This window comes from Schistocerca americana, chromosome 7 (assembly GCF_021461395.2).
Source record: "Schistocerca americana isolate TAMUIC-IGC-003095 chromosome 7, iqSchAmer2.1, whole genome shotgun sequence".
Taxonomy (NCBI): domain Eukaryota; kingdom Metazoa; phylum Arthropoda; class Insecta; order Orthoptera; family Acrididae; genus Schistocerca; species Schistocerca americana.
The window spans coordinates 507,315,774-507,459,952 of NC_060125.1; the positions used below are offsets into that span (position 1 = coordinate 507,315,774).

The window sequence follows — 144,179 nt, forward strand, 5'->3', positions numbered from 1 at the left end:
GTAATAAGAATAAATGATTTCGTGCACAGGCTGAATTACAACTGGAAGAACCTATTTTTTCTGTCAGTTTTTGAATATATCCAGTTCCAATCACGAGCTGTTTACATGATTTGTGTGCATTAAAATTTACTTTCTGGCTGCCTGTTTTATGAGTATAAATGTCATTTTCAACCTGTCTATCACCATTCTTTGTTCCTGCCCTACCTACCGTATAAAAATTGCTATTCTGACACTTGTAACCACTGGTACTTCACCATTTGTGATAATGCCCCCCCCCCCTCTTCAATTATTTGCTACTGGCCCAGACAGTTTTCCTTCCCTTTCCTATTGAGGTGAAGACCATGCCTAGAATAGTCCCACTTCTTGATAGAGTCAAGAGGAACTACACCGATTTGAGACCCCATACCTTATCCAAGCAGCCGTTCCACCTCAAAACTAACTCTCCTATCAGACGAGTTTAAATGAGGCTGGTCATGATGTCTCAGAACAGATACAAGCCAAACACCAGTATGTCCCACTGCTGATGCTATCATTTCCAGATCACCTTCAATTGAATAATTAACATCCTTGTCTATACTGTTGCACACTCCACCCACGATTACCATGGTGTCTTTCTTTGTGAAGTCTTCACAAAGTGAACCTACATCTTGGATTACCTGACCCAGACTTGCTCTAAGTTTAAAAATCTTGTGACCTGGTAACCTGACCCTAGTTCATCCTGCAACAGTTGGCCCATACCTCTAGCACGGAACTATCTAACAACAAAACTTCTTCACAACTTTTTCTGTTTCATACTTCTCAAACAGTTATTGAAAGTTTGTTGTGTCCTGTCTACTCCTACATTTACTTGTGGCCCATCAGTTTCCAACTGCGACAATAGATCAAACCTGTTTTCTACATTAACAACAAAACTGCCTGAGAAAGTCCTATTCCTACTTCTCCTGTAACCTGTTGTCACTTCCCACCTCCCTTTTTCCTTCTCCCCCCTCAATGTTTCCTGATCTTGCTTTGCCTAATGTAGTTCCTTTTGTTCCTATCTCTGTAGCAAATACTACACAACCAATGAGCCTTGTTTATTTCCCCTTATTCCCACACTGCTACAGCCACCTACATGAAAGCAATTGCAACTCCCTGGCACAACATCCCGGAACTAACAATCCTGTGGCAAGTCATATATTTTTCACTCATAGCAAACAAATTTTAACTTTAGTCTAAATCAAACAAGAATAACTTCGTAGACTACTCAATTAATATTCAAAACTTCCAGAGAAATAGAAATGATTAAATCTGTCTTGTTTATGTGACAAAACAAAAGTAAACAAAGAACTGAGTCTACACTATATGAACTTTTCACTTATTTCTGAACTTTTCACTTTGGCTACTTACTACAGAATCAAATGGATAGCATATAAGAATACATTAAACAACACAAACTGTAATTTATTTCAATATCATGTGACTTAATATGATAAGGTAAACAAAACCCAGTCCAAAATTCGCACCTAAGAAACGTTTTATTTTTCTGAAAAATACATGAATAAATGTGAAACCTTCAATTGCCAACTTACAGTAAGTACTGATTTACTTATTTATGATATAATATTGCCTTAATTAACTGTTATTGCTCAATTACCCACTTATCTTTATGAGAGCTCTGAATGTACATGAATCATCAACCAATGATCCTAGTCCTTTTTTAAAAACATGGTGTGATCTGTTACAGATGGCTAATCTTCTGATGTGGCATGCAGTAAGCATTTTGCGTTAGTTCTTGGTCTCCAGTCTACACAATTTAAACCCTGTTAGGCTGAAATTCTGTGTTGTTCTCCAATTTGTTTATATGGAATGTATGTGGAATTGTGAACCACAACACATTTATCATTACATCTGTACTAAATTTCAAGAAATGTCATGAATCAAAGATATAACAGCCATATTCTGATTTACGACTAGTCCACACCCCAAGCCCCAATACATCCTAAATTCTTGATAGTACAGAAGCTTATCATAACATTCTGACAAAGTCATTAAAGGTAGGCTGCTCTCATTATTCTTATGCCTCAGATGGCATTATTTGAACATATTTGTTAGCAACATCTGGCGAAAGTTTTCAATGCAACTTTTTATATTGTCAACTTTGACCAAGTTTGACAAAATGTATTTTAAAAAACCAGTTTGTTAAGCCACCAGTGAGTAAATTATAAGTTGCAACTTCACTATTTACTGAAGAATATGGCTGTGGCACTAGAGGTCTAGATGAGTGCAGGGTGATGTTTTAAGGTAGCTAGCAATGTAACTCTTTCATGAAGTAAATACTACTATAACTATGGCCTATAGATTAATTGTAAAGACTATTTTAGTGAATAAGTATCTTGTTACGGACAAACATGTTGAGGAATGACAGTCTCTTTTACTGGTTCCTATCCATAGATTGAATTACAACTTAGTGTAGAAATCTGTTTCTCTCACAAGATAAAAGAAATCTACAGGTTGAATCAAACAATGGAAACTCCAATTGGAATATCAACATGGTAAGAAAAGGTAGGTTGTTACTTACTGTAAATGTAACACACTCACTTGCATACAGGTAAAATTAACAGGCACTTACACATAAGCTTTCGGCTTTAGCCTTCATCAAAAAAGAGAAACACACACCATTCATTCGTACAAAAAGCACATCTCAAAAGCACAATGTCGGCCAAATAGGGCAGCTCAGGCCAAAATACATTCTGGCCAGAGCTGCTGGAATTGGTAGTCATGTGTGTGAGGTGTGCTTCCTTGTGTAAATAAATGGTGTGTGTGTGTATCACTTTTCTGATGAAGGCTGAGGCCGAAAGCTTATGTGTGTCTTATAATTGTGCCTGTCTGCAACTTAGCATTCTTTATGGTAAATACAAATCTGTCTTTTTCGTAGATTGTTAATCTACAGACTCGCTAGTCATCAACCAAATGAAGGCTCTCCTTTTACTTTGACACTGAAAGAATCCCTGCTACAGAATCAGTTTTCTCCCTTTTTACTTTTGAATTGTGTCTGAAAGTTACTATCATTACTGCCCTTTATATTTAAAGAATGACTGCCACTTTCACTTTCTGAATACCCCTCCAATTCACCACTTCCAACATATGCCAACCTACCAGATTTGTTGCTGCATGCTTTTAGTGTGCTTAATTAATTTTAGAGTATGATAACTATTCCTGTCACACTTTTTTCTTTTCTTTTTCTTTTCTACCGGGGGGAGGATCAGAATTGTTGTATGTTCCCTCCCGTCTTTTGGAGCACCAATATTTATTAACTAATTGTACGCAGCTAGAAGTACACATAGCTATAGTTAACATTAAGACTCTTGGGGCATTTGTCCCCAGTGGTTCAACTGCCAAACTCACACATTACAAACCTATTTGAAATTATGACACTTGGAGTGCTTTAAAGTCCCTGTTAACAAAGCCAACCTGACAAGGTGTTAATTTATGATACATTTTTTTCAAATAATCTGACACTATTGCATTCCATATTTACATAACTCTGTTACAAGATACACACAAATGTTCTTATAAAGACAGGACACAGTTTGGTCCCTTAGGAATTCACACACATTTTTTGAAAGACAGTACCATCAATTAGGACTTCCTTACATTGAACACAGTGTTACCTTTAACAAAAATATAGTGCACGTATTACTAATGCATCTATAACCAACAGAGAAATATGTGTGTCCGGAAATTCCAGTAAAAATGTCTAGAACTTACTAAGGGGTCTGACAATGAGTACACAATATTCTGAATACTAACATATATTTGGAACATACCATGTCCATTCTACAGCCATTTCAAATCATAAGTTTAACTCAGCCACTTCCATTTAAGGCATTTAGTTAGGCATGATTCAGCATATTAAGTTTCTAATAGTCAAACTCAATTAATTACCAATTCCAAGGGGAAAAATAAAGAAGTTTGTCCATTTATCACTTTATGCAGTGCTGCAGAAACCAAATGTAGAATACAGTGTGTGGTGCATAATTGGCATGACCCACAGCCTATACCCTTTTTAGGTGGTAGAGATATGGTTGCTGCTCACGCAGAACTTCTCAGACAGTGCTGACACTTAACACCTGTAGCAAGCACAATTGTTCTTTTTCTTGTTGATGAGTTCTCTTCACTTTCAGGAGTGCTGCATTTCCTTGGAACACAAGGAAGGTATGTTTCTCAGACCCATTGTATATGTTTGGCAAAAAGTTTTTGCAATGGATTTGCATGGTGCAGACTACTCTTACACAGTTGAAAAGCAGATCTTTTGTTATCTTGAACTCTGCTATACATGAAGGTCATTTCTGTGTATTTGGCAAACATGTACTTATGAATGATTATTGAAGGTGCAAATCTGAGTGACATCAGATGAAGAGTAGACATTGTTGAACCTCATAAACATTATACAGAATAAACAAACCAGTTGCTATGCAACAAACACCCACCATACATACAAACACCATGCATCAACAGGTGACCGTCTGACCCAGTACCCTTCATCTTGTCTGGCCTGCTCCATATCATAACATGCAAATCCAAGACATTGCTCTTTTCTCAGCAGAAGTAGCTGAATTAAATACCCAATTTGAAATAGTTGTAGAACAGAAATTATATGTTTCAATAGATGGGTTCACATTCATAATGTTATGTGTACCAGTCCCCTGTATGAATCCTAGAAGTTTGTAACTGGAATTTCTGTACACCTTGTATACTTGACAGGAGAAAACATAAATATCTATATAAGATTTGGGAGTTTCATATGTTAACTCAGAAATGAAGAATAAATTCTACAAGGTTCTTCAGGTAAAACGTTACAGTGGCAATACAAGCTGAAAACAGGCAGAAGTACAGAAAACTACTGGGCACTAACACAGTCTGGCAAAGTGAATGGAAAATGATCCTGTCTACAGTACGGGTCATGTAGATCACTAACATAGCACTTAACAGTAAAACCAACATTGACCCCATAACTTCATTTCACCTATGGCATTCTGCTAGCCTACCAAAAGGATGGTGGTTCCATCCTGCTGGAATCACAATCAACATGAACTGTTAGAATAGCCATAGTCAAAGGGAAGAAAATTCTTTGCAAATCCATTGACAACCATGCCACAGCAACAGATCATAAAAATGATCACTGGAATATGCAAATGATTTTCTACAAGGATATGATCAATGGTGCAGAATGTTGGATACCAAGAGACTGACAACTGTATTTTGTAAAAGTCACTCTTGTCTCTGCACACTATAAGCCAAATGAGGCAAGAACTGGTCTTGGCTGGGGTGGAGAGACGAACAGCAGTAAGGGAGGGTATTTGGACATATCATACCTGTTTTGGAACATGTATGTGTGCGTGTGCAGGATATGTGTTTGCCAGCTATGAAGGGAAGCAGGACCAATGTATTGAAGGGGATGGGGACATTAGCAGGACAAGAAAACAGTACATGCATAAAATGATGCCTTTGGACTAAGAGAAAGATGTATGGAAATGAGGATGTAAATGTAGTTTTGGGGTTGGGAGTAGAAAGGAAATGGAGGAATGAGAGAAGTAAGGAGGTAGAAAGGGGGGGGGGGGGGTATGACCTGGTGGATGATCCTGACTGGCAGAGCCAGTGTGTTTTCATGTATAAAATATATCTTGCAGGGAGAGTTACTGCTAGCACAATTCAGAAAAGTTTAGGCAGTTGGGTAGGGGGAGTGGGGTAGGTTATGATGATACAGGCCATGATGCAGTCATTGATGTGAATCACAATATGCCTAGCTACATGCTACATCCATAGATGGTGTAGTTATCTGCCTGTCACATTTTGTCAGTGACCACTCATCTGGGTAATTAATTTATTTGTGGTAATAACTACACATAAGCTGTAAATTGGTTGCAGCAAATGTAGAAGACACAGCTACTTTACAGGTACTCTTGCCTCTCATAGAATAGGAAATACAGGTGACACAGCTGGAATACATGGTGGTTCATAGATTTAAATAGTTCTAGCACATTATTCATGGTACAAGTGGTTTGGAGCAGAAGGGCCATAGGAATGGACAAAAGTATTAAATAAGTTGTGTGCCAGACAAAGTACCACTTTGAGAGGGGTGGAAGGATAGTAGCAAGGATATCCATCACTTCACGGCATGACGAGAGGTGACTGAAGCGCTGAAAGAGTATATTGGTATGGTTCAAGGTTGTTCTACAATTGCACGATATGTGCAACACAGGGGATGCTGCTTTATGACTAGTCAGCCAAAGTACAAGGTTTGGAAGGGTGTAGCAGGTTATCTGTTTTTGGGGATTAGTGTCTCCAGACCTTCAACCCTACTGACAGCTGCAATGGGAATGTTTGTTTGCAGGGAAGTTGCCACTCATTTTACAAAAAATGTCACTCCCATACAAGAGGTCACCACTAGACAGCACATCAGCAACAATAAGCAGTCCTGCACACTGTTGCTGAAGTTCTTATCAGTTCTAACTTTACCTGATACTTTCCACTCAACCCCGTATTACGCACACGTATCATCTTTGCCTTACCTCTCTTTACTCTGGACCCTCCACCTTTTCTCTATACTATTTTTGGACATTTCTCCTAGTTGTTCACTAACCTTAGTGTAAGTGCCTGCCACCACTCCGCATTCCTACATGTTACACACCCACTTTTTGCTGTCTCCCCACCATCCACTTCAGTCAGCACTGCAAGGCACATCTCATAGTTAAAGAATCTGAGGTAGAGCTGCCCCTCAATATATATTAAAAATACAGGTCTCAATAAAAAGATTAAAGAATTTATATTATAAGGACATAAAGACAGTCAACATTCTTGAATTGTTGATAGAGGCTTATTTTTTGAACAGGTAGTAGCTGGTTAAGCTCTATATAGCAGAGTGCTGGGGACATGGCTTCTACAGAGTAAAGGTCTTATGGGCCTCCCAAAGGCTTAGTTCCTTCAGCGTGGTCATCCTGTGTCACAAGCGGAACTTGAGAGATACCCTATTGGATTTTGACCTGATCAACTGTAGCCTGTATTTGGTGGGCTTTATATTGTAACTTATGTCCATTTAACCTATGCTGTTTCAAAGCTCAGAACATTGATGATCTGTCAAAGATGTGCGTCATTATTGGTATGATCTGTTGTATGAAAGGACAGGAAAAGTCTTATAGGTGATTAAAGAATTTTTATATGAAAGACTGCTGTTTCAAGGCAACTGCACATTCAAGATCTATCAAAAATGCACCATACTTGGTACAATCTGTTATAATTAAATGTCAAACAAATACTAACTAATTAAATGTCAATCACATATTGGCAATTAGGGGAGCATACAACATAAGAGAGTGATGTCTTATTAATTAATTTATTTTTTACATGCCTGTCTGTCTACTATACAGCAGGTCTTCTACTCAAAGAGTACCAGTCTATTTATTTTCTAATGATACAATAGTGCCACAAGCTGTGGAGCATGCACAGTAGCACAGCGGTTGGCAACACTAGCTGACTTGTTGCGAGTCCACAGTTCAAACCTGACCACCGGCAGTTATTTACTATTTATCATTTCTGGACGTTTCTTGAAATATCTTATGTTTGTATATTCCAAAATATTTTATGTTTGTATAAATAGCTACATTTTCCATTCAGGTCAGTTCTTTTCTGATTGTATGTTGGTGTTTGTAATAAATATGCTTCACTGCTACCTGTTGTATAGATGATTCAGCTTTCAGATTTAGGCCCGATTGTGGTTTTTAGGTGACAGCGGTAACAACAGAAGCATTATTTTTGCTTATCAACAGCAAAAATGTATTATTCCACTGAATCATCACTACAAAAATGAACACACCTAATAACTGATTTCGTTGAACCCTATTGCAAAAACAAGCATTTTTCTTGCACCACCTTGCACACACGTTCCATTCCATATGATGTACACATCATCAGTTTTCTTACATTGTCTTTAAGAGAGGGCCAATGAGAAACGCCGGCCGCGGTGGTCTAGCGGTTCTATGCGCGCAGTCCGGAACCGCGCGACTGCTACGGTCGCAGGTTCGAATCCTGCCTCGGGCATGGATGTGTGTGATGTCCTTAGGTTAGTTAGGTTTAAGTAGTTCTAAGTTCTAGGGGACTGATGACCACAGATGTTAAGTCCCATAGTGCTCAGAGCCATTTGAACCATTTTTTGCCAATGAGAAACACTTGCTAGAATGTGTTTACAAGTTTATACAAAAACTAGCATGAGGCATGTAGAATTTACAGAAATGTGATGGCTCTATTAATCAAACTTTTGAAATGTATACATAATAAATTAGCTACAATGACACCACAATTACTGAGAGATGTTACAAAAGTAGAGCACGTATTTTGCATGGATTAGTAATAAATGAGAAAATTTCATAGGAACAAATGAGTCTGAAGAAAGAATGTTCCTTTCCATAGTAAAAATAGTCTTAATTTTCTTTTTACTGGTACATCAGAGAGTGCTGATTTTACACTAATCATACTCCTTTTCACTACATTCCTTGATTATTGCTTAATTTCAGTGCCTGAATTCTGCTATTATGATGAAGAACCCACCCCAATATAGACAGAGTGTGTGGTCTGCCAGAATCATGTAATAGTCTTACCTTGATGTTAAGTCACATAACACTAGCAATGGAAAAATTACTGCATCTGCCAGTGAAATTTAAGTGGACTGAGTCAAGGAAGGGGCATCTATACAATAATGAAATTAATATTGTCTTAAAAATGCATTCTGAAGATTGATATGAAGTATATCTACTTACTACTATTATTATTATTTAATATGTAACTGAACATATATAAATGCTCCTTTGCACTTGTTTAAATGAACCCAACTTACAATATTTGTTCAGGAAATATAACTGGTAATAGATATACATATATGTTGAACAATTACTGAATACTCATTGTGGACATACTGTAACTATCAAGTTTGCCACAGTTTTTATTATTTAGTTATTCCATGTGAGCCGGTTTCCCCAATTACTTATATTTCCCTAATAAAACATGTGTACTAATTTTTAAAAAAAGATTTAGAGAGAAAGAGACTGTTTATAGCTTGTAACAGAATACAGATAAAAAAATGGCACAACATTATTGTCTATACTTTCCATTCTTACAGGGATACACATAAAGTATAATCAACAAAAATGTTTACACTAATTTGAATGTCACAAGGTGCCACTGTATTCCTGGCATAGGTTTATGTTATTTGGAATTTCTACATAACATTTTAAACTTTTTTTTTTTACTATGTGTAAGGATTATTAATATGACACTACACTATGACAGCTCTTTACGAAGTAAGTATGAATAGCAGACTGTGAAAATAAAGTACAGTTCTTCATTCACATATATTTAGTACCACGACAAATATGAATGCCAGCTATTTCAGTGATGTGAAAGGAATTGTGCACAAAAGTGATTACACATGAAAGGCATTGTAAGCTATAATATTAAAATTGAAATACAAACCTCTCCTACTGGATCAAAATTACTAAATACAAGTAACGTAATTCGAAAATGATTTATATAAAAATGAGTGAAGTAATCATAAAAATATTAACTGGTTCCCTTTTAATTAATTTCTCTGATGAATTGTGAAAAAGTCTTCTGTGACTGAACAATAAATTCCCACAATTTAAACAACAGTAGAATTAAATCACTCTTCAAACATACATTACAAAACTCCATGGAGTTAGACTTCATGAATGTGAAGTGATCTTACAAAAAATAAATTAATCTAACATACAATCGTTTCCACAAACAAAGTTTAGTAAACATTATTTTAAAAAACAAAACTGTAGTACTCTTCCGTTCTCTTTTGTACTTTGTATATATACATTTAGTAGTGGATAATACCTGTTTCGTTTGCACTGCTCTTACCAGTTCAATATTTGACCTAATAGGGCCAAGGTTTATAAGTTTTGCATTTGCAATTTCAGAGACCTATTTCTTACAGTGATTGTATAGACAGCAAGCTAAAAGAACCTTCCAGATGCTTTAATTTTTGGCATCCCATCTTCTTGATTCACAACAGAAAATCTTCAAAGAAATTATAAATGGATCTGAAATACTTTGCAATAACAAATTCTTAAAAAACAACTTCAATCTGTTACATGACACGTATTATGCCTGTCAATTTTAGCATTTACCGAAAATCTTAATGTGTAAGTGTAAAAAGAGGAAAGAAGGGAGATAGGGATTAATGCCTCACTGATGACTAGGTCATTATCTGGAGCTCAAGCTCAGACAATAAGAAAATCTGCCATGTCCTAACACGAACACACTCAGCATTTGACTTAACAGATTTAGAAAAATCATGAAAAACCTACATCTGGGTGAGAATTTTAACTCTGCTCCTCTCAAATTTGATTTTGGTACTTTATCCACTACACCCCCTAACTCAGACCAACTTGACACATTCTAGTCAATGTTCACTGATTGAAATTGTAATGTGTCTGATGGTTCTTCTGGTTAAAAGAGTAAACTTCTCTTTAGTCTTTTACAGACATACTGTTGTGTTTTCCAAAGAAAGATAGTAAAAAGAGATTGCATTAAATGTTGCAGATGTACCTTCCCATAATAATGCTGTATGTAAACTTAAAAGATGGCACTAATAAATATGTGAAAAGGTATCATCTACATCTTTGCTATTCACAAAAGTTCGTTTCTTTTGAAGTGATACTGATAATAGATAGTTATATTTGTAGGTACTTGCCACTGTCAGAATCTACAACAGAATGTACTAATAGCTGTTGTTCCTCTGCTGCTGAAATATGGCACTAACCCAGCATATGGTGGTTTATGAAACACTGAGCATAATATAAATATGTAAATTATTTAAAAGTACTTTTTTCTTGTCATGCCATCACTTTTTTCCACATATCGAAGCTTAAATCATACAAAGAAAACTGGGTTTTCTCTTGTACAAAATGATTCTGTCTTATCATTCAACAAGTCTTATTCCGAATACACCAGAATGTTTGTAACTTGGGGATTAATTTTACTTCCACATTAGTAATAAAAATACAGTACAATACTGTTTCTTATATTAAACAACTTAAACTGATCTACTCTATTATTGAAAACCACTCCGTAACTTGCTACAGTACAGTATGAGAGAATAGCGAAAAAAAATTTTTTAAACATGCAATTCAGTATATGATCACTTTTTAAATAAATAACTGTTAAACAGTCAAACTGATTTAAAAATTCTGTTAGACAAGCAGCAATATGAGTTTTTTTTAGAATTGTTGAAGATCTTTATGTAGGATGCAGCACAACAATGTCATCTATTTTAGAAGAAATAATCACAATTAAATAACCACAATTTGTGGATATCGTCAGAATAATAAATTTAACTTCAAGTATGTCTACTTAAAGTACAATATAATTGTGCCAACCTCAGCTTATCAGTGAGCTAACAGCATATCTTTTTCTGTTGACAAATGAGTTTTCGTTTTTCCCCTCAGGGCTTATGGAATACTTACTGGAAAGTTAACTATCTGCTCTCATATGGAGTGTTATTATTTCACAAAATAACATGGCATACGATAATTATATACCAACTGCAAACAATAAAGTGAACAGATTGGTAGGAAAATGGAAACAATCAAGGGAAAACATTTCATCGCTGAGAATAAAAACATGGCAGAATAGCAGATGAAAGATAGACCTATGATAAAGTTCTCTTTTCAATACACTATCATTTTTCAATTTGGTTGCCCCTATCCTGAAACCACTACTGACTAAAAATCATTACTACTTCTTGTGTCATTATGATCAGCTATACAACCCACAACAATGTTACTCTCTTTTCCTTCCATTATTAATCAGTCTATGAAGCTGTAAACATTTCAATTTTAAGATAACAAAATTGTAAATGATACACCATAAATAAAACAACACTCTTTCAATACAAAAGTATTGCGACAACAGAATTCCAAAATTAAAAGGAAATACTTTTACAACACAAATAAATATTAAAAAATTCTGAGCTGAAGTAAAAGAACAAAAGATGCACATGCAGATATCTATAGCTCCACAGATTGTATCTCCACAAAAATAAATGAAACTCATCTTTGGTAAATTTCAGTTTATCAGTGCCAATTTCTTGCATATTTATTTCAGGAACTGCGGAGAACAGTCAATGCAAGTGCACTTTACACACTTCACATGTTGCAGTACACTTGTGTCAATTAATTTCCTTCAAAGTCTCATTTATGAACAATAACCTACAATAGCCAAACATCACTGCCACAATCCAGCATAGTTTCCATCTAGATTTGCTGGTAATGGACCACCTGCTGTGAAAAGTCGTGTCCCTGATGGATCATAGCAATGGGTATATATTGCTGGAGTGTACTTGATATTTTGAAAACCATCTACGTACTCGTCATCTGGAAACTGAGAGTAGAAAATAATTATTAACAGTTGGTTACAACATCATAATTTGCAGTTTAACATGAAACAATGTTTTCATGAAAATTTACAGTTACTAGAAACTGCAATTCCAAGAACAGCTATTACTACTGAAATATTTTTTCTGTACAGATCATTTCACATCCCCACATACTAGCAGAGCAGAAGTCCTCCAATGCGCTTCCCTCCTGTTCTTACCATGTTTACATATAATCACAAAGCTGATAATAGGTATTATGTCCCACATATTCTACAACAGTTTATGCAACTTCCTCTACAATTTTTGTGTATCTTCACATGATTATACAGTGCTGTGTTCTAGTTTTTGGATACTACATTGAGCTGTTGGGTGTAGAAAGATTCATCTGTGTCATAATGGAAAAAAGAGCTAAAATCTGCTTCAAGAACAATTATAATTGCTAAATTTATCAGTTTACCAGAAGTTGTATTATGTACAACACCAGCTACTCCAAAACTGTTCTGACACACATTAATATACCACTGAAAAAGGAGTAAGCAGTGAAAAGCATTAAAATAACACATAAGATAGCTGTGACTGGGTGATCACTGGAAAACGAAAAATAAGCCGGTCCCTCAGCAATAAACTAAAATCTCCAGCCTAAAACCCCGGGCTGAAGTCCAGACATAACACGAAAACATCGTTACATTATCAGCTAAAATAAAGGCCTATATTTGCTTCTGTGATCACATCGCAATATAAAATGCCCCCAATTAAAACTGTGTAAAGCGATTTTTGCACCACAGGTACCACAGACTAGGGAGATGCTTTGTAAGAATATGAAGCCATGTATTAGGGGACAGTGCCTATTCGGAGGTGGGTCAGGGTTATTTCATCCCATCAGAGTGGCCAGTTTGAGGTATGCCACAGCCAGACAGTTGACTTCATCAACCGCAGTTTATTGTCCTCAGTTCGAGCCACCCATCTATCCACAGTTGCTTGGGAGTCTGACTCAACAGCAAAATGACAGCTTGCTGTGGAATAGTATATAGTGTCACATCATGTTCCCCTCACACCTCCTTGGCTGCTTGGTATGCTTGCTAGTTTCCTCAGATTCTCAGCTACCCTGGTGTCCAGCAGAATGATACCTGCTTCCCTTGCTGCTAAAGGAGAAGGTTATCTTGAACTGTTTGTATAATTTTCTCTGCTGAGTACCTTTTTGCAAGTAATAAAAGGAAATTTATTGTGAACTAAAATACAACTTTACAAGTGTTAGTAATCGTAGTGCAGTAGTGTGACAATGTGAGTCGCAGCCTCAAGTCCAATACAGTATGTAGTTACAAATGTATCATGACAAATTTTCAAACATTTAAAAGTTATTATTTAAAAACTGTACTAGAACTTCATAGTGACATTTACCAATCTTTGTGGAATGTTCACAGTAATTGTTCACAGACCAAGATTCAGTTTTGTAAGCCAGAATGGTAGGCTGATGAAAACATTTGGGAATTACTATCCCTTGCTGCAAATATACACAAAGTGAACAAAAAAGTATCATGGACATCATTAGCACTTCAAATGTTTTTACATATACTAGTCAAAGTTAAAGTGCTACGAAGATCTTAAATTGCATCACAGGAATTGACTTGAGAAAACCGTAAAATTACGAGGAAGTAGAAAGTCTGGTCCATACTTACCTTCAGGACATGAAATTCCAGAATCCATAACATGTGGGTCCCACTCACTGTGAGGCCAAACTGCCCCTATTTCCTCCCTAAGAAAGGGAATAATTGTTCCAAAAGCTAGTAACAGTTTTTTCCCTAATATTTGTATGTTAGCGTGTGTATGGGGAGAAGGGGGGGGGGGGGGGGGGAGGTATTGGAAGTTCATCTCCTGAAGAAAAGTGATGGCTCGCCAATCTGTCTCCTTGTAATTTTACAAAGATCTTACATGATCAGTTCAGAGAGATGGCTGTTGTGAATTGCACAATGTATTCACATAATATAAACATATGAGAGTCCTGAATAGGGACATCTCTGCTTTCACTCTTCAGTAAGATTAACTTGATAAAAATATAACGCGTTCATTTCACTGTTTGGCAACTATGTGTGTCCACCGATAAACCTGAAAGACCTAAATTTAATCACCTTTGACAATATTTTCAGAAAAGTGACCATGGTGGCAATAGCTAAGGCATCGTGGAATAGTAAAATAGGTAACACAAAGAAGTGTGGTAGGAAGACAAGATAAAAATTATAAAGGGAGACCAAGATTTTACTAAAGTAAAAAAAAAAAAAAAAAAAAAATCAAGTTGCTATAGGCTGCAGTGCTTATGAAGGGATAGAGCAACTTGCACAAGATAAGACTGGCATGAAGAGTTCTGTCAAGTCAATCTGCGGACTGAAGACCATAACAACAACAGCAACACAACTGAAGTAAACACACCTCATATTTCAGTGTTTGCGACATTGGAGAGTAGTGTTATATGGAACACAGCAGCACTCAGCTTCTGCTGACTTCCAAAGCTTGTCATTTATCGCTTGATTCCATTTTAATAACAAAATGCAATATTTATAACAGTTCTAAAAAACTAAAAACAGTGTGTCTAGTTGCACATATGCAATGATGTATAGAAGGTGGAATCCAAAATTTTCGGGACTGGTGCTGCCATCTGGAAAGTAGGAGTTCTTTGCACCATTGGGTGGTGAAAGCTGCATATCTGATGAGTAAGTGTGCAGAGAGGAATTCAGCTGGGAGGATGTGTTGCGTGTCCACAGTGATTTCCATAATACTCTGCGTTTGGTGTGTGGATATTTTAAGATGCATCTGCGAACAGCACATGTGTATCAAAGTCTGTGTGAATCTTGGGAAAAGTGCTATGGAGACCCTTGCAATGATTCAATAAGTGTTTGAGGGACAGAGCATGAGCCTTACGCGTGTGTTTGGGTGGCATGCTCGATTCAGGGCTGGCCGTACAGATGTCGAAGATGATGCTCACACTGGAAGACCCATTAGCCACACAACACCAGACATTGTTGCCAAACTTCAATAATTGGTTCATGCAGATCGACATCGAACCATTCAAGACCTTGCAGATGAAGTGGGTATTGGTTATGGGACACGTCAATGAATATTGACTGATAAATTGGGCATGCATCATGTCGCTGCAAAATTTGTGCCAAGGATCTTGACTGCAGATCAGAAGGCACAGCGTGTTGAAGTGTGCACGGACCTTCGTCAGACCGCATCTGATGATTCAACCGTCTTGTCACAAGTTATCACCAGTGACGAGAGCTGGATTTATGGTTATGACCCAGAGACAAAGCAACAATCATCTCAGTGGAAGAGCCAGGGCTCTCCAAGACCCAAAAAAGCAAATAGCTGAAGAGCCATGTGAAGAGCATGATCATCATTTTCTTTGATACCAAGGGAACTGTGCAGAAAAAAAAATTTTTCCCACCCAACCAAACAGTGAATTCCACGTACTACTGTGACGTTTTGCAACGGCTCCGTGAAAACGTGCGGCGATCACAGCTCGAACTTTGGCATCAAGGGAACTTACTGCTGCATCACAGCAACGCGCCCTGTCACAGTCCTTGCCACGGGTTATCACCAGTGACGACAGCTGGACGGTGGTTGTACCCCACCCACCGTACTCGCCAGATTTGGCACCTTGCGACTTCCCACTATTCCCAAAACTGTAAATCAAGTTGAAAGGCACTCTAGAGAGGGTTCAAGGAGCATCACTGGCTGTGATAAACACCCTCAAAGAATAGGACTTCCAGAAAACGTTTGACCAGTGGCAGAAGCGCTAGGACGGGTGTGTATGTGCGAATGGGAACTACTTCGAGGGTGATGGTGACCATTAGTCCAAAGGTAAGGTTCTCAACAGATGGCAGCACCAGTCCAGAAAATTTTGGATAGCATCTCATATTTTGATCTTTTTTTGGTTTCACCAATAAAGCTGTTATATTTGTGATGATTTATCTAAGTTCCAGTGACAATGGGGTTTTTAATCTGATATGGATACAGCGAAAATAATAAGTAATACAGCAGTAAAGGTACTTAAAATTTGTACCTGCAGCCTCTTAAAAACAGTCTTCACATAAGCATCACTCAGATTTTTGGGTCTGTAAGATTAACTTTTATCTGTCAGTCTCTTTACATTTAGTTTTGAACTTGGTGCATTACCATTTTTTCGGCCTTTCAAAAACATTGCCATTAACTGGACAGGTATCTTTGTCCTCTACCAATTTACATAAGACATGTTCAAGGGCTGGACAAAATGACACAAACACCACAAAAAACACATGCCTGAATATAAACACATATGCTAGGGAAGACTGCAGGTTGCACTGTTGTATCTGACCATGAATTGCCTGTCAGAGCTAAGTGAATTCAAATTAGGGGAAAGAGTGGAAAAACATCATCCACCAAGTCCAAACATCGATGAAAGTGTGCATTGAGCAATCATGAAAGACAGTCATTGAAGAGGACTGTTACAAAAAATTAGAGGATGACAAATGTAAAAGTCATTGCAGAACTGAACATAATGCCCGCAAAACCTGTCAGCACCAAAACAACATAAATGAAGCTCCATAAACAGGGAATTGCATGGTGAGGTGGAATTCTGAAACTTCTCAATGATGCCAATGTCAATAAAAGGAAAATGTGGTGCAGAAGCTACAAAAACTCAACAATGGAGCAATGGAAGAAAGTAATTTGATCAGATGAGTCTTGTTGCACACTGTGTCCAACTTCTAACTGAGTTTACGGCCCATGAGTGAACAAGGCAGGGATTTGGTGATGATTTGGGGAGCCACATCGTCATATTCCAAGGGCCGCATGTGTACACTGAAATGTAACATTATTGCCAAGGGTTGTGTGAACATTATGGCTAATCAGGTCCATCCCATGGAACAATGTTTGTTCCCCAATGGCGATACTGTGTTCCAAGATGACAAGACCCATGTTCACATAGCTCAAATCATCCAGGACTGGTTTTGTGAGCTTGAGGATGAATTGTCACACCTGCTTGGCCACCACAGTCATCGGACCTTGATATTATTGAGGCTTTGTTGTCTACTTTGGAGAGAGAAGTGTGTGATAGCTATCCATTTCCATCATCGTTATCTGAACTTGCAACTATTTTTTGGGAGGAGTGGTAGAAGATTCCATAGAAAACCATACAGGACTTGTATTTATCTTATTCTATTACATTGTCAAAGGCGAGATCCACGATCTGTTGATTTAAAACTGTGTGGATAAAATATATACGAAGACAGTAACTTGTTCTCGAAAGAACAGTTACTGTTGATGACCGTGCAGCTTTTCCTGGAATAAATGATGACTGACTGACAACCTCAGCTGCCGACAGGTGTTGTTGATATACGTCGATGTGGACAGCTAAAAATGTGTGCCCCGACCGGGACTCGAACCCGGGATCTCCTGCTTACATGGCAGACGCTCTATCCATCTGAGCCACCGTAGACACAGATGAATAGCGCGACTGCAGGGACTTATCCAGCCATTGACCTTCGTCTGTGCGAACGCGCACAGGTTGCCCAAACTCTTACGGGAATCGCCAAAGCATGCGCGAGTAATGAGTGGGTGGGCAAATGTCTATAAGGTACAATACATATGTAGAATTGTGGACAGTTGGGAATGTGAGTCTCACGGGAAGCGTGCAAGGGATAAGTCCCTGCAGTCGCGCTATTCATCTGTGTCCTCGGTGGCTCAGATGGATAGAGCATCTGCCATGTAAGCAGGAGATCCCGGGTTCGAGTCCTGGTCGGGGCACACATTTTCAGCTGTCCACATCGAGGTATATCAACAACACCTGTCGGCAGCTGAGGTTGTCAGTCAGTCAACATTTATATGTGTGGATAAAAGTTCTACGCCAAGATAACAAATTTTCTTTATTGATTAGCAGTTTCAGCTCATTACTGAGCAGTCTTCAGATCAATCTGAAATGCTGTTCAGTGTGTGACACTCATTACACATCATCATATTTTTTAGAGCTAATTGACCTAGTTAAATTACAATTTTTTATTTAACTAGGGCAACTTAGCTATATAAAATATAACAATGTGTAATGAGTGTCACACACTGAGCAACATTTTACATTGCTCTGAAGATGACTCAGCAATGAGCTGAAACCAGTAATCAATAAAGAAAATTTGCAATATTGATTTGACTGGAGGATTTTCCCAGGTAATTAAATGTGATTTGCAAAGAACCCATGTAGATCTAGATGAATGCCAGCAGTTTTCTTACTTCATATTAGACATAGGCATGGCAATGTCTTTTCAGTGTTTCCATTTCTTCTTCCTCCCATTTTGTTGTGTATGAAAACTATAAACACAAATAACGAAAGCAAAGGAGGCGTATGTAATTGACATTCTTCAAGCAATGATAAATAAGATCCAAACACTAAAATCAATACAGGAAATCAGTAAACAAACAAACTTACAAAACATACCGACCGTGAGAAAAGGAAGGGAAACAATCAATAAATTACAGTAAATGAAGGTCCGAAAAGGTGAAAAGGCAGGCTGGACAAATTATGACCAACTCTTGCTTCTATGCCTTTCATCAAAGCACTGTGCATGGACACATTGCATAGCTCTTGGCATCTCATAACCCAATTACCAATACCCATTACCGTTGACAAATGTATGTGCACAAACATCAAATTGTTGAGTCACAACTAAGTGCAGAGGTTTATTCGTTTTTGTGGCACATGAAAGGACTACTCTCTCCTCTATTGCTCAACAAATACTGTGGGGGTCAGGGGTATAAGTGCAAATACTGTGATCATTGGTACCTTAATATTCACACAGTTCAGTGTGTCAGTTGTTTTTTTTCCCCCCCTTCTTTGTATCTAACAGTTATCCCATAAACACGTCACATAATTTACTACCTGATGTTTTCTGCATGGTCGTAGCTGCACCACAAAGTGGACTGCTCCTATCAGTGTAGACTAAATGTTTTGCTAACACTCTACAACACCTGATCTGCTGCCCAAGGGAAAACAATCACTGACGGTTTGCTCTTGCCACATGTACTTGGAGGCACTACTCCAACCTAAAAACATGCTGCTCCTAAGAGCTATAATTATTAGTCTGCAAATGAAATAAATGCTGATGTAATGTTGTTTAGTGCACTGCCTTTAGTGGCCAATAAAAAAGATTTGTAGTTATACCCCTAACACCATGCATAGTGAATCAAATATGTCACTTCATTTATTTTAACAAAAATAATCAATTTTTGAAAATATAATGTAACTGTATAGGTAAAAAATCCACTCGCCAAGCAGCAGCAAGAAAACACACATTTGCATGCTTTCGGAGTCAGTGGCTCCTTCTCCAGGCAGAAGGTTGAAAGTGAAGGAAGAGGGGTGAAATCGAGAGTTAGGAAAAGCCACTCAGAACCCTGGGTCAGGACTTACCACAGAGGATGAGGTATTTTGCAAACCTACATTTTCTGTATAAAATAAATTTAGCAACTTACCACCCAACCTTTCGACGCTTTCAGCACGACTGTTCTGCTTGAATTAATGTTGGATTCCAGATATTTTCCTGCTCTTAAATCATAAAACATCAGAATACCAACACCAGTTCCTATTGTGAGAATGTTGTCTTGAAAACTTGCAGATCGAATACCTGTAAAACATTATTCTTTCTTCAATAATTACAAGGGAAGAAGAAGAAGAATGATTATTTTGACAGACAAAGACTGAAATAATGACACTAAAAAATCAAGGGCTTAAAACATGTACACATTCTTAAGTTGCTCAATCTTCTACAATTTTCATGGTCTGTATTTGTTAATACTCATTCTTACAATGAAGGTTTATCAAAAACTATAATTTTTTCTTCCTAGAAAGACAAACATACATAAATGTGACAAAATGGAAAGATTCTGAAAGACTTTTTACTAGTGCAATCTTTGCCTTGTTTTCCTGAGCAATTTAAATCTGTATAACACACAATTTTATAATGCTTCTTCATACGGATACTTCAATAACAAAAAAGTAAATAAAAACACAAAGTACATTACATATTTGTACATTAAAATTATGTGTGGTAGAATACAAGATAGGAGGATAATTTCAGCGTATTGCTTCATATTGAAATGATCTGTATTTAGAAGTTTTTGCTGAGAAAAAGAACTGCAGCCCATTTAGGAATGGGTTGACAGACAATACTTTATCTGACTTTTTAATCTCAATTTCCATATTTTTTAAAAAAAAGAAACTTGTCAAATATGTGATGAATTTAAAACTGATAGCCATATTACATATGGGGGATGAAGGGAAGTACTGAAAAATGCTCATGAGCTACATATGCTGAGGGCAGAGACAAAAAGAGAAAATGTCAGCAAAGCTAAAGAATCCCCTGAGTATCCTTCTACTTGAATCTAATAACAGAGGATGGAGTTAATAAAGATGATAAGAGAGACATTGCTGAATATGAATATGAGTAAACCACAAGCTCTTGTAATGCTAACGAAGGAAAGCTGTAGTTTGTAAATTTTTGACTATGCTGCCCATATATTTTTCTTCAAAAACCGCTGTCAATACAAGGTATTTTATCTCAAAATTTATAATGTGCACATGGTCCACTTCATAAAAACCCCAACTGCTCTACAACAATGGGGGTCACATTCATCCCCACCCTCCAAGCAATAGCTGGAACGCAAATTCCACTGTAATTGTAACATCCTAATTTTAATGTTATTCTAACAAATATAACAAAATCAAACAACGGAAAGTCCAAGGTGGAATATTAACAATATTATGAAAAACATAGTTCCTACTCATTGTAAGGATGACATGTTGAGTTGCGGACAGGCACAACAAAAAAGTGTTACACAGTTAGCTTTTGGTCAAAGCATTCTTCAGAAAAGAAAAGAAAAGAAAACACATACACATCCACACAAGCAGATATACCTGATGCACACACAACTGCTATCTCAATCCGCTCTGGCCATACTGCAAGACTCACAAAGTGGCTGGAGATAGTGGTCATTTGAGCATGAGTTGTGCCTGTTGCATGAATGGGTGCATTTTCCTCTCCTTTCTGAAGAAGGATTCGGCTGGAAGAAAAATGTGCAACCATCTTTTCATTGTGCCTGTCTGCAACTCAATGTGTAATCTTTACGGTTGATAGCAATCTGCCCTTTACATGGTATTTAAAATATAATAAAATGATGTTTTCACCTATGCTATTTGTATTATTTGAAAAATTTAAAGGAAAGTAAATAAGTGTGGTTTTCTCTAAAGTCAGAATATGGACATAGCCCTTTTTTTCTTCATTTACTCAGGAATCCTTGGTGAAACATGACAAAGTGGAATAACTCCATTTGCTATACTTCTACTCCATAGATAACTATTTTTTTCATCTCCTTCAGTATACTGGCAGTAAATATGTCACATTTACTTCAAATATCAAAATTCTCACCTACTTGATATTCCATCACAATTTATTATTCATTTGGTTCTTTGAGCTCACTCATTTGAAAGCCCTAATTTTCCTTTTTCAAGTAAAAGTTTTACTTTCTCTGAAAAGTTGTTAACTTTAAGTTATTTGTACTTAAAGTTTCTAATATCTACAAATTACTTTTGTTATTTTGACCTGTAAGCATGTTCAGTTTCAAGAACTAATATTACAATTTTGTTGCCCCACTTTTTCTGACCTAGGAAGTGCCTTTGGTTACAGGAAAATTTGCTAATTAAGAAATTAAGCTAAATAGGAAAATTCATAATACATAAAACTTACATAAAGTTTGGTAAATCCCCATGGAGTTACACATGGTATAACAACATAAAGTATCTTACTTTGCTAATTTTACAGTTATCTTGTGCAGTCCACACCTAGTAATTATTCCAGTAACATGCCATGCCAGAGTTCGTATCTACCAACCAGTTAACATTGTTAACATCTTACGGTCACAAAAAGTCAAAATGTACAATTCTTCAGTTGTTGTATTTCTTCAACCCACAACACAACTCTTTTTGACCCAAAAGCGAACACTTGTAATCCAGAAGTTAAACTAAATGTCAAAAACCAGTATATTTTATGATCAAAAGTGACTAGACCAGCTTTTACCACAAAAAGTAATGTTGTATATAGTTCTTCCTAGCGTTTACTTACTTCTGAGACAGCAAATGCAAAAAATTGTGGAATACTCCTTTTAACTCTTTCGTTGATGCATTTTTTGCAGTCCCTGAGCAACATTAATTTTTTGATATCTTATTAGAATTGTGATCAATTGACAATATTTATTTTTTGGTGATTTTATTTTACTTGCTTTGGGCCACAAACTATGGTAGTATGTACAGGGTGTGCCAGAAATACCTGGCCATTTTGAAAACAAAACAACAATTCAGGGAATTTTTTTATTTTGTATAAAGACGCATTCTCTATTTTTTTATGGAGAATTAGTGTGTATTGCTATTTCTTGAAAATAATATTTGGTAAGTGTGCACATGCTGAATAACATTCACGTGGTCAGTCTGGAAGAGGTAATATAACTCACTGCAACATGTTGTTTGGAGTCTCCCGAATGCATTCACAAATATGATCTTTCAGCTCGTTGATGTGGGCTGGGCATTACTTAGAAACTTTTTGTTTAAAGCAGCAGCACAAAAAATAATCAGTTGCTGTCAGGTTGGGCAAACTAGCAGACCAGTTGATGTCCTGAAAGGGAGAAATGACTCTGCCCAGAAACATTTCATTCAGGACTCCCAAGGAAAAAAATGCAGTATGGGCTGTTGCTCCATCTTGTTTGAAATGTAAGTGTTGATGTGGATTGACTTAATGACACAGAAATGTTTGCAACATGGCTGTGTAGCACTCAGAATTTACTGTTACAATATAGCTCTCATTTTCAAAAAAATATTGATCAATAATACACTCATAGGAAATGGTGAACCATACTGCTGCTTTTGCACTATGCACAGGATGCTATAGCTATTCACATAGGGCGTGCGCAGATCAAAACTGACAGTTGTGTTTGTTTACATGCCCAGAGAGTGGAAACAAGTGTCGTCTGACATCAGTAATCTGTTCACAATGTCCTCTTCAAATTGCACAAGCTCTAAGAACTCATTGCAAAATTGAAGTCTCATCACCTTGCCCCTTTCAGTAAGCTTATAGACAGTTTGGGTCTTGTACGCACAATAGTGAAGATCTCCGTGCAGCACACAGTGAACGCTGGCATCCGTCCACCCAAGAGTGACACTTTGCTACTGAACTGACCATTGAGAAGTACACAAGACTGCATCCCATATATGATGCGTGTTTTATGGTGCATGAACCAAATAAAGGTGTCCTGTAGGTTTACTGTTCTTTACAGTTAAATCTCGACACCATTTCAATGCTCATAGCAACAAAGTATCATGACTAAGGGCATCACATCGACCAAACCTGTGTCAAAAGTTGCATCGTGCAACTGTGATAGACTCTGTCTTTATAAACTTCTCACTGCTGGAATGCAATGTTCCACTGACTAGCACTCCAGCTCAACTAAACTCCAGAGAACAGTGCCCATCATGGCACACAGTATTCCAATACCACATGATTAGTGTCCTGGGGATGAAAGTACATCTCCCACAACCGTTTTGAGAGTTGTTCAAATGTGGTGATAACCGTTATTTCCCACTTCTCTTTTGTGAGCTGTTATGTGTTGCTATTACACATGAGGGGAAAAAAGTATTCTGTGTTTTCTTTTTACTGTTCACATAACAATAACAATCCTAGAAACTTCTTTTACAAAATAATAAACAAATGGGGTGATACAAGTCACAATAACATACCCTGTAAATATGAAGCAATGTGTTCCGACTTCACAAGTGACAACAGTAGCGATCTCATGAGACACAGTTCACTCCCAGTGAGTTAATTTGTTTCTCAAACTTATGGAGTACTTAAGTTGGATTTTTCAGGGCATAATGAGGTTACACAAATTGTGACAGACGAGTTGAAAAAACACAATTTTGTGTACACTAGCTCTGAAACCATTTTTCACACAATTTATTAAAAATAAAATTGTTATTCTTTCTTCCTCTAAACCTCCTCCCCTCACCTGCACACACACACACACACACACACACACACACACACACACACACACACACACACGTCATACTTCCACACATATTTTTCAGCTCTTAATAATGAAAGTCACAACAGAGCATTAAAATGTGCAATATGAAACAAACTATGTACTTACAAACAAAACAAAGAACATTCAAGGCCATGCTAACATATGAAGTGTGATCAAAAAGTAACAGACATTTTTGCTTTCCTTACAGTATCTTTATTTATTCACCAAAATCAACTTTGTCCCCTTCAAAGTAATACAGCACTCCATCTTCAGGCCACAAGTGGCCCATCGGGACCATTCGACCGCCGTATCATCCTCTGATGAGGATGCGGATAGGAGGTGCGTATGGTCAGCACACCGTTCTCCCGGTCGTTACGATGGTTTTCTTTGACCGGAGCCGCTACTATTCGGTCGAGTAGCTCCTCAATTGGCATCACGAGGCTGAGTGCACCCCGAAAAATGGCAACAGCTCCTGGCAGCCCGGATGGTCACCCATCCAAGTGCCGGCCACGCCCGACAGCGCTTAACTTCGGTGATCTGACGGGAACCGGTGTACCCACTGCGGCAAGGCCGTTGCCTTTCAAAGTAATACCCCACAGATACAATACACTTGTGCCAGCACTTTTTCCAATCTTGGAAGCACTTCTGCAACTCACTTGTTATGGTGTTCAGCTCCTTCAGTGATTCCATTCTGATCACATCAATGGTGGCTAATTGACATCCTTTTATGGTTCTCTTCAGCCTCGAGAATAGAAAGAAGTTGCAATGGTTTTATTTTTAGCCCAAAAATCAGGAACAAGCATTGAGGTGCGAGCATTATCATGATGAAATTTCCACAAGTGGTTCTGCCACAGTTCTTGTCATTTTCTTCGGGTTGCTTCACGCAAACGGCACAAAACTTCCAGGTAGTATTCCTTATTGACTGTACGACCATATAGCTGGAACTCATGATGCACTATCCCAATGTAATCAAAGAAAGCAGTGAGAAGCACTTTCACGTGATCAAAATTGTCAATATTTTTTTGGTCTTTGCTCTTCAGGCAGTTTCCATTGGGTGATTGGGTCTTGGTTTTGACATCATACCCGTATACCCATGTATGTCACTGGATACAGCCTTAAAGTTCTGGCTCACTGTCTACTTCATTCAGCAATTCCCGAGTAATGTCAATTCTGGTTGTAATTCAACAAGTTTCGAACAAACTTTGCTGCTACAAGTTTCATGCACACAACAACAGGAAGAATTGCTTGGCATGAGGCAAAGGATATGCCGACATCATCAGCAACATTCGGCGATTTTTCAGCAGTATTTTCTTTACATCTTTCACACTGTCGTCAGTAACTGATGTGCTAGGGTGTCCAGGGCTGTCATTGTCTTCAACATATTATTGACCCTCTTTACAATGTTTATACCACTCATAAACTCTTTGTCTTATTTACAGTACATTTGTCAAAAGCCACAGTCAACATTTTGAATGCGGTGCTGCATTCTATTTTATTTTTCAAGCAAAATTTAATGCAAATTCTTTGACTCACCTTTTCTGAAAGTAAAAATTTACCAAGCACTTGAAAACAAACATAACCTTTTCAACTGTCAACAATAAATTAAATATTCAAAATGGCTGAAAATGCAAACATGTATCAGAAACATTGAAATATTTGACAATCAGGCATATAAAATCCGCAAAATAAAAAAATTCCTGTTGCTTTTTGATCACAACTCATACATAAAAATGCCAATTCTTTTATTTAATTCAGATTGGTTCATTAAATGTTGGAAATGGCTAAATAGGAAGCAAGAACATAATATCCTGGCATTATGCTTTCAGATAACACAATGCAGCTACCTTTTTTCTGTGCCTTCCAACATTTCAACATGTCTACTATTTGATGAGTGGTCTCCTTTACTCCCAAATTATTTACATTCTACCTGAACTTTCCTAACAAAAGATCACATTAGGCCAGCATCAGTCAACTGTATGTTTGCTTAAGATGTCTCAGAGTCGTCACAATGATGACCAGATTGCTTAGATGGATGATGCAATTTGGAAAACAACGGTAGTTCACCTTGTAAAGATGCACATAATATTACAATCTGTCAGAATCTGTACCAGAACATAAATTACTTGTAGAATTTCACAACTGTAGGGGAGTTTCCAGAACAGACTGTGTAGCGTAATTCTTCAACGACAAATGACAATATAGAAGAGCTTAATGAGAGTCAATTTATCTCCATCAATGTATGCAGGCAGTGGAAGTTCTACCACAGTTGTCTGCTATATTATTCCAATAATCAACAGGTGCCATGCAACACGAATACGGAAGAGGGAATGGAATGCAGAATTGATTAATAATTGCTTGAATAATTTACCTTTGGTGGTGTCTATAACTCATTCAGTTTACATATAACTTGTATATAAGAAAAGAGAAGACAAAAAAATATGATTCAATACAAACATGACTCTAAAAAGTCCCTCTTCTTTGTTCCAAATTCTCAATTTCAATACTTTATCCACAAGTGAGACATTGCATGTGCCACAACCACATTTTGTTAGAATACTCCCTGCAGACTATTTATTGGAGTTTGGAAGAGTAAGTTCTTTGTTAAGTTTAGTTTATTACTATTTTCCCATCCTTAATTTTCTTTCATGAGCCTAAATCAGTGTGGTGTCTCCATATAAAATCCTAAAGATATGACAATACAGTGTAGCACTACACTTGTAAAAGAACTTACGGTAAATAATTTTCTTACAGTATTGTACTAAAATGGTTTCTTTTCCAAAATATACCAATTTATTTAATGCAATAATATGTTTTTTTGAAAGATAATCTTCCGCAGTAGCTGATAAATATCTATTATTCTTTTCTTCTGTCTTAAGCAAACTGAAATTTAAGAGAGTGGGGCAACACACTCTTAAACTACTGTCCCCTTTTGATAGGAAATAATGATAGTAATTGTTGTTTAATGCACATTCACTAGTGAGACCCGTTTTCACTCAAGAATGGATGTTCTATACTCTGTAGGGCAGCTGACACTTTCACAAAAGACAAAACCTGTGACCTTACAGCAAAACATCCTATTGAGGACAGACCAGAATTTTCACTGCACAAAATGTCATTCTAATGAACCTACCAAGACATCGTAATAAAAAAAACTAAAGGATGGCCTGTCACTCAAAGTAGGATAACTATATGCAAATAGTTAATAGGAGACAACGAAGCCTAACAAACAACTGCTGAAAGAGTCTGAAGAATAGTCTTTAACTTCAACTATTAGTGGAAACTGTAAAAATCTTCCTACATCAGTCAGAGAAGAATTAAGTCATCTGCTTCACTGGGCAGGGGAAAGTGATTTTGTAAGATACGGGAAAATTTGGATGAGGAGCGATTTGAATTATGTTTCCACCCTGATACTATAATGGCAGCTATGTAAGTTGTACATCTCACAGCAGCCTATTGCCAGAGTTCTGTCTTCCATAGTACATCATATTTCACAGAATTGGTGAGATGATTTACATAAACAGTAATTGGCACTTTTTGGAGAACCATTCTCTGACCATCACCAGCCCTAAGCAACAAACAAAATGGGGTTATCAACCATTGTCGATAGAACACCCGTACATCTGCCCGCCATCTAACTGTGTGGAATTGCCACCACAGTAGGATGGCAACCATGTTACATCACCCTTTAAGCCTTTTTAACAAGCATATTTCAGCTTTGTTTACATTGCATTCCACACTTCAGTATCTACAAAAAGTGCATAGGAAATGACGACTCATGTGGTGAGCTATAAGACAAGGTGGGGATTTAATTGATTGTAGTCAACTAAATTCTGCGAGTTCTAATTTTTAGTTATGAATTTATGCACCTCATTAACAGGTAATATTGCATCCCAGAAAAGAATTCTTTCCCAGTATTTCATGAAACATTAATCACTCTAAACAGAAATATTTCCAGTTCAGCCTGCTGAATTATGAATTAAATGTTTCTAATCCAACATAAAGTAAATATTGGTATTTACATGACGAAGAGAAGCCTTTAAGAACCATTTCACTTTATCACTCCCTCTCTGACCACAAAAAGAAATAGCAAATATTATCTGGCCACATCAGTCTTGGTATGTAGTTATTACTTTGTTATTACATGCCAAGGAGGACTCTTCCTGCACATTTCATTACAGTCCCCACTGTTACTTGTACGTCCCCAATTTCTCTCAGTAATTTTAAACTTGCACATGTACTACAAACAACACCCACTCAAGTAGAAATTAGTGCAGATTCTTTTTAACTGGATTTACACATCACTCTGTTTCCACAGAATTTTTATGATGACTTTCTGTACGAATTTATGAGAGCAAGCTGAAAATTCTTCATCTGGCACAAAAATATCAATGAAGCTTTTGTTGGATATCAATGAAGTTCCTTTGGTACACATTGCACAACAGCATAAATCAAATGAAAGTTTATAAGAAACTTGTGCCTTCATTTTCTACAGTTAAGAAATTGGTAATTGAATGTAAATCACTATACTTCTCAGAAATGCTATAGTAGAATTGTAAGTACAGATGTAAACATAGAGCAGAAGAAAGACTCCAGCAGACTTTACATGAAGCAACAACTAACAGAAAGCTTTGTACCAAATGGGTGCAGCATGTTTTGAATAATTATCAAATGTTAATGTAGAAACGGATTTTTCAGCAATGTTTGGACTGCTTCAGAAAGAACTCACAGACTGTATACCACAATGTTTTGCAATACTTGTACATGAGGTATGGGTGCACTGCTTCCACATCAGAAATGAAACAACAACCATAGTGTTGAAAGATAGTGGTTCTACAACAAATAGGCAAATTCTACTGCATCTAACAGAAAGATTACAGCTAGTGTTATTTGAGTTGCAAAAGTAATTCTTCTAACTGATTACCTGGAAAATGTTAAATCAATAACTGGGCAAATACTACATAATCTTCTGGACTGACTGTATGAGAAACGAGAGATGAGAAACCAAGAATTCTGAAGAATAAAATTAATCTTTATTCAGGACAACAAGGTCAACAATAGATTTGAAATACCAACTGTTGAAAAATCCACCATGTTCACCAGATCTCATGAAGCCAAAACGACAATTTTGTAAAACAAGTGCATTTTTTATCCAAGAAACATATTATTCACACCTGAACGAGGAATTTTCATTTTATCTTTACACATATCAAGTCACCATATCCTTTTCAAACAATAGAAAATCCAGGATGGAATGTAACAATACCAGAGAAGGAAAGTTGCTACTCACCACATAACAGAGATGCTGAGTCGCGACAGGCACAACAAAAAGATTCACACAATTATAGCTTTTGGCCATTAGGGCCTTTGTCAGCAGTACACACACTCACACACACACACACACACACACACACACACACACACACACACACACACAACTTGCACACACGTCTACAGTCTCAGAGAATTGAAACCACACTGCGAGCAGCAGCACCAGTGCATGATGGGAGTGGCAACTGGGTGGGGGTAAGGAGGAGACTGGGGTGGCGAGGAGGAGGGATAGTATGGTGGGAGTGGTGGGCAGTGAAGTGTTGCAGTTTAGACGGAGGGCAGGAGAGAAGGTGTGGAGGGGGAAGGGGTAAGTAGCGGAAAGGAGAGAAATAAAAGGAAATTAAAAGACTGGGTGTGGCGGTCAAATGACAGCTGTGTAGTACTGGAATGGGAACAGGAAGGGGGCTGGATGGGTGAGGACAGTGACTAACGAAGGTTGAGGCCAGGAGGGTTACGGGAATGTAGGATGTATTGCACGGAAGGTTCCCACCTGCGCAACTCAGAAAAGCTGGTTGTTGGTGGGAAGGATCCATATGGCACAGATTCATTGATGACATCTTTGCTATCTGGACTGAAGGTGAGAACACCTTATTCACATTCCTCCAGAATCTCAACAACTTCTCCCTCATTTACTTCAGCTAGTCCTACTCAACCCAACAAGCCACCTTGCTAGATGTTGACCTCCACCTCAGAGATGGCTACATCAGTAACTCTGTCCATATCAAACCTGCTAATCATCAGCAATACTTCCACTTCGACAGCTGCCACCCTTTCCATACCGAGAAGTCCCTTCCGTACAGTCTAGCCACCGGTGATTGTCGCATCTGCAGTGACGAGCAGTCCGTCTCAAAATATACCGAGGGTCTCACTGAAGCCTTCACTGACCGTAATTATCCTCCCATCCTTGTACAACTTTCCAGTCTCCCACCAACTCCCAAAGTCCCACAGTCCGGCCACAGAGGAGCATTCCTCTCGTAACTCAGTACCATCTGGGACTGGAGCAACTAAATTACATTCTCTGCCAGGGTTTCGATTACCTCTTGTCGTGCCCTGAAATGAGAAATGTCCTACCCACTATCCTTTCCACCCCTCCTACAGTGGTATTCTGCCGAACCTACACAATATATTCGTCCATCCTTACACAGCCCCTGTTCCCAATCCCTTAAGCTGCAACCACTGTGCTGCATTCTATGTAGGCGTGACAACCAACAAGTTGTCTGTCCGTATAAACTGCCACCGACAAACTGTGGCCAAAAAACAAGTGGACCACCCTGTTGCTAAACATGCTGTCAAACATGATATCCCTCATCTCAATGACTGCTTCACAGCCTGTGCCATATGGATCCTTCCCACCAACGCCAGCTTTTCTAAATTGCGCAGGTGGGAACTTTCCCTCCAATACATCCTAGGTTCCCATAATCCTACGGGCCTCAACCTTCGTTAGTCACTGTCCTCACCCATCCAGCCCCCTCCCTGTTCCCATTCCAGCACTACACAGCCGTCATTTCACTGCCACATCCAGTCTTTTAATTTCTCTTCTTTTTATTTCTCTCCTTTCCACTACTTACCCCCCTCCCCCCTCTACACCTTCTCTCCTGCCCACCGTCTAAACTGCAACGCTTCACTGTCCGCCACTCCCACCATACTATCCCCTCCCCCTCCCCTTCCCAGCCTCCTCCTTGCCCCCACCCAGTTGACACAGCCATCATGCACTGGTGCTGCTCCTCAGTGTGGTCTCAGTTCTCTGAGACTGCAGATGTGTGTGTGCGTGTGTGTGTGTGTGTGTGTGTGTGTGTGTGTGTGTGTGTGTGTTGCTGACAAAGGCCTTAATGGCCAAAAGCTATAATTGTGTGAATCTTTTTGTTGTGCCTATCGCGACTCAGAATCTCCGCTATATGGTGAGTAGCAACTTTCCTTCTCTGGTACTGTTACAGCATATCCCTTTGTATCACTACCATCAGCACTCAGAGGAATATGATTAATTTCAATGATTCAAATTGCATACTAATCAAATATACTATGATAAGAGTGCAATTTTTCATCCTATGAATACATAATGCTACAACTACCTACATGTAGCACCATACTTACTAATCTGAGGAATGTTAGTAAATCTGAGGAATTGTATCACGCTTAGCAACAAATAGTTTTCAATACATACCACAGCCACTATAACGTGTTGATATTTTTTTCACAGCTTGTAAAGTTCGAGCATCTAAAAGCAGAGTGTAGGAACGACAGCCAACAGCATACATTCCAGTATCTTGCACTGCGAGACAGACATTTTCTTGACATGATGGCAGCTTTCTTGAAAACTTCTGTGAAATGATACAGAACAAAATAATAAAAATGAAGTTATTTTTGCACAGAAGTACTAGGAACAATATTTAATGTAGTGCATTGAATCACAGCTGCCTGGAACCTGTATGTGAGTGGCCATTATCCTCGTAGATCTAATGTGTTAACATATTTTTGTTTACATCAGTAATGAAACCATCCAAGTCAGAAATGTCCTACTTACCAAAAGAAACTGTAAAAGTGTAACTGAGATACTAAATTGTGAAAGAAATCCCGAACTCTGAGAGCATACATTGCACCTCAAACAGCTGACTGAAGAGTGAGAGAAAAAAAGAGAAAAGAAAAAGAAAGTAAGTAAAAGGTGTTTAATGTCATGAAAGATAGAACATGATACACTCGGCTCTCAAGATCAAAAGATACACAAGGAGAGAAAAAACAATGAACTGCAACAGTCAAAATGAGGGTTTCTGGGATATTAATGGAAAAACATTTGGCAACAGAGCAGATGAGATATGCACAAACTGTCAAGAGAAACTCAACATAGATGGAAAGAAAAGAAAGGAAAGCAGAATACAGATGTGAACACCAGGAAGGAAATGATCAGACATGTTCATCATAAAATCCTTAAAATCAAAGTATTCTAGTAGTCATTACGAGATATCAATGAAGTTAATCAAACAGTGCTCATGTGAGTTGAGTTGTATGTTAAGTTGTTTGTGTAATCAATCTCATCATTGGAACATTTCCGGACTGGCTAAAATATGCTGAAGTTAAGCCTCTTTATTAGAAGGGGGATAAAGAGATACCACCAAACTATCGACTACTTCCACTTGTACCAGCTTTTTCAAAAATATTTGAAAAGGTTGTGTTCAACGGTCTCCTTAAGCATCTGACTGCAAATAACATATTGTCCAAGTCACAGTATGGGTTTCTAAAGAGTTCCGATATAAAGAAAGCTATTTACATGTACAGTGAGAATGTACATAATTCATTACATAACAAATTAGATGCTACTGGCATTTTCTGTGACCTGTCAAAAGCCTTGGACTGTGTGAATCACTACCTTCCTGTTACGTAAATTAGAATATTATGGTGTCACCAGCAGTGCTGCAAAATGGTTTGAGTCTTACCTAACTAACAGGGAACAAACAGTGACGTTGTTAAATACCATGGAGTAAGCAGTCAGTATTCTTCTGATTGGAAATTAATTACATCTGCTGTTCCTCAAGGTTCTATCTGGTGTCCATTGCTTTTTCTTGTGTACATTAATGATCTCTCATCTGTTACATGGCCTGAGGCTAAGTTTGTTTTGTTTGCGTATGATACAAACATTGCAATAAATATAGAGTCAAATACAGATTTAGAAATAGCTGCTAATCAAATTGTCACTGACATCAAAAAATGGTTTAAAGCTAACTGGCTGTCATTAAACTTTGTAAAGACCTACTATATGCATTTCAGAACCTGTAAGAGATTTCCTTCCGCCATGTGTGTAACATATAAAGACATGCAGATTGAAGAGGTTGACAGTGTTAAACTTCTGGGATTACAACTCGATATGATTAGATTAGATTCAGTTTCCATTCCATAGACCCAAAAAATGAGATGATTCTCGTGGGTGTGGACATGTCAGAAAATATAACATAAAACATTTGAATATAATACTTACTACGCTAATCATTTATACTTACTAACCTTATCATTTGTCAGGAGATAGTCAAAATAGGTCAATACAATGCAGTAAATTGGAACAGCTAATATTTACAGAATTAACATGCTGTCAGAATGAAATTCAGCTTGGAAGGGCATACCACAAAACTGCTGAAGTGCCCAAAAAAGTCTGTTTTTGCCGTATGAATGATATGAGATGTAAAACTTGCATACTTTGCTTACTTTCATTCTAATATGTCATATGGGATCATATTCTGGTGTAACTCGTCAAACCGAGTAAAAGTTTTTAGATTGAAAAAGCATGTAATAAGACTAATTAGTGTTGTAAATTAAAGAGAATCATGTAGAAACCTGTTCAAGGAACTGGGTATTCTAACCACTGTTTTTCAGTAAATTCATTCCTTAGTTAAATCTGTTGCGAATGTTATATCTCTATTTTCAACCAATAACTGAATATGTAGTCTCAATAATAGAAATAAGAACAATCTACATAAAGACCTAAAATCACTTACCTTGGTCCAAAAAGGGGTCCAATATCCAGAAACACACACTTTCAATAAATTGCCAACAACCATTAAAAATATGGTTTTAGATAAAGCACAGTTTAAACAGAGTTTGAAAAACTTTTTGGTTCGCAACTCCTCCTATTCTGTAGGTGAATATCTTAACAGAGACTATTAGACCACTTGCAAATGTCTTGTAGATTTCAGTTTTGACAAAACTTGGTCACAAGTTAAGATTCGGTATTTTGTGCTTTATTTATTGAAAGTGCAAAACTATTTTTCATTCTGACGATGTATTAGTTGTGTAAATATTAGCAGTTATAATAGTTCCAGTATACTGTAATGCATTCACATATTTTGACAATATCCTGACAAATCATCACTAAAGTGGGAATTATATTCAAATGTTTTATGGTTTTTATGTTATACTTTCAGACCTGTTCCGCACCCAGGAGAATCTTCTCATTTTTGGGTCTACGAAACAAAAACTGAATCTAACCTAATGTACAAGTGTGCTTGTTACACAATAACGCCTGTCCTCACACAGCTACCAAGGCACTCTTGGACTCATTTCCTTAGGATGTTTTGACCCCCAATGTTCCCCTGACTTGGCACCTTCAGATTATCATCTTTTCACCTCCATGAAGGCACACACAAGTGGAATTAATTTTTCATCCACTTAGTAGGTGCAGAGAGAGGTTCTTAAGTGGGGAACAGAGCTGGTGGGAGTGTTCTTTAAGGAGAGCATAAAGAAGCTTGTGCCTTGGCTCCCACATTCACTGAACAGGATGAGGATTAAGTGGGAAAATGTTCAATAAGTGTATCAACAACCTCCTGCAGTTTCTTTTCAAATACATTTTTACTTAAAAAAATACAAATCTAGTTACATTTACTCTCTGATCATGCCACGTATTTATTCCAATCTTCTGTTAGTCCTTCTCCTCCACCCCCACTCTCTGTCTATCTGCCTCTGCCCCTCTCTCTGTCCATCTCCTCCTCTTTTCTTTCTCTGTCCATCTCCCCTCTCCCTCTCTCTCCATTTCCCCCTCCCCTGTCCTTGTCCGCCTCCTCTTCCCCTCTCCGACTGTCTATCTTATTTTTCCCCCCTCTGTGGCTGCCCATCTCCTACTGTCCCCTTCTCCTTCCATGTTATGACCCTCATCCCAATAGGAGGCTGGTGATTCTTACCCCCACAGTACTTTTTTTCCAGTTTGTAGCTAATGTGTGTATCAAACTTGACTGAAATCTTTCAAGGGGTTTCAGGTGAGCTTTTTACCCACTGCTTTGCCCAGATATATGTTTCACACATATTGAACATATCACATTTGCTTGTACATATTTTTCTCTGTATCTTTAATGAATTTTGCCCTTCAGTTACATTTTCGTGCAGCTCAATGTTTATGACGACATATGGCCTGAACTACATGTCGTACCATGATATAATTTTACAGGTGCATCCAGTTGAATATTTGGTTACTGCCTGTGAAATGTGTTGTGAATAGAGTTTGCAGTAAGGAAGTAATAAATTAAAAGCCATGCATGATGCAGCAATTTTTCACACATCTCAGTATTTGACATCATACTGTCTCAGCTGTGTGTTTTACAATGATATGTTTTTGTAGGTTCATTCAGCAACATGTGTGGGTACTGTCTGCAAGAAGTGTTAGGAATAGAGAAGTAGTAAAGAAGCAATAAATTTAAGCATCATGCATGATGCGGCAGTTTTTCATGCATCTCAATGTCTGTGACATAATATTTCCTGAAATATGTGTCGTGTGGTGCTATAATTTTGCTGGTACATGCAGTAGTATATGTGAATACTGCCTGAAAAATGTGTTACGGATACAGTTAGCAGCAATGAAGTACTAAACATCATGCTTAATGAAGCAGTTTTATTGCATGAACGGCAAAAATGTATATGGGATAAACTTTTTCCTTTCATCATTTTGTGGGGGTTGTCGGCGAGAAAAAGCTTCATGAAGGTTTGAAGTTACACGTAAAGTCTGTTGCAAGTCACTATGTGTTCTCATTCTCAAATATTGGAGGAACAAAGTAAGGGTATTCGTACGTTGTGGGTTACACAGCTTTTTTGCCCCTGCCCCCAACCCTTTCATATGTTGGTCATTCTTAGCCCTACAGCAATTCTTTCCTGACAATAAGTGATATGTACACCAAGTTTGGTTGAAATCAGTCCATTGATTTAGAAAGAGATGTGGAACATACATATATACATACATTTTTATAATATGTATGGATTCTTTTATGCAACCTCTCTCAGTCATATCCATTTTACCTAAAGGGTTTAAGTAATACTTCCTTGATTTAGCTAAGCTTGCACAACTGCCCAGTCCTTTTTTTCATTTATTGGGCTTACAGGTCTCAAATGGTGCACTGACTGGTGGTTAGAGCGTGCTTGGTGCACAATATGGCAATCCTTCCTTGTGGTGGTCAGATGAGATCAAACAGAACACTGGCGGTGAGTATGACTGCCCTCACACTCTCATACAGTCCAACATTGGGTCACTTCACCTCCGAAGGCCCCACAAATGTGGATATTGTAAGGTTCAACCTGCCATGGAGACCCACAATGAGGCTCCTTTCAAACTACAGAAGTATGGTGCGTCTCCAAGTCCTTCACGGGGATCACTCAACATCTTAGCTGTTTGAACTCCTGATATATCCTATGAGGGCTGGTAACAACAATAAAACACCAGCAACACTAATGCACTCTGATGGCCACTCTACCAGTCACAGAGAATTGCAACTACAATCATTTACGTACTCACTGATTGTGTGTATGTGTGCAAACTTACATTGACATCCTACCATGTCTTCTGGGCTTCAGTTTCTTTGTCAGGCAGTGTAGTAACAGTAACATCAACTATTAATTCTGTCATCGGATTGCTGCTCAATGTATTACTGTTATCATTTCAATGCAAGAAACACCACACAAAACATAAATTTTAAGAAACTTTCATTGTAAAAAAGTGTTCAATCAGCATTCCAGTACTAAAAGTAACTTTATATTTCTTCCACTTTGCGGCCACAGTGATTATATTATCATCTTTAGTGCACCTTTGTATTAACTAACCAGGAATGTCAGCTGACTGAAATAAGTAATTCACAAATCAACAACTCACCTGCTCAAATGTTTCAGCATTCCATATATGAATGAAACCATTAAGAGACAAGGCAGCAATTTCCTGGAAATTCTTGTTGAAAGCTACAGCCCTAACTTTTTGTGCTGATCTGCATTCCTTTGTAGCCAAAGCATGAACATGTTTATAAGATGGCCCATCTTCTCCATCCATAAGCTCGTCCAACTGCACTCTCCACAAGGCCATGCGAGTGTCTCGTGATCCAGATACAAGGAACTGATCATCAAGCCAACACATGTCAAACACCCAGTCTTGATGCGCACCCTTTCAAAGAATAAAAACAGTTGAGATGTGATTCATAACTTGCATCAAACTGTTATTTACTACAAAACAGTGTTAAACTAACAGAGAAATTTTACATTTTCACAACACACTACACATCTGTTCAAAGTGCATAAATACTTCAAAAACCAAACAATACTTTGATTTTAAATAGTGTTCAATGCAATCAGATAACCACCACTCATTAAAAAATTAAGACAACATTTTAAATATTATAACCGTCAATGTCTTTAAATCAAAGCTAACAAATTGTGAATGACTGTGGCAAAGTATAAATTAAATTACTGTATAGTTTATAAAAATGAAGACTGTTCTTCCTGAAATAGTACTGCATCACATAAATGCTTCAAATTATATTTCAGGTAAATCAAATGCGCCCGTGCTTACTGCGACTATACTTCCCACCAGGGTGAACACTAACATAAAAGAATGATACTTTGGCACAAGCATGTAAAGCTAAAGGCTGCTGTTTTGTCAGATAACAAGTAAAGAAAACACATAAGAATCCTAAAGCACAACAACAGCAGCACTAAGTATTCAGAATCTGTATTCTTAAAGTATATAGTACATAGTAACAAGCAACATGTGAGGTTCAGTTAACTAACAAGGTCATTATGTAACCCACACTTCAGGGCCAAAAACATTTATTCAACACAAAATTAGCATTCTGTAACAACAAATTAAACTGTCCATTAGTCCACAAAATGTAAACAATAATAGATCCCGTTAAGATTAATGTAAGTCCAGGCAGGACACCATCATTGTGCACGCTTCTGCAATTATAATATTAAGCACAGTTCCAAATAAGACTCGAGTGGAAATCACAGTCATCAAATAGAAGAACTATATGGAAACGTTATACCAGCTCATAGTGTGCAGACAACAGGCCCATCACTCTAGTCATGCAGTAATCGGAAAGCACAGCAGTCACTATCCTAATAAAAGTCCAATCCAGTCCAGGCAAACAGCAGATGTGGTTGTAGTTCACTTCATAGTTGCAGAGCCAGATGGCAGCAGCTAGTGAAGGCAAAACTGAGAGGGAGGTAGTTGCTGGGTAGGACAAGCACTCTGAGGGTTCCATACAAACTTAATTACAGATATAGACAACAATAAAATTTTGTGTGGCTCAATGGCCTGATGCATGTCTTTCTACTGAATCCCACTTTGGTGACTTGTGTGTCTCTAACCTACCCCAGCAGCTCAATCAGGGAAAGCGGACCTACAGTTTAATGTGGAATCTGAACCATGCGTTGTTTCTGGCAACTCCTCACATCGTTGAGACGCGAAGGCTAGGATAAAACAAAGACTGAAAAATACATATCTGACAGAGTTTTGATCCTACAAACACTAAGTTCTCAGGCACACACTTTACAGCTAGACCACCAAGCCTGAAGTCCAATGCTTGATTTGTGATAGTGCATGTCGGTACCAGTACCTCTGACAAAAAGAATGCATTAAAATAACATTAAGACATCTAAATTTAACAATACAGCCCCCAGTAGGTCACAGTACCAGAATCTCTTTTTTCACAATTCAAGCCCTGCTGACATTTACGTAAATAGTTCATCTATAGGTTGTTGTCTGCGAGTATCAAAATATGTGACATACATGGCCATATCTTTTGACTGCATTCACTTAGAAACCGACACGTTTTGCACTGGCGAGGGACCTTAAATCTTAGTATTTGACAAATTCTAACTAGATACTTCCGCCCGTTCCTGAGAAATGGACAGACAGAAACAAATGGCAAAAAGAATATTTTTTATGTGATTTAATTATAAATTAATAATTTTCGGATTTTTTTCATTTGCTTGTACTGTAAAACCTTGTTTGTGCCAAATTTCATGAGTCTAGGTCAACAGGAAGCACACTATAGGTTTTGATGAACGAGTTGGTGAGTATTGAAAAATATGACGTAAATGGACATAACTTTTGACTGCACAGACTGAGAAGCTTAAATTTTTCACACCACCAAGGGACTGTAGACTTTAGTATGTGACATAAATGTAAACTTCGTACCCCCACATGTTCATGAGAAAAAGTGGTCTTAGCAGTTGGATGGGCAGACAAATGGACACACGGATGACAGCAAACAAAGGACTCCGATAGGGGTTCTGTTTTTACTGACTTAAGTATAGAGCCCCACACAGAGAGACAAAGGGGGCTAGGGTCAAGATTTGCACAGCACAGCATATACAAAATTTAGAGAAAGAAAAAAACGTGTGTGTAGAGAGAGAGAGAGAGAGAGAGAGAGAGAGAGAGAGAGAGAGAGAGATGAAAGAATATCAAGAAGTTGAATTTGATGGGCTTTAAAAATGAACATTAGAAATATGCCATTACGGCAAGACCACATGATAATGACAATCAGCCTAGATCCTTTTACCCAGTTTCTCTTTGTAATTAAATCTTTATATTCAGCACCCCCATCCACTGCCACTTTCTATATACGTCTCTCTCACAATGTCTCCATTTTCTCTCATTGCTTTACAGTATATCCCATTGCCAATGCATCCTCTCTCACTTACACTCCATCACTGTCTACACAATACCTAAGCAGCTCAAAAATTCTGTGGCGACCAACTTATGTTTCCCCTATACCCACATGTTTAAAATTTCAGTCCAAAATGTACTCTCCCCTACACCTACAGGTTAAAGTATGTTTGTTTGGGATGCTACACACCACTCAAAGTCTACATGTGGTCTCCACTCATCTGTATTTTTAATTTTCGCTGCCTCTTCTTCTTTTCCTCCCACTGCTTTGATCTCCATCCACCTGTCTTTCTCTTTTACTGCCACTGTGTGCAACTGACCATCAACAACTCCTCTTTGAAGCTCAATGATATTGTCTTCATCCATCTCTCTCTTTCACTGCCACTTTCTCTCTCCCACCACCACTGTTTCCTCCCTCTTTCTCTCTGTCTTCCACCATCACTTTCTCTCTGCTGTTGTCAGCACAAGATAATGCAAACATATCTGCATGCTAAAATGTTTGGTGAGGAAGACAGAATGAGGTTTGTGGCAGCTGGTTTCCCACTTTTCTGTCAGAGTCTTTTAAATAAAAGCATATTTGCCTTTCTGTGTTCTGGTAGGAGCAATTTTCTGCTGGTTTCCTTCACTCCCCTGCTACAGTAGGATGTGCTGCTTATATAAATTCTGTTGTACATCAGTAAAGTTTTATGTACTTTGAATAATTATATGCTTTGACAGGTATAAACAAGGAATAAGTATCCACAATGTAAGTGAACACAAAATCATTTGCTTTACATATTTTCTGGGTATTTCACTCACTGATTGCAATTCATCAAAAATGCCCAGATTATGATTTGTATCTTAAAAGAGTAGAAATATTGTTATAAATATTTTATTGAATTTGCACTCTTCCCAGTTTTACATAATTTTTGGCAATCTGTTTAAGCTCTTTTCAGACATGTTAAGATAAGTTTCAACCCCTTTTTTTCCACAGCAGTATTACTTTCGGGTATATTCGTATAGGTGTTAAGTGCCCATTATTCAGAGAAAGTGCATCACAAAGTTTTATTGATGAAAAAAATGCTGACTAAAACAGCTTGGTGATCTCAGAACACAAGTGATGTCCCTAAAAACTTTGTCATGTGTTCACTACATCAGTTAAAACTACATTTATGCCTCAGACCAGATATTAATGCACATTTTACATGCATAACTACAATAATTTGAACCTCTGGACCTCAGTTCCCCAAGAACATTACCTTAAGAACATATGGTAAAAATTTTGACGATTTTCCACAAATTGAAATTAAAGAAGTAGCCATACTCACAATTGGTACCATGGTACCTGTGCTGGCGTAAGGTGTCGCCAGCACACCAGTTGGCAAAGAGGTTGCAAGAAGATTGATAATAGGCACAGAATCAAGCACACCTATCAGGAGAGAGGCCAAAGACCAAAAGACTCACAAGCAACGCACCGCCAACGCCCTCTCGACCGCAAGTATTTAAATCACCATCGTGTACCGGGAGAAACAGTCAGTCACTATTCTAGTTGGCGTCTGTCAGTTCATGTCATCAAATATGAGAACGTAGTGTTTATAGCAAGACTTGTATTTCACCAGCAGGAGGCTAACATGGACTATTGCGGATAAGCTTGTACCATAACAATGTTCTTAAAGATAAGTAGCTTCCTGTTCTTGTTAATAAAGAACTCAGTTAATACATGTGTGCAGTTGCATTACAGAAAGAGGATACCAGCCACCATACAACATCCTCTCTTTGCTTCCCACGGTACAAGACTCTACAGTGTCAATGACAACACAAAAGTACCCAAAAACAGTGATCTTTTGGGTGTCTATTTATTACAGATACAGATTTTCAAAAACAAGAAAATGTCATTTCTAGATGAATGTCTAAAGAACGTACAGTTAAAACTTTTAGCCATTTGCTGTGGTTACATGTTATAACGAAACTAAGTGAAGAGTAGATGTTGAACAAATGTCCCCCACATACTCGATGAAAGCTGGTGGAAGATGGTGACCTCTTCATATTTTTTTATAATAATCTAGATGTAGGAGGCATCAATGCTTGGGTAATCTACAAAGAAGTGACCAACATCAAAATAACGAGATTTCCTTTTCAAACTTGGGGAGGAACTTGCCATAGATTACATCCAAAGCAGGGTCCGAGTTGAATTATTAGAGATAGATGGAAGCTCCCACCACTGTCAGGTGCATAAACCTTGCAAACAAGGGAAAAGTCATATAAATGTGCATTGTTTGAGAAGAGAGACACCAGTTTCCAGATTGCACAGCTCAGTCTACAAAGATGATATGTTGGTATCTGCTTAGTCTACAGACAAAGTGATCTGTTGGTATCTAATATAACATATTTACTTATGCAGACTATAATGTTTACCTTTAAAAAATGTGTATCAAAGTTTAGACCTACAGCAGTACTTAATGTTTAGTATTAAAACAAAAAACAGGCCCTTTAGCATGACTATTTGTTACAGAAAAACTCAAATCCTAAAACAAAAAGACAAAGAACAAGCTGTACATGTATCAACTAGAGATGGAACATTTTTGTCTCACCAGAAGTTTTAATGGGTTAAAACAATCCAGTTATTCTACTGTTAAAAAACACAAAGCATATCTTCATGCACAAACCACATCTTGGCATTTCTCAGTCCACTAGGGAACTGAGGATCATTGCAGGAGGGAAGATGATTGAGATATGGAATATTCAGCAGCAGAGGGATAACATTCGTAAAGTATTCTATCTGACCATAAGCTTTAGAAAGGTGCCACGTCATCTTACCTACCCACGGATTGTACGTGATTTAGCGCAAAATTACTCACAAGAAAAGGTCACTCGATTGTGTGTTCAATATGATGGATGACAAGAGCCTGAAAGAAATGTTGCTTCACGTGTGTTGAGGTAAACAATAATAATGAAAGCTTTCACGACTGGATGTCATAGTTGCTGGTGAGACTCCCAGGTTCTATGGTTACTGGCTGCGGTCCTTGTAACTTTTCTGTTCCTAACGTTTCATTCAGAGCTGCAGTAACATCATCAGAGGTACTACTCCTTCTGTTGAGTCTTGCCAGCTGACGTATCTGGCATCAGAGAGCGATATACATACTGTGAAAAATGGTTATGGTAGAAGTTTACACGTGACTGGCAGAGATATTCCTCGTCAGTGACAAAACTTAATTATCTATTGCCATCTCTCACAAATAAAACTGTGTAGACCTACTGCCCATATATACTAAGTTTCATGGCTTTTCTCTTAAAATTATCCCCGTGTTTATGTATTTCCATGGCTTCTGGACATAGTTTCTGGATATAGTTTGTTGCTGTAGCTAAAATTTTGATTTCAGAAAACTCCACAGTATGATTTCGTGACTGAAGAGCATGCTCCGCTACAGTTGATTATTCATTTTCTCTAGTCAGTAAAGACTTTTTTGTTCCTTCAGTCATGTATTCAGTTTCGATTGTTCCAGTGTAGACTTTGCCACATGTACATGGAACATAATGTATCCTGCTTGTTGATGTAGGAGCACTTTTATCCTTTGCAGATCAGAGTACTTGACATTTTCTTTGTTGATCTAAAACTGGTCTGATGTTGTGTTTCTGTAAAATCTTTCAAGTCTGATCAGTTACTTTTTTTAATAAAAAGGAGAGAAACAGTGGTCTTACATGTTTCATCTTTGTCCTTTGTCCTATTATTATTTGGTCATAGAACTTCATTTCCTTCTTTAGCTGAATAGCCATTTTTCTCAAAATCCTGCTTCAGATGTTTTAATTGGGCATCCAGATGTTCTGGTGTGCCAATTCTTTTGCCTCTGTTGAGAAGAATTTTAATGACACCACTCTTTTGTTGTGTATGATGGTTGCAGGTCTTATGCAAATATCTGTCTGTACGCGCGGTTTTCCCAAAAACTTTCCAACCCTCCATCGATCTGTCTCAGAACTAAAACATCTAAGAAGGGTATCCTGTTGTCATTTTCTATTTCCATGGTAACTTGCATTTTGGATGTTATTTAGCTATTTTACCATGTGACCAGAGTACAAAATAATTTACTATCCACAAACTGATACCACCAAGACGGCTTCTTATTTGCTTTTTCTAGAGATGATTGTTGGAATTTTCCCAATACAAATTAGCAATCGCAGGACCCAATGGGCTACTCATTGCGACACCAACAATTAGCTCATAAAATTCATCGCCACATTGAAACTGGCTAGGAGTAAGGTAAAGTCTAAAAAGAGCTTTCAAATTCCCTGGGAAAAAACCCAATATATACATAACAACTTCATTAATGGTAACCATAATGAACAAAAGTACTAAGTCAAAACTTACAAGATTATCTTTAGGAACCAAAATTAGCCCTTCAAGTTTCTCAATAAACTGACACGAGTCTTTTACCTACATGCCAGTTTTCCCAAAATCTGGTCGTAAATGAGTTGCCAGATATCTTGCTGCTTGGTATGTAGGGAAACTGATAGCACTAACAATGGGTATCAGGAAAAATTCATAAATTTGATCTTCCTGTGAGACACAGTGCTAAAAGGAGCCGGAGGTGGTCAAATCCCAAAAATTACGATTTTTTTTTTTTTTTTTTTTTTTTGCTACCGAAAATTAATTGGAACATACCTCTTTAATGAAAACTTTGAATTATTGTTCTACTCGCCCTAGAAGTGGAGTTATTACCATTTTCCCCCACGCCTGCAGAGGAAATGGGCGGCCGCTGAATGCATCTAACACCCTCTCGTGACTTCCCGGCGAACTGCTTGGGATTTTCTCGGCCTGTTACACATACAGCGCATTATGTTATGCATACAGTGAGTGTGCAAGGGTTGGCTACATTGTTTTCTGTGACAAATATTACCCATATTTCCTTACAGCTTACTCCTACTTTCCTCAGAATTTCGAACAGCTTGCTCCATTTAATATTGTCGTACACTTTTGTTCTGGTTACGATGCCACGTTTTAGTAACCGTGTATATAAGAAGAGGAAGAACGTAGGGAAAAGAAAATTAACACTAATACCAAGTTGCGATACTACAATGAATAAGAGCGCGGAACATCGTCTCTTTGCTGTTTACTGTTTTGAATTAGTTCAGTGTTGCGCCTGTTGTTGGTAGTATTATACTTCTTGTGTAAAGCGGGTAATATGCAGTATGTACAAGAATCAAGAGGGAACAATAAAATCAATTTTTCATGACTTAGCACAGCCAGAATTGTTACACAAATGTCTACACGGAAAGATGCAGAATCCTAATGAGAGCGTTAACAATTAGATTTGGAAAGTGATTCCTAAAAGGGTGTTTGTAAGCATAAAAATGCTGAACTTTGGCATTTATGATGCAATAGCAACCTACAACCAAGGGAACAGTGTGAAGTGTGAAGTTCTGAAGGCATTAGGATTTACAGCTGGGGTGAACACTGTACGAGCACTAAGAAATACTGACAGAGAAAGGATAAGAGGAGCAGAAAGAAGAGAAAGGCATATGAAGTATGATGGAACAACAGGCCAGAAAAGAAGACAGAAGAGGAAGCTTTTGGAGGATGAAGAAGAAGACCCTGATAATCCATCCTATAGTGCAGGACTGTATTGAGAAACTTTGATAGCCATTTCTCGAAAATTAGAATTTTTCGAATATAAGGAACATTTTCTCAAAATCCACTCAAGCTAGAGAGATGAAATTTTTATACAGCAATCCTAGTGGTCAAACTTACATTGTAACACAGCCATTTGGCAATATGTTCAGTAGTTTCATTTCAGTTTAATTATAAAGCAATTATTTGTAAAAAAAAAATTGGGTCATTAATAAAAAAAATAATTGGAAGGAAACTAGAAAAGATACTCCAAAATCCCTCTGTCATAACTGCAATACTAAACCACTCTATATGTAAAAAAAAATCAAAATTTTTGTATTTGGTAGTTTATTCATAAATGTTCCTCAAACTTAGTGATTTTAACATGGGCAGCATAGGCACCTCCGGCTCCCCTTAATGTTATCAATTCTCCCACATACCAAGTAGCACCATATCTGGCCACTCGTTTGCAACTACCAATTTGGAAAAACTAACTCATACATAAAAGACTCGCATCATTTCATTGAGAAAGTTTGCAAGCTAACTTTGACTCCTGAAGATATTTACGTAAGTTTTAACATGGCGCCTTAGATCATTATGATTCCAATTAACAAAGCTGTGATTTATACAGGGTGTTACAAAAAGATACGGCCAAACTTTCAGGAAACATTCCTCACACACAAATAAATAAAAGATGTTATGTGGACATGTGTCCGGAAACGCTTAATTTCCATGTTAGAGCTCATTTTAGTTTCATCAGTATGTACTGTACTTCCTCGATTCACCGCCTCGATTCACCGAATCCGCACGCAATTGTGCAATCACGTCATCAACACAGATTTTCTGTGAACGTTTGGGCAGGCATTGTTGGTGATGTCTTCATTGGGCCCCATGTTCTTCCACCTACGCTCAATGGAGCACATTATCATGATTTCATACAGGATACTCTACCTGTGCTGCTAGAACATGTGCCTTTACAAGTACGACACAACTTGTGGTTCATGCACGACGGAGCTCCTGCACATTCCACTTGAAGTGTTCATACGCTTACGCTTGGTAGAGGCGGACCAATTCCATGGCCTCCACGCTCTCCTGACCTCAACCCTCTTGACTTTCATTTATGGGGGCATTTGAAAGCTCTTGTCTACGCAACCCCAGTACCAAATGTAGAGACTCTTCGTGCTCGTATTGTGGACAGCTGTGATACAATACGCCATTCTCCAGGGCTGCATCAGGGCATCAGGGATTCCATGCGACGGAGTGTGGATGCATGTATCCTCGCTAACGGAGGACATTTTGAACATTTCCTGTAATAAAGTGTTTGAAGTTGTGCTGGTATGTTCTGTTGCTGTGTGTTTCCATTCCATGATTAATGTGATTTGAAGAGTAGCAATAAAATGAGCTCTAACATGGAAAGTAAGCGTTTCCGGACACATGTCCACATAACATCTTTTATTTATTTGTGTGTGAGGAATGTTTCCTGAAAGTTTGGCTGTACCTTTTTGTAACACCCTGTATAATGGATATTTTACCATGTGATCTGACCGCTCTTTTTAGACACAGCCTTACTTCTAGACAAGTTGTTGATGTCGTAACCCATTGCATTCTGTGATTGCTAATTTCTATATGAAAAAAATTCCAACAATCAGCTCTAGAAAAAGCAAATAAGAAGCCATCTCGAGGGCATCAGTTGGTGGATGATACGTTTGTGCTTTGGTCACATGGTAAAATAACCAAATAATATAAATCCAAAAATGCAGTTTACCATGGAAATATACTACCCATTCACATTAAAGTGATCACCTGTCAAAAGCCTGAATAACTACCTTTCGCAGCTCAGACTGCTGCGAGATGTGCAGGAAGAGATTCAGTGATGTTCTGGAAGGTACTGACAGGGACGTGGAGCCATGCCAACTCCAGTGCTGTGGCCAGCTGTGTTAAGTTCCTCAGCTGAGGATTCTTAGCTTGAACAGCCAGAATGAGGTGGTCCCATAGATTCTTGATTGTTTTTAAATCTGGAGAGTTTGGTGGCAAGGTAAGTACAGAGAACTTATTTTGGTGCTCTTAGAACCACACACATACCCTGGGAGCTATGTGATTGTTAGGTACCATAATGACGAGGAAAAACAAAACTGCATGTAGGGGCAGACATGGTCCCCAAGGATAGATGCATACTTGTGTTGACTCACTGTGCCTTCCTGAATGACGAGATCACCTGGCAATGCCACAAAAATTCCCCAGACCATAATATCCCTTCTCCACCCTGGATCCTTCTGAAATTGCCGCAGGTTGTTTGCTTTCAGACATTTCACTCCATACATGCCAAATGCCATCTGTCTGCTGGAGCATAAAACATGATTCATCTGAAAAGGCCACCTGCTGCCACTCGGTGGACATTCACTTGTGGTACTGGCGTGCAAATTCCACTTTGTCCCGATGAACAGCAGCCATCACAGGTGCATGAACTAGGCACCTGCTGCAGAGGCCCACAAGCAGCAACAATCACTGAACAGTCGTTGAGGAGACGCCACTAGTAACCCCTTGGTTCAGCTGGGTGGTTAATTGCTTAACAGTTGCATGTCTATTCACCTGTACACATCTCTGCAGCAGTCGTTCACCCCTCTCACTATGGTCCACGTTGCATCACAGTTGCCTTGGGGGCCAGTTTTGGATACCACCACTGTGCGATCCACAGTGTACTTTAACCATGGCAGCATGCAAACTGTTTACAAACTTAGCCGTTTCAGAAATGCTCCCACCCTTGACCCAAAAGCCAATGATGATACTCTTTTGAGCATCAAATAAATCACTCCATTTCCCCATTATGATAATCACAACACAATGAAAGCACTGTTACCAACCCTCTCCCCCTCACGTGCTTTATATATCCTCCATTGTTCGTGCTGCGATCTGCTGTCTATGAGTGGTTATTGGACGCTGATGTCAAATGTAAGTGGTGATCACATTAATATCACTGGACTGTGTAAAAATGTCAATGGAATATCCTTCTTAGATGTTTTAGTTATGAGACAGACCAATGGAAGGTTCGAACATGAAGGGTTTGAGAGATGTGCATATGGATATTTGCATAAGAACTCCATCACCACCTACAACAAAAGAGAAGTGTCATTAAAAGTCTTCTTGGCAGAGCCACCAGGATTTGTACATTAGAACATCTGTTAAGATGTTCTAATGCTAATACCTAAAGAATGCTTTAAAGGCTAAGGATAAAACACATTGATGGGAAAACACAGTTTGTCTTCCTTTTACTAAAAAATTAACCAATTAGGTTGAAAAGATTTTACAGGAACATACCATTAGATAAGTTTTTAGATCAGCAATGAAAATATGTCAAGCACTCTGATCCATAAAGAGTAAATGCTCTCCAGTGTCACCACACTGGGTATATAAAGTTCCATTGGAAATCTCAGGAGAAACATGACTATATGGAATGTACATCTTTGCAGACTACAGAAGAAAATACAAAAACCAGCTGCAGCAGAGCAGACACTTCTGTCAAGATATCATCAAGTTTTCCAAAATCAATGACTATATAGAGAAGCAATGGAAACATATAAACATGGGAATAATTTTAACAGAACATAAGAAGCCATGAAACTTGGTATTTATCGACAGTAACTGTCCAGAATCGATAGTTTCATTTCTTTACAGTAGACAGTTAAGTTGTATGTCTGACAAAGATTCTCTCTGTCAAACACTTTTGCAAAGATCTCCAGTGCAGCTCTGGATGAAACATCAAGAATAGAAAAGTTTCACGTACCACGACCATACAATACAGATTTACCAGTAGCTGAAACAATATCAAGTTGGTCAGACTAACAGCCAGGAGCATGCCCCTCGCACAGACTCTGGTAGAGCCCCAAATGAGGAAGTGGGCATTGCAGTCACTGAGCAGCATGGAAGAAACTGAGAGTTGAGTGGTAAGCTGTAGTGTTCTGTACTGGTGAGAATAAGTGACAAGGGTATGTAGAGGCTGCAAAGAGAAAATGTAATTCTGTAAAGGTAAATACAAAACGCAGCAACTTGTAAAAGAGTGTTCAACACATTGACCAGGTTATGAACAATGTCTTGGATGAGTGCCATTACATCAACACAGCTGGATTTCCCTCTTCGGGAGTAAGGTCATAATGTATTGGGTCAAGTGTGGAAGTCAAAGCACTCTTCAAGCTGTATTTTAATTTCTTGCAGGCATATAACAGCTGGAAATTGTAAACATAATAGGCAGCTGCAGTTCTGCCGTATGTGATCTGATGCCACTTACATTCCGTTCAAGTATAGCCATGTTTAAGGATGGGAGATGGCAGCTGTAGTAGCTGTAATCACCTTAGCAGCTAAGGAGTATCTGTTTTCGTGTGTGTTTCAATACAGGTTTCAGAAGCTGTAGGATTCTTGTCTATTATTTCTTTTCTTCAGAAGTATGATTTTTCTCTCCAGATTGATCAGCTTTTGCTAAGGTAGAGGGTCAGTTGGTGATTCAGGCAGGTGAAGTAAAGGCTGGCTGAATGATGTTTTTGCAGTATTGTTATTGATTAGGATTCTTCAGTTTTCTTTTTACATTTCTCTTTACTTGTCTTCTTCATAACTTTTCATTTGTTGGATCAGGATCTGGACCATTGCTGACCAGAAGTACACAGCAAATCTTCTCAGGAGTATTCCCTCCTAAATTTCCTTTCTTCTGCATCAGTCACAAAAGAACTTCTGTGTTTAGGTGGAGGTTTCATAGTATGTTGTGAAAGCAGGGTAGTTCTAGATGAGGAATATCGAGATCTTACAGCTTTGTGGAATTTATTGCATTCAACTTACAATTACACAAAATAAATCAAATGGAAGAGCAGCTCCAACAATTTTTCTTAGTGTTCAGTGAGAGCACAATTCATCACATGGCACACATCAAATCGATAGGCAAGTTCCTCACAAATATCTATCAGTGCATCTGGAATAATTGTTGCAACAGCTGCTTCAATACTGCTTCTTAAGTCAGGTAGATCAGCAGGTGGCAGAAGCACACACACATGATCCCTTATGAAGCTCCCAAAAGGGAAAAAATCACGAGGTCAGATTGGGTGAATGTGAAACAAGCTCTGTCTTCTGGCCCACTGTGACCAACCCAGAGGTCAGGCATAGCGTTGCTTAACCAATCCCATACCGAGTTGTGCCACTGAGGGGGCGCACCATCTCGTTGCCAAATAACGTTCTGTGGTTCAGGTTCTTCCAATTGAGGAAAGGGCTGGCTAGTTCTAGCACATCAAGATAAGAAACAACATTTACAATTACTTCACAGAAAAAAGAAAGACCCATAAACTTTCTGCTGGGATACGTCACAACAAACATTCAGCTTAAGGGAGCAAGATGTTAGGCGACTGTTCACATCTCAGGTCACATGATCCAAACTCCAGGTAGAGGGACCACTAGAGGTACCAACTCAGGTTATCACCTTTCCTGGCCTCTGGCCTTTACCAGGAGTACTTGTGATCGTTACCAGCCATCCGTGGTGGTAATTACGCATTACCTAATCAACCTTTGTGTGTCAAACTGTGAGTGACCTTCAGGAATAGACAGGGAGGAAGAGATGCAAGATGGAACACCTCAAACACTGAAGCAGAGGAAAAACATAAGAAATCAATTGATAGGATTGGAATAATATTAGAAAGACAGACTTCCAACACAGAAAAAGTAGTAGTATTGCAAGAACTATAGCCCTGTGTTTGCCATACATGTACTCATGTACTCACATGCGGGGTCTGAGAACTGATGCCAGAGACAGTCAACAGGCATACTGAGTGACAAACTGTCATTTCTTCTGAGGTAAGGAGCTGGTATGTTGTTGCAACCAGAGCAGTCAGTAAATTAGGTAGGAAGTCAACAGATGTCCATCGAAGCCTACAGTATTTCTTGAATCTTGACCAGCACCTATGAAGCTTCTCCTAGTGGAGTTCGCCAGCTTAAAGACTTACAGTGCCTATACTTCTGAGAAGTGAAGTCTGAATCTTGGGTTAGATGTTACCATTTGTAGGTGTAATCTAAAAGGCAAGAACTAGTACCACAGAGCTGGGTTACCTTAACTGGGAGGCACTACTGTCATCTTGAATACTCCAGTTGTAACAAGGCCATACAAGCTGCAGAGCCACATAGTGGAATGTACTCTTTGGTTGTGTGGTTTTATAGACTTCTATAGTCTGATTAAAATTACGTGATAGTTGGAACTTCATGGATTGAAGCTTGTCTTCCTCCAATCAGAGTGCTCAACATCATGTCCGAACTGCTCACCATTGCCAACTGTCACAACAAATGGTCAGTTCACTTCCACTGTGTATTTCATTACCATTGTAGTGTGTGTTGTTCCTGATGTGGTTGTCATGTCTGATGAAAAGCGAAAGAAAAGGGACAGTCCCAGGATTTAGGACACAAACATAACAAGAAAGAAAGCTGAGCATGGATATGTGTTTAAAAGACAATTGTGACAACTCATGAGCAACGTTTGAGGATGTCTTGAGAGGGAGGCAGAAAATGGGGGACATATCTCTTAAGTTTCCAAAGAAGTACTGCAGCCACAGTTATGGTTAGTGAGCTGGCCATGTTCGGTACTGGTAAAAAGAGAGAGAGAGAGAGAGAGAGAGAGAGAGAGAGAGAGAAAAGCGAAGCACGGCCCTCCTGTCTTATACACCAGACAGGAAGAGAAGTATTCAGAAATGTGTAAAAATCTGGATACCTTCACATAAGTGATTTGGCATTACAGATACAACAATTATTATCGTAACAGAGATCGACCTACAATATATGAGCTTCACACAAGAGTAGGTGATGCCAAATTTTTTTAAGGCAACAAATCGCCACTGCAACTGGTCCTGCAAAGTATCAGTTTTAAATACTAAAACATTTCAGGCTGTACAATGTTGACGGAATGAGGAAACTTATTACTGCTTCCAGCTGCTCATCTACTTCACAAAGTTCCAGCGATTTTGAATTTTTTTTAAGAAAAAGGTTGAGCCCCTCCACACCCACACTGGCATGATGGCCAACTCAAAAGGTCTGCTGCCATCTCTGCATAGGAGTTAGTTTTCACTAAAGTGAGGTGTTGCAGGATGTGGGTACTGCAATGTCTGCGTACATCTGGTTAAGGTTAACCATTTATATGCGCTCTGTTGTGACTTGGCAAGACAGCCAAGCCACCAGGAGAGGAAGCCGAAAGGCACGCGTTTAAGCTCACGCAGGCTGCCGTGAGGTCTGGAACAGGTAAGGGAATTTATAGTAGCAAAGAATGTATGTAACTACTGGAATACTTAACTTTAATTCATAATTGGTGAACATCCGTCTGACGGTACATGTATCACAAGATAAATAGCAAATGACAATGGCGCCTTGCTAGGTCGTAGCAAATGACGTAGCTGAAGGCTATGCTAACTATCGTCTCGGCAAATGAGAGCGTAATTTGTCAGTGAACCATCGCTAGCAAAGTCGGCTGTACAACTGGGGCGAGTGCTAGAAAGTCTCTCTAGACCTGCCATGTGGCGGCGCTCGGTCTGCAATCACTGACAGTGGTCACACGCGGTTCCGACGTATACTAACGGACCGCGGCCGATTTAAAGGCTACCACCTAGCAAGTGTGGTGTCTGGCGGTGACACCACACACTCATCTGGAGATAGATTGGGCTGAAAGTCTAATGAAGGGTAGCGGTTTGAAGAGCAGAGGGAAAAAAGTACCAAGGCAAGAGCCAAGGGAAAAAAACCTCTGCAAAAGTTAGGTTGGGTAGTGAAAGCAGCAGCGGATGACTTGCTGACTGTGACAGTTCATGCAAGGGTAGGTTATGTTAATAGCAGGTATGATGCAAGAAGATACAGCATCAGTGCCATTGGTCGTTTTAATAAAAGGAGTCCGGTGCGGCAATGGTGCGTTGCCTTGCGCCCTCTGCTGTGCCATGTCATCAGTGACTTGGCACAGCATCATCAGGCTGGTGCTCAATGGTAGCAGCTCGTGGTTGGTCAGCATCCCCTGTTACTGTGTGGCGCAGTTCTGCCGCAGCTGCTCCTTGAGCAGCTCTGCTTGCTCAGCATGCTTCATCGGACAGCTCCAGGCCATTCTCTCACACATGTGCGGTGTAGACTGCCCTTTTGAGTTCTCAATCCCTTGCAGAGGCTGCTCCCACGGAGGTCGGCATCGCCGCCGATACCGTTGGGGCGACGGTTGTCTTCTTGCCACCCTTCCCCTGCAGTGCTGTTGGGGCAGCCGATGGCGCAGGCACCCGAACACCCTTCTGCGAGGTTGCAAGAGTGTTCGCAGGGGTTTGAACCCCTTCTGCTGGATGCAGGCCTCGGGCAAGGACTGCACGCAGCTGCCTCAAGGGCTCTTCCTTCTCTGCAGCCATGGCGGTTGCGAAAGTAGCCCTCTCTGCTGCCATGACAGCTTTGTGAGCTGCTGTAGCTTCCTCCACAGTGGTGCTGATTTGATGCCACTGCTCTTCTCAGAGGCGCGAGCTGCATCCCGAACGTCTGCCTCAGTCAGTCGTCCCCACTCCTGGCGGGGGGGTGGGGGGTGGGGGGTTGGGGCAGCTGTCTCTGCGCTCTCCCTTAGCTGAGTTGGGCTGGTCTGCACCCACTGTTGTCGCCAACGTCGACGTCTCTTCCACTGTGTCAATGCAGCTGCCTTGCTGCCTTCGGCGCGACTGTGGCTTGAAACAGCCGGGCAGCCGTGCCAGCTGGTGACGTGCCGGCCACCACACTGGGCACAAATCAGGCAGGCAGCTGTGCTTGCCAGAGCACTTGACGCACCAGCAGTACTTCGTGACATGGCCTTTGCCCTGGCACTTTAAGCGCCAGGACTGGGGGGTCCATGACAGTCGGGAGAGCCTCTGGCCCAGCAGCTTCCACAAGCCAAAGATGTCACCCTCGCCGTCGGCCGTTTGCACGATAACAGCATACAGCAGTGCCCTCTTCTTGCTCGTCCAGTGTGCAACCTTGCGGTTGCATTACCGAACCCAGCACACAGCAGCCCATCCAGGACCACTGCTTCGTCACAGCACAAGGCAGCCCCTTTAAGAGTGCCTTGGTTATCTTCTTCTTCCCTGTGGAAGGCAGCTTCTCACGTGACGGCGGCGCGTTGATGATGTGGGTGGCCACAGCGCTCCTGATCGCCTTCTGATCGGCCAGGTTTGCCGCCAGAACGCAGATCAGCGAGTCTGTGTTGACAGACTTGTAGACCACCTCATTCTTGGCACAGGTCGTCATCAAGTTGAACAGCACTGTCCACTTGACGTACAAAGGGGAACAGACTGTGATTCGTCTTCTCGGGTCTTCCTTGCTTGGTCGGCAGACTCAGTGAGTCACACAACCGAAGGCCCCCTCGTGGCAGCAGGTTTCTTCTGCTAGTCCTTCTTTCCTATGCTGTGGGGTGCAGAACACAACAATTTACTGGCATTGTGAAAACAACACATGACAATTTGCTTCTCGTGGCACCCACAACTCAGAACTTCTTCTAAAGCTCTCCTCGGCCGAGAAAGTGTAGCATGCAGCGGCAGCAATGCACACACCTCACTGGCTTAGGCCAAACTCAAATGAGTGGTACCTACCCTCTTTAGGACTCCACAGTTTCCTGAAGACAGAAATCGGTGGAGGTATTTACACAAAAAAATGTTTCCTTACTTTTAAACAGTATAGTTTATTTCTATATGCTCTGCCTATGTCACCTATAATATGTAACCCATCAGTTAAACTACAGTGTGCTTTTAGCATTGTCTTAAGTTTGCTAATAGATGTTAGCTTTAATCGCCATGAACAAAGTGAGCATGATGAGTAGTTTGACTACAAGTTGTTGACCGCCATTTCTTAGATATATTGTACATCATTGTGGTTAGGTTAGCAGTTCAATCGTAAGTCACTTTAAATCAGATGTCGACAAAGTATCTTGTGTTACCGTCATACTCCATGGTGGCCGCTGCCAACATTGCTCTACATTAGAAATAAGTAAATGAGCCCACACACATTAAACAATGTCAATCTGTCAATGTATTGACCACCTGTGACTGAGCATTTACATATTGTAAATACTAGAAATATTGACAAGCAGTGATGGCCCCAAATATATTCTCAGTAATGTCAATAATAATGAGATTATGAGGTCAAGTGTTGACAGTTTGACAATATTTGCCATTCAATGCCAGCAGAGCTTCATGAACCAGCCACAAAGTGTTATCATGAACTGGCCACAAACTGTTAGCGTGCACTGTTTATGTTTCCAGTTCACCTCTGAGCATAACACTTCTCAGATTCAATTTCTCAAGTAGCCTTTTTAATGCAGAACAGTTTTATTAGAACTCTGAGTAGTATTCATGTCTATCACTTTAAGGTGGTCAAAGGATCAGACATTATGGCATTGCTTACTTAATTGGGCTTCACCATACATATACGCAAAGGCTTCAAAATACATGTCAGCCTTGCCAAATTACCACAAGATGGAAAAAAATGTGTTAATTACCTGAGTATATCATTGTGGGACAGATGTAATCACTTTACAGGTTTCAAGAACATTAATGATAATTGTGTTAGCTCATATTACATCACTAAACTTCAAGAATTTGAATGACCTATCTGTTCCTAGAAATCTGTTACACTCAACCTCTTGTTGACTGCAATTGCCTCTCTCGTTAACGAATTTTGTTGCTCTGTTTTTGCCACATTAACATTAATAAGTTGTTGTAATATGCAGAACTCATTCAAAAATAGTTTACGGCATATTTCGTTGCCATAGTTATGAATTTAGTCAGTGAATTAATATAAAAGAAGTTGCTTCTTTTTCCTGTCATTCTCAGACTTGTTTCTTCTTTCTCGTTCTTTCCTGCTGTTGGCCAGCTATCACTAAAATAACTGTAGCATATGCTTTCTTTTGGGCAGTTGGTATCTTTAACTTGCAAAATCGTGTTTCCAATTGACAATGTTATTGATAGAGTGAGGGTTGCTTCAACAAATTGAAGGCATTTCAAACTATTATTGTCAATAAATACTGAATTTGCGCACATCCCTTAACAGCACTTGTGAAATGACACATTGTGTGTTACCCACAACCAAGCAGCATCTGGCAGACTATGGGGCAACAATGTAGTGGGAAGTAACAGACATCAAATAATTTTAATCAGCCTACTGTTACTCACAGTACTCTCTTTGATCCATCACACATCAAGCCTATAACAACTGGCTTTGCAAACAACCATGGAATGGACACTGTGTGGTTAGACCCCGTATTATTATTCTTTATTTCTCAATACACACAACAGCTTTTACTGTGAGGATGGTTTGAAAAGTTCTCACAACGGAATAGAAAAAAGTACTTACATCACTGAAACTTTTTTTATTTTTCCATGTAGTCTCTTTGTAGACTAATGTACTTGGTCCAATGATGTTCCAGTGTCTGATCTCATCTCAAAAATGAGTTTCCTCCAGGCCTGCAAAATAGTGGTCAACTCCAGCTATCAATTCTTCATTTGACATGAATCTTCGTCCACCAAGAAAAATTTTCAGTTTTGGGAAGAGATGGAAGTCTGACTGAGCCACATCAGGTGAATAAGGCAGGCATGGGACAATTCATACCTTAGTTTGTATAATTTTGCCTAGGCAACGGCACATTTGTGTGGGCGCGCATTGTCTTGATGTAAGATGATTTTCTTCCTTGCTAAACCTGGCTGTTTTTCTCGTACTGTTAGTTGCAATTTGTCCAGGAGGTTAGCATAGTATTCTCCAGTAATTGTTTTGCCCACTGGGGAGATAATCTACGAACAGAATCCCCTTCGCATCCCAGAACACTAATGCCATGACCTTTACTGCCGATGGAATTGGCTTTGCTTTCTTTGGTGGTGGAGAATCAGCAAGTTTCCACTGCTGTGACGGTTGTTTGTCTCTGGGGTATATCAGTGTACCCAAGTTACATCTGTGGTCACAAACTGGTGCAAAAAATCTTGTTAGTTTCTCCAAAAATGGGCCACACATTGTTCCGATATGTCCATTCTCATGCGTTTTTGATACATGAGTTTTTGACACATCTTGGCCGACCACTCCGCGGATCATCATCTAAGTTCTACCGACCAAATTTAAATTCATTTGTCCACTTGGCAACAGTTGAATATAAAGGAGCAGAGTCCCCCAGTGTATTCTGGAAATTGGCATGAGTGTTCTTTGCTTTCAAACCTTTCTTCATGAAGTACTTAATATCTGCTCGAATCTCGATTTTTTCCACCTTCGCAATCACTACACAGGAACAACAGAACCATGTCACTGCCACAGCTCTCTTCCAAGGGCACTGACATGGCACTCTCTCATGGTGATTCTCAGAACTTTTCAAACCACCTTTGTATTATTACAACTTACTCCACTGCTACAAGTATCTTTACATGATAACTTCAGAACCAATTTCCCTCAATGCAGGATACCACATAGTGATTTGTAACAAAACGACTCCATACCTCTTCTTTGATCAATGAACTGTCATCCTGAATCCCTGGAGTCTTTAAGAATTTTGCTGTTTTTGGAGGTAATATCCACTAATCTGAGAATTCCAGGTTTTTCACACAAACTGCCACACTGTAATTACATGTAAAGCAAAACTTTGTAAGCATTAATTTACTTGAATCCTTGAGCTGGATGTGACGCTTATGTTCCTTGAATCAGTAGCAGATTTCTGTCTGTCTCTCATTGTCTGTCTGGCACATGGAAAGAGATTCTGGGGTGCTACGAAATAAACATGGAGCTCCTGAAGGTCTAAACAATCTTTAACACTGCAAAGTGATGCTTTAATTTTAATGACTGGCAAAATGTACATTGGATTGCGCATATTTGTAGTGCGACAAAGTTATATGACTTTTGTTTGTTTTCCTCACTTTTGATCTCCTCCTACAACCAGGTATGTTTTACTGCACTGTTTTTAAATCCATATACAATTTTTATGTGTAACATTATGCATGTGTTACAGTTTGTTCAGGCAGTTTTTGGACAAGCAGCGCATCTCTCTTCTGTGAGGAGGATAACAAGCTGTAGAAGTAGAGACCTGTGCAAGTTTATTTCCTGTGGATAATGTGCTTGGTGCATGAATGTGCTTTTCTTTTCACAAAAAAATCTCATACTTCTGTATTACCATAGCTAAAACATCTAAAGCAGACAGGAAGAACAGTTCTCAGAGTAGTATGTCAAAATCAAAACCCAAATGCACTTGGAAGTGGATGTGTTAATTTTCTGGATGCATCTTACATTTTTTGTCTTTGGCAAATTTCAGAGAATTTTGCCAAACATAAGCTGATGAGTTACAAAATGAAACAGATGACTATTTTATACTGAAAACCACATGAACACACACACACACAAACAAAGGAAATGTGGGGAGGGGGGGGGGGGACCAAAAGTAACTGGAATCTAAACACTGTCCATCATATACTTGTAATACGAGGTTGTGACACTAGCAATCTATTGAAGGACCCCTCCTGGCTCAGTATGCCAAGTGGCATCACCCAATAATGACAAGTATAGTTTCTGTGGTAATTTTTTGTATTATGGCTGTGTAGTGTAGTCATGACAAAGAAATGGCTAACTCAAGAACAATGTGCAGCTGTGAAGTTTTGTTTTTTTAATCGGCAAGAACATAGTGTAAACTGTTGTGATGATACAAACAGCACACAAAGAACAGGCTCTTAGTATAATTGAAGTGTACAAATGTTTTTCTTGTGGCCACTGAAGATCATCCCAATTCCAGACATCCTTCGACTATGCAAATTCGGGAAACTTATCAGGAAATTCACAGTCACATTAGTGAAGATCAACACATGACAATCGACAAATTCTAGCATTTATCCAGGTTGTCCACTGCATAGTTCAGTTCACTTTCAACACTGATTTAGAAATGTGGAGAGTGGTAGCAAAGTTTCTAGCCAAACTTCTCACCAGTATTAAAGGGATCAGCACTTTCAAGGCTGTTGTGAAACAATGGACACATTTAAAGATGAGTCTAATTTTTTTCCAACAAAATCATCACAGTGAATGACAAAGTGCTATGGTACGATCCACAAAGTGAACAGCTGGTTCCCTTCATCCGAGGAAAGCTCATGAGGTGAAATTGAATGTGAAGATGCTGATCCTCTTTCTTTTTTTATGTCAAAGGGATCATACCCTCAGAATTCAAAACAGTAAACTAACAATTCTATCTGATCTTTGGAGAATTCTGATGAGTGGTTCTTGCAAAATGTATTACTCCCATGCACATGGCTTTTAGTGTTCACTGGGGCTTCAAATCAAAAGAGTTTTGCTGCTGATTACAAAAAACACAATGTCATTACATTGCTAGCAGGTACCAAAGAGGCAGAGGGCACAGCTTAAAAGGTGCTTTCACACTGGAGTGAATGTTTTGACAAGTGCATAAGCACTAATGGCTTGGAAAGAAATTAAAGTTGTATTTGGAAAAAAAATAAAGGAAATGCTTTTTGTAAGAAAATTCCTGTTATTTTGGAATCCCCCCCCAGCCCCTCCCCACAAGTACTCTCATGCATTCTGGTTTTGGGGAATAAGAGGTATTTCCGCAGCATATGTATACAAACCTCTCCCACACAAACAGGATCTAGTGTGGGCAGCTTATATATGGCTATTTCACTTGAGCTGTGGGCTCCAGTTGCAAGCAATGTTCTTGATGGATTTATCTGCACAGCATGGATTCCACATTGTTGATCTTGCTGCTGGTTTGCTGAACTTCGAACACCTTGCAAGGATGGAATCTGATCCAACTGACGTTTAACGACATCATAGACCATCAACTGAAAAATGAAGCATATTTCTGAATAATTTTTTGAATAAACAATACTCTACCATTACAAACACACAAAACATGAAAACAGGCTTTTGCTCTCTTGAAACAACAGTGAGAACTGGTTGTTGCACACAGCACTCCCTCATTTTTGTTATCTGACCATTTATCATAATTCCAAATTACATGATGAAATAAGGATTGCCTACAAAAATTATTTTTTCCTGACATACTGGCACAAAAATTCTGTCCTCTGAACTGCAGTTGGATCAATTCTTGAATGAAATTGAGAAGCAGGTCATTGTTGTGATCCAAGTCTGATGATTTCATCATCAATGATATATTGAACACAGAACTTCCTTCCTTAACTGGGACACATTTCACAAACAAACTCAAAGTTTCATTTTCCAACTATTTTCCCTCCAGTCTTTATCACTGACAAACTAATAAAGAGCTGCAACCTTATAGGTCAACATGGGCTCAACTCAGAGAATTTTCACTTAGCACAATATCTTGTTAAATACAATGTGAAATCATTATTTTTATAAATATTGTTTCCTTTTAACACGAAGTTTTACACACTTAAATCCCTGGAATAAGTCAAAAAATACCATAAAGTGTTTCTCTCTAAAGCAAGAATTGCCTGTGTATTTTTCCCATCACTAAGAATGTTTTGCTCATCCAGCGCCCTACAGCAGACTGGTGCTAGAGAAGGAGCAAGTTGTTTTCCTTAAACAATTTCAGAAAAAGGAATTTATTATTTAAGCTTCCTATCACGCTCCATTCCAATGGCATTACATTGAGGTGACAGAAGTGGTGGGGTACCTCCTAATATTGAGTTGGACTTCCTTTAACCAGGTATAGTGCAGAAACTTCATGTGGCATGGACTCACAATATGTTGGCAGTCCCCTAAAGAAATACTGAGCCATGCTGCCCCAATTACCATCCGTAAATGTGAAAGTGTTGCCAATACAGGATGTTGTGTACTAACTGACCTCTTGGGTCTGATGGGATTCATGTCGGGCAATCTGGGTGGCCAAATTGTCCACTCAAATTGTCCAGAATGTTCTTCAAAGCTATCATGAACAACTGTGGCCCGAACACATGGCACACTGTCATCCATAAAATTCCATTGTTGTTTGGGCACAGAAGTCCATGAATGGTTGCATATGGTCTCCAAGCAGCTGAGGATAACCCTGTCTGGTCAACGAACCATTCCGTTGGACCCAGTCCATTCCCTGTAAACACAGCCCACACCATTATGAACGTCAGCTATGTCAGCTGCGTCCATGGCTTCGTGATGTCAGCTCTTACCAACTGAAATTGAGACTCATATCACAACGCAACAGTCTTCCAGTCACTTAGGGTCCAACTGATGTGGTCAAGAGCACATGAGAGGCACTGCAGATGATATCGTGCTGTCAGCAAAGACATTCACATCGGTCATCTGCTGCCAAATGACAAATTTCACTGCAATGACCTAACAGATATGATCACTGTACATCCCACATTGATTTCTTCAGTTATTTCACGCAGTGCTATTGGCCTGTTAGCACTAACAACTCTATGCAAATGTCACTACTCTCGGTCTACAGTGTCCAACGGGCACAATATTTCGGCGATCATACATGTCGCCATCATCAGGTGAACTGACGGACTGAGCTTCTGTGAACGTGCCGGCACGGAGATCCGTACGCTATGGCTGCTCAGGGGGAACTGGGTTCGGTCGCCGCGGCGGCCGATTTAAATAACCTCCGCCCGCGGCGCGCTCACTCCGCTGTCCGTGCCCCGCGCCACGGTCGTGCGGTGGAACAGATTGCGACGGCGTCTGAGATGATGTTGGTGTGATGGCTCTCTCCGCCGTGGTCGACACAACTATACGTTTGCTCGATTTACTCTTGATTAAATCAAGAGTAAATTGAGCACAGCGGACAGAGCCATCGCATCGACGTCATCTCAGACGCCGTCGCAATATGTTCCACCGCACGACCGTGGTGCGGGGTGCGAGGAGCGGACGGCGGAGCGAGCGCGCCGCGGGCGGAGGATATTTAAATCGGCCGCCGCCGTGACCGAACCCAGTTCCCCCTGAGCAGCCATAGCGTACAGATCTCCGTGCCGGCACATTCACAGGAGCTCAGTCCGTCAGTTCACCTGATGATGGCGACATGTATGATTGCCGAAATATTGTGCCCGTTGGACACTGTAGATCAGCAGTACACGCGTGGATATTTTGATTATCAAATACGCCGGGAGAAACTCAAGAATCATGTCACTACTCTCAATCATTAGGTGCATGGCGTTGGCCACTGTGCTTTCCGTCATGAGAGGTAACAGCTGAAATAGTATTCTCAGCACACTTTAGACACTGTGGCTCTCTGAATACTGAATTCCCTAACAATTTCAGAAATGGAATGCCCCATTTGCTTAGCTCCAAGTACCATTCCGTGTTCAAAGTCTGTTAATTCCCGTCATATGGCCATAATCATACCAGAAACCTAATCACATGAATTACCTGAATACAAATGACAGTTCCACCAGTGCACCACCCTTTTTTACCTTGTGCATGCAATACTATCGCCACCCTTATATGTGCATACAGCTATCCCATGACTTGGTCACCTCAGGATATGAGCAATGCCAGTTGGCTTTGAGCCATCTACTGCTTTAAAGTAAGATCAAAATTGCTTAGGATTTTCCGTCAGATCAGTGGGCAGAATTTTACTTTCAAAATCGATGAACACTAATTTTGGCTTTGTTTAGTTTTTTGTTTGTCTATAAGATTTTGGCTGCATTTAAACCTGTAGTGAAGCTCTCTCTGCTGTCAGAGCAGCTGTCTAACACGGCTCTCAAACCACAACAAGTCTCTCCCACTCTTTACAACTTTACTTAGCTTATAGATTTCTTAGGTTTGTTGTCCAATACTTTTGAATTCTGTCCAATACTTTTGAATTTTGTCCATCTATAAGCAAGATTTTTAGTCTCAGGGAGGAATGTTTTACAATGAATGCTCAGGTTATTTGAAAGGTGTTCTTGTCATAGTTATTCTGCAGAAATATCTTCACACCTTCATTTGCAGGTCCTACAGGGGTTAGACAAAAATATGGAAACATCACGAACACAACAGATTACTATGCCTAATAAGGTGTAGGAACACATTAAAAACAGTCTCTCTTCATTTTTGAATGGATAAATACAGGTCCTGTATCATTTTAAAGACAATCTTTTACCATTTTCCTGTAGTGATGATGGGATATTCCATGTAAAGTAAAACACACAATATTTAAAAGTTTAAAATTTGGTACTTTTCACATATTTTTTGAAAAGGCTGGACTTTTTACTGTTTTGCAACAATGGTTTGTGGCCCATTATAGCTTTCCCTCCATAATTTGTAGCCATTTTCATAACACCATATGTTTTTCATGTGATGAGAGTGTCAACTACTGGAGATTTTGGACCTTCATTTCAACTAATTGGCAGGTGAGAATTAGCATATCATTATTTATATTACTGTTACATACCCTAATGTATTGCATAGAGAGTATAAAACTGAAGTAGGTAAATTATACAACAGCATGAACATTCATGTAACATGAGTCACTTTCATCGAATTAAGTTTTTATACCAAGAGATATATTAGAAATAACTGTACCTTGTTCCATAATTTGCTTCTTAGTGTTAATGTGTAACTAATATCACTACTAAAAATTTCCCAATTTCAACCAAAGTTGCAAAAAGAGAAAATTAAATGTGTAACGTGAGTCACGTAATATGAGTCACAGTTGCATTATTTTAAGCTTAGAAGAAGAGGATGCCCTTAGCAGCAGCAGAATGACAGAGTAGGAGGATGGAAAAGTTAAAGAATGAAGTAAAATATGAAGAATTTAAGAAGCAGCATTTGGAAGAAGCTAGAAAAAGCCAGCAGAAGCAGAAACGAAAGTTTCTACAGCTGAGTCAACATAAGCAATGACTGTTGTCAGAAGAAAGAAGAGCTAAATCTGGGGGGGGGGGGGGGGGAGGGGGGGAGGAGAGAAAGAGAGAGAGAGAACATAGGCAATGTAAGATGCAAGATTAGCAATCTAGTAAAACAGGTTTGTCATCGTATAAGTCACATAATGCTCTGGATAAAGCCATGGCTTGAGTGCTGCAATTGCTTACATTAGTAAGGTACTGTCAACTATACCTGAAAATGTGAAGGTAGTTTCAATCTGTTCAGCTGGACCTGCCTCGCAATTTAAAAACAAATACATTACTGCTGCTGTACCTCAATTTCAATCATTTAATAATGTGGAACTGTACTGGAACATATTTGCTACATCCCATGGTAAAGGAGCCGTAGAAGGAATTGGTGCAGTTGTGGAACGGCTAGTGTGGAATGCAGTAAAAAAGCAAAAATTCATAGTATGTGATGCTTCAACTTTCACTCAGGTAGCTGCAAGTGCCACAACTATGCAAGTTTTTCCTATGTCTATTGAGGAAATTCATGGGATCAATGTGAAACTTAATCTGGTTCAAATATTTTCTTCAGCACCATCAGTGCCAAACATAAAAAAGCATTCACTGCTTTCACTACAAGAAAGGAGTACTAAAACCGTATCTGCTGTCTCCAAAGAATTTTGCTGCTGCAGATCATCATACTGAAGAAACTCCAGAAAGTGTGAAAATTGGAGACTGGAAGAAAGTAGAATATGACAGTAAATTCAATGCTGGAGAAGTATGTGCAGTTTTTGGAAATTCTTCCCTGATCAGTGCAATGGAGCTTGCTGGTCACTATTGGAAATGGCCTGTAAAACATGATAAAATTATAAAGAAAATTAATCCACTTGATGTTGTCAATGCAAAAGGATATTTTCTGTTATCTGACTTTTAAATGGATTTACAGTTCATTTTCTCAGATGTCATGCTCTTATAATTTTTCATAGTGTTTGAAAAGTGAAATGTTAATGTTAAGTTTATCTTATTTGGCATACAATGTCATATTTTCATTTCTCTGTTTGCAACAAAGAAGTTTTTCCAACAAGAAGTAGCATGCAACATGAGACACGTAATATTGAAGATTCGTTTGAATAGTTCCCAGACAGCACCAGGCAACAGGCTGTACTGCGCATGCGCAGCTACGATGATGTAGGCAGCCTGTGCTTGGTGCTTGCTTTGCTCAAACACTTTTCGTCACATTTCTGGTGGAATTTCATGCGTGGTGGGGCATCAAGTGACCATTTGTAGCCCTGCAGTATGTTGTTGAGAGGAAATACAGAGTTATACTTACAGCAATTGTTTTATCATATCCCACTCAGATAAAGGATGCAAACAAGAAAGCAGTTCGTGGCAAAATATCATTTCAAAATTAGACTCCACAGCTCGGAGTACCATAACATTTTGCTATGGGGTGACTGACAGATTTTTTTTACAAATTTCTTGCAAAAAAACAGTTTCTAGTGTAGCTTACACCGGAACAGAGGAAAATAAATTTCATGACTGTTTCAAAATGTGTAAAAAATTAACAGGGTTATCTGTGAAGCAAAGAAACTGTGCAGCTGGCAGTTTATATTCCATTCAAGAAATAAATATGAAGCCATGGGGGGGAATTAAAACAATAAAACACAGTATGCTGCCAGTCTACAATATGGCATTCTATAAATTTCAGATGTAAACAAAAATTAAGAAATAACTAGACAAGTGCATTGTGATTGAAAAACACTTTCACAGAAAGCAGATTTGTACAATTCTGCTACAGCTGTAATTATATTTGAAACAAAATATTTAGTTCAAAACTGACCAAATTTGCCTACTTAGCTTCAAGTAAATATTTACATATGTTCGTAAGTATATAGCATTAACAGATCTTACAATGTCATAAAAGGAACAGGACATCAGAGACTACTCTAGCAGCATCGGAATTTCATAAACCATACTAAAATGCTTCATTCCGCTCTAATTGCACATTTCTATGTCCAGATGCACTCTGAAGTACCTGATATTCGGTTTTTCATGTGGTTTTCATGATACCAATTCTCTTGGAGGTCCAGTACTGTATTTTCATGTTTGGTTATTTATTATGGTATAAATGTCATTCGTTCCAGAAAATGAAAATTTGCCCTTGAAATTGAACGAAGTTGAAAGTGCAAATAGTGTGGAATGAAACACTTCGTTTCAAATAAACTAACTGCCTCAGTGGAAAAACATTAATAGAACCAAATTTCTCTATAAAACAGACAGAAATAGCTTCATTAAGACATTAATGGTTGATTGCTAATAACGTGGAAATAATATAAAATCAGAAAATTGAAACCACTAACTTATTTTCGTTCTTTCATGGTTATGAGAATGTATATTAATTCACTTGATGGTTCCCAGCCACAAAAATCTGTTTTGATTTAATTTGACATAGGAACTGTAAACGAAGAGACCAGCAATATTACAAAGACATGAAACATATACACAGGTCATATGGGGAAGGAGCCCCCCCCCCCCCCACTATAGCTCAGCTTGCTCTGTGCATGCGCGGAACTGGCCGCTTGGGTGCGCCAGAAAAATTTTTCCGGGTAGCATCTGCCTACTTGCTGCTACTGCTCATACAGCAAACAGCCACGCTTCAAGTAGCCAGAAGCGGGAGGAAGGCACTGCTCATACGTGAATTCAGCTCTGCTCATGCGCACGAGCCCGCTGGCAACTGCTCAAACGAACCTTGAGTCATGCACCTTTTTCAATATATTACAATATTTCACATGAATGAATATTTTTTAGAAATATGTAACAGTGTCAATTGAATAGAAACCTAGTATGCATTTTCTGTGATAAAAATCAGATCCGTACTCCCAATAGTTTGAGAATGCTTTTGATCTAAAATGCACATAAGCAATAGGATGTCCCAAATTTGTAACATGATTCACAGCATAAATTATATTCTTGTTCCTTAAATTTGATGCTCTGCCCTACTTAAATAACACTTCAAGATCTTTGCCTGAATAACACAATTTATAATGATGATTTACAAAAGAAAATATGGGTTTATAGGCTGATAAAAAGTCAATTTAAGACACTGATTTCAAAATGTAACATGAGTCATCACCATGGAATCTCCCTGATGTAGTCCTTCTTTCCAAAATACAATATGAAGTGTCAATAATATTGAGATTTGATGACTATAGTGGCCAGGTGAGATGCAACAATTCAATCCTCGAGCTCATAAAATCTGTCCTGGATGATGCAAGCAGTGTGAACAGTGGCCCTGTCATCTTGGAACACAGTGTCACCATTCGGGAACAAACATACCACTTGATGGGCCTGATCAGCCAAGATGGTCACATAACCTACAGCAGTAATGTAAGTAAACATGGGACCCATAGAATACCACAATATGGCTGTCCAAGTCATCTTCAAACCCCCATCATGTTTTACTCTTGGCATGTAAACTAGGCCACAAGTTGGAAACAGTGTAAAACTCATCCAATCAAGTGACTTTTTTCCTTTGCTCCGCAGACCAGGTTTTACGACTTAGACACCACATTTTGCTACGGGCAATTGCATCACTAATGAGCAATTTTAGAATTCTAGTTCACCCTTGAGCTATGAGCTTATGGAGATCCCTTCATGTTGTTTTGGGCCGATGGGGTTTGTGAGTGCAGCTTTCAGTTCTGCAATGACTTTTGCAGCTGTTGCCCACTTATTTTTCTTCACAATTCTCTTCAGTGACCATCCATCACAATTGCTCAACACATACTTTTGTTCCATATGTGACTTAGCAGATGTTTACCGCTTTTCCTATATGCAACGCAAATCTTCAATATGGTGCCTCCTGAAAAACCGAACACCTTGGCTATCTTGGCTGCAGATGCACCCACCATAGTTAACTCCAGTATAACGCATTCACAACTACAGTGAACACTGTTCTGACCATGACTGACTCTTGCAACGTATTGTGGACCTTGCACAGTTGCTGTTCTTGATCAAATAGAGCAATGCAGCCCACAGGATTGGTTGAAACCTTCATTTATGTTGAAGCAGTCATTTCTCGCAGGGTTTCCATATTTTTTATCCATCCCCTTTATTTACAATTGTAGTGATGGTCTTATGCTCACCGATTCCCTGTTCTACATTAATCAAGTCAAAATGTTTGAGCCTGTTTGTGACCAGGATGTGTAAAATGTTACCCTTATGAGCTGGTTCTCTGATTAACAGCTCAAGATAATTTTCGGATAAGGCATTTAGAACAATTTCACGGAAGCTCAAAATTTAGTGTGAACATCAATGCGAGATGCTTTTACTAGTTTCCACAATGAAACATTGTCTCAAAATATGGTAGAAAACCCAAAGAGATTCTGGTCATATGTAAAGGACACCAGTGACACAAAACAGTCAATACCGCCACTGCGCAACAGCGATGGAAATGTTACCGATGATGGTGCCACTAAAGCGGAGTTACTAATTAAAGTTTTCCGTAATTCCTTCACGAAAGAAGACAAAGTAAATATTCCAGAATTCGAAACCAGAATAGCTGTTAGAATGAGTGACATAAAAGTAGGTATCTTAGGTGTTGCGAAACAACTCAAATCACTTAAGAAAAGCAAGTCTTCCGGTCCAGATGGTATACCAATCAGGTTCCTTTCAGAGTATGCAGACACAATAGCACCTTTATTAGCAATCATATACAACTGCTCACTTGACGAAAGGTCTGTTCCTAAAGACTGGAAAGTAGCACGGGTCACACCAATATTCAAGAAAGGAAATAGGAGTAACCAACTGAATTACAGTCCCACATCGCTGACCTCAATTTGCAGTAGGATTTTGGAGCATACACTGTACTCTAACATTATGAATCACCTTGAAGAAAATAAATTATTGATGCATAACCAACACGGATTCAGAAAATTTTGTTCTTGTGCGACACAGCTAGTTCTTTATCCCCATGAAGTAATGAGTGCTGTCGACAAGGGATCTCAGATCAATTCCATATTCCTATATTTCCAGAAGGCTTTTGATACCGTTCCTCACAAGTGACTATGAATCAAATCGCGTGCATATGGAGTATCGTCTCAGTTGTGTGACTGGATTCATGACTTCCTCTCAGAGAGGTCACAGTTCGTAGTGATAGATGGTAAATCATCGAGTAGAACAGCAGTGATATCTGGCGTTCCGCAAGGTAGTGTCATAGGCCCTCTGCTGTTCCTGATTTACATAAATGACCTAGGTGATAATCTGAGCAGCTCCCTTAGATTGTTTGCAGATTGCGCTGTAATTCTCCATCTAGTAAAATCATCAGACGATCTATTCCAATTACAAAATGATCTAGAGAGAATTTCTGTATGGTGTGAAAAGTGCCAGTTGCACTAAACAAAGGAAAGCGCGAAGTCATCCACACGGGCACTAAATGAAATCCGATAAATTTCGGGTATATGATAAATCGCACAAATCTAAGGGCTGTCAATTCAACTAAATACCTAGGAAATACAATTACGATTGGAAAGACCACACAGATAATATTGTGGGAAAAGCAAAACAAAGACTGCGCTTTGTTAGCAGAACACTTAGAAGATGTGACACACACTAAAGAGACAGCTTACATTACACTTGTCCATCCTCTGCTGGAATAGTGCTGCGTGGTGTGGGATCCTTACCAGGTAGGATTGACGGAGAGCATCTAAAAAGTGCAAAGAAGGGCAGCTCGTTTCGTGTTATCGCGCAATATGGGTCAGAGTGTTACTGATATGATTCGAGTTGGGGTGGCAGTCACTGAAACAAAGGCGGTTTTCTTCGCGGCGAGATCTATTTATGAAATTTCAATCACCAACTTTCTCTTCCAAATGTAAAAATATTTTGTTGACATACACCTATGTAGGGAGAAAGGATCATCATAATAAAGTAAGAGAAATCAGAGCTCAAACAGAAAGATTTAGGTGTTCCTTTTTCCCACGCACCATTCAAGAGTGGAAAGGTAGAGAAGTAGTATGAAAATGGTTCGATGAATCCTCTGCCAGGTACTTACGTGTGAATTGCAGAGTAGCCATGAAGATGTAGCTTTCACATGATTACCCGTGCCATCTACTTGCCCTAACACTTGAGTCTCCCATTCTATAGTTCATTAACATGACCATGAAATTTACATGAAACCTTACTCATACTGTACTAATCTCAATACATATTATTGTATTGTTTATGGTTACAGACACGTCTCCAACTCCAACATCAAACAATCTCTGCAATAAAGATTCCATTAGAAATTTACAATTTCATTACTGATAACATCTGGTTTCAGTCAGTTACCTGACACTGAAACTTTGCAGACATTATTACCATTACAACAACAACTAGCTCTGTGAGCTTTCCATGGACACTTCTGCAATGAACTAATACTATATTAAAATTCTATTTGTCAAATCTGCCGTGACAAATGCTACTTGCTGTTATTAATGGGGCTGATATTCTCCTCCTTTGAATTTATAACACAATTTATCAGGCCTTTGAAGAAATGAGGGATTTCTCTGTTCACAGAACAATGTTTCTACCCCACTTAATAACACAACTAGCAATGTTTAAGAGCTGATGATGGCCTCTGAACCCAGGCACCACGCATAATTTGTGCCAACGTGACCCACGATTCGCAGCTGGCTACACCCAAGGTACTCAATCATTGCCAGCAAAGCCTCCTCCATATCTGTGGACACTGGGCTTTCTTCCTGACCTGCTTGACCTACGCAGCCCAATCACTTTCCTAATGTTGAAGCTCCCACTGATGAGCAATCTCACCCTCTTCACTTGCCCAGACCTTTCAGAAAGTCTGTCTCCCAATCCCAACAGCTGAGGTGCCCCACACCGCTTAGATGTACTTTCAGCAGTGGGCAAGATCACAAATCTCTTTTCAAAGCATAAAGCCAAGTGGCCAGTGCCAATTTTTGCCTTCCTCCAAGAGGTTCAAGAACCCATTACTATTTGCCGTTCACACTAAGGTGAATGTAGACTAGCCAGGTGAGGGTATAAGAAGGTGCTGAGGCCTCAGAGATCCCAGACAATACTATACAAACAAAACATGCCATAGCTTTTGCCTCAACGCTACCATAGTCCATTGTAGCAGTGTGAAACCCAATTAACATGACATGTGCAGCTTCCCACTGTTTCTGAACAGCGGCCAATTTAACCTTTAACCTGCATTTTGTCTATGCAACAAGGAATACAACACTAACCTAAGCAATCACTAGATGCAACCTTAGTACTATTACTTCTGGGTATCAATCCACTACTATTCACTTCTATGCAGAAGCATGTGAGAAAAAGACTAAATTAAAATGCTATGTAGAAACAGCAACTGTTGTTATCTGTTGCACTAACTTCTGTGGCTGAAGTTACTGAAGCTCCAATGTTATGTTTATTGTCAATGATAGATTAAGTACTATAATTTCTATCCCTCAGCTGGGACTGAAATTATTTAGACTGTAGGTAAAAGTTTATATGAATCAAAGATATGAAATGAAATGTCGCGTGGCTAGGGCCTCCCGTCAAGTAGACAGTTGCCTGGTGCAAGTCTTTTTAGCTGACGCAACTCTTGGTGACTTGCATGTCGATGGGAATGAGCTGGTGATGAGGACAACACAACACCCAGTCCCTGAGCGGAGAAGATCTCCAACCCAGCCGGGAATCGAATCCAGGCTTCTTTGCATGGCATTTCATTACACTGACCACTCAGCTATTGAGGCAGACAATCAAAGATATAATGACTACCTTTAGAAATGAACTTATGCACTTATCTGCACCCGCAAGGATGCCATGTCTCTCTTACGCAAGACCTGAAGTATCCACATGCCAGTTCCATGTCTCCAGAATATCACTTACAATCACTGTACAGGCATGTGACTTTCCTAGCTGCATTAATTACTATGACTCCTTTGGGGTGATGTTTATTTTAAAACAGTGAACGTATCTACAAGACTAAAATTAGTTTCTGCATCAACAGGGGTGTGTGAGGCAAAAAGAAGGGAGCCTAACATGCCATCAACACTGAGGCTGTCAGAGAAAGAAGACGTGTTCAGATTAGAAAACTATGGGAAAGGAAATCAACCATGTCCTTCTAAAAGGATCTATCCTGGCAACAGAAACCACGGCATGTCTAAATCTGGGTGGCCAGACAGCTAAGAATCCATTTTCTTATCACTGCATCAACTAGTTCTGTAAGAAGAAAAAGGTGTATTATTAAATTGTGCAGGTGGTGAAGTAGCCACTGTTCTTACCAATGCAGACAAAACTGATACAGAAAACAGATAAAGAATGTGATACCCATGTAGGGAAACTGCTATTCCTCTTGGAGATGTAAGAGTTAATATTACTTATAGCTTTTATTTAAAAATTGCTCAGCAGGAGAGTAATGGTATAGAGGGTATATAAATTATAAGTTTATGTTGTTAGGGGCATCTAAACTCTGGAGGAATAGTGGAAAGATGCAAAGCACAGATGTTGTCTAACAGCAAAAAGCTGTCAAGCATGGATATATTTTCAATGGAAGTGGATTTTCCTAAAGGCATGGCCACAAAAGAATACTGTTTAGCAAGGGTTCCTGCCATGAAACAGATAAGGTATCTAGCATCATGTTTGTTTTTACTATTATGGTAATCATTTCTTTCCTTCTCTACATTTTTATTTGTGTACAAGAAATTGAAGTACAAAACAATGAGTTTTGAACAGCATACTTTCAGGAATTATCTATACTACAAAAACTGTCTGAATAAAGTATTTATAATACAATACAGCCACGGCAAAGTCATGAAGGAGGCAAGGGACCATATTGAAAAATACGCACAATCTGCAAAATCCTGGATAGATCACTGAGGGAGAAGACATTGAATGAATGCAAAAATCTGATTTTTCATTCCTTATTTGAAATAACAAACTAAAATTCACACAGCATGTGGAATGTTGTATGTTGGAACAAACCACAATAAGTGTTGAACAAAGATTTAAAGAGCATCAACATTAAACTTAGCTCAAAAAGCCAACTAAATCAACTGTCACAGAAATGCAACTTGCCTATGAGCATGAAACAAAAATATGAAGATACAAGGGTCTGGTTAAAGTAACAAAGTTTCTCAGACAGTGTAATAAAAATGGCAATTTAGATTCAAGTGACAGGAAAATTTAACTAATGGAGACAGAGTCTTTAACTTAGGTAAATCATGGGAACCAGCATTTAGGTTGCTAAAATTGCATTGGAAAAAATATCAATGCTCCTTCCCCCCCCCCCCCCCCCAATATATAGCTATTCAGTTGGTTTTCGTACAGGGTATGTCTTACGTCATTTTCCTCACTTATAATTATTTTATGTTCTGGCATAGCTTTTTAGATGATTGTGAATTTCTGTTGACTGTCAAATATCAGCAAGAAACAATCACTAGGGCAGTGCACAGCTTCTTCCAGTCATAGCTTAGTTAGAGTCCACACAGCAAACAATGAAATATGCACTTGACATACGATTAATACATCTGATGAAGTACTACACTGTTGTTGTTGTTGTTGTCTTCAATCATGAGACTTGTTTGATGCAGCTCTCCATGCTACTCTATCCTGTGCAAGCTTCTTCATCTCCCAGTACTTACTGCAACCTACATCCTTCTGAATCTGCTTAGTGTATTCATCTCCTGGTCTCCCTCTACGATTTTTACCCTCCACGCTGCCCTCTAATGCTAAATTTGTGATCCCTTGATGCCTCAGAACATGTCCTACCAACCGGTCCCTTCTTCTTGTCAAGTTGTGCCACAAACTCCTCTTCTCCCCAATTCTATTCAATACCTCCTCATTAGTTATGTAACCTCCCCATCTAATCTTCAGCATTCTTCTGTAGCACCACATTTCGAAAGCTTCTATTCTCTTCTTGTCTAAACTATTTATCGCCCATGTTTCACTTCCATACATGGCTACACTCCATACAAATACTTTCGGAAATGACTTCCTGACACTTAAATCTATAATCGATGTTAACAAATTTCTCTTCTTCAGAAACGCTTTCCTTGCCATTGCCAGTCTACATTTTATATCCTCTCTACTTCGACCATCATCAGTTATTTTGCTCCTCAAATAGCAAAACTCCTTTACTACTTCAAGTGTCTCATTTCCTAACCTAATTCCCTCAGCATCACCCGACTTAATTCGACCACATTCCATTATCCTCGTTTTGCTGTTGTTGATGTTCATCTTATATCCGCCTTTCAAGACACTGTCCATTCCGTTCAACTGCTCTTCCCAGTCCTTTGCTGTCTCTGACAGAATTACAATGTCATCGGCGAACCTCAACGTTTTTATTTCTTCTCCATGGACTTAAATACCTACTCCGAATTCTACTTTTGTTTCCTTTACTGCTTGCTCAATATACAGATTGAATAACATCAGGGACAGGCTACAACCCTGTCTCACTCCCTTCCCAATTGCTGCTTCCCTTTCATGCCCCTCGACTCTTATAACTGCCATCTGGTTTCTGTACAAATTGTAAATAGCTTTTCGCTCCCTGTATTTTACTCCTGCCACCTTCAGACTTTGAAAGAGAGTATTCCAGTCAACATTGTCAAAAGCTTTCTCTAAGTCTACAAATGCTAGAAATGTAGGTTTGCCTTTCCTTAATCTATTTTCTAAGATAAGTCGTAGGGTCAGTATTGCCTCACGTGTTCCAACATTTCTGCGGAATCGGGGCTTCTACCAGTTTTTCCATTCGTCTGTAAAGAATTTGCGTTAGTATTTTGCAGCTGTGACTTATTAAACTGATAGTTTGGTAATTTTCACATCTGTCAACACCTGCTTTCTTTGGGATTGGAATTATTATATTCTTCTTGAAGTCTGAGGGAATTTCGCCTGTGTCTCATACATCTTGCTCACCAGATGGTAGAGTTTTGTCAGGACTGGCTCTCCCAAGGCCATCAGTAGTTCCAATGGAATGTTGTCTACTCCCGGGGCCTTGTTTCGACTCAGGTCTTTCAGTGCTCTGTCAAACTCTTCACACAGTATTCTATCTCCCATTTCATCTTCATCTACATCCTCTTCCATTTCCATAATATTGTCCTCAAGTACATCGCTCTTGTATAGACCCTCTATATACTCCTTCCACCTTTCCCTTCTTTGCTTAGAACTGGGTTTCCATCTGAGCTCTTGATATTCATACAAGTGGCTCTCTTTTCTCCAAAGGCCTCTTTAATTTTCCTGTAGGCAGTATCTATCTTACCCCTAGTGAGATAAGCCTCTACATCCTTACATTTGTCCTCTAGCCATCCCTGCTTAGCCATTTTGCACTTCCTGTCGATCTCATTTTTGAGACGTTTGTATTCCCTTTTGCCTGCTTCATTTACTGTGTTTTTATATTTTCTCCTTACATCAGTTAAATTCAATATTTCTTCTGTTACCCAAGGATTTCTACTAGCCCTCGTCTTTTTACCTACTTGATCCTTTGGTGCCTTCACTACTTCATCCCTCAGAGCTACCCATTCTTCTTCTACTGTATTTCTTTCCCCCATTCCTGTTAATTGTTCCCTTATGCTCTCCCTGAAACTCTGTGCAACCTCTGGTTTAGTCAGTTTATCCATGTCCCATCTCCTTAAATTCCCACCCTTTTGCAGTTTCTTCAGTACTACACTACTGGCCATTAAAACTGCTACACCATGAAGATGACGTGCTACATGCACGAAATTTAACCGACAGGAAGAAGATGCTGTGATACGCAAATGATTAGCTTTTCAGAGCATTCACACAAGGTTGACGCCGGTGACGACACCTAAAACGTGCTGACATGAGGAAAGTTTCCAACCGATTTCTCACACACAAACAGCAGTTGACCGGCGTTGCCTGGTGAAACATTGTTGTGATACCTCGTGTAAGGAGGAGAAATGCGAACCATCACGTTTCCGACTATGATAAAGGTCGGATTGTAGCCTATCGCGACTGCGGTTTATCATATCGCGACATTGCTGCCCGCATTGGTCGGGATCCAATGACTGTTAGCAGAATAAGGAATCGGTGGGTTCAGGAGGGTAATACGGAACGCCATGCTGGATCCCAACGGCCTCGTATGACTAGCAGTCGAGATGACAGGCACCTTATCCGCATGGCTGTAATGATCGTGCAGCCACGTCTCGATCCCTGAGTCAACAGATGGGGACGTTTGCAAGACAACAACACCAACAGCAGCATAGACTATCAACTCTGAGACCATGGCTGCGGTTACCCTTGACACTGCATCGGAGACAGGAGCACCTGCGATGGTGTACTCAATGGCGAACCTGGGTGCACGAATGGCAAAATGTCATTTTTTCGGATGAATCCAGGTTCTGTTTACAGCATCAAGATGGTCACATCCGTGTTTGGTGACATCGTGGTGAACGTACATTGGAAGCGTGTATTCGTCATCGCCATACTGGCGTATCACCCGGAGTGGTGGTATGGGGTGCCACTGGTTACACTTCTCGGTCACCTCTTGTTCGCATTGACGGCACTCTGAACAGTGGATGTTACATTTCAGATGTGTTACGACCCCTGGCTCTACCCTTCATTTGATCCCTGCAAAACCCTACATTTCAGCAGGATAAAGCACAACCGCATGTTGCAGGTCCTGTATGGGTCTTTCTGGATACAGAAAATGTTCGACTGCTGCCCTGGACAGCACATTCTCCAGATCTCTCACTATTGAAAACGTCTGGTCAATGGTGGCCGAGCAAAGCCAGTCACTACTCCTGATGAAGTGCATGGACAGCAGTACCTGTACACGCCATCCAAGCTCTGTTTGACTCAATGCCCATGCGTATCAAGACCGTTATTATTACGGCCAGAGGTGGTTGTTCTGGGTACTGATCTCTCAGGATCTATGTACCCAAATTGTGTGAAAATGTAATCACATGTCAGTTCTAGTATAATATATTTGTCCAATGAATACCCTTTTATGATCTGCATTTCTTCTTGGTGTAGCAATTTTAATGGCCAGTAGTGTATATGCACCACCTAACACGATACTCCGTGTAGGAGCAGCTGTAAGGAATTCTGCCAATGGGGCATCAATGTAAACTGCACAGACAGTAGTTGAAATACCATATAAACAGGCAATGGCAACTCTGCTACTTAGCCACAGACATGTAAAACAACAGAATGGATGGCTAAACCATTTTTTTCTGAGCTTTTGCGAGTAGTCTGATGTGAAGAACTGAATAAACAAGCTATATTAAACAAAATTGAAGCACAGATCACATCTGCAGGGAAGACAACTAAATTAGGAGCATAATTTGTCCCTTACTTTTATATTACTTATACAAAAGCCTTAGTTTAAGTTGAAGCATTATCAGCAACTGTTGTTTTATTCATAATCCCTGTTGTACTTGACTATCAATGTTCTTCTGTATTACTACATATTACTTGTTGAAAGCATGACAAATGCTCACACATCTCAGATGATTATCATAAAAGTGATGTGACTTAGAAAGAGGAGAGGAAGGGTGCTGACAGTACGATTCAAGTAGGCCCCATCCCATACACTGACCCTCACAGTGCGAGAAGCAGTTTGGAGACGGGGCACCTCCCTTACAGGCAAGCACCACCTCCCTCACACAGTGCAGACCCTCTACTTTGCTCTTCACAGTGACTGACTACAAATACAGGTGAGAAACACCATGCTAACATACATTTAAACATTTTGTGTATTCCAATATGAAACTGGTATAACATAGCAATGTGTCTGATAACAACATTTCAATAATCATATTTAATGGTACAAATCACACAATGACTAAATGGAAGTGCTTTCAGCCATGCCCACTAAAACACTACTACACACCACACCACTGACAGCTAAAGTTCGAGCCAATAAAAAAAACTATTTGTCTGAAGCCTTCTAACCTCTGTCAGTTCGGAACTTGGGAGTTCAAGATAAAGTGTGTTCACAGACTTACACTATAATATCACACTAGTTGAAATACATGCATGTTCTTAAAACAAGCACAACATGCTATTTAGCATTATTTTCAAGTAACGTAAAAAGTAGATAATGGTAAACAAGGTTTTTGAAACTGTCACTTATAGAAATAGGTCGGGCACCGTTCTATCACCTCATAGAAAACACATTTACTTTAAATAGCCTATCCCAACCCAAAGGATGATGGTCAAGAGTCAACAGTTTCACACTAATAATTATGAAACTAATGAATTATTTGCAAACATTCAACTTATTTTACAGGATAATAACAAAAATGCTCTATATTTTACAAATACTCATTAATATCCTTTAATAAACATGGCAATCAAATTATGTCGAAGTCACGTTTCACGACAAGTTCTGGATCCTGGGCTCGATCAAGAGAGAGACTGAACTCATGGCAGAACCAAAGGGGTGACAGGAGGGGGAGGGGGGTGAAACCACACCACATTAGCTACGGGGAGAGAAACCACACAATAAACTCAGTTTCAGTGCTGGTAACAGTGGGCTAAGACCACTGTTGTTCGAATTCCCTCCGTAAATCAATCAATCAGCCTCCTTTAGAATTTAATATCAGTTGTCTGCTATAATATCAGAAGCACAACACACTGTTGCATTGTATTCAATAACAATTAGAACTCTTCTTGAAGATCCAGAATAGTCGCGTGTTACTATCGTTCATTTCATGGTCATGTTATAATCTTTCATACTACATACTGCAGCATTATATTAATTAATGTTTAATATGATATAAGAAAGGAAGTTCTACCGACTCATCTTAAAGTACACATTCCGTTTTACCTTGTTGCATTTCGTGCCAAAGACAACTTGTCTGTCGCTCAGCCACTGCGAACAAAACACCTTGTTCATGTTATTAAGAGATACAGAATATTCTTTAAACATTTCATGTGTAAGTATGTGACGTGAAGCATATTCAGCACGCACACATCTGGTGTCATTCCCACCCAGCTCACGGCCTCTCACAAAGTCCACAAAATTGTACGAAGTTCGAAGAATTTCTTTCTCGGCAACAGCGTTATCCTCCTCATCTGAACCTTCATAGACGACGAAATCCTCTGGCTTGTCCGGTTTACGTGCTCTTTCAAGTCGTATCGTCCGCAGACGAGAATGCCACTCTTCCAAGCGAGTAGGTGTTGCGCATGGTGGTCTGGTTCCATAAATTGGAACTCGCTGAGTATGTGCCATGGCTTGTAGTGCGGCTTTTTGGTTTATGTTTGTGTTTAAACCATTTGTAACCTGCAAACAATAAGTTTGTATTATACTTACGAGGTTCCGCTGACGGATAAGAGCATCAACAAGCCAACAAAGAAATGTTATTACCTAAACAAAGTTCTCCGTCGGCGAATATTAGAATCCGAGGCATTGCATTTCATTCTATGTCTTTGCTGTTATGGATTTCCTTATTTTTAATAAACAGCATTACACAAACTACTACAAAACTATACCAACAAACGTATCTATGCATCGATACATCGATCTATCGACACGTAGTGCCATCGATGTCGAGTCTCACCTGAGGCACCGAAGGACATGTGTCAAGCCGGGTTCCCACGCATGGTCTTCTTACACACGAGCATTCTCCCACCACCACTCGCGTTAATCAACTTAAATGTTGTGGAAACACTCTACTTGCGCACTGTCGTGACAACGTAAGTGTAAGCTACGAAAGTTGAAAGATATTTTTGCACGACGTCGCATCCCCACCATCGCTTCAGCAACAGCTGATAGATGGCTCTGCGCCGTTTAGTCCGACAGCATAGATCTAGAATCGTTCGTTTATGTACGTGAAAAGTTAGCGTCATGCCAGAACAATAGGCTTAGTCTTCTACTAAGTAAATAAATACTTTATAAAATTCTGAAACAGTCCGACTGAAATGTCGTTCTAGCATTCAGGAACTCCTTATAATTACTCAATTGCAACAGGTAGCACACCATCGTTTGAAGTGACGAAATGGATTAACAGTAGAACCGCCGGAACTAGTACTATACTTACAATCGCCGATGTGGTCAGAGTGACCACTTTCTTTGTAAGTACATGCTGTGCTGTTTAATGTGAATGTAAATATTAATGACCTTGATAACAATGTATCACTTTAATTACGTTTAAAGCAGTATCGTTGTATTTTACAACAACAATGGGGACATAATATTACTAATATTAAAGAACATTGTTCACAATATTTATCTGCAACCATACTAATTGTACTGTAGTAGTTTTAAAATTAATAGAAATTAATCTTACTGGAGAAACTAAGTACCCATGAATATGTTAAGAGAAAGACCAATCATAAAATATGACCGTGTATAGTACCTAATCCTACTTACAAGCATTACAAACTACTGTCTTTATTGCTTTCTATGTGTACGGCCCACAAACATATCTCTTGCATTTACTGCATACTTCATTTGTCTTGTTTCTGCATTTCCTCGTTTGGCATAGTTTTCTTACTTTCGCAGGAATTTCCGCTTCTTCTCTTTCTTCATCACCATCGGCCTTTTCTTGCTTTTCTTTTTCATCGCTTGGCATCCTTTCTTGATTTCTGGTTTCCATATAGGCTCTACGTAATTCTTCTGCTAGATTTAGGATGAAATTCCTCGTACTTATTTTGATCCCTGTCACTAGCTTGAAAATGATCCATGCGTTGATGGCTACTACATCAAGGATATTGTGAAATACGTGTACAGGCCATCGACGAGTACCAGAGCGGACAGAATATTTCCTCGTCATCTGGTCCAAGACATCTACAGCAAATTTTGTGCTATTGTAGAAGCTCACTGTTTCGGGAAGGTGTTTCGAATTATTTTGTATTTCAACATGTGTGTGCATGGTGCTATACAAAAGAACATTTTTGTTCTTTTTCCCTTGGTAAACAGTCAGAGTACTACCTTCCCTTTTCAAGAGAACAGACGTATAAAGAGAAGTTTTCATTTTTTATAGTGTTCGGAATTTCTTTTCTTGCACGACTGATAGTGCCGACAAGACTAGTTTTCTCTTTTTCCAGTCTCTCTCCAAGTGTGACCGTAGTGAAAAAATTTTCAGTTGTCACATTTCGCCCCTTATTGCGATATGGAGCTACCAACTTCATTACTACTTGTTCTGGAAGTTTCCCATTAGGTGCCCTTGTTCGTTTTTTCCTACGTAAGGGAACCCATTACAAAGCTATTTTGTTTCTACATCCGCTAGAAGCCAGAATTTGATTCCGAATTTATCAGGCTTATTCGGAGTATATTGCAAATACGGACACTTGGTTCTGCTGGGGAAAAGTTGTTCGTCCACAGTGACATTTGATCCAGGTATGTATTTCAACTGACAATTTTCTATAAAATGGTTCCAAGTAGTTGATATAAGTGCAAATTTGTCACTTTTCAAACGTCCCGACCGTGTATTTTTTTCATCAAAACGCAGATATTTCAAAATTTGTCGAAACCTGTTTCTGCTCATTGTGTCAGTGAAAAATGGGGCTCCCCACTTTTTCGACCACAACTCATCTACTTCAATACGTCTGGCACCTAGTGCACCACGAACATACGAGGGCGGTTCAGAAAGTAACCTCCGATTGGTCACATTGCGGGTTGTGGGGGGAGTAGCGTCGCCATCTATGCGTTCACGCACTCAACAGGTCAGTCGGCATCAAGCCGTGGTCGAGTGAACGTCGTACCTGCGCTAGTTTAGTTTTTCTGGCAGTTTAAAATGTGTGCTGCAATAGAAAACCCCGCCAAATGTGAAGTGCGTGCTGTCATAAGGTTTTTTACAGCCAAAGGATATTCTGCAGCAGCTATTCATCATGAGCTTTGTGCCGTGTACAGACCAAGAGTTATGAGTGAAGGAGTTGTCCGTGAATGGGTACGTTTATTTAAAAGTGGACGAGAAAACGTTCATGATGAAGAGAGGAGTGGTAGACCATCATTGGTGACTGACGAACTCGTTCAGACAGTTGATGCAAAAGTTCGTGAAAATCGACGTTTCTCAATGTCTGAGTTGTCTACTGGTTTTCCACAGATTTCTAAGACTCTCTTGTACGAGATAGTGACAGCAAGATTGGGTTACCGTAAGTTCTGTGCACGATGGGTGCCCAAAATTCTTACCGACCACCACAAAACTCAAAGAATGGCCTCTGCATTAGACTTTCTGTCACGTTATGAGGACGAAGGAGAACCATTGTTAAACAGAATCGTGACCGGTGACGAAACCTGGATTAAGTACGTGAACCCTGAGACAAAAGAACAATCAAAGATGTGGGCACATTCAAATTCGCCTACCAAACCAAGAAAAGCCTCGCAAGATTTTTCTGCCAGAAAACTGATGGCAACGGTGTTTTGGGATGCCAAAGGGGTGTTGTTGGTTGAATTCATGGAACGTGGTACGACCATTAATCAAGACGTGTACTGTGAAACAATAAAAAAGTTACGACGGGCTATACAGAACAAACGCCGTGGTATGCTGACTTCCAGTATCGTTTTTTTGCACGATAACGCCCGTCCTCACTCTGCTCGCAGAACAACGGCCCTTCTTGAGTCCTTCAAGTGGGGCGTTATCAACCATCCACCTTACAGCTCAGACCTGGCGCCAAGTGATTATCACCTCTTCATGCATTTGAAGAAATGGCTCGGGTCACAGCGGTTTGATGGCGACGAAGAGCTCAAAGATGCGGTCACAGGCTGGCTCCAGGCACAAGCGGGTGATTTTTATGCAGAAGGAATTTCAAAGCTTGTGAAGAGATACGATAGTCGCTATGGAGACTATGTAGAAAAATAGTGCAAAGATGTAGTTGTAAGATGTATATATTAAAATATTTTTATTTAACTTGGTGTATTTTTTTTAAATCAACCGGAGGTTACTTTCTGAACGGCCCTCGTATAATAAAGCAAGAAATGCATCTAATTCTTCTAAATGCAAACTCCAGAAATCATTTCCAAGAAGCCGTTGTGCCTCTTCTTCTGTGCATTTCTTTATGTGTTTCAACATTGATTGATCAACTAAAAGGCGCCAGGCACTCGAAACATTATCATTTGAGACGTGCCACTTTGCGTGTGGAGTAAGTCCTAGCGTTTCTTTCAATATATTCTGTTGACCTATCCTACCTGGAGTAGTAACACCGAAGTCTGCTACAGTCCACTCCGTGATCCCGTCCTTCCCTAGGAGCTTTGAGTCAGGTTCTGGAAGTGAACCCTCACTTTGTTCTCCTCTTCTACGTCGATTCTGTATTGGTCCACTTACAGGAGGTGCAGTTCTTTTTTTACCCAGGATAAGTCCTTCTCTAGCATTGTTTATATTACTGCTTGGTTCTGGTTCAGCAACTGCCTGAGGAAAGAGACAATTAGAAAGCTACAACTCATTATAAAGATAACATACCACATAATAAAACAGCAGTAACAGAAGTAGCAGTAGAAGTGTCAGCTCTATTATGATAGTGATCATTATTTATATAGTAACAATAATAATAATAATAATATAAGTGAATGTAAATTACCTTCATCTTCAGTCTCGGAGCTGTCATTCTCCACATTAGCAACAGGTTGGTAATCTTCATCTGTAGAATCTTCCACAAGATCCTCAACTTCAGGATCATTTTCAGCATCCGAATCATACAAAAGTGTGACAATTTCTTCATCTGAAAGTGGCCGTGGCCGTGGTTTGTATCGCTGTGACATCTGAGCCATGTCTACTGCTCTGAGACCAGTACTCAAATAATCAGTCTTGTTTATGCGAAACCCAATAGCGAACAATAAATGACATATTGCATTGTTGAGCTTTTAAATTCAAACAATGCGAATAAACGTTAGTAACCAACATATTTAGTAATTCAACAATAATAGCATTGTTGCTAAGAATAAATCCGGGGAGTGACGCACAACAATCTTTAAATAATCTGTTTTCAAATATACATGTAATGTGGTCAAAGTGACCACTCAGTGGTTTTAAGTATAAGTACTCATTCAAAAAAACTAATGAAGATAAAATAAATATTGGACTATTTATATGATCTACATAAACATTTAGGAAAAGTCATTAACTCACAACAGCATAGATTAGAAATTGACAGAATAATAACATGTTAAAATATAAAAAGTGGTCAAATTGACCACTCGGCGGTCCTAGTGTTAAGACGAATTGAAATGTATAGTATTATCTTTCTGATTTTTGCATTTCAGCAGAACAGACAATACTATGCATGTATTTTTTATTTCAGTGTAATGATAAAAACTGTTTGTTTAGAATGGTAGAGAAGTAGCTTACAGGGTGGTTCGGTGAGCTCTCTGCCACACTTCATTGTGAACTGCAGAGTAATCATGTAGATGTGGTATTTCAGAAAAAATATTAAAGTGAAATGGAAATTTATTTGTGGCGTTGGGGATTTAAAGTTACTGTTGTCCTTGTTAAATTCCCACATAAATATAACAGAGTTAGTTTTGTCACTATAATTCCGCATGGGACATACCATTTCGTAAACTATTAGGGAGTTCAATATTCAAAAATGCACAGTGTCAAGAGTGTGCCGAGAATACCAAACATCAGCCGTTACCTCTCACCACAGACAACACAGTGATCAACGGCGTTGACTTAACGAGCGAGAGCAGCAGCTTTTGTGTAGCGTTGTCAGTGCTTACAGACAACAACACTGGGTGAAACAACCGCAGAAATCAATGTAAAACATATGATGAACATATCTGTTAGGACAGTGCGGCGTTAATGGGCTATGGTAGGAGACGACCAACATTAGTGCCTTTGCTGACTGCACGACATCATCTGCAATGCGTCCTCTGGGCTTGTGACCATATCAGTTGGAGCATAGTGATTACAGGACCTTGGTGTGGTTAGATGAGTCTCGATTTCAGTTTGTAAGAGCTGACCCCGCGAATCTATGGACCCAGGTTGTCAACAAGATACTATGCAAGCTGGTGGTTGCTCCATAATTGTGTGGGCTATGTTTACACGGAATGGACTGGGTCCTCTTGTCCAAATGAACGGATCATTGACTGGAATGATTATGTTCAGCTACATAGAGGCCATTTGCAGCCATTCATGGACTTCATGTTTCCAAACAACAACGGGATTTTTATGAGGCAGAGGGCAACGGAAAAAGCATGCGAAGTTCAGAAGAACGCGAAATCCCGAAGATTGGCTAAAATTTACAGACGCGCGAAATTTGGCACAGACTTCAATGCGAGATGCCTTTAATAGGTTCCACAACGAAACATTGTCTCGAAATTTGGTAGAAAATCCGAAGAAATTCTGGTCGTATGTAAAGTACACAAGCGGCAAGACGCACGTCAATACCTTCGCTGTGCAGTGCCGATGGCACTGTTACCGACGACTGTGCCGCTAAAGCGGAGTTATTGAACGCAGTTTTCCGAAATTCCTTCACCGGGGAAGACGAATGGAATATTCCAGAATTTGAAACGCGAACATCTGCTAGCATGAGTTTCTTAGAAGTAGATACCTTAGGGGTTGCGAAGCAACTCAAATCGCTTGATACGGGCAAGTCTTCAGGTCCAGATTGTATACCGATTAGGTTCCTTTCAGATTACACTGATACAATAGCTCCCTACTTAGCAGTCACATACAACCACTCGCTCACAGATAGATCTGTACCTGTAGATTGGAAAATTGCGCAGGCCACACCATTGTTTAAGAAGGGTAGTAGGAGTAATCCATCGAACACTGACGTCGGTTTGCAGTAGGGTTTTGGAGCATATACTGTATTCAAACATTATGAATCACCTCGAAGGGAACGATCTATTGATATGCAATCAGCATGGTTGTAGAAAACATCGTTCTTGTGCAACGCCGCTAGCTCTTTATTCGCACGAAGTAATGGCCACTATCGACAGGGGATCTCAAGTTGATTCCGTATTTCTAGATTTCCGGAAAGCTTTTGACACCGTTCCTCACAAGCGACTTCTAATCAAGCTGCGGACCTATGGGGCATCGTCTCAGTTGTGCAACTGGATTCGTGATTTGCTGTCAGGAAGGTCGCAGTTCGTAGTAATAGACGGCAAATCATCGAGTAAAACTATAGTGATATCAGGTGTTCCCCAGGGAAGCGTCCTGGGACCTCTGCTGTTCCTGATCTATATAAATGACCTAGGTGATAATCTGAGCAGTTCTCTTAGGTTGTTCGCAGATGATGCTGTAACTTACCATATAGTAAGGTCATCCGAAGACCAGTATCAGTTGCAAAGCGATTTAGAAAAGATTGCTGTATGGTGTGGTAGGCGGGAGTTGACGCTAAATAACGAAAAGTGTGAGGTGATACGCATGTGTTCCAAAAGAAATTCGATTACTCGATAAATAGTACAATTCTCTAGGCTGTCAATTCAACTAAGTACCTGGGTGTTAAAATTACGAACAACTTCAGTTGGAAATACCACATAGATAATATTGTGGGGAAGGCGAGCCAAAGATTGCGTTTCATTGGCAGGACACTTAGAAGATGCAACAAGTCCACTAAAGAGACAGCTTACACTACACTCGTTCGTCCTCTGTTAGAATATTGCTGCGCGGTATGGGGTCCTTACCAGGTGGGACTGACGGAGGACATCGAAAGGGTGCAAAAAAGGGCAGCTCGTTTTGTATTATCACGTAACAGGGGAGAGAGTGTGGCAGATATGACACGCGAGTTGGGATGGAAGTCATTAAAGCAAAGACGTTTTTCGTCGCGGAGAGATCTATTTACGAAATTTCAGTCACCAACTTTTTCTTCCGAATGCGAAAATATTTTGTTGAGCCCAACCTCCATAGGTAGGAATGATCATCAAAATAAAATAAGAGAAATCAGAGCTCGAACGGAAAGGTTTAGGTGTTCGTTTTCCCCGCGCGCTGTTCGGGAGTGGAATGGTAGGGAGATAGTATGGTTGTGGTTCGATGAACCCTCTGCCAAGCACCTAAATGTGAATTGCAGAGTAATCATGTAGATGTATATGTAGATGAATGACAATACACCATGTCAACGGGCCACAGTTGTTCGCGACTGGTTTCATGAACATTCTGGACAATCCAAGCACCCAACATGACAGCCATCGAACATTTATAGAACATAACCATGAGGTCAGTTCAGGCATAAAGTCCTGCACCAGCAATACTTTCGGAATTATGGGTGGTTAAAGAGGCAGCATGGTTCAATATTTCTGCAGGGCTTCCAACAACTTCTAGAGTACATGCCATATCGAGTTGCTGTACTACACCACACAAGTCGAGATCCGACACAGTATTGTCTGCCTCCATGGCTGAGTGGTCAGCATGGCAGAATGCCATGCCCAGGTTTGATTCCTGGCTGGGTCGGACATTGTCTCTGCTCGGGGACCGGGTGTTGTGTTGCCTTCATCGTCATTTCATCCTCATCGACACGCAAGTCGGCGAAGTGGCGTCAACTCAAAAGACTTACACCAGGCGACTGGCCTGCCTGATAGGAGGTCCTAGCCACACGACATTTCATTTTATTTCAACACAGTATTAGGAGGTATCCCATGAATTTTGTCACCTCAGTGTTTCTCACTGTAAACTGTAATTTAATACGAGCTGCCATGGCATCCTGCATACTTGCATTATACACTGAGGTAACAAAAGTCCTGAGCTACCTCCTAATATCATATCGGACCTCCTTTTGCCACCACTGGCCTGCAACTCGACCTATCATGGACACAACAAGTCATTGGATGTCCCCTGCATAAATATTGAGCCATTCTGCCTCTACATCCGTTCATAACTGCAAAAGTGCTGCAAGTCCAGGATTATGTGTATGAATTGACCTGTCGAATATGTCCCATAAATGTTCGATAGGATTCATGGGGTGTCTGTTCTTTTGCATATGTGTGAAACAACAGACACCACACATTCATATAACTGTTTGATAGTTCTAAGTGTCTTATTTACCGTTACATCTTCAGTGTCAATGTTTTCGCTGTCACTGTGGGTGTGGCTCTCCATCCTCCAGAGATGTTGTTACATTGCTTATAGGCATGTCTGTTACATCGTGTCTACAGGCATTGTTGTTTTTGAAATACTGTTTTTAATGCATTTAGTTGTGCCCATTCTTCTTTGTCTCTTATTTCTGCGTATGTTTGTTTCTATGTATTGATCTGATGGAATTACATTTTCCTGGAGACATACGAGTCGCAACTTTATCTTCAATGACAATAGAAGCTGAAGCAATAAATTAAAAATTATGCTATAGCGAGACTTGAAAGCAGGTGCGGATGTACTAACCACCACACCACCATAGCACTGTGGCTACCACTGTTGCATGGACCACCCCAGCCCAGTGCCCTCCCTAAGACAACTTCAAGTCACACACCTGAGGCACGGGCATGATTTCCCCATTATGTATAATGCTGGGGTAATATTCCAGTGTTGCAGAACTTCGGCAATACTGACGATTTCAGGAGGGGAAAATGGGCTGAAGGAATGAACTGAAGTTTATGTTAGGCAGGGCATTGGAAGAAGGTAGTCTGCACAGATGTGATAGCCACAACGCTACAGTGCTGTAGTGTTTAGCATGTCTCCCTATTAAGGAGACTGGGGTTTAAGTACTGGCTGTGGAAGAGATTTTAATTCGTTGCTTCAGCTTCAATCCTTATTGATGATAAAGATGAGACTCATACGTCTCTAGGAAGATGTAATTCCATCAAATCAATAGATCACCTATGCCAGAGTGTACCTCTGGATTTCTCCATTATGTACAAAGCTGGGTGCTACTCTAATGTTGGAGAGCCTCAGCAATACTGACGATGAAACAAGGGGAAAATGGGGTGAAGGTGTGAACTGAAGTTTATGCTCAGGAGGGCAATGGACAGCCACGATGATATGATGGTGTACTGGTTAGATCATGTGCCTAGTAATCAGCAGACTCGGATTCAGCTCCTGGCTGTGGCACAGATATCAATTCATTACTTCTATACTTATGTTTCTGGGTAGTCTTAGCGTAATTCTACTGTTTGGGTAATGCCTACAGAAGATGACAGTGTGTTCTGGGGAACCATCTTCCTTACATGTGCAAGTAGGTGTCAGTCTCAGACTCATGTGGTTTGAATGTGTGAGATGAGATCTGTGTTTAATAAATGTACCATTCCACCAAGGGTGGATTCAGTGGGGGCGGGGGGGGGGGGGGAGGGGGGGTGGAGACATGTGGCCTCCAGACAGTCCTGAAGAGAGAAGAGACTGTGAATCTCGGCATAACAAAAAATTTTTTTGCAGGCATCAGGTAATTGTGAGTTCAAAAAACGCAGGAAGCCTGCTATTAATGGGACCAAGTGTGACTTGTGTCATGCGTTCTCGTTTCTCTTTTTCCTGACTACTATAAAATACGATTTGCGTGTCCAAAGGATATACGCCCTGTGGTGGCTGCAGCCGTTACGAAACATGGTAGACGCATGGTTGACGACATATGGAAGTTTGAGTGTGACCCTGGGTCGTGCACGGACAGCCAAAAGGCCTAATAGGAGAAAAGTTCACCGAAATTGTCAATGAAGTCTTACAGGGAAATCCAGTGCCTGTAGAGTTCAAACAATGCAAAATCGTGTTGATCCCTAAGAACAGAGGTTGCAAAAAAAGAAAGAACCTACTGCCGATTTCACTTTTAAATTCGGATTATAAAATTATAGCACAAGTAATTAATAAGTGCTTTACACCATGCACCGCTGACATCATAGGCCAACAGCAGACTTGTGCTTTTAGAAGGACGATTGTGCAAACTGCGGTTTTGTATTGTGATGTCATTGCGCTAAGAGACAAGTAATATAAAATCTGGACTGCTTTTCGTAGACTTCCATAAGGCATTTGATCAAATTAATCACAAGTACCTGAGACAGACAATGCGCCGAATGCAGTTCCTGCCAAAAACCATCAACCTCATCAAAAACATGGCAATGGGTGTTACTGCATAATTCTCCGTTAACTGTCAACTAACAATACAAATTGAAATAAAGAGGGGTGTTACCCAAGGAAGCCCCTTATCTATGCTCCTGTTCGTTATATCGCTGGAACCTTTCCTGAGACAGCTACAGCACAGGCTGACAGGCATTACCATTCAAGGAACAAAGACCATAGTAGGTGTTTATGGGACGATGTAGGCGTAATCAGACCAAGCAGATGCGACACAACTAGAGATTGTACTTGCAAAATATTGTTCTGTATCAGGTGCGAGGGTAAATGAAAAGAAAAGTAAATTTCTAAATATAAAGCGGCTTCCTAACTTGTGCATTGAGTGGGCGAACCATGTTAATGAACACAAGGCCCTTGTAATAGCATTGACAACTTTCCTTTTAAAAATTATAGCAATAAATTGGCGGGAGGTGGCAAGAAAAGTCAAGGGAGCTTTGATTGAAAACTGTCAACGTAGCATAGATCAGTTCCAGAGAATACTGTTTATCGACTTTTATATTTTATGCAAGGCCTACTACATAGCACAGGTTTTCCCCATCCAATCATTGGTGGCGAAGACGGTCATGTCCACCTTAGCAAAGTTTTTGTGGAAAGGGGAATTGTTTCAAGTGCCGGTGAGAACAGCAGTGTTGGATTCAAGCAATGGAGGAATGAGACTAACCGACATCAAGTCTAAAGTGAAGGCACTGTATGTCAAACGAACATGGAGCATAATGTGTAACGATCCAGGGTGCATTACAGCAAAATTATACGACATTGTCAGGCCAGAAAGTGTAGAACCGCCGATAAATACATAAATAAATAAGTTTTAAACTAAAACATATTAGGGAGTTTTATCTTGAACTAAGCTATCTGAGCAAAAAGCTTTTAAACTTCAAAAACGTTACAGCAAAGGCAGCTTTAGCTGAAAGACAGAAACATGAAAGGAAAAATAACATAGAAAATAATTATGTTGGAATAGCATGAAATGTGGCCTGGAAAAACATCAGTAGTGATGTTCTTTCGTCTGATGTAGAACAGCGTGGTACAAGGTAATCAATAACATCATCAGCACTAATCAGAGTCTCTTTTTAAGTGACACTAACCTGTGCAGCAAATGCAACCTCGTTGATAGTGTGCCTCGTCGGTACACATGTGGAGATAGGATTATCAACTGGAGGTGGACCAGGAAGAAAACTGCTCAAATAACAAGAACTTCAGCAAACAATGTACCGACTAACATTTTCTCCAGACCAGAAGAAAGTTACTACCCTCAGGCAAAACATAACATAGTGATTTGGTTAATCGGCAAATATACAAGTTACATTTTTAACCATACTGGGAGCAATGAACATATTGAATACAATATGCATCTGGAAAATGAATTCGAGAAAACACTTCAGTATCAGAATCACAATTATAAATATGGTAACTTACTCCGAATTGTCTTCAGCAGAATGGGTATAGGGTAGGAACACGTGGATTCCTCGCGGAGAGGTAATGGGTTGGGTCACGTACCCGACCCTTACCTCAACTGCAAGTCACATATGAAAAATAAATCAGTAGTACAGCAGATACAAGAATATGAAGGCAAACATCTGGTGTCTGTTATGAAGGAAGATCTTGAACTCCCTAAGGATGCGTTTAGAAGGCTGAAACTGACAAAAAATAACGAGACAGTGAAGGACTTTGCGATGTCGCTGTTCGGGACTGCTCTTCGGTCCACGTAATTTACCCTGAAAGGAACATACATCAAGGATTTACTGAATGATTAATTTGGGTCTGAGAAATGATGATGAGGAACCTTAGGCTACAAAAGAAGAAAATGAGCATGCTGAACTGCCACCAGTTGAAGGTTACATTGAAGGTGCTAAATGTGTGCTACTGCTAAAAACTGAATATCATTCCTCATTCTATGAATGCTGTAATTTATGACTACAATTATCTGCCACCTAATTTACGTCATTTCATTGTAAGCTAGCCATTTTTGTTACTGTTTTTGTGGAATAATAAAAAAAGTGAGGCGACCGCTCTTGGTAAGCGGGAAATCCAGGTTTGAGTCCCGGTGTGGCACAAATTTTCATTGTCGTAATTTCATTCTATAGCTGTCGGTAGTACTTATGCGCAATTGCTAATTTTTACGATAAAAGTACAAGGAAACATGACATCGTATATCGTATCGTAATTGTGTAGCAGATAAATGAGCTATTGTGTCGATTTTACTCGCTATGGAAGTACAGTTAAATATTTTACTTTGTGCATTCAGGCTCACACATTCAGATATTTTCAGTAAATATTTGATCTGTCGGGGTTCTTTTCCTGGTTAGTAAGAAATAGTACTGCCACGAGTTACTATTACAAGCACCTTTATCTCAAGCTACGCGTTTCGATTTCCATCGTAGTCAGAGTTCTTACAATCAGTACATTTGTTATTCTGTGCGCCTTGACATCGCCAAAGTTGATTGATTGGTTGATTTTGGGGTGAGGACCAAACAGCGAGATCAACGGTCCCATCTGATTAGGGAAGGATGGAGAAGGAAGTCGACCGTAACCTTTTAAAAGAACAATCCCGGCATTTGCCAGAGGCGATTTAGGAAAATCACGGGAAACCTAAACCAGAATGGATGGATGCGCGTTCGAACAGTCGTCCTCCGAAATGTGAGTCCATTGTACTAACCACTGCCCCACCATGCTCGGTTTCGCCAATGTTCTCTGGTTGGTAAATAGTGCCTTGTGTCCTGTTTGAAGTTTTTATCAGGAACTAGCGTATTTCAGTCATGACTGGCACTTCACGTCTTGTTGAAAGGCAAAATAAGTAATCCATAAGACACCAATAGTATAAATATGAAAGTAACTCTATCTGTCACCTTTTCAAGGCAGGACCACTGAATAGAATTTATTACGTAACTGAATTTGGAGGGCGGAGAAAGGAAATGAAAGGTACGTAACTGAATTTGGAGAGCGGAGAAAGGAAATGAAAGGTAAGGAACTAATGATATGAGCTGCATCGGGACTTTATGTAGACTCAGCGACGACGAGTGAAAATATGGACTCAAACCCGGAATCTCCTATCAATTAGGCAGTTGCTCTTCCAAAAGAAAATACACCGCACGTTCATATATTTAATTCGCCTCGATGAACAACTTCTAGCGGGAATCTTAAATTAGTGAACATGGAGGAATAGTCGGGGATTGTGAACACCTAACACTATATTGGAACGTGGATCAAACGGCGAGCGTATCGAGATAGTCTGCGTATGTGCGATCACTAATGTGACTGGGTGGCTCAAAGCTTGCCTGCACGGTAACCCAGCGTGTTCGGTCAGAGGGTTAGCTGCCCTCTGTAATAAAAGAACTGAGTTAATGTATCAACAACGAACTGAATCAGGTGTCATGCGACGTCCGCCCCGAGCAGATACAACGAACGAAAACAAGCAAAATGATATTAACAAAAAAAAAAAAAAAAAAAAAAAAAAAGAAAAAGAAAAAAAAAGCTGAACGCAACTGCCTAGTAAGTAGGGGATCCTGGGTTCGAGACTCAGTCCAGCACACGTTTTGACTTGTCGCGACTCATTCGGCATAAAGTACCGATGCAATTAACATCATTAGTTCCTTCCCTTTCCTTTCCTTTCACCTCCATCACTCTTCAATTACATAATATGTATCACAGCTGCGAATTGTACCTGGTGACCCTTTTTCTCCCGGAACAGACACCACACATTTATATAAATAAACTGAATTTGATTACGTTTGGTATGGAGATACTTTGAACCCTGAGAAAGAACATAGGCTACTTTTAAAAAATTAAATCAGTAGGCAGAGTTGATAATAGTCGATAACAGTGAATCAAGGCTGAAAAATCTTTGTTGTCAATGCACTCTTTTACAATACGTTGTGCAGGCAATAAGAGCTACGCCAAATTGGCGTGTATGAAACTGTAGATTTCAAAAATGTCTACACGACAGTTCACGAGAGCTATGCTTAGCTTTTTTGTCTTTTGATTACACCTGGTGTAGCGAAACCGAAAGACATCACAAAAATGGTGATTATGGTGAAAAATAAAAGATAAACATATGTTCTCGTGGAACTTCGTTAGAGATTTTTGTGATCCATATTGTAGTATGACAGCCGGCCGAAGTGGCCGTGCGGTTAAAAGCGCTGCAGTCTGGAACCGCAAGACCGCTACGGTCGCAGGTTCGAATCCTGCCTCGGGCATGGATGTGTGTGATGTCCTTAGGTTAGTTAGGTTTAACTAGTTCTAAGTTCTAGGGGACTAATGACCTCAGCAGTTGAGTCCCATAGTGCTCAGAACCATTTGAACCATTTTTTGTAGTATGACATCAAATTATGTACCACGTGTTAATTTAGCAGCGTGTTGCTGCCGGCAAACTTCTTTGAATAGCAGCTTATCTTTAAACGGCTGAACAAACTTTCATCAGACACATGTCACGACAGTTCTGATTAAAGTAGCCTTCAAATAAATAAAAAAATCTGCATTGAAATCGATGCATTCGCGTCGGTGCCGTGATACAACAGACATGCAGAAACTTATAACACCTGTCTTCGTGCGATGGGGCAGTAGAGGGGAGGCGCACATCGCGAGCTGTGCTTCTCCGTTACTTACTCATCACAATAATACTACTGATACGCGAACAAAGCCGCGGCTAAAAACTAACTGAATATATAGATAAACAGACACTATTCTTAATCGACTGATAACTTTCGGAAATGCTTACAGGTGGCACTATGTTTACGAAGCAGTATACAGCTCTGCTTCGAAGAGACCGCCAGATTCAGTTTACAAACACGGCTTGTAGAAGAGTATTACCGTCTGTCAGGGTTCATACCTTTTCCTGATCATTTGTTAAATGAAATGTCATTAAGACTCCCTACAATTCAGCTACAAAGAATCGAATATCTACTAAAATGGCTGTCGCAAAACTTTAGTGATAAAGATACAGAGCATGTTTTACGAAGTATTGAACCATACAAAGAAAATCTCCCTTGTTTTGTAGCTTTGAAGGACGAGCGACAAATTTGGCAATAAGTGACGAAAATATGAAATAGTCTCCAGTACTTTGTAGAGCCTTATAAAAGAGCAACGATCGTGCTAAGTATTAATTTTGTGTCAGTTATGGTGCACATTTTCTGTAACAACCAGCACTGCAGAGAGATCTTTCTCAATATTTCACCGCCTGAAGACATTTCTTTTCAGCAGGATGATAGAATATCGGTTAAACAGAATGCATAGACGTAGCATCTACGATGAACACTGAGGAAGTGTTGGATGTCTTCTGTAGGGAACGCAAGAGGAAGCTTTCATCGGATCATATGTAATAGTGATTGTGATAAAATTATATTTCTAATGCGTGACAATGACTGCAGAAAAATTAATTTCACGCAATATGCAACACCCCTTAGAGCGTCGAGGGGCGCGTATGTTTCTGTCTGGTTAACGTTTTTAGCGCTGGTACCAGTCGAGATGTTGAAGTAAGTACGTCTTTTTAAATGGAACCGCATACTTTTTACAACTGCATTCAACACCTCTTGAGAAGACAATTACAGTGATACAACATTTGTTGATGTTGACGGTGAAACCTGTCATAAAAAATTGGACAGATGACCTAAAATGTGAGAGCACAATGGTCGGAAACAGTATGTCGGTGTAAATACTGCCAAGCAGGCGTCTTGGACCAGGCTGCGTGGGGGTATACCGTTAAGGTAGGCCTGCTCTACGAGAATAAAGCTTTATTTCCCCTTGAATCAATTTACGACCTAGATGCAGGTTCACCTCCGAATGTTGTATATGGTAATGCGATCTAGGCTAGAGTCTAGCGTATCACAAAGGGCTTAGGAAAAGCATTTCACATTTTTATCTCCTCCCAGATTTGAGCAAGCTGAAACAGAGAAATGAACTGCTGATTCTTATACGCTGCAAAAAGCAACTACTATGTCGAATATCTAAACGTTAGAAGGAAGGTTTGACTTATCTTTTCCTGTACGTGCCTGTGTGCTTCTTAGAGGTAAAATATGTGCTGTCAGACAACTGTCTCTACCTACACTCCCGGGTTCCCGGGTTCGATTCCCGGCGGGGTCAGGGATTTTCTCTGCCTCGTGATGGCTGGGTGTTGTGTGATGTCCTTAGGTTAGTTAGGTTTAAGTAGTTCTAAGTTCTAGGGGACTGATGACCATAGATGTTGAGTCCTATAGTGCTCAGAGCCATTTTTTTTTTCTACCTACACTGCTCAAAATTATAACATACGTGATACATTCGTTGAAAGAAACATTTCATTAAAAATACTTTGGTGATCACCTATACACCGCAACATAAATATTGTTCTTAACGAAACGTTGTTTCATACTGAAGGTAAGGGCGTAACGGCAGTGTTACCAGCTACATGCAGTACACGCTGTTGACTTATGTGACATTACAATACAATTTAGTACACACGTAAATGAAAGAAACAATTTACTAACAATGACTTGGTAACCATCCAAATCACATAACAGAAATTTTGTCGTCCAAAAAAGTAACTTTATCCTTTATTTAAGCATGTGTTCCAACTGTTGACCATGAACTGAAAGGCACATTTTCAGTCGCCGTTCGAAAGAAAGATGAACAAATGTAATTACAGTGGATGATATGGTGCAGCACATATCGTCTGGCGTAGTTGGGGCTTAGTCATAGACTGTTTCTTTGAGTGCTCCCCAAAGGAAGAAATCAAGAGAAGTCAAATCGGGAAACCTCGCAAGCCATTTGACAAGAGAATTTCGTTTTATCCACCCTCAGGGACTCAGCATTCGTTTGCTGAGTACAGGCATGGCGACCGCAGGATTCCTGAGCTGGAGCTTGGTAAGTGCGGCCAGTCTCCTGTTACTGTAAGCTCTGGGAATGCTTCAACGACCATTGTATGGCGCGGCAGTGGAGGGCTGTGTTCTGCATGGAATGGAGATCTTGGCTTCACCACCTGGATCGCGAGGATGGTAAAAGCCTCTATAAAAACCTTTCAATCTCAAGGTATGCTGCACATTGATGAGATACATGGCTGTTCAGGTGGGACAGTCATTAGCGGGCAACCTCTGGGGAACCTGTCGCACCTCAGTATTATAAGGCTTACTCAGGCATGCAGGGCTCTGTCTGAGTAGACTCTTGTTTCCCTAGCTGCTCCTGGGACAGAGATGGAACCCTCGAAATCTTCTTCTTCTCCCAGTGGGAAGAGTGTACCGCTTGGGAGTATTCACACACTCTATCCTCCAAACGAATGAGAGAGGCTAGCCCTCCTGGAAATCTGCGTCAGTTCAATTATGGTGACAGGGCTCAAAATGTGTTTTTGGTCATTAAGAGGAAGGAGGGGACGTTTGAAAAAGTGTCCTCCTTCTATTACATAAAGGCTTGGAAGGACTTGCTGGAAGCCTGAAGACTATCAAGCGGCTGCGGAATGGTTCCCTACTGATAGAGACTAACAGGCAAAGTAGGTGGAACTACTTATGAAGACCGAAAAATTGTACGAATATGATGTAACTGTTGAACTGCATAACTCCCTTAACTCTAGCAATAGTGTGGTTACATGCCATGACATTATGGACATCGACATAGCTGAACTTAAATAGGAGTGGGCCTTAAAGGAGATAGTGGATGTAGAGCAAAGGATGCATAGGAATAATGGAGAAATCTAGAAGGCTGCCACCTCCATTGTGACGTTTAATTCTCCAGCGTTGCCTGACCACATCATGGCAGGTTTCCTCTGACTTATACTTAGGCCTTACGTACCTAACCCTATGCCGTGCTACAAAAGCCAGCGCTTTGATCACACAGCGCTGAGTTGCGGGAGTGAAGCGATGTCTGTCTCCAGCAGTCTGCGTTAACTGCTCTGGGAGTCACCAAGTCTGGAGCTGACACTGCCCTGTTTTTGCAGAGGAGCGAAAAATTCAGGAGCTAAAAGTCAGCAAGCGGATTCCCTAAGTTTTTATAAGGTGACGAAACATTCTGTCTTTACCACTTCTTATGCTTCCATGGTGAATAAACTTGTTCCTAAGGTCGAGGCCTCGACGCAGACGTCGTCCAGTGTACAACCATCCACCACCAGCACCTGTACTTGCATGTGTACATGCCAAGACAAAACGAGTAAGAATAAGTCAATCCAAGCAGCCGCCACAGAAAAGACCAGAAATAGTTCCGTAGTGGGTGTCAAGAAGGCACACGATAAGCCCACATTCCCCCTCATCCTGGAAGGGACCGAGTACAGGGAAAGGTTCAAGGTCCATTACGTTTGGGTCAAAAGCTGTCCTGAGCGCCGTCAGACATCACTCTTTCACGTGTGACTGATGCGGAGAATATGCCTTGCATCCAGGCAGCCCCTCCACTCCCCCTCACTCTACAAGTGCTTCACCTTTGCAGTGCAAAGATAGGGGTAAATTAAAACGACGTCGGTGAAATGGCTCCCATCCTACAGTAGAACTTACAGGGGTTCAGGACGCATGTGGAGGAACTCCGTCTCTTATCTCAGGGTAGACCAATGTGTCTGTGTCTCCAGCAGACTCATCTCCTTCAATCCTACACCCCTGAGCTACGAGGCTATGTACTCCTCAAAAAGGATGACCTGAGTGGAAAGACAGCTAGAGAAGGCCTAGGTATTTTCGTCAGTACCGAATACCATTCCTCGCCTCTCTCACGACTTTGCAAGCAGTTGCTGTACCAGTGCATGTGCGTCATCCATTGACAATATATTCCCTTTAGTTGCCCCACATGATACACTTGATGAATAGGCCCTAACCGACCTTATTAGACAGCTCCCCCGCCCCTTCATCCTCTGTGGTGATTTAAATGCACACAATGTACTTTGGGCCTCTGCAACTGCCTACCCCAGGGGTACAGCAATTCAGAGGCTTCTCGTGTCATCATGTGCATACTTGCTAAATGCGAGACAGAACACTCACTTCTGCATGGCAACTGGGTCGTTCTCTGCCATTGATCTCTCGCTTTGCTCTCCAGCTCTTGCTCACACTGCTCGACGGGAAGTGGTCGATGATTTGCACGGAAGTGATCACTTCTCGATCTGGATTTACCTGCCCGATGGGGTGGAACCTGAAAGCAAACTGCCATGATGGGTGCTCAGTAGAGCCGACTGGATACTTTATAGCCAAGTAGCCGAATTTGAACATTATGCGATTGTCAAGCCATAGGTGGATCGTATTACCAAAATGAACCACCACACCGCTGCAACATCCATTCCATAGACCTTGGGAGAACATAATAGGCAGCCTGTCCCTTGGTGGAGTGCCGAATGCCACTCTAAAATTAGGACCAAGCATGCAGCTCTGCGTAGTTTCAAGTGTCGGCCAACTGCAGAGAATCTTGCAGCCTTTTGGGTGGTGAGGGCAAAATGTCTGCCGGGCGGCCTCATCCAAGATGTGGAGGCGGCCTTGCCTGTGGCTATCGAGCATACGGGGTGCTGTTGTCTGCAAGTAGTTGCTCACATCGGCACCAATGATGCCTGTCGCTTGGGTTCTGAGGTGATCCTCAGTTCGTGCAGGCAGCTGGCGGATTTAGTGAAGACTGCTGGCCTCGCATGTGGGGTGCAAGCAGAGCTCTCTATTTGCAGCATCGTTCCCAGAGTGGAGTGGGGTCCTTTGGTTTGGAGCCGAGTGGAGGGTCTCAACCAAAGGCTTCGTCGACTCTGTGACGGTCGTGGCTGCAGATTTCTAGACTTGCGCTATTGGGTGGGGAATTGTAGGACGCCCCTAGATAGCCCAGGGCTGCACTACACAAAGGAAGCGGTTACTCAGGTAGCAGAGTACTTGTGGGGTGCATATGGGGTTTTTTTTAGGCTAGGCAGTAGTGCAAGGTGTCCTAATGAACACTCACCAGTCAACGTGCAGGCAGGGAAATCAAGACGCGCTCAGTGTAAAGACACTTCAGCTATCAAGATATTAGCAGTAAATTTTCAGAATGTTCGGAATAAAGTTCCTGAATTTACTGCCCTCCAGGAAGCGCGTGGCGCGCAAATTATTCTCGGGACAGAGTCCTGGCTGAACCCTGAGATAGGAAGTTCGGAAATATTTAGTGAGGGTTGGAACGTGTATCGGAAAGACAGATTAGACAACCTAGGAGGTGGTGTCTTCATTGCAGTTGACAAAAATATTGTGTCTACTGAGGTCGAAGTAGAGTGTGATTGTGAAGTTATCTGGACACGTTTAACAGGGCTAGGGGAAATAAAGTTAATTGTGGGGTGTTATTACCGGCCACCAGGTTCCACCGTGACAGTTTTAGAATCATTCAAAAGGAGTCTACATTCTGTATCACAGAAGTACCCGGATTATGCTATATTAGTCGGTGGCGACTTCAACCTACCTAGTATAGACTGGGATGTCTATGGATTCATTACAGGTGGTACAGACAAGCCGTCGTGTGAATTACTTTTGAACACATTATCCAAAAACTGTCTTGAGCAGCTAAATCGACAGCCAACGCGTAATGGAAATATTTTAGATCTGGTTGCCACGAACAGACCAGACCTCATCGACAGTGTCAGTGTTGAGACAGGGTTTAGTGATCATGATGTTGTCATTACGACTATGGTTACGAAAGTTAAAAAGTCGGCATGAAGGCTAGGAGAGTATTCTTACAAGAAAGAGCAGATAAGAAGTTGTTAGCATCCCACTTAGTACTTGAATCGACTTCATTTACTTCCGGTACGATGGACGTGGAAGAATTATGGGCTAATTTTAAACACATTGTAAATCACGCATTGGACAAGTATATGCTGAAAAAGTGGGTTACGGATGGAAAAGACCCACCATGGTTTAACAGCGCAATTCGGAGATTGCTCGGGAAGCAAAGGCAGTTGCACTCGCGGTACAAGAAAGGTGGGGAGAATGAGGACAGGCAAAAGTAACTAGAGATTCGTCCTGCTGTAAAAAGAGCGATGAGCGAAGCATACAACCACTACCACCGTCATACCTTAGAAAAAGATCTTGCTGAAAACCCAAGGAAATTCTGGTCTTACATCAAATCGGTAAGCGGGTCGAAGGCTTCCATCCAGTCACTCACTGATCGGTCTGGCCTGACAATGGAAGATAGCAAAACGAAAGCTGAAATTTTAAATTTAGCATTTGAGAAATCTTTCACGCGGGAGGATCGTACAAACATACCGCCGTTTGAGTCTTGTACAGATTCCCGTATGGAGGACATAGTAGTACTAGGGCAAGAGGGGCATCACCTCACACGGTACCCTCAAAGATCCGTCACGATGACATCATTCAACCCCAAGGGGAGTGTCACCCCACTCTCCATTGTTGCCAAATTTATTCAAGATCGCGGCGATGACGTCATCCAAGATGGCGGCATGTAGACTTGGCAACATCGCATGACGTCATCCAAGATGGCGGATTTTGGCGGGAGAACAACCCAATTGTGCTACATCCACTAACCTAACCTCAAGAAAAGATGGCGGGAAGTTGAATTTTGGCGGGAAAATAGGCCAATTGTGCTACGTCTACTAACCTAAGCCTCCAGAAGAAAAAAAAGGCGGCAAGTTTGAATTCCAACAGGATAATGCATGAAAAGACCGTACTTGTCTTTTTATTACTATTGATTATCATTCATTAACATTCATTATCATTTATTATTATTTATTGTCATTTATTATTATTTATTATCATTTATTATTTATTATTATTATTGACCTGCCTCCACTAGAAAATTCCCTTCAAATTCAAATTCCAACATGATAATGACTGCAAAACCTTACTTTTGTTTATTATTCATTGTCATTCATTATCATTTATTAACATTCATTATCATTCATTGCCATTTATTATAATTAATTATCATTCATTATCATTTATTATTATAGGCCTACCTCCAATAGAAAATTGCGCCAAATTCAAATTCCAACACGATATTTTCTCGAAAACTGTACTTCTATGTATTATTATTATTTATTATTTATTTAGGATGTGCAATTTTCTCGGTGAGAAAGCCATTCTCCTTACATCCATAACAAAAATCTATCACAAGTTCAAATCCCAACACCATAATTGATCACATGTACGAGCTTTCTCCCTCACTTACCTTTTTTTCACTGGTAGCCTAATCACGTCAAATAATAAACTGCACTTATAGTAACGTAATGCACGTCCTTTGATGTTGCAGGGGGAAAGGGACTGAAGACTTTATTTCAAGCAGTACGGTCATCACTTGTTCTCCAACACAGTCAGCACACACATCTTTGATATCGCAGTGCAGTCACCACGACGTCCGTGCTCCAACTGAATTAGTTCAAATCCTCGCCACCCCCTGGCCAGCGCGCGTAGACACTGCCTACGCATGTCACGTGAGGCGGCCGGCCACTAGCGCGGGGGGCGAGCCCAGCGATCGCTCTCACATCGTAAACATGTTTTCGCTGGACACGTTGGAACTTGTCGAGTTTGACTTCACAGCGGCTCCTTGTCCGCTCACCACGTGCATTCGTCGCCTCCGCACGTTTCCCGCCAAAATTGTCTGCCTCGGAGCTGAATCACACAACGGTCGGCCGTTTCCCTGCAACACTTTCGGCGCCACGTTCAAACCTGTCGATGCCGACCGCTCACCGTCCACCACGTGTCCCTGTGCGAGCGAGAATGCAGTGCTACACTTTTGGCGGCAAAGTTTGCTCGACAGTGGAATCCGCCATGACTATATAACAGCACGTTTGGACCGCACTAGAACGCCCGCTAATTGACTCGCTCTCGCGCGCGCGTAATATCTGTATAATCCCTGGCCGCCGCCCCGCTTACGTCACACACCTTCCATACACGCGACGGACATAGCCTTCTGTAAATACCTGGAGAATGACTCTTTATTTCAGACATTACGGTCATGCAGGTGTGTCCCAACTTCTCCATGCTCACACAGCAAAACTCCAGAGCGCAACTGACGTACGCGCGGCCGGCCGAGCCTGCTCCATCAACAGCTCCCTGGCCGGCTGACGTCAAGCGATCAGTGGTGCCCGCACACCCCCGCGGCCAGCGCAGCAGGTAGCCGGTGAGTGGCGTTATATCAACGTAGCATAATTCCAAAGCGCAGCCTCCACACGCTAGAAACATCGTAGCAGCACATGTCTTTACCTCCTATGACACTGTAGCACACTGCACATTGCTCCTCACGAGACATTACACGGCCCTTTAACTAAACATAACTTCACATCCCTGCTCTCGCCTCGTCGCGTGACCAGCCATCTAAAAACCTTCTCAAAATTATTCCTACTTTGCAACATTAAAAAAAAAGATCTAATTTACACCTCCCAGCGCACCTAACCTCACACCCATCGCACCATCAACATACGCAAACGTCTTCAACCCTATCTTGACACTCATATATCACCCCACAAACCATGCCCACCAATCAATTTACCATTCTCATCCCCTCTTTTAGAATTACAAACGTAGCCTCCATCTAAACACCAATCAACTCATCTTTCTCGCACTGTCAACAGTAAAATTAATTTTACACACACCAAGAAATACCAAACGCAATTAAAGAGTCAAACTTTTATACAGAGCATCAAGCACATATGACAATACTCAAAGCCTGGTCCATATTTACCACCTCCACCTTCAATTAAATATTATTACCATTGCCGCAACATTCTGCCAGCGCTCGATGTGTACCTATTTTTCCGATCTTAACTGTTGTCACTAGCGGTCGAATATCACTATCTATAGATTGCATAAATTTCCACATAAAAAAAATGTCGCCCCACCGTTTAGAAACTCCTATATCCGAACACATAGCATCATTCAACTATCACTTGCTCTTATCTAAAAACTTATCCATCAGGTCTGGGGGCAAGGTCATCCCTTTCTTTCTTTCTTTCTTTCTTTCAGCAGCAGGCAGCAATTTTTTTTTTTACAGTGGTAGCTAAACTGCGCCATCAACTTAACATCACCATTCGTGAAAAATATATCTTCAAATACGTAAACACACTTACTCAATTAACAGCGGTCCCGCTGAGGACATGACCTGCAATATTACTGTTCTTAATCCAATAACCACCGAAACAAGTACTAAATGCTCAAACTAATCCCATAGTGCCTTACAAAGCGAGTGTCCGAGCGGCGGCGGCATGTCAAAGCCACACAGCTGTCCATCTACACAGCCGTCCACTCAGCCCCTGGACCAGAATGCTGAAGTGGGCTCTCCCTATACCTGCTCTCCATCTATTGTCTAACGACATATAGTGTACAAATGGATTCCTGAACAGCGCAGATCTCTATCTCCCCCTTGCATCTCCAACAGGACATGTAAACAGTGTCTCGCCCAGCCAGCGAACCCGACGTCATTCACCCTTCGCTGATAATTTCCACTCGCATATATAAAACCATATTCACTCCTGCCAAAACTCAATAATAAAAAAGTATTCTCCCTTTCTAAGCATAGATGAGTACGCATTTATCCTCACCCATCTGATCTCTGCAATTTATGTCGCATAGTACTCGATCAATCTCTCTGTGTATGGTGGTCACAGAGCTATCTAGTCCTCTTACGTTAAAAGACCATCCTCACCTCGACATTGACCTACCTACCCCGTAACATCGCTACCCAATTATTCCTCAACTGAGCAGACGAATACAGCTACACTCCACCTCTCTTGACTGAATAGAGCTTTCCTAGTCCTAATCCATCCAAGTGCACCACATTTCTCGAAATGTAACCAAGTCTTGAAGCTTAGCACACCATATCGATCTATCGTAACAGATCTCAAAGTGCCTTAATTTAATAGCATACAGTTAAGAAGAACAAGAACGGAGCGATATTTATACACAACGTAGTTCGATAGATTTTTAAGCAATTCATCCAATCTATCATGTGTAAAGTATTGTTCTAGAGTCCATGATCGGTGCATCGAAGGTTCCAGTAGGAGAGAGAGAGAGACAGAGAGAGAACATAAACACACACACACAGTCCCAAGACTATAACGTTCAGCACTTAAAAACGGCCAATACCCTTAGATCGCTTACTCTTCCGTCCTGCCAGACATACATCCTTCTCCCCGGTCACCTTACGCTGAGCTATTTCTACCCCAATCGTAAAACTTTTCCTTTCTATGATACGAACCCAATATAGCCCTGCGGACACGTCTAGTGCCCAATGATCACACCAGATCACGAGTCAGAAATAATACTATTACTCCATCAGGTCTATATAAAAATGATAGTTATTAGCAGCCGGTACATCCTACAAGCAAACAGATACGTAAACAGCTGCGTCCAACATGTGAAAATTAAAAGTCATCCCATCACCGACTCTGTAAACACCCGTTTGTCGGGTAAGTGTGTACACAATGATTACAGCCCCTCACAAATACCCACAGCTAACTTAGTTACGACGCTCAAGTCTCGATTTAACACCAAGCATGCGACAGGGTGGGGATCGCGTAAATCAATGTGCATTTAGAAGAATGCGTCAACCTTCATCACACATGAGATAGAAGTCCTCTGATGACCGACGGGTTCACAGTTAACGATCGCAAGTAGACAGCGCTTTAAACCACATACCGAACACGTAGCCGCATACGACTGGCTACATCACGTGACTAATGCATCCAAATAGAATACGGGAAAAAAAATCTACCTTCAGCAACTTGTCCTCCTCTAGAATAAATGAGTCAACCTTTGAATCGTACCTTGTTGCAGCTCTGTCTCAATCGATCATCCCGTACACCCTCTGTTATGATTTAACACAGATGTGAGTAAGTTTAGACGTGAATGATTCTCTGTCCTCCTGAAAAGCATCAAATACAGTATTCAACTCGCGTGTATCACTGCTACCTCAGTAGACATACACTATAATACGAACTCAACGAGAAAAAATTGACTGCCTTCCTTATTCGGCTCGCTTCGAAGTCATCGTTTTCCTGCATTACTCTTGTCGCCGCATACTTGACTCCATGACTCCACGTACAAATTCCCCCCCCCCCGCGAGGGGTGCATGTGCTAAGAGATACAGAAAACAGAGCAAGCGCTCTCCGAATGTGGAGGTGCCTGGATACGTCTTGGTTAGATTTAGAGACAATTTTAGAACACAGAACGATAACTTATGTCGCGGTCGCATGGATGAATCTGACATAAAATCGAAAGAAATGCGAAAACTGATTAGCGCATAGATATAAACTAACCTAATATACACCGAAATGCGGTGAAAATGAGAACGTATTTGATTATCTTCTGGTTCGCAGTGGGGAGGGATGGGTGGGGGGGGGGGGGGGGGAATTTGTACGTGGAGTCATGGAGTCAAGTATGCGGCGACAAGAGTAATGCAGGAAAACGATGACTTCGAAGCAAGCCGAATAAGGAAGGCAGTCAATTTTTTCTCGTTGAGTTCGTATTATAGTGTATGTCTACTGAGGTAGCAGTGATACACGCGAGTTGAATACTGTATTTGATGCTTTTCAGGAGGACAGAGAATCATTCACGTCTAAACTTACTCACATCTGTGTTAAATCATAACAGAGGGTGTATAGGATGATCGATTGAGACAGAGCTGCAACAAGGTACGATTCAAAGGTTGACTCATTTATTCTAGAGAAGGACAAGTTGCTGAAGGTAGATTTTTTTTTCCAGTATTCTATTTGGATGCTTTAGTCACGTGATATAGCCAGTCGTATGCGGCTACGCGTTCGGTATGTGGTTTAAAGCGCTGTCTACCTGCGATCGTTAACGGTGAACCCGTCGGTCATCAGAGGACTTCTATCTCATGTGTGATGAAGGTTGACACATTCCTCTAAATGCACATTGATTTACGCGATCCCCACCCTGTCGCATGCTTGGTGTAAAATCGAGACTTGAGCGTCGTAACTAAGTTAGCTGTGGGTATTTGTGAGGGGCTGTAATCATTGTGTACACACTTACCCGACAAACGGGTGTTTACAGAGTCGGTGATGGGATGACTTTTAATTTTCACATGTTGGACGCTGCTGTTATACGTATCTGTTTGCTTGTAGGATGTACCGGCTGCTAATAACTATCATTTTTATATAGACCTGATGGAGTAATAGTATTATTTCTGACTCGTGATCTGGTGTGATCATTGGGCACTAGACGTGTCCGCAGGGCTATATTGGGCTCGTATCATAGAAAGGAAAAGTTTTACGATTGGGGTAGAAATAGCTCAGCGTAAGGTGACCTGGGAGAAGGATGTATGTCTGGCAGGACGGAAGAGTAAGCGATCTAAGGGTATTGGCCGTTTTTAAGTGCTGAACGTTATAGTCTTGGGACTGTGTGTGTGTGTTTATGTTCTCTCTCTGTCTCTCTCTCTCTCTCCTACTGGAACCTTCGATGCACCGATCATGGACTCTAGAACAATACTTTACACATGATAGATTGGATGAATTGCTTAAAAATCTATCGAACTACGTTGTGTACAAATATCGCTCCGTTCTTGTTCTTCTTAACTGTATGCTATTAAATTAAGGCACTTTGAGATCTGTTACGATAGATCGATATGGTGTGCTAAGCTCCAAGACTTGGTTACGTTTCGAGAAATGTGGTGCACTTGGATGGATTAGGACTAGGAAAGCTCTATTCAGTCAAGAGAGGTGGAGTGTAGCTGTATTCGTCTGCTCAGTTGAGGAATAATTGGGTAGCGATGTTACGGGGTAGGTAGGTCAATGTCGAGGTGAGGATGGTCTTTTAACGTAAGAGGACTAGATAGCTCTGTGACCGCCATACGCGGAGAGATTGATCGAGTACTATGCGGGAGGTCTTAGAAATATGTATAGCTTTGTCTGGTATAATTTGATCGTCTTTATGTGTTCGAGAATTAAGTGAACGTGCTGAGCAGTCATCTATGAATGGTTGCAATGATACTTGCAAAGTAGAGGATGTATGGTTTAGCTATGATACTGAAATTAAGAAAACAAGCTGTCACATGATTGGCCAGTGTTGGACTTACTGTAAAATTTTTCACCATATCAGCTGTGATGGATAATATTACAGTAGATGGGTGGTGTCTTATCCATCGCATCTGTGCATTGGGTACGACGTAATGATTGACTGACAATGCTTGCTTGAGTTGGGGGAGAAATTTTGGTTGACGGACCGCAACTTCCAGGGTTGCTAGCAACGAAAACGGTGATCCTGTACTTGTGTGCAAAAATGACCAATCACTAGAAATTGAATGCAGAGTTATGAACTATTCGGTCACTGCGACATATGAGTTTAAATGTAGAGGTGGTCAATCACTTTCGAGGGAACTGGCTACAACGCCAGCAGGCTCTTCTATTTTCCTTGTGTTGTGAGTGTCCTTTATTTAAAATCATTCAATGTTATGCTATCGACTGAAAGAATATGATTTATAAGGTACAAGGTATAGTTTCCTGTGAGGGACCATGCATCAGTCCGTGTTAATGTCTGTTTAGAATTGGACAATGACTTCGAAGTCGCGGCAGAAAGACGAAATGCTCGGCAGTGTGCAAAAGCGTGTTAGAAAACACTGTTTGAACAAGGGCCAGAGGCAGCTTCTCATTCGATTAGAGTATGGGTGATCAAACTTTAAAGGGCTCTCTGCAGCGTGTGTGTATATTTAATATGATCTTGTTCGTATAGGCATTTCTAGTTTGAGGTGTTAGATTTGGTGAACTGTTAGTAATTCTTGGATGGTTGCACTCTGAGTTATTCGGGGCGAGTATTGTGAATTCCGTTTGTCCGTGCTGGAGGAGGATCGCATTGGTGTCTTCGTGACTTTTTCACTGTTTGATGGTAGAGGATAAAGATGATAGGGTGTTGAGGATCTGTTGTACTTGTACCTAGTTTGAAGCGTACAACATTATGCGCATTTCCGGCGAATGGTCAAAACAAGGTCCTGTTGTAGTAACTGAGATCGTTCTGTTTATAGACAGGTTGCAGAAGGTAATAGATATGTCTTTTACCGACTTAAATTGCAGAGATCAGATGGGTGAAGATAAATGCATACTCATCTATACTTAGAAAGGGAGAATGCTTTTTTATTATTAAGTGAGTTTTGGCAGGAGTGAATGTGGTTTTATATATGCGAGTGGAAATTATCAGTGAAGGGTGAATGACATCAGGTTCGCTGGCTGGGCGAGACACTGTTTACATGTCCTGTTGGAGATGCAAGGGGGAGATAGAGATCCGCGCTGTTCAGGAATCCATTTGTACACTGTATGTCGTTAGACAATAGATAGAGAGCAGGTATAGGGAGAGCCCACTTCAGCATTCTGGTCCTTGGGCTGAGTGGACAGCTGTTTAGATGGACAGCTATGTGGCTCTGACATGCCCCCGGCGGCGCTCGGACACTCGCTTTGTAAGGCACTATGGGATTAGTTTGAGCATTTAGTACTTGTTTCGGTGGTTATTGGATTAAGAACTGTAATATTGAAGGTCACGTCCTCAGCGGGACCGCTGTGTAATTGAGTAAGTGTGTTTACGTATTTGAAGATATGTTTCACAAATGGTGATGTTAAGTTGATGGCGCAGTTTAGCTACCACTGTAAAAAAAAAGAAAAAAAAATAGCTGTCTCCTGCTGAAAGAAAGAAAGGAAGAAAGAAAGAAAGAAAGGGATGACCTTGCTCCCAGACCTGATGGATGTGTTATTAGATAAGAGCAAGTGATAGTCGAATGATGCTATGTGTTTGCATATAGGAGTCTCTAAACGGTGGGGCGAGATTTTTCTTATGTGGAAATTTGTGCAATCTATAGATAATGATATTCGATTGCTAGTGACAACAGTTAAGAGCGGAAAAGTACGTACAAATCGAGCGCTGGCAGAATGTTGTGGCAATGGTAATAATATTAATTGAAGGTGGGGTGGTAAATATGTGCTAGATGCTCTGTATAAAAGTTTGACTCCTTAATTGCGTTTGGTATTTCTGGGTGTGCGTAAAATTAATTTTACTGTTGAAAGTGCGAGAAAGATGAGTTGAATGGTGTTTAGATGGAGGCTACGTTTGTAATTCTAAAAGAGGGGATGAGAACGGTAAATTGATTGATGGGAATGGTTTGTGGGGTGATATATGAGTGTCAAGATAGGGTTGAGGACGTTTGCGTATGTTGATGGTGGGATGGGTGTGAGGTTAGGTGCGCTGGGAGGTGTAAATTAGATCTTTTTTTTTAATGTTGCAAAGTAGGAATAATTTTGAGAAGGTTTTTAGATGGCTGGTCACGCGACGAGGCGAGAGCAGGGATGTGTAGTTATGTTTAGTTAAAGGGCCGTGTAATGTCTTGTGAGGAGCAATGTGTAGTGTGCTACAGTGTCATAGGAGGTAAAGACGCGTGCTGATATGATGTGTCTAGCGTATGGAGGCTGCGCTTTGGAATTATGCTACGTTGATATAAAGTTGACTTTCACCTGCGTTTGGTGGTCGCGGCTCGGGATCGCGGTCCTGGACGGACGTATGTGTGTGCTTTGACCGCTGACGAGCGCATTGACCGCGCCAACTCACGCTTGCGGAAGCCGAGCAGGGGCTGTGCGAGGTCTGAAATCAGACGGATGGGTGACTTGACGATCCTGTGGGCAGGTTGCAGAGTGGGGGTACGTGCGCACGTCTGCTGAGTTATTATGCGAGCGGATCTGCAGGCTCTGCTATTCGTTATTAGGATAGTTTACGAGTACTGAGCGTATCTACACATCTGTGTGATGTATTATTTAGTAGCATTTTGCTATAGTGTGTACTGAAATTATGATTGGGTGCGTGTCTGTGGGCTGTTCAACATGGCTCAGGGCACATCTGGGATTGGTGTTTTGTGATAGCGTGATAGATATACTGTATGGTTAAATAAGTTGTTCGAAAAAAATAAATAGAGTGTTCTCAATGATTACACGCGCCTGCAGCGGAGATCAGAGTGATTTGGTTTTTCCGTCACCAACTCGGTTGCATGCGAGTAGTAAAAGTTTCCCGGCCGCGTTAATCGAGTGTGTCAACGAGCTATGAGCTATTCTGAGAATAGACGTGAAGGAGGTCCAGACCTGAGACGCCGGCGGTATACATGAGAAGAACAATGCAACTTTCACATGTATCGGTTGTCACGAGCTCTCGGAAGCTGAACTTGGCTGGAGACTCTGGAATCCCCATCCCCGCCAACCGCATGCGCGCGCGGCCTACCTTGGAACGTAATCTAAGGCACATAGGCGATATCAATTTCTCCGGTGATAGGTGCGAATGCGACTGTGTTGAGGTCATGTTTGGGCGAGGCCGAGCAAAGACTTTTGGTCGGTTTGGTAGCTGGTGGTGTTTGGGCGCGTCTGTTGGACTATTTTGCGAGCATGTCTGTGCACTGTGCAGTGCTGTATTTGGAGAGTTTAAGAGTACAGAGCTCGTCTGCTGATATTGTGTACTGCATTATTTAAGAGCTGTTTGCTATTGTGTGGTGAAATTAGGAGTTATTTACGTGTTTGTGGCCTGTGTCAGATGACCACAGTCGGACCAGTGCGGGTGTTTTGTGACAAATATACTCCACGACTAAATGAAAGGGCTCCAGATAAATAGAGTGCAGCCCTTCCTTACTTCCCCGAGCAGCACAGCGCAGTCTGAGCTGCTTTTGTGCAATAACGGCAATCTGGTCAGAATGTGAGTGAGTAGAGAAATAACTGGACAAATTTATCTGTAGACGAGTTACAAGTCTGGAATGAATATCTTGATGGGTGTGGTTGTGTTGCCAAGTGTAGTGCACTACTAGAGTTCAGAAACTGCCTTATGCCAGCCTTACATACCGAAACCTATGAGAAGCAAAAGTTTCAAAAAGAGATCTCCCAAATAAATAAAGTACACTCGTTCTTCCTTCCATCAGCCTATGCACTGAAATTATTTGCGAAAATTAGCAGTTATTTTGCTATTTAGAGGTAAATGTTTTGCATTATTTACGAGCGGTTCGCATGTCTGTACGCTGCGCTATGAGTTATTTTTAACTATTTACAATTAGCAAGCGTGTGTCTAGAACATTATAAATGAGTTATGCAGGTCTGTACGATGTGGGACATGTCTGTGTGATACATATACTCCATTCCTAAATAAAGTAAATTCGTTCCTCGGTCCATGGACCTAGTGCAGGGTGAGTCCCTTTACCAGAAACGTGTAGGAAGAGGTTGAGTGCTGGTGGCTTAGTTTGAAACAATTTTCTTAGGTTGCTGGCGGAAGCGCAAGTGAGCTTTGTTTACTGGCAGATTTCAAACTTGGCGCTGGTTCCCAGGAGGAGGAGGTGGTGGTCTGGTAATCGAAAAGTGGTTCAAATTAGGGAGATGAACACGTTTGCATACGTATATGAAATTGTAAATTCAATTATTTAATATAGCGGGGTGGTGAGAGTGAATTAGCGAGCGTTCTCGCGACGAGCAAACGCGCTGTTACACGGTCATGGTGAATTCCACTGTCGGTCAAACTCTAGCGCCAAATGCATCCTTTGTCCGGCACGTGGTCGACAGGTTCAATCGTGTCCAGCGTTAAGTGCTCGCGGGCGCCGATAGATGTTTACGTAGTCGGACTCTGAGGTGCCACTCACCGGCTACCTGTTGCGCTGGCCGTGGGGGTGTGCGGGCACCACTGATCGCTTGACGTCAGCCGGCCAGGGAGCTGTTGATGGAGCAGGCTCGGCCAGCCGCGCGTACGTCAGTTGCGCTCTGGAGTTTCACTGTGTGAGCATGGAGAAGTCAGTTGGGACACACCTGCATGACCGCAATGTCTGAAATAAAGAGTCATTTTCCACGTATTTACAGAAGGCTATGTCCGTCGCGTGTATGGAGGGTATGTGACGTAAGCGGGGCGGCGGCCAGGGATTATACAGTTACTACGCGCGCGCGAGAGCGAGTCAATTAGCGGGCGTTCTAGTGCGGTCCAAACGTGCTGTTATATAGTCATGGCGGATTCCACTGTCGAGCAAACTTTGCCGCCAAAAGTGTAGCACTGCATTCTCGCTCGCACAGGGACACGTGGTGGACGGTGAGCGGTCGGCATCGACAGGTTTGAACGTGGCGCCGAAAGTGTTGCAGGGAAACGGCCGACCGTTGTGTGATTCAGCTCCGAGGCAGACAATTTTGGCGGGAAACGTGCGGAGGCGACGAATGCACGTGGTGAGCGGACAAGGAGCCGCTGTGAAGTCAAACTCGACAAGTTCCAACGTGTCCAGCGAAAACATGTTTACGATGTGAGAGCGATCGCTGGGCTCGCCCCCCGCGCTAGTGGCCGGCCGCCTCACGTGACAGGCGTAGGCAGTGTCTCTGTGCGCTGACCAGGGGGTGGCGAGGATTTGAACTAATTCAGTTGGAGCACGGACGTCGTGGTGACTGCACTGCGATATCAAAGATGTGTGTGCTGACTGTGTTGGAGAACAAGTGATGACCGTACTGCTTGAAATAAAGTCTTCAGTCCCTTCCCCCTGCAAAATCAAAGGACATGAATTGCGTTACTATAAGTGCAGTTTGTTATTTGACGCAATTATGATAGGCTACCAGTGAAAAAAAGTTAAGTGAGGAAGAAAGCTCGTACATGTGATCAATTATGGTGTTGGGATTTGAACTTGTGATAGATTTTTGTTATGGATGTAAGGAGAATGGCTTTCTCACCGAGAAAATTGGACATCCTGATTAAATAATAAATAATAATAATACATAGAAGTACAGTTTTCGAGAGAATATCGTGTTGGAATTTGAATTTGGCGCAATTTTCTAGTGGAGGTAGGCCTATAATAATAAATGATAATGAATGATAATAAATGATAATGAATGATAATGAATGATAATGAATTTTAATGAATGTTAATAAATGATAATGAATGACAATGAATAGTAAACAAAAGTAAGGTTTTGCAGCCATTATCATGTTGGAATTTGAATTTGGAGGTAATTTTCTAGTGGAGGCAGGTCAATAATAATAAATAATAATAAATGATAATAAATAATAATAAATGATAATAAATAATAATAAATGATAATAAATAATAATAAATGATAATAAATAATAATAAAAAATAATAAATAATAATGAATGTTAATGAATGATAATCAATAGTAATAAAAACACAAGTACGGTCTTTGCATGCATTATCCTGTTGGAATTCAAACTTGCCGCCTTTTTTTTTCTTCTGGAGGCTTAGGTTAGTGGACATAGCACAATTGGCCTATTTTCCCGCCAAAATTCAACTTCCCGCCATTTTTTCTTGAGGTTAGGTTAGTGGACGTAGCACAATTGGACTATTCTCCTGCCAAAATCCGCCATCTCGGATGACGTCATGCAATGTTGCCAAGTCTACATGCCGCCATCTTGGATGACGTCATCGCCGCCATCTTGAATAAATTTGGCAACAATGGAGAGTGGGGTTACACCCCCTTGGGGTTGAATGACGTCATCGTGACGGAATTTTCAGGGCAACCTGTGGGGTGATGTCCCCCTTGCCCCACTACTCATAGTGATAGACATTCCTGGGGTTGTGAAGCAGCTGAATGGGTTGAAAATAAATAAATCGCTAGGTCCTGATGGGATTCCAATTTGGCTTTACAGAGAGTACTCTACTGCATTGACTCCTTACTTAGCTTGCATTTATCGCGAATCTCTTGCCCAACATAAAGGCCTGAGCGACTGGAAAAAAGCTCAGGTGGCACCTGTATATAAGAAGTGTAGAAGGATGGAGTCTCAAAATTACAGACCAATATCCTTAACATCGGTTTCTTGCAGGATTCTCGAACATATTCTCAGTTCAAATATAATGAATTTTCTTGAGACAGAGAAGTTGCTGTCCATGCATCAGCACGGCTTTAGAAAGCATCGCTCCTGCGAAACGCAACTCGCCCTTTTTTCACGTGGTATCTTGCGAACCATGGATGAAGGGTATCATACGGATGCCATATTCCTTGACTTCCGGAAAGCTTTTGACTTGGTGCCCCACTGCGGACTCCTAACTAAGGTACAAGCATATGGGATTGGTTCCCAAGTATGTGAGTGGCTCGAAGACTTCTTAAGTAATAGAACCCAGTACATTGTCCTCGATGGTGAGTGTTCATCGGAGGTGAGGGTATCATCTGGAGTGCCCCAGGGAAGTGTGGTAGGTCCCCTGTTGTTTTCTATCTACAAAATGATCTTTTGGATGGGGTGGATAGCAATGTGCGGCTATTTGCTGATGATGCTGTGGTGTATGGGAAGGTGTCGTCGTTGAGTGACTGTAGGAGGATACAAAATGACTTGGACAGGATTTGTAATTGGTGTAAAAAATGACAGCTAACTCTAAATATAGATAAATGTAAATTAATGCAGATGAATAGGAAAAGAATCCCATAATGTTTGAATACTCCATTAGTAGTGCAGTGCTTGACACAGTCACGTCGATTAAATATTTGGGCATAACATTGCAGAGCGATATGAAGTGGGACAAGCATGTAATGGCAGTTGTGGGGAAGGCGGATAGTCGTCTTCAGTTCATTGGTAGAATTTTGGGAAGATGTGGTTCATCTGTAAAGGTGACGGCTTATAAAACACTAATACGACCTATTCTTGAGTACTGCTCGAGCGTTTGGGATCCCTATCAGGTCGGATTAAGGGAGGACATAGAAGCAATTCAGAGACAGGCTGCTAGATTTGTTACTGGTAGGTTTGATCATCACGCGAGTGTTACGAAAATGCTTCAGGAACTCGGGTGGGAGTCTCAGGAGAAAAGGAGGCGTTCTTTTCGTGAATCGCTACTGGAGAAATTTAGAGAACCAGCATTTGAGGCTGACTGCAGTACAATTTTACTGCCGCCAACTTACATTTTGCGGAAAGACCACAAAGATAAGATAAGAGAGATTAGGGCTCGTCCAGAGGCATATAGGCAGTCATTTTTCCCTCGTTCTGTTTGGGAGTGGAACAGGGAGAGAAGATGCTAGTTGTGGTATGAGGTACCCTTAGCCACGTACCGTATGGTGGATTGCGGAGTATGTATGTAGATGTAGGTGCAGATGAATTATTCGAGAGCTATAAGAGGTCGTGGCAATAGTTCCTGAACACCATTAATCGTACCACCAAAAGTTCTGTTGTATGGGAGACCATCACGAGAATTTTTGGGAGAGGAGGTAGGTGCCCCATGGCTGCTGTAATGTGGAGTGGCACTCTTCAAACCAATCCGCAAGATGTTGCCCAGACTGTGGTGGCATATTTTGGCACAATTATTGTAACAGCCAGTCAGGATTCTGATGAAGATTACAGCTGCCCATTTTCCGTGTGGGAGTTGGATTCCGCATTGTCTGTGTCTCGTGACATCCCCTCGTTACGACAGGATCCATTACAGTATGCTGTGGCACCTCACAGGGTGAAACAAAGATATCCTCCTCCACTTTTTAATGCCATTTGGGCGTCAGCTCACTTTCCCAACTTGTGGTGTGAGGCAATTTTAAGGGGAGACGGTGGCAGAAATAATGAAAAATTCACAAAATATTTTTATTTGCTTATTTGATAGTAAATATAATTGAGATTATCATCCCAAAAGTTTTCCTTGAAATTCTAACTACAAATGGCATAAAAAATTAAAAACCTAAGCAGTGTAATGCGCCAAGACCGCTTTTCAATGTACCAAATGGAGGAAACATTTTATTGCAGAATTTGGCCTGTGAACCTAGAAAATATAGCTTTAGAAGGCTGTGATTTTTTGTATACTTAACAACAGTGTTGTAAAGAAGACTGTGGAGACATTTTCTGGTTCAATCAATGTGGTATAGAAGGCTGTGGAGTGTTGTAAACAAGTTTTGTGCTGTTCAGTGTAATTCGAGTGATGCTTGATTTATTGTGCCATTCTTTGCGCAAGGTTGAATCTGTTGATCCCTTTTTACAATGCCTAGGCCAGGTAAAGTATTTAAAAAATATAGTGAGTCCCATATTTCCAATATAAAGCGAAAAACTGACATTGAGGTTAGGGTCAGGCCTGCAGATGCAAACATTAGCTTGTCTCCAAGTGCATCTAAAATAAAACTTGAGACAGGGATTGTGTCAGAAAAAACAAATCATGACAGAAATTCAGGTTTCAGAATTGTGGATCTGGAAATGGTGGCAGAAGCACTTAGAAAAGCCTGCAAGTGCTCTGTTTGTGGAGGAAATGTGGATTTGGTTGATGATGGAAAGAGAGAAGATTTGGTTTACACATTGCACATTTTGTGTCAAAACTGTCATGCTAACAGACCATTCAAGACATGAAAGGTCAGTAATAGAATCTATGAAACCAATATGAGATTTGCTTATGGACTAAGATATATAAGGATTGGAAGAGATGTCGGAAACCTTTTATGTGGTATTATGAACACGCCTGGTCCTCCCCAAAAATTTTCTGCAATGAATACTTTTCTCCTCAATGCAGTTGCAGAAATAAGTGAAGAGAGCATGAAAATGGCAGTCCTGGGGGCAATTCAAGAAAATTGTGAAGCAACTAATAGCAACGATATAGCAGTTTCCTGTGACAGTTCCTGGATGAAGAGGGGGTGTACTTCACTGCATGGAGTTTCAACAACCATTAGTGTTGACACTCGAAAAGTGTTAGACTTAGAGGTGAGGTCGAAATGTTGTTCTGCATGTTCCTTGCACAAGAAATATATTGATGCAGGTAAATAAACAGAATGGCAAGAAGCCCATAAAGCTGTTTGTAGCAGAAATTATGCAGACTCGAGTGGTGGGATGGAAGCTGCAGGTATGAAATTCATTTTCCATAGATCTTTGCAAAAGTATGGCGTAAGATATGTACAGTATTTAGGAGTGGAGACTCTAGTGCTTTCAAGAATGTAGTTGAAAGTCAGCCCTATGGAAAAGATTGCACTATTGAGAAATTGGAGTGCTTAGGCCATATTCAGAAGAGGATGGGTGGACGACTCTGAAGACTTGTTGCAGACAATAAAGGCAAGCTACTAGAGGATGGGAAGCCACTGGGAGGTAAAAACAGACTAACAAAGAAGAGAATTGACAGCCTACAAGTCTATTATGGTGCTGCGATTAGAAGTAACCTCACATGCTTGGACAGTGTGGGCCATTTTGTTTCATTATTTGTCGACAGACACTACACCTCAACATGGCCTCTGTTCTAATGAATGGTGCAAATTTTTGAAAAGTAGGGAAAGTGGGGAAGCTTATACTCATAAAAATAGCCTTCCTTATGAAGTTTAAATGGTCATTAAACCAACTTTTAGAGCACTGGCTTCCCCAGAACTGCTAGAAAAATGTTTGCATGGGAAAACACAGAACCAAAAAGAAAGTTTCAATGCTCTTATTTGGAAAGGATGTCCAAAGACTGTGTTTATTTCCAATTTGGTGGTGAAGATTTCGGCTTTGGAAGCTGCAGCAGTGTTTAATGACCCTCAGCAAGTTGGGCTTTACACCTGGAGTCTTCACTGAGCAGATACTGCGGATCATCGATAAACAAAGAATCGCGAAGGCGGAGACTTCAGTCCAGAACACACAAAAAATTGCTAGGCAAAGGAGCACAGAAGCTAAAAGAGCTGTAGAGGATGATGAGGAATATGGATAATGGCAGTTTTAGCTAAGGTATGATAGATTTTTTTGTTTTGTTTTTACATTTCATCCAAACTTTAAAATGGTTTTTCTGCAACTTAAGGTTTTCTGCTTTAGGAACACATATATCAGAAACTACTGGAAGGATCACAATGAAATGTGGCACACCTATTCTTTTACTTTGAAGCAATATTTAAGTGGAACAAAATTTTTTTTCGAGATATTATTCACAGTTTTGTGGTTGATAATATACTGAAAAGTTTGCTTGTAAAAAATGTTCGAATCCAAAATATCACAGAAAATAATAGCATTAATGTACCAAAAGATTACTGCACTTAATTGTAGAACTATTAGTGTAGATTATTTTACCATTAAAAAAATTTGCCAAATTTGCCTCGAAATTATGAGAAAGTGTACCTTAAAATAATAATGCAATAAAAAATTCTAAATTATCTCACTGCATTAGATTGTTATTAAAAACTCTGAATTTAAAAAAAAATCATATTAGGTCTCTCTATACATAAGAGTGCAAAATTTCAATGAGATAGAACAAAAAATGGCAAAGATATGGATTTACAAAAAATATCAGTGCAAGACTGCCACTGCCTCCCCTTAACACCTCTTTTAAAACCTGGGAAAGACCGAACATGAGCAAGTAGTTACTGCAATGTTGCCCTCACTAGCTGTATGGTGAAGACCTTGGAGCTGATGGTCAACTGCTGTCTTGTCTGGATCTTAGAATCCAGGCAACTCCTTAGTCGCTTTTAGTGTGGGTTCAGATGATACCACTCCACCTTTGATAACCTTGCCCTCCTGGAGTTGGCTATACAACAGGCTTTCCTACGTCGGCATCAACTTCTAGGTCTTTTTTTTCTTTTTTGACATCGAGAATGCCTATGATACCACTTGGAGGCATCTTATCCTGGAGGAGCTCCACGAATGGGGTTTTCGTGGTTGTCTTCCCATTTTTATTCTGTCCTTCTTCTGGCCACGATATTTCATACTGAGTGGGTGACGTCCTGTCTGATCACTTTGAGCAGAAGAACGGTGTACCTCAAGGTAGCGTTTTCAGTGTGACGGTCTTTGCCATAGCTATTAATAGCATTATGTCCATAGTGAAATGTCCTGTCCAGTGTTCTTTGTTTGTGGATGACGTCTCTGTGTTTTGCTCTTCTTCAAGCCTCATAATGACAACACGTCAATTGCAACTAACTCTCCAACGTTTGGATGAATGGCCGCAGAAGAGTGGTTTTAAGTTTTCCACCGAAAAGTCTGTGCGTGTTTTTTCTAACCTTTCTCGTTCCATTTTAAACTTACTTGAGTTGACGATGAGGGACACTGTCCTTACTTTTAAAGAGACGCAGTGAGGTTTCTGAGCCTCATATTTGGCTCTAAGCTTACGTGGTTACCACATTTGAAGGACCTGAAAAAACGGTCACTAAAGGCTTTAAGTATTTTAAAATGCCTTCGCCACAGTACATGGGCAGCAGAAAGGACTTGTTTGCTCCGGTTTTACAGGGCATCTGTGCGACCTCGGCTCGATTATGGGTGCATGGTGTATGGGTCTGTGAGACCCTCTTATTTAAAGATGTTGGACGTGGTGTATCATGAAGGGATTCGGTTAGTCACTGGGGCATTCAGAACAGGCCCTGTACCAAGCCTCTGTGCAGAGACTAGTGAACCGCTACTTCACATCGGGCTACAGTTACTTATGGTGCGCCAGGCGTATAAAACACTGTCTGCACCATACATAACCGCCTACCGTACCGTTGCTCAGTCTCCACTGGAAAGGCTTTTTCGTAACTGGCAACAGGCAACAAGACCATATGGGATTCATGCACAGGATTGCCTTCTAGAGGTGGGTGTGGCTGGTCTTCATGTCTTACATCGCGATGGGAGCAGATTTCCACCTTGCTTTCTCCGGAGGCCCAGATTTTTTTAGACTTGACGAATTTTAAGAAAGATCATACGTCAGATTTTACATTTCAACCTCCGTTTAACATTTTAGATGTGCATCACGGTTTCACATCAGAGTACACTGATGGCTCCAAACAAGGGAATTTCCTTGGCTGCTCTGTCGTGTTCCCCGACCATGTCACCAGGATTGGCCTTCCTGATGAGTATACCGTTTTCGCAGCAGAGCTCCACACGACCTTGAAGGCAATGGAGCACATGTGTCGTATTCGGGGCAAGTGGTTTCTCATTTGCTACGATTTCCTTAGTGCCTTACAATCGTTACAAAACCTGTACCAAGGTGAGGAGTTGATCTGGCTGATATATGACCAACTGCACTTGCTCCAACGGCAGGTTAAGCAGATGTCATGTTGTTGGGTGCCAGGACATGTAGGGATATGGGGAAATGAACAGGCTGATCAGGCAGCCAAGGAGGCCTGCAGAGGACAGAATGCGGCACAGTGACCTATTCCCTTGCAGGCTGTCGTTTCTGCACAACACTGAAAGTGCATCCCGTTGTGGGATGAGGAATGGCTGGCGGTGACGGCCAATAAGCTGCAGTTGGCGAAGTTGACAACCTGGCCGTGGCCTTCCTCCAGCCAGTTGCTCAGATGGGATGAAGTGACCCTCACTTGTCTTAGAACTGGGCACTGCCCTCTCACACATAGCTTTTTACAACGGCGAGAGGATCCCCCGTTTTGTGATGCTTGTGGCGTGTACATCTCTATCCGCAATATTTTAACAGATTGCATTTTATATCGTGATGCAAGGGCAGAACCAAATATTGGTGGGGATCGGCCCTGTATTTTAATGAGACAAGTGTGACTAAGGTTTTAAAGTTTTGTGATGTGTGTGGACTCTGGCCTAAACTTTTAGGCTGGAGGTTTTAGTGTGTTGTGGACTGGCTGACTTCTAAATTTTTTATTCTTGTGATCACCCAGCCACGTCCATCTGCTATATTGTTTTAGCTCCTTGTACAACTTTCTTCCTGTGTCGTTAATGTTTTACTACTGACGAAATACTTCGTTCCAGGGTTCTGTGCAGATACGCACATAGTGTTCCAACTTTTGTTACCTGTGTTTTACATACTGTTTTATCTTCCTATTTTGTGTATTTTACTCACACTCGTCTCTTTCTGTTTTCGCGCGGTTCCTAGATACCTTCCTATCGTGCACCCGTACAAACATGTCCAAAATCACGGTCGTCGAGAGCCTGATGCTGTGACAGATAATATGGATAGAAATTCTGTCGATGCAGGATGCGAATGACACTCGTCTGGTTGATTCCACACTCCTTGGCAATATGTCTCTTACCATTGTGCGGATTCATTAGCTTCGTAACCAGAACAACTTCTTCGTGTTTGTAACCTCCCCCTCACTTATCGACCTTAATGACAGTGAAAAATTAAACCACGTGCACCTAATGGAAATTTGGGAAAAGCAATCGTCATCGAAGTTAATTTGTTGGTAAAGAGAGAGGAAAGGGTTACATTTAAATGAAAGGAAAAATGCAAATGAAATTAGTGGAAATTAATTTTGAGAAAAGGGTAAAATTAATAAAGAAAGTAAATGTGCGGTCGTTACGCTAACAATTAATTGGCGTTAACTAGATATTTAAGATTTGGGGAAAATTACAGTCGCCAGTCCTATGGACAACTACTATAATAACTGAAAATGAAAGATTAATGCACATATAATTAGCACTACAAGCATGGCAACTGAAGGTTGACATGTGTTGTGTGGAAACTGAATGTTTGCCAGAAGTAATAAATTTCGCTACACTCTGACTTAATTTAGCAAAAGAATTAATAAGATCGGAAAATTGAAAGTTAATTTAGTGACTTAAATTAATAGTGAACTTTTTTTCTGAAGCACTACGAAATTCAATAAAATAAGGTTAGTCTTGGGCTACCCCAACAATCATTTCAAAAGCTACTTGAATCTACGCATATTAGAAATAAGGGATTTAACCTTGAACTTGAATTAAATGATTCTGAACAATTAACAATAGTAAAATTTAGTACATACCAAGCTGAGCTGCAGTCACAGGTAAGCTAAAATACGGTAACAAAACTCGCACTCTTAATTTGCGCTTGTGTAATCTAAATATTGTAGCCAGCTATGAATACTTTAACTGAATTTTGAAATTAAAACAGTGAAATGGAATGATATTACTTTAATGCTGGCATCTGAATTTCAACGACACTCGGGTTCATTCCAGAAAAGGAAGGGACCCTGCTTGGTAACGCAATTGGGGCAATGAGCAACAAAGGTTCATGGTGAGTTGCTGTATTTTTGTGATGCAACAGTTTTAAAAGCTGAGGTCTGCCATACAGTTCTAAAACTTTACGTGCTTTTAGTCTTCGTTGTTGGTTGATTGAAGGTTTGCAGTCGTCGATCGGGGAGGTGGCGACAGTCACTCGTTGTCGGCCGTCACTGTTGCAGAAGCTGGATGTTGGCGCGCCTTCTTCTCGACACGGTCACCAGGCGAAACGGGCTCTTGATGTGCGCCAGCTAATGCTTCCCGTCCGCGACACTGTATCAGAAACTATCATAGTAAGTTGAGCGCAATTACATGCTGCCAAACCCCGAAAGCGCGGCAACTCGCGGGAGCGTCACACAACACACCTGCTCCACCGCCCTACTCCAGCCAGACTCTCTCTGCCCGCACTCCATGCGACAGAGTTAACACTACCAAAGATCCTAAACACTTTGGTTCTCCACACGACCGATCGATGTAATCGTTCGATAGCATAGTTTTCCCCACACAAGACCCAGTGTAAAAATGCAAATAGTAATTACAAAACAAACCAATTATAAATCGACATAAATGCATAAATATATATATACAAATAGTAAAATAATTACAATATATAAATACACAGAAATGTCATATCTTCAGGTAACAAAATAAGGAAAAAATTTATAGTACAATAGATGTAAATAGGAGGATATGCATTTCCGGCGTTACATGTTCTCTGTCAGTTGCAGTTTTCTTTCTTGCTCTTTTTAGAAGTTCAAGCAGTCTGTCCGCACTAGCGTCTTGATAATTGGTGCAACTACCTGGGATCTGTATAGATTTCCCTATACCGCTGTACTGTTTTTACGGCATTTCTTTTATGTTCACCGTATGCACTGAAGCGCCAAAAAAACTGGTACAGGCAAGCGTATTCATATACAGAGACATGTAAAACGGCAGAATACGGCGCTGTGGTCGGCAGCGCATATATATGACAAGTATCTGGCGCAGTTGTTAGATCCGTTACTGCTGCTACAATGGCAGGTTATCATGATTTAAGTGAGTTCGAATGGGACACAGCATTTCCAAGGTAGCGATGAAGTGGGGATTTTCCTGTACGACCATTTCACAAGTGTACCGTGAATATCAGGAATCCGATAAAACATCAAATCTCCGATATCACTGCTGCCGGAAAAGGATCCCGAAAGAAAGGGACCAACGACGACTGATGAGAATCGTTGAACGTGTCAGAAGTGCAACCCTCCGCAAATTACGGTAGCTTTCAATGCTAGGCCATCAGCAAGTGTCGGCGTGCGAACCATTCATCGAAACATCGATATGGGCTTTTGGGACTGAAGGCCCACTTGTGTGCCCTTGATGACTGCACGACACAAAGCTTTACCCCTCGCGTGGGCCCATTTACACCGATATTGGACTATTGATGACTGGAAACGTGTTGCCTGGTCAGACGAGCCTCATTTCAAATTTTATCGAGCAGTTGGGCGTGTACAGGTATGGAGACAACCTCGTGAATCCATGGACCCTGCATGTCGGCAGGGGACTGTTCAAAATGGTGGAGGCTCCGTAATAGAGTGGGGCGTGTGCAGATGGAGTGATATGGGACCCCTGATACATCAACTCTGACAGTTAACTTGTACGTGAACTTCCTGTCTGATCACCTGCATCCATTAATGCCCATTGTGCATTCCGACGGACAATTCAAGGACAATGGGACACACCAAGTGTCCAGAATTGCTACAGAGTGGCTCCGGAAACACTCTGCTAAGTTTAAACACGTGCGGTGACCATCAAACTCCCCAGACGTGAAAATTATTGAGCATGTCTGTGATGCCTTTAGACATTAGTCGAGTCCATGCCACGTCATATTGTGACACATCTGCGTGCTCGTGGGGGCTCTACACGATATCAGGCAGGTGTATCAGTTTCTTTGGCTTTTCAGTGTAGAAGTAGTATATCCAACTTCTTCCCATTGTTGTACATGTCTGTACGCAAGTAACGTTGGAGCAGAAATGAGCGGCTTGCAGTGCAGACAAGTAAACAGGAAAATGTGCTGACATTCTGACACAGTGTAACACTAGAGGTCTGCTTAGTGGTGTTCGCATCGCTAATGCTGATTCCAGTCATCGTGCTCTCAAATTCTAATACATTTCTCGGACTTTTTTGCGACAGGTTTTAACGTCAACATCAACAAACGCTATATCACATTAATCGTCTTCTCAAGAGTGATTGGATGCAGTTATAAGAAGTATACAGTTCCATTAAAATAAAACCTACTTACTTCAATATCTCCTTTGATACTAGCGCTAAATACATTAACCAAAGAAAAAAATACGTGCCCCTCGACGCTCTAACATTTGTCGAAAACCGCATTGCAATATGAGTAACCTTTCACGAAACAAAAGGGGTGTTACATCTTATGTGACTCATATGTGCGTCAGGAGTCACGTAAGAGGTAACATCCCTTTTTATATAAACACACATCAAAAAAGGTTTTGAATTACTCCAGTTCACAGAACTCCTGAAGATGGACTTTGACTATGGATATTGTTTCACAGACACAGTCCCTTTGACTGTTCAGAGTTGTCACTAAACCCGCCCAAAGATGCAAACAACCATGCATGAGCAAGCAGCGTCTATTAGACGGAGGGGGTCCGACAGCCGTTCAGTTCCAGTCATTCCACCAGGAAGGAGGTAGATGGCTCGTGTTGTCTGTAGTTCATCCATGCATAGATAGTCAATACCGCGGTTCGATCGCGTCCGCATTGTTACTTTGTGCCAGGAAGGGCTCTCAACAAAGGAAGTGTCCAGGCGTCTCGGAGTGGACCAAAGCGATGTTGTTCGGAATTTGGAAATTTGTGGTAAGATCTCATGGGACCAAACTGCTGAGGTCATCGGTCCCTTGTTGTTCAGACATGGAGGAGATAGAGAGAGACTGCAACTGTCGACGACATTCCTCGCTCAGGCCTCCCAAGGGCTACTACTGCAGTGGATGACCGCTACATACGAATTATGGCAGGGAGGAACGCTGACAGCAACGCCACCATGCTGAATAATGCTTTTCGTGCAGCCACAGGACATCGTGTTACGACTCAGACTATGCACAATAGGCTGTAAGATGCACAACTTCACCCCTGACTTCCATGGAGAGGTCCATCTTTGTAGCCATGACAGCATGCAGCACAGTACAGATGAGCCCAACAACATGCCAAATGGACTGCTCATCATGTTCTCTTCACCGATGAGTGTCGCATATGCCTTCAACCAGACAATCGTTGGAGACGTGTTTGGAGGCAACCTGGTCAGGCTGAACGCCTTAGACACACTGTCCACCCAGTGCAGCAGGGTTTAGGTTCCCTGCTGTTTTGGGGTGACATTATGTGGGACCGACGTACGCTGCTGGTGGTTATGGAAGGCGTCGTAACGGCTGTACGATACGTGAATGCCATTCTCCGACCGATAGTGCAACCAATATCGGCAGCATATTGGTGAGGCATTCGTCTTCATGGAAGACATTTCCCGCCCCCATCGTGTACAATTTGTGAATGACTTTCCTTCAGGATAACGACATCTCTCGACTAAAGAGGCCAACTTGTTCTCCAGACATTAACCCTATCAAACATGCCTGGGATAGATTGAAAAGGGCTGTTTATGGACGACGTGACCCACCAACCACACTGAGGGATCTACGCCGAATCGCCGTTGAGGAGTGGGACAATCTGGACCAACAGTGCCTTTATGAACTTGTGGGTAATATGCCACGACGAATACAGCCATGCATGTATGCAAGAGGACATGCTATTGGATATTAGAGGTACTGGTGTGTACAGCAATCTGGACCACCACCGCTGAAGGTCTCGCTGTATGATAGTACAACGTGCAATGTGTGGTTTTCATGAGCAATAAAAAGGGCGGAAATGATGTTTGTGTTGATCTCCATTCCAATTTTCTGTACAGGTTCCGGAACTCTCGGAACCTAGGTGATGCAAAACTATATCTGCGCCTTGCATACCACCATGGCTAAGATCGATATGTTTCACTATCAGTTGCTCATGTCAGGGAGGAAGTCGTGCAGTCTACATTCCTTATCCCTTACATCTCTCGCACCCTGCCTTGTGTCCAAATGCCTACTTTTAAGATGATGCTTCGTTTGCGTCTGTACATCAGTTATTGAGTGTACCTTATCTAATCTCTCAATCATTAAGCAGTATCGTGCAGCCCTTTATTTGATCGTGATATTTATGGAGCATATTCTGAACAACACACACAGTGCATCCACCAAGGTGGTGTCGAAGGCTCCAGATGCCTAAGTACTCGTAGGACATTTCTCTACCGTCGTCTGACTGATGCTTTGTTGGTAACGAGTTTCAGTCAATGGAAAACGTCGCGGAGTGCTGTACTTTATATCGATTCATCACTGCCCGAACGTACTGATTGCAGAACTAGCCCCCCTGATCGACTTGAAGTTTGTCTGGGCAGTGATTCTTCCCTGCGTGCACCAGTTGTTCAAACGCAGTGTGCTGTATCCTTCATGGGGTTGCAGTGAGAAAATTATGAAAAAGATAACTCAACAGTATGCCATGCCTGAATCAAACGTTTGCCATCAGAAGGACACATCACAGAAGCGATAACGCGACGTGTTCGATTTACATCCAGACATATTAATTATCTCCTTGAGTATTTACGTGAATTCCTGTACACAAAAAATAAATCTCCATAGCTTACTGATTGGTGAGTGCATCAGGCTGATGAACATACCATTTTTCGATATGAAGATTGACTGTGAAAAGCCGTACTTTAATGTCTGCCATAAATAGTAGCAGCAAAACTGAATCGGACCTTTTATTTAAAGACGCACGTTCTATTCAAAATACAATGCTCAAGCAGCAAGATGCGATCTGCGTTCCATGTGATTGCTTTCAAACAGTGTACGTTGCCCTTCCTGACACACTGTCTCTAAAACAAAAAGTACACAATATAAAAACATATGTGAGGTATCTATAGGTGACAACATTAACGGTAGACACTTTTGACAAACATGCCAATTTATAATCAGAATAATATAAAGTACAAGAGTTGCCAGTTACTCATACCTGCAACTTCTCCTTGATGATGGACAAGCAAGTGTGATTGATTGGATGGAACTTCTTCCTTCAACAAACGTCTACTATTTAATAACTGATAGTTTTTCCATATATCGATATCTTGTCTTCTTAGCATTACTGAATCATTTATTCCCTGTTTATCTTAGACTTGGATGGGTGTACATTTTATTATGACAGTATGGATAAATAACAACGAATGTCATGATATTTTATTTCTTACAATTTATTGCCCCCCCCCCTGAAACTTGGAAGTTATGGTTATTTACAGGGTTCAGCCAAGAGAACTAATTAAATGGGGCTTGTTCAGTTGAACTGATCACATTTATTTTTTGTGTACTTATTTTATAAATTGACAAGTTGTCACTTTGGAGCATATGTTTGAATATTTAACTGATGTGCTCAGGAAGTCAGAAATGTATATACATTTAGCTATGGCCCAATAACATTTGCTGTTAATGAATTCATCCATTCGGGCGTGGTACGAAGAGAAACAGAGAACAAAACTTCAGTGTGAGCGCTCAGGCTCCCAGAATTACACTAATTTTTTGAATGAAAATATATGTCACAGATATATTTACATACAATAATAACTCAATAAAATGTTTCTTTAGTTGCTGCTGGAGTAGTGAACCTCCTTTATTAGATATTTAATAGCAAAAGTCTTTGATCACTTTTTTGTTATAACAGTGATTACCATTTGTTCGGGAGTACACAGTGAATTTATATTCTTTGCTTCAAGACCAAAGAGTTCACTGTATTCTTGAAATCTTTCATATTAGAACGAAATAGTTCACATATAATGTTACATTTGATAGCATTGATTAACACAGTTTTGATATTCAGTTCAGTTTTAACTAATATTATACAAACAATATTTCCTTGTCAGCAGGAACAAAGCATCACTGAGTGTCGGCATCACATGTCGATGTGCCGCTATGATGTCATGCCACTCATTCACAGGGAGTGATCACGAGCTGGCTTGCCTCGAAACACAGTCAAATGTCAGCTCAGGTGCCAGAGCGATGGGCAGTTCTGCTTCATGTTGAGATGCCATTCCGTGTAGTTAAATACATGACAAATCAGTTTTCTACAAAACATGAGTTATATTGTGGAAAGAATGACTATATCATTAGTACATCCCTTTGGTAGTTCACAATATTGTAATATATCTGTTTTACATGCATACTTTTATTCTTTTTTGAGCCATTTTTTGGCATTGGAAAATTTCATTATATAATGGTTATTATTACTACTTTCATTAAAAGTTTATTCTCTTTGACTTTCACAGCAAAATTATGCAACTCTTTATGTAGATGCCTGTTGTGGATTTGTGCCCACACATGTTGAATTCACTGTCACAAGCACTATTTACAGTTGTCCTTGCATGATAGTTTTTTTTAGTTGCCACCATGTTTACACACTTTTGCATTTTGAATGTGACAGCTGCCGAGTATTATCAGTTCCATTGTTAAGAGCATACAGTGTTAGCCTAGTTGCACATTGTTCACAATAGTACATAGTGTTCATAGTTTGGACCTGTTCAGCATTACCATTGTGAGAAGTATATCACATTTGTTTGAGGAGTTCGTCCTTTGTAGAATCTGATTTGAATTAACTTCATACATCACAGCTCGCTATTCACCAAAGGTAAGTGAACATTGATTTGCATTCTTCACTGATCTTTGCACTGGAATATAAATACCTGTTAATCTTATTATCTTCCACAGATAAGAGTTCTTTCCATTTCATTTACAATAGTTTTTAAATATTTTAAAATATATAGCGAAAAAAACTTTTCTTTAGGCAAGAAATTTTTGGTTAGTCTCAAAAAACCTTTCCCTCCACAAAAATAGTGTTCAAGGATAGTAGCATACTACAGTATGGACGAAAGAGATCTCATGGTAGCACAAAAATGCCAAATCCTACTAGCTCTAAGTGAGTTAATCCTTAATTCCAGAGGAAAGCTATTGTAGCCCATCTATATGTAGTTTTACCTATTAGTAGCTTGAAAGACATTCATAAAAGTGTTAGTTATCTACTAGCTGAAATTTCTTTTATCCTACATATTTACAAGCTACCATGTATATACATGTAACCTTTGTTTTTCTCTTACTCTATAGTGAAGATCACTTTGCCCTTTGACTGCTTCAGCTTCCTTGACAACTTACAGTCACTAGCTCATAGATACTAACTACAGCCTTAATTTTATTGCTATTATTCCTTTCACACAGGTAGCGGATAAAAATGTTTGTCATTATTCCAGTATTGGTTGCTATATGCTTGAATCAGTAGCCCACTTTATAAAACAATAAACTTACATATTTTTGCTTAAGAGTTCTTGTACGCATCAGTTGTTACGGTGGTTACACATGCTCCTCACACACTTATACACTAAACATACATATTTCTGCTGAAATTAGACATAAAACATTTCCACTGAAATAAAATGTTTCTTACACTATAAAAAACTATATACAGATTATTATTGTCAGTTCGTGTAAATAACTGTCCTTGTTTTCTGCTTATTTGCGCTGTTGGTTGCTGGGTAGAGTACCACAGACATATTACAACTTGGCATTGTACATGGCCTTCTATTTTTCTATCTGTTCATACTTTAGAAAACCATTACATAACATACTTCAGATATTAGAAGCGTGCATGTTCATTATTACTACTAGTTCACAGTAATATGTACATAACATTACATATGTAACTAATTAATTACAAAAAATATTACTGCTAATATTAGTAAGAGAATGTAGTATGGCGAGATCTACAATTCTATAATCGCCCAGTTAATATATTTTCATTAATTCTCTTTTCACAGCCTCGCACTTCATCCATGGAAAGGGGTATGTTGAGGAACAATCGACCTTGTGTGGTATTATACTGGAATACCTGTTTTTTCCGAAAATACTTGCGTATATTTATTAAATAAACTGATTAGATTTGCTTGCTGTGACACGTTGAGGCACTGGGCTGCGATACCTTACTCCAAACGCCACTCTTTTTTGTTCCCACATCGGTACTGTTATCTTAGCATGATTCCGGCCATCCATGTAGTGAGACCATATTTCGTTAACATACAATAATTTCTTCTGTATTAACTTTAGCCTTCTCCTTTGGCAGTATCTGCCATGTGCTTTCGTCCTTAATAGTTCTACAACGATTTCTTCGCCATCAGCGTTTAAAACCCATACACCACGAGAAAGGTCACTTATTCTCAAGAATTTTGCCCCAGTTACGCAGCTCCCAGCTAGACCCTTTACTATTAGGTACGTGAAACATATGGCTGCGTTATCTATCAACCATTTTACAGTCTGCTATTTAGCACCAATAGCACCTGAAATCTTGCAGTTTTGCGCGGGTAAAGTTGGTATACATTTTTTGTCAATGAGCTTATCATTAAAGTTGCTACTCATAACATTCTTCGTAACTCCAGCATCAGTTACTAGGACAGTGGAAAATCCTTCTATGTTTGCATTCGGAGCTGTGTTTACCAGATCTTTCGTTTTTTCCTTGCCTGTGTCATCACACGATTCATTTCGAATATTCTGGTCATCCCTAAACCGCAGCATTTTTATTTTGTCGTCTTGTATAAATCACTCACACCATTCCTCTAAAAGTACTGGAAGGCTACACTGTGCCGTCTTTGGATTGTCGATTCTCCTTGGTTTAGTGAAGGCTGCTGATCTTACTGAATGGTTTTGTCGTGATACCCAGTCCAGATTATTTTGCTGTGACCAGTTTGGGTAATTGGTTTTGTTGTGATAGCCCATCCGGATTACTTTACTGTGACTAGTTCGGGCTGCTGTTTTGCCTGCTTCTGTCGTTATTTGTTGGATTCGCGTGGGGAGAAGCATTACTTATTTGTCTATTCTGTTCCCAGGCGCTCCCTCGCTGATTTTGCCAGTTTTGATTACTATTTCCCTGTGGATTCCCATTACCATTTATAACGATATGTTTACGTAATGTGTATACATAAACATATAGTTATAAATGTCCCCGTTCGTAGTCGCTAATTATAACAATATGTTTACTATGTTTACTTTTGTGCTGTAACATCTAGCTATAATCAGCGGCGGAAATATATTTGCGAACGCCGACCGTGTGCGGCTGTTTCTTGTTGGATCGTCTGATCAGTCGGAAGTTGCATTGCAGAGGAGAGTAAATGCCTATTCAAAATATAATTATTTTTGGATAGCTCAACATGAAATTCCTAAGGGACCGTAGTTTATCATCCATTTACCAGTAGAATATGGCGCGGAGAAAATATTTCGCTGCATGCAACTTCCGTCCGATCTCGACGAAAGAATTCGTGACTGTGAACTATCTATTTGGCAGAAACATAAAGAAAATTAAATAACTTCATGAAAGAGTGAGACATAGATTCTATAATAAATAAATAGTCCATACATCAGTTCCATTTAACTCTGAATTTATGGCAATTAATAGATGAACTTACACTGCAATGAAGGATTTAACATGGATGCCGTTTTGACTGGCCCTTCTCTTCTCGTAACGAAAATAATTCCTTTGACGTTTTCACATACACGTCCCACAATAAATCTACTGCTATGCAGTATTGCACTTTTAGTCTTGCACTTTTACTTTACACTAAAATGAATTGACTGTGCATGGGCTAATTGTTCCTGCTCCCACCCTTCCTCTTTCGTTTCAGGGTGCATTACCTACATGGTCTATTGTTGGTTCGTATTAAATGTTTCTTATGGCGGCTATTTCTTACAGTAAGTAGCTGACTTGTGTTTTGACTTGTTCCAGTTCATGTGTCACACGATTACTAGGGGTACTACATTCGCGTACTGCTTCATGAGCTACATTTTGTGCTGCCACACGTAGTTCTGTATTAAGGGAATCATTTATATGCTTTTCCTGTGCCTTCAACCATGTGGAAACATCATTTGCCAGTTCCTGACGCTGTCTTTCAAAACTTTCTTCGATTTTGTTTTCATGTTTCATAGCTAAAGTTCGGAACCGCTTTGTATGATGCTGTGTTGAAGTTTCCATACTTGTCTGCTCTATTTTCATTATGTCTACTTCACCCAACAATTTCTTTAATGTCTGCGTTATTCAGCGTATGCTTATTGTAATGCATATATGTCAGTACTAATTGCTGTGAAATTTGGGGTGATTTGTTCCGACTGTCCTTTTGAGTCGCGGTGAAATGTGGCTCTTTATTTGTTCAGATGGTTCTTTTGTTACTTTCTCAAAATTCTGTTTTTATTCGGACTTCTGTTTTATTGTCAAGATTCTGTGCCATAAGCGCGAAATTGTTTTTTATTGTATTTTCTATTTTTTGAAATAACGAAATCAAAGAATCTGGCTCTACAGGCGGTTGTTACGGAACTGTTTCTACAGGATCTGCATGAGTTTCTGCCTCGATCTCAATGGTAGCCGCGCCTACAATTTCGGCGTCCGGCTTCTCCAAATTGTCGTTTTCGACACTTATTAGGCGTTGAACTTTATTTGGGCAATGGCCTTTCTGCAGTGGATACACCGGTTCCCGTGAGATCACCGAAGTTAAGGGGTGTCGTGCGTGGTCGGCACTTGGATGGGTGACTATCCAGGTCGCCATGCGCTGTTGCCATTTTTCGGGGTGCACTCAGCCTCGTGATGCCAATTGAGGAGCTACTCGACCGAATAGTAGCGTCTTCGGTCAAGAATACCATCTTACGACCGGGAGAGCGTTGTGCTGTCTCACGCCCCTCCTATCCGCATCCTCCTCTGAGGATGACACGGCGGTCGGATGGTCCCGGTAGGTCACTCATGGACTGAAGACGGAGTGAACTTTATTTATTTGTAGCTTCCATGATTTGTATTTGCTGAATTATAGTCATGCTGCAAAATATATTCTAGGATATGATTCAGTCGCTTTTCCTGCACTAGTGTTATAAATACTACAGTTGGCAATATTAAATTACCTCACTCCACTCAGCTTGCTAGAAGAAGCGCACTAGAACTTCAAACAAATTAGCTTCACATCGACATCTCAACTACATTATGCGCGCCTGCAGCCATCTTGAAGTCACAAATTCTGAACTCAATTTCTTGCAATTTGCTGGCTGATGTAATTAATGATGAGATAAGACGATTTTCCGACAGATTTCAGGATTCATGACATCCGATGTTAAGAAGCAAACCAAAAATGCCCTTAACAGATAAACTGTTCTTTGATGAGCTGAATGTTTTCCTCTCTAATTGTGGCAAGTATAATTTTATACTTTCTTCCCTTTTTTTCCCTGCCTTTTATATTATTTTTCCTCTCATCAGGCGTGGCATCGATGTATAAGATGCAACAAAGAAATAATGTGTCATACATGTACATTCAGTAATTACAATTCACAAAACGTGTAGCAATACCTGAAATCGTCTGTTGCGGTCGCCAGCGTAATGTATCCTTCATTGGGTAGCAATGTGCAAATATGAAAATGATAGAGTTAACTGAAATTGCTCGATAGTGCGCAGTGCATGAATTACAGTTGTGCCGCCGAAAACACACACCACAGAGGCGATAGCACGACGTATTGGATTAACATGCAAATATATTAATTATCTCGTTGGGTATTAATGTGAATTCTGTTAGCAAAAAAAATGAAACCGCTGTGGTTTTCTGATTCGTGAGTGTATCAGGCCGTGGATCCTGGTGAACATATCGTTGTTCGATAAACAGATTGACAGTGAAAAGTCTTACTTTAATTTCTACCGTAAATGGCGGTGGCAAAACTGAATTGGACTTAAGATTTGAAGATACAGGTTCTATTCGGAATACAGTGCTCAAACACTAAGACGCGATCCGCAATCAGTCGGACTGGTTTCGAACAATGGATGTTGCCCTTCCCGATGCACCGTCTCTAAAGACGGTGCGTCAGGAAGGGCAACATACATTGTTCGAAACCAATCCGACAGAAAAAAACGACTCGCGAAAACGTACGTGACGGGTATATATGTGACCACGTCAACGGTAGACACCTTTCAAAAACAAGCCAGTTACTCGTATTGCGTCTGTTTGGTGAGGACGGACAAACGAGAGTGATTAAAGGGAAGGAGCTACTTCCTTGAACAAACTTCTACTGTTCAACAACTGACAGTTTTTTCATATATCGATACCTACCTTTTCATTATCGCAGATATATCCATTATGAATTTCCTACATGTGTACATAACTATTAAAATATATTTGATACCTTTATTTACTCATGAATGTTGCCTCACATCTACGAGATGTTTATGCCATAAATCGTACTAACCATTTATACACTGAAGATCCAAAGAAACTGTTACACCTGCCTAATATAGCGCAGGGCCCCCGCGAGCACGCAGAAGTGCCACAACACGACGTGGCATGGACTGACTAATGTGTGAAGGAGTATTAGAGGGAATTGACACCATGAATCCTGCAGGGCCGCCCATAAATCCGTAAGAATACGAGGGGATGGAGATCTCTTCGGAACAGCACGTTGCAAGGTAGCCCAGATATGCTCAATAATGTTCATGTCTGATGAGTTTGGTGGGCAGCTGAAGTGTTTAAACGCAGAAGAGTGCCTCTGGAGTCACTCTGTAGCAATTCTGGACGTCTGGAGTGTCGCATTGTCCTGCTGGAATTGCCCAAGCTCGTCGGAATGCACAATGGATGCAAAAGATCAGACAGGATGCTTACGTACGAGTCGCCTGTCAGGGTCGTATCTAGAAATATCCGGGGCCCCATATCACTCACACTGCACACGCCCTACACTATTACAGAGCTTCCACCAGCTTGAACAGTCCCCTGCCGACGTGCAGGGTCCATTGACTCATGAAGTTGTATCCATACCCGTACACACCCAGCTGCTAGATGCAATTTGAAACGAGAGTCGTCCGACCAGACAACACGTTTCCAGTCATCAACAGTCCAATGTCTATGTTGAAGGGGCCAGGCGAGGCATAAAGCTTTGTGTCATGCAGTCATGCAGGGTACACGAGTGGGGGCCTTCGGTCCCGAAAGCCCATACCAATGATGTTTCGTTGAAATGTTCGCATTCTGACACTTGTTGAAGGCCCTGCATTGAAATCTGCAGCAATATGCGGTAGGGTTGCGTTTCTGTCACGTTGAACTGTTCTCTTCAGTCGTCGTTGTCAGAGATTTGATGTTTTACCAGATTCCTGATATTCACGGTACACTCTTGGAATGGTCGTTCGGGAAAATCCCCACTTCATCGCTACCTCACAGACGCTGTGTCGCATCGCTCGTGCGCAAACTTCAACAACACTTTCAAACTGACTTAAATTTGATAACCTGCGATTATAGCAACAGTAACAGATCAACAACTGCGCCAGACGTTTGTCTTATATAGGCGTTGCCGACCGGAACACCATATTCTACCTGTTTACATATCTCAGTATTTGAATACGCATGGCTACACCAGTTTCTTTGGCACTTCAGTGTAATAACACGCCTGTATGTGAATGTATTCCGCACTGTTTCATGGAGCTCTAGGGTGACCGACTCCACAATTACTCAGTAATACTTCTCTCTCGAAGCCCTTAAATGATTGGTATGATTTCATTCGTGTGAGCAGTATTCCCTATACTGGGCCATGCGATTACAGCAGTAACCATTCTATGATTTTTTTAGGGCCACCACAGCATTTTTAGTGCAGACATCTACTGCTCATTCTCTTCTGCTGGATATCGATGCCTTTACCTTCGCTATGTACAGTTTCTAATGTAGGTTAAATAATATTCAAATATTTCATTTCAGTCTTCAGTGTTGTTTAGCCTGTGTGAATTAGTTATACGTAATATTTCAGCATATGCTCGTATTTCTTTCAGGAAATACGTTCTAGGATTCGAAATTTTCAAGAGTGTCAGACCCACTAATCCAGGCGTTCATTCAAACTCCTTCTCTGCAACATGTATTAAATGCCCTGTTAAGCATATAGGATGCTTTTCCAACAAACACAGTTAATACATGGTAACTCCTAATGATCTATGTATTTTACTTGCTCTGTGATGGCTAATGTAATCGGTAGTAGTATATCCCTCTCTTTCTCCTCCTCTTCCGCCTTCATTCTTGTGTGAGACAGTTAAAGGCTTCCAGTTACTGGCTAAACGTCACTGTGAGAAAATGACCTCACTCCAACTGTCCTAATTATAACAGTCGTAAATTACGACGAATAGCCTTACGTGCCTTGAAGACTGCATTTTGTTGAGGTGCTACTGCGTACTAAACTAGCTTCAAGATAGTGCACAACTTCTGTACATGTTAATGCATGGAAATCTTTTTTTCATTTATAAAAAACTCATTCATTCTTTTCAATCTCTGCACTTTATATATTGATTAACATTAGAATAGTTGTAATGCTTTCTTCCTATGCATTTCTTTTCTCAACATTTAAACAAGGTATTTTTTATATCCTCTAATGTTTTTTCAATTTTGTGGACGTTTACAGTTACCGTTTTGAGGACCTCCCGATGTTTGAATTCCTGTTGTATTACGTTTAAGAGTTGCAGTGATATTTTCAATAGAGGAATTAAGACTTTCGACTTTGTATTGAGATGAAGATGGATGCTTTACCCAAGCATCAAACTCTCGGAATTAGTACATGACATCATTGCAAACTTAGCCATAGCAAACAATGTACTGACGTAGCTACCTGCTGGAACAGAATCTTTTAAACAGAAACTCCTGGACGTTTTGTCTGTATCAACTTTCATGTGATGGCCAGAGCACGTATATTTCCAGATGTCATCCTGATTTTCATCTGCAACTTCGTCAAATATGAATACACTGTTTGCTTTACTTTTCCAGGTGATGGAACATCGCTGCTTTCGCTGAAAGCTTAATGTGGTACACTATCAGTGACATGTAGAATCTCCTGCAACAGTTGATACTGGGATGAAATAATGTTTTTGAAAATATATGTACATGCTCCAAGCAGACCCCCATAGGATGTGTTAACATTGGTTGAACAATATTAGTCTTCACACAGTCAGAAGGCTCAATAATCAAAGCACATATGTTATCATGAAGCAGTGATCCATTTTTCATCTTTTTGGTATCAGTGTCATTGCAGGACCAGTGAGTTACTGCGAAGTCCTTGTGACAAGGATGTTTCATCCACTCAGCCACGGAGATGACTACAGGTTCACACTAGCATACCGTGGATTTTATAGAGAAAGAAAACACATACCACTCTTACACTTTTATTCCTTTATAAATTCTTACATATGCAAGGATAAATATACATGCTTAAATAGGCTTGTAGTAGGGTTCCCACATCAGGCATGGTTGGTTCATACATATGCCTATGTACCGATACACGGCATGCATCATACTGTTGTGCGATGATTTCTTCGAACAGATTAGGATTGTGGTGCTCCAACTCAGATTGGTCCACATTAGAATCTGTCCACATTAGAATCTGTACATGTATGACTGTAAGCTTCGCTGCCTGTCTGTAGTATGCTGAATTGTGTAACTGACATACATTAAGCTTTTAAATGTCTTCTTCTACAAACATATGTACTACTTTTCGTTATAAATTGTAATCGTGCATGGGAACTCTCCTGAGCCAGTTGTATAGTCACCTAGTATCACTAAGGAAGCTTGGCCAATGCCATTAAACATAGGGGTAGTCTCCACTGAAGTTCCTGATAGCAAATCCAGTCATTTATACGTAGATATTTCGACTTTGGTGTCACTGTGTCGAGGATTTTCGAAAGCCAGCACTAAGAAAAAACCACAGTCCGACGTCATCCCTACACTAAAACAATTGCTATCACTGATGTTCAAACTTCATGTTGTACTATATAACATAATTCTAAAATCTGATGGCTGTTGTGATTGCTTTCCCTGTCCTGCAGGAAAATGAAGAAATGTGTTAGATACACATGTATGGTCACATACTTCCAATAACTACCACTACTAATATTTACTTTCCACATGCCTTGAGGAGGAGGTGAGATAAGATGTGCAGTTTATTATGTTCATCTTGCAAGTGTTTTTATTCGACTGATACAGAGCTATTTTAAACTGTCGTTAATGTACAGACTATTTAAAAGAGAATGACCTAGTTTTGGATGGGAATAACTACGAAACATGGGATGTGCCTTCAAGGGAATGTGTGTTGTTTGAGTGGACGTGGCCCAGTGCTTCAGAAAATCGCCATCAGATGCCAGTCAATGCGTCTTCTCAATTTGCAGTTAGTCATAAGTAAGAATGCGTTTTGTTTGCTGCAATTTGCAAAGAGTGAGTCAGCAATTCCGGTCCAGCGTAGTTTTCATCAGCATTTTGGCATTGCGCCCAAAAACATTCGTCATTGGTATCAGCAATTTGAAGAGACTGGATGCTTGCGCAAAGACAGAGTCTAGGTCGACTCTGCACTTCTGTTGACACATTGGAAAGAATTCAGCAAACATATGAGTGGACTCCATTACATTCTACTTACCATGCAAATACAGAACTGACAGTACCTCATACGATTGTCTGGTGAAAGTTGAGGTATCGTTTGGCCTATAAACCATAGAGACTACAATTAGTGGAAATTGTCGGGTTGGTGATAAAAGGAAACGAGATGATATTAGCAATGCTTTGCTAGAGGACATGGAAGATAAGAAATTTTTTCCACGGTTAATTTACAGCGATGAAGGAACATTACATTTTATGGTGAAGTAAATCGATATAATGTGCACATTGGAGACTCCAGAACCCTTAGGACATTATTGAGTGCGAAAGAGACTCTCCTAAAGTGAACGTTTTTTGCTCCATTTCTAATGGTAAAGAGTATGGTCCCCCTCCTTCTTTTTTTTTTTTTTTTTTTTTTTTTGAGAAAACACAGTGGCTGGAATGCAGAAATGGCTGTGATGGCATTTTCCAACAGATTGGAACTCCCTCCAACTGGCACAACAATATTCGAGGGTTGGAACTTAAATACTGGCAACTATTTATTCACAACCGATACTAAAGATTTACATGTTTGCACCTGCTATTGTCGTTCAAGTAGTCAACGGCGTTGTGTAGAACCCGTTGCCAGCGGTGTGGAAGGCAGAGCCTGTTCTGTTGATGGTGCGAATGGAGCAGTCTGCTGACTGTCGAATCTGTTGAACAGTTCTGAAGCAAATGCGAATGCCACGAAGTGGTTCCTTCATCTTCGGAATCAAATCAAAGTCACAAGGACGTAAGTCCGGGGAGTATGGTGGATTGTGCAGTACTTCCCAGTCCCATCGACCCAACAGAACAGGCACAGTTTGCGCTGTAGACGCCCGCGCATGTCGCGCCACTGTTCTGTACGGCAATGCCGATTCCCCGTGCTGTCGTGCTGCACGACCTCTGGCATATTCAGTCTTGATCCAACTCCCTTGTTCCTGTTTCGAAAACATAGTGACACCGTTACGTTCAACTGCTCGCTCATAAGTGACTGTGTTTTCCTCGACTGTGCGCACGCCGGTAACGTGGGACGGGCGAGTCCATTCGCTCGGAGGTAAGGTAGATATGTCAACAACGTGTGCTATCAGCGACACAGCAGTGTTGCCACTATTTAAGTTTAACCTACGTACATAAGTTTCTCAATGACGCTCTGCCTCAACGCTGGATAAGGCGCATAGGACCTTGAGACGCAGCCCTGCATTCTTAGCTGCCCAAGATCGCCAGGCGTGACCCCACGCGATCTTTTTTTGTGGAGATATGTCCGCCAGCTTAGCTGCGTGGTAACGTGTTTGCCTACCACGCAGCAGTCCCGGATTCGATTCCAGGCTGAACTGGAGATTTACTCCTCTCGTGGACTGAGTGTTGTGTTGCCCTCATCATTATCTCGTCAGCACCGACACGAAAATCGCCCAGTGTCGCGTCACCTGAAATAAGACTTGCAACTCGGCGGCTGAACTTCCCCGGATGGGGCCTCCCGGTTTTTAGGCGGTGGGGGGTGGACGGATATGCGTAGAAAAGTGTGTTCATCTCCCCTGTGAGTCATGACATAGGAGAAGTGAAGAACAGAATAACAGCTGCCATAACTTCTGCAAAAGCAGATACGTTGTGTAAAGTTTATGACGAACTTAGCTCTCGTCTAGAGGTTGTTTGTGCTGCTGGTGGTGGACACTTATAGTATTCGTAATAGCAAAGTTAAAACTTTAAAAATTTTGTGCTTATTTTACAATTTATCTCATATTTGTAATATATTGTTATCAATAAAAATGGAGTTTTGAAATTAGGTCATTCTTTTTTTAAAAAAAACTCTCTGTATAGCACTCGTAGCAGCGTATGCAGGATTCAAAACACGAAGAAAAACTATATGTATATCACCTTTGGTTTCAGATATACATACAGGGTGACCAAAGCTACGCACACAAGCTCCTAGAGGGATGCAGAACTGCCTTGAGGAACAAAATGAGGGTAGCAACCTGTCTCTGGAAGTGTGATCCAGTGACACTGCAGAGCGTCTAAGTTACAGTCGCTGGCACCTATCGCTTTGTATGAGAACAGACGGCATGCAATTTGAGACCTTTCGTTTTTGATATTAATTGATGACTGATTGCCGCACTCACTATTGTAGCAGCTATTTGGTGGACAGACAGCCCTTGTCTACTATGAGTGGAATGCTCTATTGCCATGGTGGCTGACAGCGTTGGACATGGGCTTCTATCTGCGGTGTATTGTCTCTCGGAATCCTCTATCCAATTTCCAATGTTTTGCGGCATAGTGTTCAGGGTGTAACAGACAGAGAACGACAGCGTCGAAATTACTGGGGCGAATGTCGGCCTCCACGGCAACCTTCCCTGTCTTGTCAGTATGTGGGTGTTAATGTTGACGAGTTGCGCAACGGATTGATCTCACAAGTACCCTCTGGCTCCTGCAAGAAGCAATTTCCACCACACAATACTACAGAAGTCAGACAGACACTCCTAACGTACCAAAAATGCCTGAAAAACTTTCAGCAATAAATATCTTCTGAAGTCGTCCGCTGTAAGGAAAAGACACAGAAATATTCTATTTTCTTGCGTAACTAGTGGGATACTTGGGTACTGAAGTATTGCTAGTTAGTTTGAGAAAAACATTAAACGAACGGAAGATATTATTTATTGCAAAATCTGAGAAAATCAAGTGAATCTTTTATTTATAAACTGATACACAAATTTCCAGGTTCTTTTCGGAACAGGAGGTTACCTCTTATGGATATGATTTCTGTTAATGAAATTTATACAGAAAGTGTGGGAAAGCTCTTTTATCCCTTATCTTTAAGAATGTTTTACTCAGCAGAATGGCTGAGAGCCGCGCCTACTCAATTTTCTAAGTACGGTCGAAGCTGTCGCGTGTGAAATGTAATGGAATGACGTGAATGAAGTATGTTATTTCTTATGGAGGAAAGATGGAGCTCGCCTACGCTGTAGCGCACAATACCATGAGCTGCGACGACTGCTGCCTGCGTCGTTTGCCGCTGAAAAATAATAAAACTATCTCTTTCTATCTGGATTGACCTTCGCCAATCGAACTCTCACTACACCTTGATGAAGTCAAGGACTCCTATCTGCCCTTAGTCTAACTATTGGCGAGGTACACCGGTCAGATAACCAGTCCACCACAGGTACACAAAACTGGTCAGATCGTTGTTGCAGACGGAACGAAAAAAGCATGCCCAATTTAAAAGAACGCAAAATCCCCAAGATTGGCAAAGTTTTACAGAAGCTCGAAATATGACGCTTACTTCAATAATAATTTTCACAACGAAATTCTGTCTCGAAATATGGCAGAAAACCCAAAGAGATTTTGGTCATACATAAAGCACACCAGTGGCAAGACCCAATCAATACCCTCACTGCGCGATAACAACGGTGAAGTCACAGATGACAGCGCCACTAAAGCAGAGTTATTAAACACGGTTTTCCCAAACTCCTTCACCAAAGAAAACGAAGTAAATATTTCTGAATTCCAATCAAGAACAACTGCCAAGATGAGAAACATAGAAGTAGATATCCTCGGAGTAACAAAGCAGCCTAAATCACTTAATAAAGGCAAGGCTTCGGTCCAGATTGTATATCAGTCAGGTTTCTCTCAGAGTATGCTGATAAAATAGCGCCCTATTTAGCAATTATATACACTCGCTCACAGAAAGATCCTTACCTAAAGACTGGAAAATTGCTCAAGTCACACCAATACCCAAAAAGGGAAGTAGGAGTAATCCTGTGAAGTACAGGCCTATATCGCTAACGTCGATTTGCAGTAGGGTTTTGGAACATATACTGTATTCGAACATTATGAAGAACACATAGTCAGCACGGTGTCAGAAAGTATTGTTCTTGTGAAACACAACTAGCTCTTTACACTCATGAAGTACTAAGTGCTATCGACACTGGATGTCAAATTCATTCCATATTTTTAGATTTCCAGAAGGCTTTCGACACCGTTACTCACAAGCGTCTTCTAACCAAACTGCGTGCCTACGGAGTATTGCCTCAGTGGCTGGATTCGTGATTTCCTGTCAGAAAGCTCACAGTTCGTAGTAATAGACATAAAGTCATCGAGTAAAATAGAAGTAATATCCGGCGTTCCTCAAGGAAGTGTTATAGGCCCTCTATTGTTCCTGATTATTTGCAGATCAGATGACCAAAACGACTTGCAAAATGATTTACATAAGATATCGGTATGGTGCGAAAAGTGGCAATTGACCTGAATAAGGAAAAGTGTGAAGTTATTCACATAAGTACGAAAAGAAATCAGCTAAATTTCGATTTCGTGATAAGTCACACTAATCTGAAGGCTGTAAATTCAACTAAATACTTAGGGATTACAATTACAAATAACCTAAATTGGAACGATCACATAGATAATATTGTGGGTAGAGCAAACCAAAGACTGCAATTTATTGGCAGAACACTTAGAAGGTGCAACAGGTATACTAAAGAGACTGCATACACCACGCTTGTCCTCCCTATTCTGGAGTATTGCTGTGCGTGTGGGATCTGCATCAGGCGGGACTGACGGGTGACATCGAAAAAGTACAAAGA

The 144,179-nt window shown here is 40.6% G+C and overlaps 1 protein-coding gene, 1 non-coding gene and 1 pseudogene across 2 annotated transcripts; all 3 read right to left on the reverse strand.

Moving 5' to 3' along the window:
• Positions 1 to 9,061: 9,061 nt before the first annotated feature.
• Positions 9,062 to 80,042, reverse strand: LOC124621777 (DDB1- and CUL4-associated factor 12 homolog). The gene is made up of 7 exons (XM_047147213.1): positions 79,882 to 80,042; positions 79,342 to 79,797; positions 60,420 to 60,632; positions 37,464 to 37,745; positions 32,013 to 32,169; positions 19,925 to 20,076; positions 9,062 to 12,438 (listed from the first exon to the last, which is right to left on the reverse strand). Exons 2-7 carry the CDS (start codon positions 79,744 to 79,746, stop codon positions 12,283 to 12,285), a joined length of 1,365 nt encoding a protein of 454 aa, XP_047003169.1. The 5' UTR covers positions 79,747 to 79,797; positions 79,882 to 80,042; the 3' UTR covers positions 9,062 to 12,282.
• Trnat-ugu lies at positions 17,830 to 17,904 on the reverse strand. Its single transcript has one exon. It is a non-coding gene; the product is annotated as a tRNA-Thr (tRNA).
• On the reverse strand, positions 24,984 to 25,101 carry LOC124623227 (annotated as a pseudogene).
• Positions 80,043 to 144,179: the final 64,137 nt, after the last annotated feature.

Bases quoted from the DNA above. Each gene is read 5' to 3' on its own strand.
- LOC124621777 (XM_047147213.1), bottom strand. From the start codon at position 79,746: ATGGCACATACTCAGCGAGTTCCAATTTATGGAACCAGACCACCATGC. The intron at 32,170-37,463 runs GTGAGTTGTTGA...ATCATTTCACAG, and splicing joins ATGCTGAAACATTTGAGCAG to AAGTTTTCAAGAAAGCTGCC. The intron at 20,077-32,012 runs GTATGTATTGAA...AATGTTTTACAG, and splicing joins AACACGTTATAGTGGCTGTG to GTATTCGATCTGCAAGTTTT.